The 144,179-nt window shown below is 40.6% G+C and overlaps 2 protein-coding genes across 4 annotated transcripts in view; one reads left to right on the plus strand and one right to left on the minus strand.

The window, feature by feature from the left end:
- The first annotated feature begins 2,217 nt into the window (after positions 1-2,217).
- On the plus strand, positions 2,218-74,546 carry fbln2 (fibulin 2). Of its 3 annotated transcripts, none has more exons than XM_082533532.1 (17): positions 2,219-2,600; positions 5,181-7,085; positions 41,669-41,792; positions 42,821-42,950; positions 43,585-43,765; positions 48,617-48,826; positions 50,513-50,632; positions 54,490-54,591; positions 60,369-60,503; positions 63,681-63,818; positions 65,189-65,332; positions 66,611-66,739; positions 67,775-67,900; positions 68,619-68,735; positions 69,473-69,601; positions 71,012-71,135; positions 72,845-74,546. In XM_082533532.1, exons 2-17 carry the CDS (start codon positions 5,255-5,257, stop codon positions 73,203-73,205), a joined length of 4,101 nt encoding a protein of 1,366 aa, XP_082389658.1. In that variant the 5' UTR covers positions 2,219-2,600; positions 5,181-5,254; the 3' UTR covers positions 73,206-74,546. The 3 variants fall into 3 exon arrangements, with proteins under 3 accessions (XP_082389659.1, XP_082389658.1, XP_082389657.1); XM_082533531.1 differs by having other exon boundaries at positions 2,220-2,600; positions 5,176-7,085; XM_082533533.1 differs by lacking the exon at positions 68,619-68,735 and having other exon boundaries at positions 2,218-2,600; positions 5,176-7,085.
- Positions 74,547-141,084: 66,538 nt separating this feature from the next.
- Positions 141,085-144,179, minus strand: part of wnt7aa (wingless-type MMTV integration site family, member 7Aa) — a 14,583-nt gene continuing 11,488 nt past the window's right edge. The window contains exon 4 of the mRNA XM_082532988.1: positions 141,085-144,005. Coding sequence (XP_082389114.1) covers positions 143,526-144,005 — 480 coding nt within the window. The 3' untranslated portion in view covers positions 141,085-143,525. The remainder of the gene's footprint in view (positions 144,006-144,179) is intronic.

Here is a 144,179-nt window from a genome sequence, read left to right on the forward strand (position 1 = left end):
AAGGGTCATGCTCCCTGAGAACATATGAAAATTGGCTAAAGCTAAGTTAGTTCTTTAACATGTGTGAATGCAGAGACACGCTCAGATGGATTACATGTATATTTATGCCTCCAGGGAGTCGTGTACTCAGACAGGTAATCCAAAACAGACTTGTGTTTGAAGGAGATTGGTCCATTGTGTGCAGTCAAGATAGCTCATGGCCTTGTGTCATGAATGATGTGCAACTGGCGGGAGACAGACAGCATCATGAGTTATGAAGTGAGCACACGGTTCTTGTTTAACCAAGGTTACAGCCTTCAATTTAAGAGGTACATGCGAGACCCTTCAAGATGCAGCAGTGGACAGAGGCTTAAGTTTACTCTGGGGACCAACAACATGGCTCTGAAGGAAAAATGAGGGAGTCCAGAAACACAGTTGCACTGCTCATATAATATTTTACTGCACAAAGCAAGCTATGAGAGGAGAAAGATAGCAGAATGCATTCAGCACCTTCCTGTCAAAGTAGATGATGACTCTGGTATATGTGGAATATTAGGAAATAATCATTTTGTACATTTGCCAAAATTCTTGATCTCCACAAAAGGGACATTTTGAGAAATTTCCAATGGGTTTCTGGAAACTCCACCCATATTTGGTATACCAGAAGGCAATATTACAACACAGAGTAAGGAAGTTGAACAAGTTTGATCTTTAAGTTTCTAAAACTATATTTGTTTAGCATGTTGTTAAACAACAACCCAACCCTCCCCATCCCAGTGATCTGGTAGATGTCAAGAGGTTAACATAAACACTACAATTAGCAGAAATTACAAGCCACCACTCTATATTTCTTGACAAACAACAGAAAACAGATGTGTAACAACAAGTTCTCAACACGAACCGACTATACTAAATCATCTTTGGTCACTAAACACATCAGTAGCTTTTAGCAGCGGTGCGTCCTCATTAGAAGACCACAAAACAAGATAGAAACTGCTGAGAGATGCTTTTGAATAAAAAGAATATGAATATAATATCAATAAAAACGATCATCTCCTTAGAGACAATGTTATCCTGTAATACACATGCACTCCACGACACTCTCTGACAGCAGCAGCATTCCCAAACACTGCTCAGGAACATCTTGAGGAACTCACCAAAGAGTCCAAGGCATTAATCCAACTTTTTCCCAGGAAATGTCGTGTGGAACAAGTTTTATCCACAGAATCCACACCCTAAAACCCACCCAGATGGTTTAATGTTGTACTGTGAGCCGCTTACAGACTGTTTATTGGTGAATTGAACATATATCAGCTTGAATTTGCAGCAAACCAACCATACAACGGACCTGAAGACAGTTTGCAGCAACAGTGATGTGTGAACTGTGATCTACTACATGTACTCGAGTGCTTTTTTTGCCTTAGAAGAAGAAAAAGTGTGAAAATAAATTGTTAAAGAGAACGACCTAAAAGATGCCATGCAGGCAGGTAGACAGGTGGACAGGACTGTAATTACTGCTGGGCTCTTTACAGCCCTTTACCGAACAACGTGAACGCATCAATCTTTTTCTCAGTGTCTTGATTATGAAGCTTTATCTGATCAGTTAAACCTCTGGAACGACCCATAACAAATCTGTGTGGGTACATATAGCCTGTCTGAATGTTAAAACACTCTTTTGTTAGGTTTAATCAGACACAAACCTGTTTCCAAAACAGTGCTTTCCTCTGCCCGGGTGCCACTGCACCTCAGTTGGTTCAGCTCACCTGATGAAATGCTGCAGGGGCCTGGGTTTGATTCATCTCTGGACCATTTCCTGTGTGTCATTCTCCTAACGCTGATGGCTTCCAGGTTGTATTTATGCCAATGCAGTCAACTGTTTTTGCTCTTTATGTTGACTGTTTACCTGCACATAACCAAATATCAAATATGATTGGTCAGCACTCAAAGCAAAAAAAAGCAAGACATTATAGACATAACATCTCTATGATATATAAAACTGTACACTGACATTTTTTCAGGTCTCGTCAAACATTCGGTGATGCTACGTGCTCTATGCATGTCATCCTCGAAGAAATCAGATGCTTCATACAAGAATAAAAGCGATCATTCAGAACTGCCTTTGACTGGTTTGCTTCCCTGTAAGAGGACAAGGATCCAAACCATGGCAGCATAACCAGAACCAGAGCAGCCCTCACTGTAGGCCTCAGTGGTTTAGGTTTTTACTTTACTTTGTCACCTGTCAATGTGAGACTTTTGTCAGTCTCCTCAATATAGAAATGAAAAAGGGGGCTGGAAACAAGTCCAGGGGCATTGTCCTCCTGAAAAGAGCCCTGTGTCTGCTTTATAGGCACGGTTTTAATTCACTCTTTAATTACTGTAATAACGACTTGTTATTTTTAACACCTGTCCTGCCAAATCAAATCTTTAGCAGTTGTATTGTCTGGGCCCATGCCCGCAGAGCCTGCTCTTCATTATGGATCAGGATGGGATCTCCTCCGGAGTCTCCAGCAGGGAAACTTTTTGTACCTCCCCCTCAGCCTGCCTGCTTGGTCCCAACAGCACGTCGATGGTCAAAAGGTTCACATTTGGAGGCGCACAGAGGACCGGCGGCTCTCTACAAGGTAACACAAAGCAGCGTCTCTGCCCGGCTTTATTCCTTAAACAGTATTTGCAGCTTTTCGTCGCCAGCCTGTGCGCCGTCGTTAAAATCAGGCTGAGCTTAATTCCATGGATGTTGCGCTGAGAACTTTTACGCGTCGCTCAGCACAGATGAGCTTTTCCAAACTTTCTCCGGTGTTCACGTTTGTTCCGTGTCTGAATGCGGTGTTGCAGCAACTTTTTTCCCACAGTTATCAGGTGAAGACAGGTTGCTGCTGTTTGTGCGAAAAGATGCAAAGTCTTTCGAAACCCTTCTGTTTGAATCCGCTGTAGCCGCACTCATTTATCAAGAGAAAGTTACAGATGCGATGAAGACAGATTAAAACAGCGGCGAAATTGTAGAGTTGCTTACAGTTTGTTTGCACCATATGGTCGCGAGTTTACTGAGGGGGACTTTTCTTAACGTCTAACGCTGTAAATGAATATTTCTGCCTGCTCTCCAAAGCGAGTTTGCACTGCACAGATGAAGACTGGTACTGAAAACTTTTTTTAAAGTAAACACTATTTTGTCAGGCCTTGTCAGAGCGATGCATTACTTACTTCAGCTGTGTGTGTATAGGTGTATGTGTGTGTGTGTATAGGTGTATGTGTGTGTGTGTGTAGGTGGGTGTGTGTGTGTGTTTTGGCAGGCAGAAATGAAGGAATCCCCCCCCCCCCCCCTCCCTCACAGCTCTGGGAAACACCAGGCTGCTGTATTTCCATTCCTCTGCAGCCGTTCCTTGCCAGCTTTTATTGTGTCTGCTGCAGTAAAGGTGCATGACACTTTCACTGACACACTGTCATGAGCCAACTTGTAGGTGTGGTAACAGAAAGCCTCCAGAATAGCATGAAGTAAGCTGCTATTGCATTACATCGGATACATCTGTATGAAAAGGGGCAGTTAAAAGGGGCTAGCATTGTGCACCTCTTTTCCATTAGGATGCTGTGAGATGGAAAGAGTTCAGCCTTGATGCCTTTTGAGAACTTGCCTGCATTTCAGAGGCAAATGTTGCTAGCATCACATTTCAAAAGTTGGTACAATTTCCAGCAAATGGGGGAAAGTTTCTTGCGGTAGCTCCAGCTACACTTGTTCACATTGGTGGTTTAAAACCAGAAATTTCAAGGACCTGTGCTGTTGCCTGCTTTTCGACACTAGCACCACTCATGTTTGCAGCTAAAACGAATGGAAATATGCTCTGGATTAGGCCCCAGTACTGTGTTGGTGAAAAGGGTTCTAAGAGAGTGTAATACACAGTTGCCACAGAGTGAATAACAGCGTTGCAATAATTGGCTCATTACAGGTCTCTACTTTATATAAATTTGGCTTCGATCTTGTGTAGTTCCCCTACTTTCTGGACCCATATAATTATGATGGAGTCAGATTTTAACCACCTAATTGTGATTCACTTTATGGCAGGCTCTGACAGGAATTTCCTCCAAACCTCCGGGAACTTTTTTGAAAAATCATAGTGATAAATGCTTCTGATAGTTTCTTGACACTGGCTTTAATGCCAACATTTTGATTTGTGTTTTTATTTATAAAGTTTTATATTGAGAATTTATGGCATGAGGTAAAACAAACAAACAAACAAACAAACAAATAAACAACAAAACAAATTAAAGAAATTAGTTTTTAATTTAAAACATATAATGAGCTAAGCAGTTCAAATCTGTTTAGGCCATGAGCTGTTTTGCTCATCAGATGTATTACTCATGACTCAGGTGGGATTAACAGACGATGCGGGTCCTTGTTTGGAGCAGAATTTCTTTTTTTCCTGACAACAATGTTCATAGGAATTCTCTGTGGAATTCAGTGCTTAGAAACGTAATGTCAGTCCAAGAAGGGAGGGTGTATTTATTTGCAGAGATGACCTAAAGGTCAGGGAAAAATGTACCTAGTATCGCTGATGATGAATTAGATCAGTCCAAAAGCATTTTTACAAAAGCATAATATGTAGTTCTTGGAACGCTCTCAAAGTTAGAACATGTAGTGTAAGGCAGCATGGGTTTTTGGCACATTCTGTATGGTAAAATAAGTGAAAGATTTTTTCCTTCCTGATGAAGTGAAATAATAAAGTAAATAAAATCACTTTGAGTCTGAAACTTCCAACAAGAATCATTATTTAAAGGAGGCCAAGCACTTTGGTCCCTACCCTGCTAATTACCTTAGAGAATGTGCTTTTCTTAAAGTGTAATGACTTTCCAACAAACTCAGCAGCCAGACTGTTATGAGGCATCTCATGTATGTTCAGCTATTAGACTGCTAGAGGTTGATTGCAACACAAGATTATGAGAGGAATGTTTTTATGGAGATAATCACAGATGCACTATAAATTTAGAAGCTGGGCAGATTCCAGGTTTCATCATCACAGCCTGCATAATGATTCATAACAGTGCACTCCAGCTGATGATAATGACAAGTATGTAGTCTTAATGTTAAAAAGATGGCAAGGCTGTAAAAATTGGACTCTTATGCGCTAAACTGGGAAGCCAGAGGTTGATTTTCTTGCATTTTGAGAAATAAACCTGTCTTTCTGTCTTTTTCCCTGTTTCTTGCAGAGCAGAGGTGATTCGCATGAGTCATTAAAGATAATCTAAAGACTTGATCTTCATCATTACTGAACATATACCAGGTGCCATGGCTCAAGCTGAAGTAGTACTACTGCAGTGTGCGCTGTTTTTTTTCTACTCGAGTGTCTGTTTGTGCCAGCTTGATTGCACTGGCACAAACTGTCCCCTGCTGGACAACTGTATCGAAGAAGTCCTGGAGAGCGGTGCCTGTTGTGCTTCGTGCTTACAAAAAGGATGTGCGTGCGAGGGATACCAGTACTACGACTGCATCAGTGCTGGGTTCAAGAATGGCAAGGTGCCCGAGGGAGACTCCTACTTTGTTGACTATGGTAGCACCGAGTGTTCCTGTCCTGTAGGAGGGGGCCGGATCAGCTGCCACTTCATCAGCTGTCCTGATATGCCACCAAACTGCATCGAGGTTTCCGAGCCTGCAGATGGCTGCATGCAGTGCGAACGAGTTGGATGTGTTCATGCTGGACAAAAGTTTGAGGCTGGATACTCCTTCCACATTGACCCTTGCCGTGTTTGCCACTGCCCTAATGAAGGGGGGAAGCTCATGTGCTACCCGGTACCAGACTGTGATCCGCAGCAAGTTCATAAACCCATGTTAGCTGCACCCACAGAGGATAATACAGTCATCAGGCATGATAATTTCCCATACAGGTTTGATCAACAAGGCCACACAGATCAATTTGCCACTCCTTATCACCTTCCTAATGGAAATCTTCCTCTCTTTAAATTGTCACCGCTTGATAAAGAGAAACCAGAAGACTATGATTATGGTCCTACAGACTTTCCAGAGACCTACCCACAGTCTTTGCTGTTTCCCACCCCATCTTCCTCTTCCTTTAAAAAAGTTCTATCTGTGTCCCAAGGCTCTGTCAAACCTGACCGCATCTCTTCTCTTCAGAGCTTTGACAGGCAAGGCAAGCAGGCGCTGAGAGAACGATATGGAGTTCGTGACCATCCTTCAGGCAGAGAAGAAGTGACAGAAAGTCCCCTGAGACTAGAGCAGACTACTGACATGCCAAATATGCGTGCCACATCTTCTTGGCAGTTCTCGCAGGGTCTAACAAGTTTGCAAGGTGTCCTTTTTAATAATTTACGTCCACAGACAGATTTAGACGATTCATTGCATGGCCACAAGAGTTTGGGTAGTGTCGTATTTCCATTACACAGAGAATTAGAGAGTGAAAAACATACTGAGTATCCACATGCGGGTTCAGAAAGTGCCATTTATCCTCAGAGAGGCACTGAAACTAAGGTACATAACAAAAATACATCAGATAGCGTGGCACTGAGGGGTTCTATCAGTCAGACCAATGTGAGTCTTCCACAGAGGGGTACAGAGATCCAATCCAGTCAAGAGAGAGGATCAGATACAGTACATTTTCCACTGTACACCATGGAAAGCTCAGAGGTTCCCATCCATCCTGAGGCAAATTCAAATGGTCCAAAGGAAACGCAGAAGCTACTCACAGTTTATGAGAAGGAAAGGTTGAATGAGGAAGAGATGCAGGGGGAGAAGCAGGAAGAAATAGTAACTTTTCAGAATGTGTCTGGGCCTGAAGGAAAGGATGTGCCTTACACTATCGACACAGTGCAAGAGAGAAGCGAGGAGGACTCAGAGAGCAGCTTTCCAACCAGCATTTATGAAAAGACTACTTCTGAGCCCGTCACTCCTTCCCAAAGGCGGCCTGAATCCCTGACAACACCTGTATTCCAGTCTATCACCACCACCCAGCCACCAATGAGAGTTACACTGGAAGAAAGTCAGCCTGGTGGAGAGCCAAATCAGATGGTGATTAACCGTCACAGTGAAGGAAGACAGGAGGAAAAGGAAGGAGTGAAAGAGATTGAGGAAGATCGCCCTGTTTTACCCATCAAACCCGAGGAGGGTGAGTAAAAAAAAAAAAAGATTACACAAGCCTTGCTATGCATGTTTTCTTCTGGATCCTAATTTGTGCTTTTTTTTAGCATACAAACATAAACGGCAGCATGGATTTTTTAGTACAATTTCCATATGAAACTTGGATTAAAATTGGGGTTAAACTAACAAAAAGCTTGTACAAAATAATTTTTAGACCTGGCAAAAATGTAGATGTGTCTCATGTCACACAGCCTCGCCTCTGTCAGTGCGCCCCAGGGCAGCTGTGGCTACAATGTAGCTTGCCATCGCCAGTGTGTGAATGTAGTGTGAAGCGCTTTGGGGTCCTTAGAGACTAGAAAAGCGCTATACCAATGCAGGCCATTTACCATTTACCATGTCTACCTCAGCCAAGTGTAAAAACGTTCTGTTTCATTCTGTTTCTAATGACAGCCTTGTAACTTAAAAAAAACATTATTATCATGAATCAAATAGTAAAAGTAAACTTCTGAAGCAGTAGGAACATTTTGAGCAACTTTGTTTCTTGTCCTAAAGAGGAGGAATTTTTCATAACTGCTTTGCTCCTTACTGGGTCGGTGTCATCTTTCTGAACTTAACATTTTCCATTACATTGTAGCAAATTGACCTTGGCAGTAGAGATATGTAAGATTAATCACTTCCCCTTTTTAATAACTTTAGTCGGTTTACACCACAGCTCTAAAACCCATTTTATTTCATGGGTAAGATATACTTGTATATACTATACTGAAAATTGTCTTTTTTAAATGTAATTAAGTACTTTGACATCCATGCAGCACTCACATTTAATAAACAATCAATTTCCAAAAATAAAAGATAAATAACCTGAAATATCTTAGCATATCGTAACATGTAAATTATATTAGTAGTACTTTGTCTCTTTATGATTCAAAGACAATGTTGATCTTTCAAGGCACTTTTGACATTCTATATGTTTCACTCCTGTGTAGCAATGCTGGTACAGTGGAACCCCGGCTTACGAAGACACCATTTAATAAAAAATTCAAGTTACGAAGGCACTTAACGGCAATATTTCTGCCCGTGGTACGGCAAAATGCCCGTGTATCCGTTTCAGAAATGTGTTTTGCTGTTCCACGTGAAAGACGTATTGTTGTTGCAGTGCGCTATTTCGTGTGCTTTTCGTTTGCAATTAGCCTATCGTTCATTCATAATGGGGCCGGCATAAGGCATAAATATGAAATATCATTGCACAGTGTACATACGTACATTAATTAACATAAATGTAAGTTTTAGTATGTTTAGAATTAAATTCCATAATGTTATGTACATGTACACGTACGTATGTATGCATGCATACGTATGCTTTCTTCAGCCTCCACCAAGAACTTCGTCTTCAGCCAGCATCGCCTCACTCAAAAGGCGATGGAAAAAGGTGCTTCGAAAATTTTGACTTACGAAAGACCCTCTGGAACGAGTCGGGGTTCCACTGTATTACTAAACAGCCAATAGCAAAGTATTTTATTGAAATCCATTAGAAGTAATAATCCAGTGGGCCTGTTTTACTGGATTTATGCAGAATCATCTGGGAAATGTTACCTGCAACATGTATGGGAAAAGCCGACCTATTTATGAATGCCTGCTACATGCTAACATCATGAAAACATCCTTCACAGAGATTCTTTGCGTTACATTAATGCAGAAATATATACTTTATTTCTAACATAACTGTTCTAGTTTCTTTGACATCATGCACATATTTGTTTGAGGTTTCTGCCAGTTGTATTGATGTGATACAACCTGTTGTCAAAACCTTTGACACTGTATTCACTGTAGTTTTAATGGATGACACTGACATGTCTGCAAACACTCACCAACTGCTCTCCAAGTCGTAGTGAAACTGTGAAAGTGTGTCCTAAACTGGAAACAGGAGAAGTAACAGTAGTTTGCCTTTGAAATAAAAGTCGCACCTTTTGAAGAGTGTTGTCGAGTGTCTGCGGACACATTGGCATCTTCTTGTATTGGACGTATTGGACGTTTATTCCTGAGAGTCTAGAAACATTATGTTGACGATGTTTTTGATGTAAATTGCATATGCTTGAACTAACATTCGTAGTACCTCATAAATAATTTTAAATACCACATTCATCTATTCATTTATTACAGTCATTTAAGACTGCCTTCCTGATGTATAGTTGTACAAAGTTGCCTGCACTTTCTCTGTCCCATTCTAAATACCAGTCATGTCACATGTGTATGGAAAAAACAGCCACATGTCCCTTGGTGTCAGAGCAGGCACAGAACTAGTGAGTCCAGGATGTGTCTGGAATAGGAGTCAAACACTCCTCCCATGGCAAACATCCGCTCACAGCAGTCTCCCACCCATCACCACCATCCTGAGCTCGCTCAGCTCCCTCGCAGGACCTTATAAATTCTTTCTGGCCACCTGTGTCAGCTGCTTTGATTTGAGATGTTTCTTTGTTGGTAATGTTTTTGTTTCAAAGATTTAGAAATAACATTTCTATGGTATTTATTTACATTGAAAAAAGTTATAGCATTGAAAAAGAAAGACACAAAAATGTGGCTGTAGTTTGAATGACAGTATGTGGTAGTTACACAGATGGTAGACCGCAACGTCGCTGACTCAGTTATATTTAGCTGGTCAAAGCCTTTCATATGGGACTGAGAGATAAATAATCTATTGCTGGTACACGTGAGCTGTTTTTTTTTTTTAAGGATGTGTGTAGCACGAGGCAGCAACAGAACCAGACACTGGTGGCCTGAAGGGCTTAGAGATACAGAGTTACATGTGCAGTGGCTACACTATCCGGTTGTTCAGTCTGACGTCACTAGCCGTGTCTGGGCCTAAACTCCGCTGCAGGTCCATATATCAAACGATCACTATGGCATTACTGAGAGTTGAAAAACTGTCTAAAGTCTTTCATCTTTAATAAAATGATCAGCGTTCTGTTCTACCAGGTGTAACAATTGAGTTTAACATCCAGGCATCCATGAAAACGGAATTTATGACATTTAACGGAGTTAGAAGTTAGCAGGAAGTTAGCTCGCTAGCTTCTATCTAAATACAATATAGCATGTCCTGACTGCGGGGTTTTGAAAACAAATTAAAATGTACAGCTCTGTTATCACTTCCAACATAAATGAAGACAGAAAACTAAACAGCAGTGACGTTTGTAGGGTTACTGAAGTTTGGCTAGCTGGTATATGCATGTGCTACGTGACTGCTAGCGACACAGCTATGTTAGCATAATATAAACATCATCACGTCATCACTTAACAACCGGATTGAAAAATACAAGCATTGTGACAATTAATAGCATGACCTGAACACTGTAAATCGATAAAATGATCCTGTATAAGACAGGATCATTTAACATTATATGTGTTTATAATGTATTGTATAGTCTGACTAAGGATTTGATTTAAAATCAACTATTTAATCAACATTATTTCATTTGTGGTGTTCCCAATCAAAAGTGACCACTATAGGAAATGAATGGGAATCCACCCACCCCCCACCCCCTTTGGCCTCTGACCCCCTGAATGGCCCAGTGAATGACCAAATAAATGAAACCAACTGAACGACCCACTGAATGACTCAGTGAACGACTCACTGAACTACCCATTGAACTGAATTTGGTGGTGAAAAATGTTTGTTATGTTAATATAAGACTTGTTAAAACTGACTGGTCCATTGTGACTGGGAACATTCGAGTAAGGGAGGTGGGGGTGCACACAACCAGTTTAAACATAATGACCAAATTCTTTAATTTCATTTTTTCCATAAATTAGCAGTTTTATAATAGGAACTTTGGGTCAATTATTCTGAAAATATGTTAGCAACCAACCCATGTTGTGGAGTTGGGGTTGGCTATTACTTTATCTAAATCTTATACGTTTGTAAAGTCTGCTTATGTCCCCTTAAATGGTGCCACATTTGTAGGGTTGAGCAGCAGAGTTTAGTATGTGGGTTTTACCCTCAAAAACAGTGACAAGTAATCGACTAAACACAAAAGTCATTACTTTTTGTGCTCAGCTGAGACTGAAGAAGTCACTTGGATGAGTGATGAAACGTTTCTCCCACTGAAAACGCTGCGTCCAGATGAACAGAATCGACCTTTTGGAATGTGCTATATTTAGTTATGTCATAGGAAATTGAGTTTTATTGTTTGAACGGTTTAGAGACCCCAACAATATAGTAAATGGACTGGTTCTTATATAATGCTTTTCTACTCTATCTTGAGCACTTCACATAACTTGTGCTTTCACCCATTCACACCCATTCATGCTCTGATGGATGCATCGAAGAGAAACTTGGGTTAGTATCTTGCAGACTGGAACAGACTAGGATTGAGCCACCAGCCTTCTGGTCAGTAGGTGACCAGCTCTACCCCCTGAGCTACAGCTACCCACAGGAAGCATAATATTATGGCTTAGAAGCCATGATAATAGCCAGGGTTATTCATTAAAAATGCTCCGAAAGGCACCAACAGCACGCACACACTCAGGAAAGAGGTCCAGTTTTAATTATTCAGAGTAGTGCATGAGGCCTACCAAACACTGGCTGTGTCATCTGCCAATCAACGTGGCCATACTCCTTACTGAGATTGGAAGCTATCCATAGAGGACAACATTATTTTCTTTTTCATTCATTTCCTGTTACTCCTCCCTGTGTTAAATACTTTTGGCCTTTTACGAATGAAGAATGTTAGCATGCAGGACTGTAGAGGGTTACTCTGTTAGTGTGTGTGTGCATTCAGCACATTTCATTTTTATTGAGCATGTGGATGATAAAATGTTCATTTGTTAGGAGGCTGGTTTTAATAAGTATTGTGATGAAAGAATGTGACTAGGTAATTTCTGTGCACCACATTTGATTTATTTTCAGGCCATTTGCAAAGTAATTCATTATAATAGGGAAGGATTTTTCTGCAGGACATTGCCATGTACATGTAGCATATGTACTGTAGGATGATAAACTAAGGAGAAGTTATCTGTTGGGGTGTGAAAGTGCCCTTATTCCAGATAACATGCTATCTTCAGATAGAAACACTGCAGACTACAGACAGGTAGCTTCTGAAAACCGTAAAGCAAAGATAGAAGGAGATTCTCGCAGGGCTTCTCGACAGGCTGCTGATAATGAAGTTTATCAGCAGCCTGGCATATCATATCAGGGTAGCACAAGAAAGGCATGAAAGATTTTGCAACTCTTTAACATCTGGCTCAAGATTTTTTTCTCTTTTCTTTTTTCAAAAACTGGCACTGTGGTAATGTTTTTTCTTGCACATTATGTGTTACAAAATCATGTGCTTATGTTTAAGCATTTGTTGTGCTTTGTGACTTTCTCAGAGTCACCCTGAATTAAATGAATTTCGCTGTCCCTTAGAGCTCGCTACTATACTCATATATTAATCACAATAAAGTAATTATTTTGGAAGTGAAGGAAAATCATTAGTTTGTCATAATAAACCTGCATCCCATCTTTTCTTGCTAACTTTTACATCTTATCAAGTAGGTTACACCTATGCTTTGACCAGTGTGTCTTTGTCCTGTCTTCCTCCCTTCACCCCCAGCTGGTCGCCCCTCCCTGAGCCTGGTTCTGCTGGAGGTTTCTTCCTGTTAAAATTGAGTTTTCCCTTCCCACTGTTAGAGATGGACCGATCCGATATTACGTATCGGTATCGGTCCGATACTGACCTAAATTACTGGATCGGATATCGGAGAAAAATAAAAAATGTAATCCGATCCATTAAATATCACGAAAGCACCTCACAAAACTTGCAACACGCCGTAACTCACCTCAGAACGTTAGCACGTCGGAGCAGTATGCATCACGTGATAGAGCGGCTGTGGCATGCGGGACCTGTCGGTGGTCTGGATAGCATGTGGAGCTTCGCTAGCAACCCGGCATTTCATCTCCGACAAAGTTATCCCGAGAGAAGTAAAGCAAGTGTGTAAGTCCATCTCTGAATGTTTGTAAAGCATTCCTGCGTTAAGCTTAACAAGCGACTGCCTCTCCTGCTGCTACTTCAATCATGAAACTGCTTAACGATCAGCTGATCGGCTTTTCTGTGAGTCCGTGTCTCTAGTTTGCTTTTGGCTCACTTTGCACCAGAAAGAGGAAACCAGCGACTGAACAACAGAAGCACGTTTAAGCTTGATCAGCTGTTGTTAGAATTTATTTAATATTACTTTCTACTCGAGGATCTTTTTCTATGTAGCTGACGGCTGGTAACTGTGCAGGGGCGGATCTAGCAAAGTTTAGCCAGGGGGACCGATAGGGCATTAACAGGGAAAAGGGGGCACAAAGACATACTTTTCTTTCTTATTCTCATTTAAAATGTCTAGCTTTTAATAAATAATTATCTGACACCCAAAGTTTTAATTTGATGTAAAATGAATAGAAGTCAATTACTGTATATAGTAACTATTAAGTCTAATATATATATATATATATATACCCTAGTAAGCTATAGTACTTTTTCCTTTGGGAAGGTACCATCTGTGCAGTCTGCAATTCTGTTGAAGAAAGATGTTGAATCTATTTAATATTTCTTGAAAAATAATTGATTTCTGTGCATTTTTTTCCACACTGCATCAAATTAAGGTTGATTACGTCGATTAAGCATCATGAGGTGGAGTGTGAGGGGTGGTTCCCTATTTTTTATTTATTTATTTTTATTGTTGCTGGGAGTTGGAACCCTATTAGTTAGGTTGCTTAATATTTATGCTAAGTACTCTTTAAAATACCAGAATAGGGAGGATGGTGTAGGTTTAAGTTTATTAGATTGATCAGTATTGCTGAACTATGAAATATTTTTTTTTGCATACAGGTATAACAGAATAGCTTTAGTGTAGTTGTTGTTTTAAACTTGAGTATGAACTTATACAAAATGCGGCAAGATATTTAAAAAACAGTTTTGTTGATTAAAAAACACTATATCGGATTCATATCGGTATCGGCAGATATCCAAATTTATGATATCGGTATCGGTATCGGACATAAAAAAGTGGTATCGTGCCATCTCTACCCACTGTTGCCAAAGCGTGTGCTCACGGGGGGCTCGTCTCAGTGATGGGATTTTCTATGTTATCTTTGTATTATTGCAGGGTGACTTTTTAATTTCTGGGGAAAAAACATTTCTCCCTATTTCGGGGGAGCTTTAGGGTCCCTAATAATATATCAATCATAAAATTTGACACCCTGCGCCCCCCCCCCCCCCCCCCCAAACAGATATTGGTTTGTTGCTTCAAGGCAACACTGTGCAACAAGGGCAGTCAAACACCAAGTTATTCTATAATAAGTTTTATTAGTACAACAAGGATGAACAAATAAATAAACAACAAATAAACAATGTAAACATTTCACAGAACAATAAAACACCAAAATACATCCAACATTTGACCATAACCCCACGCACACACACACACGCACACACACACACGCACACACACACACGCACACACGCACACACATACACACACACACACACACACACACACGCACACACATACACACACACACACACACGCACACGCACACACGCACGCACGCACACACACACACACACACACACACAATTACTTTACCCCCTGACCCCTGAGCTCCTAAGTGTCCCTCAAACCTGATTCAGGGATCCACTCCTCTACTTCACTGTCACTCCCTGAAAGCTCACTGTCCTCACTTTCTGAGGACAGAAAGTGCACATTCCCTTGGTTTCCTTTCATAAAAGCTTTTTACGTCTATGTCCTGTAATTATCAGTAGATTGTAAAGTAAAAAACATTGACTATGATCATATAAATGCACACAAACACATCTCTACACACATATGCTAATGAATTATATTGCCTGAAAAAAACTGGGCTAACTGCGCAGTGTTGCCTTGAGGCAATTAATGTATATTTTTTTATATACATTTATTTCACTATAAACATGTAAAATAGCGATCTTTATCTTACCTCCTAATGGAGATGTCTCTCATGTAGGGCTGTTCGATATAACGATATATATCGGATGACGATATAAAAACGTCTATTGTTTCATTTTATGATTTGTTTCATGGTGTCGCAAAATAAACTGTTTACGGCAATATTTTTTCATGGTTTTGATGGTCACTGTAGTGGCTATATTAATTTCTCTCTTTCACTTATATTTAATATAACCACACTACGGACGGACAAGCGCCTGTTTTTATGCGTTGTCGTTAGCAACAACGACGGTAAAACCATCACGTGTCCGCTTGTTTCTGTTCCACATAAACCTTTCACAATAAAGCTCAAGATCCTGAGACTTTTCAAAATAAACTGAATCACGTGAAAGAGCAGATTATTTACAGATGAGAAGTAAAAAAGAGCCACCAGGTGCTAAAAAATAAACCTTAGACTCAAACGTTAGAACAGGCTTTTCCCCGCAGCACGCCGTGTAATAAATACTCACAAAGAAAACGGTGGCCGTTACAACTTATGTCTAAAAATGTATCGTTTCATGCATCTGTTAAAACACTCGACTCCAGCTACACGACGCCCAGCTGGAAACACTTCCCGCAAGTCGAGCTGCCCGAGATTCACAGAATTTACAGAAAATGTTACATTTTTGTGATTTATATCGTTATCGGACGATAGAATTCTTAATTTAATTAATACCTGATTAGGCAATTGTTAGTCCCTTACTGTCCACCGGGTCACCAGCAACTCATTTAAGGGTTTGGGTTATGCTTTAGTGACATGCCAAATAGAAGCTTTTACAGACTCTGGATGGTGTCACATATTACATATGATTATATCAATCTTCCATGCCACAGTCACACGAGTGCTGTCCTGTTTAAAATGGAATCGCATAGAGGCTCCGTTTTGAAGCACTTTAAAATTTGGCAACATACTTCCATCAAATTTTGAGAATGAACGTCCCCTCTGCTATGTGTCTGGTGCCTTTTCTCTCACTTTCATTAACTTTGAAACCCATTCAAACAACCAGCATAGAATCAATGTTAAATTTCAGAGCATGCAGAAACGATGTGTTTTATTTTGGAGCAGTGAGTGCTACTCTGATTGTGTCATATGGCCAAAAAGTAATCATAAACAAATGCTTGTTTTCTGAGATAAACAGATGGTAACACTAGTTGTTCTTGTATTTTTATTGTTGCTCTTTTCAGAAAACTGATCATATAACAGATAAGTCAGGACTCCTCGACCTTCCAGCCCAAAAAAGATCATAGTTTCCTAGGAAACCTTAATCAAACAGGAAGTGAAAAGAAAGATAAATAGCTAGTGAAACTGAAAGTCAGTTTCAGTATGCAGACATGAGTGGAACTCTAGTTTGATATTTCTTTTTATACTTACCTCTACATCCTTAAGAAGCTTTACCCTTTCCCAGGATTCATCTGTAAATAAGAATATGTTCTATATTTGTCTGGTTAAATAAAGGTTAGCTGGTTTAACCATACTTGATGTTTGTCTTCAACACAGTTAATATTGACATAAAATCATATTATACAAATATGTTACAAATGTCTTTTGCTGGTTAAGCACCAGCTACTTAGGTGCAGCGATTTCTGTTGACTAAAACTTCATATAAAAATGTAGCATCTGCAGGATTTAAGTGTGGCAACAGTCCGTGAGTTTAAGTATTACGGTAAAGAAGCAATTTTGCATTATGCAGCTCCACCATCAGTTTTCTGTAAAATACGCAAAAGTTTAAATTTTTTTAAAGAAGCAAGTGTCCTCTGCAAGCAGTGAGTCGTAAAAGTTTCACTCAGCTATTCAGATATCCTAAACAGTCTGTCAGAGAGACGGAGTGGCTGATCAGTCAAAAAAGGATGATTTATTCTGTCAGCGAGCTGCTTCACACTCCCCGTCTCTGGACTCAGGTGAGTCAGTCTTGAAGTCGCTTTTTAAAGGTTACTGTCAAGATAAATCAGGCATGACGACAACAGCTGTCTTTGTGTACAGTAATGTGGCTCAAGTCGCCATCTGTTACATCCCCACTTCCAGATGGGATTTGGGATTCCCCCGAGGTAAAAGATTCTGATTTGAAATGGAGTTCATTTTAGAAAGCCAAGAGACATTGTGTAATGTAAATGTGACAAGAAACACTAAACTTTTATAGCTGGCATAATGAAAGAACACTTGCTAATCCAGCACAGGGAAGTACAGAAGTGCTGTTTTACCAGTGAAAACTCAAGTGAAGTTTCCCCTCACTGCTGTAAAAGTCATTTTTTTGCAAGGAACGAGGAAAAGCACAGACAACAACCTGATAAAAACTGAGAGAATGGACACAGACTAAATACACTCACCACAGACAGACAAGTAATAAAGTGCAGGGGAATGCATTAAAGAGAACAAAGGAGGGAAGTAAAAACACAGAAAACCACAGAAAACAGGAAAGAATGGCAATCCACACAGGACCCGCTGAAAATGAGACTTACAATAATAAGAAAGGATCAAAAGAAAGACCTTGACAAAAATATTGTTTTTGGATGAAGTCTTTTAAATTATAAACACAGAAAAAGTTGGAAAATGTATTTTATTCATTTTAATGAATAATAAACACATATAAATAAATATGTAGATGCCAACTATTCACTAACCTGGTATGTAAATCCAGTGTCTACCACGTATGTCATTGTGTTAGCTGTGGTAGTCGTGATACTTTTAGTGTTCTGCAGGCTTCTCTTAGTTATGGAGAGTTGCTCTTGGGAGTATGCAGTTATAGCAGCAGGACTTAGAGACTGTTTTGCTCTTAAAGGCTCCCAGGGGTATACATTTTTGCCAACTTAGTGATGCTTTTTCTGGATTTGGTAACTTTCAAACCCCCCGTAACACTTTTAGTGTTACAAGGGTTTAACTTTTAAACTTTTTTGCCACCAAATACTCACATTTGACATTTTGCTTTATTTTTTTATCTCATATGTTTTGAAGAGAGTTGCACAGTATAAAGTGCCAGTGTACGGGTGAGCAAGAAACAACTTTATACAGACAGCTTCTCATTAGCTATAGATTTGTACACATAATAATAATGGACAGGAGTAATATCCAGATGAGCAGAGTGAGGACTAGACAGAAAAGCCAAATCATCTTTATATTCACATAGTTTTTGGTTTTTATATAGCTGTAAACGTTTGCATTGACAGACAGGTTTAAACTTAAAGGGATAAGTTGGCATTAGCTTGAACGAAAAGCTAGATTCAAGATTCAAGAAGTTTGTTATCATCTACACCGCAAAACACAAATGGTTACGCAGAGCAATGAAATTCTTACTTTGCAGGTTCCCCTCACACGACTAAAGGAAAGTAATAGTAAGTAAAACAGTAAAACAGTGCTGTGTAGATCTTGTAGTTTACATGTGGGTGCAAGTAGTTGCAACACTGTCACAGTGATAATAGCTCTCTCTCTCTCTCCAATACACACACACACACACACACACACACACACACACACACACACATATATATATATATATATATATATATATATATATATATGTATATACCCGCAGTACCCTCCATGGAGAAGGAGGCTAGAGGGCAAGATCAAAGTAGCACGGAGGGAGGTTAGCCAACTAACGGAGTTGCAGAAAGGTGCGACAAATAAGGTGCCTAAGAAATACAGCAAGCTGTCCATACCTGAGGCCTTGGAAACTGTCAAGCAAAGACTCACAGCCTTGGCCAGCCGCTTGAGGAGGTACACCAGAGAGATAGAAGGCAGGAGAATAAACCAGCTGTTCTCCACAGAACCAGCAAAGGTGTACTCTCAGTGGCAAGGGAACAATAAGAGAACAGCACCACCAAGGCTGGAGACGGAGCAATACTGGAAGAGCATATGGGAGAAGGATGCAACCCATAACGGCAATGCTCAGTGGCTAGAGGATCTGAGGGCAGACCACAGCGACCTCCCTGAACAGGGTCCAGTAACCATCACAGTGGCAGATATCCAAGAAAGGGTCTCCAGTATGAAGAGTTGGACAGCACCAGGGCCCGACATGGTTCACGCCTACTGGCTGAAGAAGCTGACTGCACTCCACGAGCGTCTGGCAGCACAAATGAACCAGCTGCTAGTTAACGAGAGACACCCGGAATGGCTAACTGAAGGCCGGACGGTCCTGATCCCCAAGGACCCCAAGAAGGGACCGGTCCCCTCCAACTACCGACCAATAACCTGCCTCAGTACTACATGGAAGCTCCTGTCAGGCATCCTATCGGCTAAGATGAACAGGCACATGGGTCAATACATGAGCGGGACACAGAAAGGAATTGGCAAGAATACCAGAGGCGCAAAACACCAGCTACTGGTAGACAGAACAGTCAGCCGAGACTGCAAGACCAGACTGACCAACCTGTGCACTGCCTGGATTGATTACAAGAAGGCCTATGACTCAATGCCCCACAGCTGGATACTGGAATGCCTAGAATTGTACAAGATCAATGGGACCCTAAGAGCCTTCATCAGGAACTCAATGGGGATGTGGCGTACAACACTAGAGGCCAACTCCAAGCCCATAGCACATGTCACCATCAAGTGCGGGATCTACCAAGGAGATGCTCTGTCCCCACTGCTGTTCTGCATAGGCCTGAACCCCCTCAGTGAGATCATTAACAAGACTGGCTACGGATACCGACTACGGAACGGAGCAGTTGTCAGCCACCTCCTGTACATGGATGACATCAAGCTGTATGCCAAGAGTGAATGAGACATCGATTCACTGATCCACACTACCAGGCTATACAGCAATGACATTGGAATGTCGTTCGGACTGGAGAAGTGTAGTCGAATGGTAACAAAGAGAGGGAAGGTAGTCAGAACTGAGGGGATTGAACTACCAGAAGGCAACATTGCAGACATAGAGGACAGTTACAAGTACTTGGGGATCCCGCAGGCGAATGGGAACCATGAAGAGGCCGCTAGAAAAGCTGCAACCACCAAGTACCTGCAGAGGGTCAGGCAAGTCCTGAGGAGTCAGCTGAATGGTAAGAACAAGATCCGGGCCATCAACACGTACGCCCTGCCCGTGATCAGGTACCCTGCTGGGGTAATAGGCTGGCCAAAGGAGGAGATAGAAGCCACTGACATAAAGACAAGAAAGCTCCTTACCATGCATGGAGGGTTTCACCCCAAGTCCAGCACCCTGAGGCTGTACGCTAAGCGGAAGGAAGGGGGCCGGGGACTGATGAGTGTCAGCACCACAGTCCAGGATGAGACAACGAACATCCAAGAATACATTGGGAAGATGGCCCCAACTGACCGAGTGCTCAGTGAATACCTCAGGCAGCAGAAACCCAAGAAAGAGGAGGGAGACGAGGAACCATTCTGGGTGTCTCTCGTCAACTAGCAGCTGGTTCATTTTTGCTGCCAGGCACTCGTGGAGTGCCAAGAAACCCAAGAAACCCAAGAATGAAAACCAAAGAAAGAGGAGGAAGAGGAGGCACCATCATGGAAGGACTGGCCCCTGCACGGTATGTACCACCGACAGAGAGCGGAGGTGGCTGATATCCAGAAATCCTACCATTGGCTGGACAAAGCTGGACTGAAAGACAGCACAGAGGCACTAATCATGGCAGCACAAGAACAAGCTCTGAGCACAAGATCCATAGAGGCTGGGGTCTATCACACCAGGCAAGACCCCAGGTGCAGGCTGTGTAAAGATGCCCCAGAGACAATCCAGCACATAACAGCAGGGTGCAAGATGCTAGCAGGCAAGGCATACATGGAACGCCATAACCAAGTGGCCGGCATAGTGTACAGGAACATCTGTGCCGAGTATAACCTGGAAGTCCCGAGGTCAAAATGGGAGATGCCCCCAAGGGTGGTGGAGAATGACCGAGTTAAGATCCTGTGGGACTTCCAGATACAGACGGACAAAATGGTGGTGGCTAACCAACCGGACATAGTGGTGGTAGACAAACAGAAGAAGACGGCCGTAGTGATCGATATAGCGGTTCCGAATGACAGCAATATCAGGAAGAAGGAACACGAGAAGCTGGAGAAATACCAAGGGCTCAGAGAAGAGCTCGAGAGGATGTGGAGGGTGAAGGTAATGGTGGTCCCCGTGGTAATTGGAGCACTAGGTGCGGTGACTCCCAAGCTAGGCGAGTGGCTCCAGCAGATCCCGGGAACAACATCGGTGATCTCTGTCCAGAAGAGCGCAGTCCTGGGAACAGCTAAGATACTGCGCAGGACCCTCAAGCTCCCAGGCCTCTGGTAGAGGACCCGAGCTTGAAGGATAAACCGCCCGCAGGGGCGTGCTGGGTGTTTATATATATATATATATATATATATATATATATAATATATATATATATATATATTAGGGGTGCAACGATATTCGTATCGATATTGAACCGTTCGATACAGTGCTTTCGGTTCGGTACACATATGTATCGAACAATACAATTTTTTTCAAATTTTTTTTTTGTGTGTCCCGTTTGGATCTATAGCCATCAGAATTGTTGTCTTGAGGCCAAGAAAGATGCCAAGAGGATTTATTTTAAGTGGATCATCATATTGGTCCATTTGATTGACCTTTATTATAATTATGAATTTATTTTATTTTCAGTTGCAAACGGGACAGACATGACTGTGGGATAGGACAGGGGGAAAGAATGAAAGAAAGAGGGGGAGAGAAAGAAAGAAAACCAAAGGGGAGAAAAAAAAAAGAACAATACAAAATTTGTAATTTATTTTATCAACTTTCCTTCTGACGATGCTGTCTGTGTTGAGCGCTCAGTGAATCTGCATTTGACTACTCCGCCTAGGCTCGAGAGTGCAGCCTAGGCGGAGTAGTCGAACGCAGATTCACTGAGCACTCAACACAGACAGCATGGTCAGAAGGAAGAGCGCAGGGCAAGCTAGCGAGACAGAAGTGGACCTCCCCACCCTCATTCAGATCTGGCGTTTGGAATTATTTTGGTTTTCATGTGACGTATGACCCTGAAGGTAAGCGAGTCATGGACTAAAGTAAAACAGTATGTTGGATGTGCCATGCAATGCTCAATTACATGGGTGGGAGCTAGTGTGTTAGCGCAGTTAGCTCGTTAACGTGTTGGCCGTCTAGCCCCTCTGTATAGGGTAGCTCGTTAACGGAGATTTGCCGTGTTGTGGCGTTAAGGTTATTTCAACGAGATTAACCTGAAAGCACTAGTGGGAACACAACGAATATGACTGCACATTTACACCGACATCATCCTAGTGCAAAGACAAAAACAACAAGCATGCATGCTACAAACTTTAGCCGAGTCATTTAGACAGCTGTTAGCACAGGATTCTCCTTATGGAGACCTGATATGTTTAATATGCTGCTGAGAATATAGCCCAGAAGAAGCGGATAGTATAGCTTTTATTTTGGAAAGAGACATTTCTCTGTAATAAACTCTCTTTTCCAAAGATGAGTGATTCCTCAATCAGATACAGGGCTCGCAATATCGCTAGCCCGACGTCCCGGGGCTATCTCTGCCCTGCCTGTCGGGCTATTGTAGGAAGGAAAAATATATGTCAATGCTTTTGCATTCTTTCAGAAATGTAGCTGGGTAATTATGTCATTGGGTGAGCCACTGTCAATATGTGACATATTGAAATCGTGTTTGAATTTGCGCTTGTTTTTTTGCTTTCACTTTGCAATCGCGCGAACTGTGTATAGAGAGCGACAGCACTGATCTGTGAGTGATGATAATTTGTGCACCAATTCCTCTGACATCGTCTTATTAATCGTTAGCTTACTATGCAAACATGACAAGTGAAATCTCCCGCAGCAAGCTTAAACATGTGAGAGGTTGATCGCGCAGAGAATCGCTGAGCTTATGTGAGTGCGGCAGGATATATATTTCACTACGATGACCTGGATGACTGAGAACCTTCACAGACAGATATATATTTTAGTTCTGCTGAGCCAAATAAGACAGGTCAGGGTGAAGAAGTGACAGCCAAAGAAAAGCTTACCACAAAACGGAGAAGTTATGACAAATCAGACTATAAGGCAAAAAGAAAGTGCAGCTTTATGGTTTCATGGACAAAAGAATTTCTGTGGCTGCAATATGACGAGCTAAAAAACAACACGCACAAGGGTTAGGGTTAAATTTAAAAACTGTACTTTTGTGTTAAAATATATATTTATAATTTTAATAAATGACAAATTAAAAAGGCATGAACATTTTTTTTTGTATCGAAAAAATATCGAACCGTGACACCAAAGTATCGAACCGAACCGAACCGTGAATTTTGTGTATCGTTGCACCCCTAATATATATGTATGTGTGTGTGTGTGTGTGTATATATATATATATATATGCAGAGTATACAATATTAAGGTGTATATGTAGAGATATGTACAGAACTGCAAATTTACAGGTTAGAGGTAATTACAGTTGTATTATGTTGTGTATAGGTGTGCAAAATTGCAAATTTTGAGTTATGGATAAACAGTTCGACATAGTCAGTGTCTAGTCTGTCAGATCTACTTAACCTGAATGTTGTCTTGACTTTCATTTTAAGAGAATCAAGTAACTCTATCTAGGAGGAAAGACTGAAGGTGAAAAAAAGCAGAAAGCATACACATATAACACGTTACCTTTGTATACCTTTGTGTATTAAAGTTGTTTTAAAGATTTGGAAAGAAAAAAAAGACACCGCCTTGCAAACATTGTCAGTCCAAGTTTTAAGTGTTAGCTCACGGTTACAAAAGATTTTGCAGCCAGTCAGTGACTAGGCTAAAGAATCACAGAAACGTGCAGTTAAGTATGTTAGTGGAAGAGTGGAAAAACAACGCTGGCTTGTCCGTTGCTTGTTTGGCTTAAGAAAGGAAACTCTCAGCCTTGCTTTCAGAAACACTGGTAGCTGAGAACATCTTGACACTGTAATAGCTGGGGACTGTTTGCTCCAATACACAGTGCAGCCTGGAACACACAAGCCTGAAATCTCTGCTCCGAGTGAAGTAATTGTTGAGTCGCTATTATTCATCATCAACGAGATATATCGGGTTGTATTATGTTGTAGACATTATTTATTACAATAATTTTTTATTACACCTTTAAAAATAAGATGCCCAACATGAGTCCTCACTGAACAGTTTTGAGATCCAGATTCAAGGTCCTCAGACAGTCCCCAGAGAAAAACTGCAATCAAAATGCCAGTCACACTCCCAGGCACTGACAGATAGGATGGTCATGGAATATGCTTCTCACAATCTGGACTGCTCATGGCTGTCCAGCCAAAGCACGTTTACTTGTATCATCAGTTTAACAGAATTTCTTTCACTTCTGTGTGCTGAGCTCATCTAGCACACTGTGCCAGTCCTGCATCGAGGTAGTCTGCACATGTTAAGAATATCCGAGACCAAAATTTCCATCTGTTCACAACTAATCACCCGGCTTTGTCTTCCATACACAATAGCAAACACTGAGCCAGGGTTCTTTTGGAAAAACAGTGACTTTGATCATAATTTTGGACTGCATTCAAACAGTGAAGTATTTACAGAAAGCTTTGAAGATACAGGTTTGTAGAAGTGATTTACCTCTTTAAGGAATTACCATGAAAACTGTTCCAAATGAGTTATGCACAGCACATGATGATTTGGTGATTTACCACATGTGAGTTTGGCTGAAATGACTGAGACTGATTGAGTGAACAGTTAAATTACATCGCATCACATACACTTTCTATTCAGTTCAATGTTATTTATTTACATAGAACCAAACGACAACAACAGTTGCCCCAAATCCCTTTTTATTGTGAAGACTCGCAATATTAAAGAGAACACCAACAATCAGACAAACCCCTACAAGCAAGCACTTGGTGACAGTGGGAAGGAAAAACTCCCTTTTAATAGGAAGAACCCTCTGGCAGAACCAGGCTCAGGGAGGGGCGGCTATTTGCCGCAACCAGGTTATGGCTGAGGGGTGGAAGACAGGAAAAAAGACATGATGTGGAAGAGAGCCAGAGTTCAATAATAACTAATGATTAAATGCAAAGTGGTTTATACACACAGAGATTGAAGAGAGGTGAGTGAATAAAAAACAGTGCATCATGTTAAGGATTCAGGGTCACCTGATCCAGCCCTAACTGTAAGCTTTATCAAAAAGTTTTAAGCCTAATCGTAAGAGGGTGTTCCAATTCCACAGAGGGGCTTGAAGGATGAAGATTTAGAAAAGAAGGCTCTATGGGAGTAATATGTATTTATATATATATATAGATATATATTTTTTAAATACTCACAAATTATTCTTTTTCCTTGCAGAAATAAAAATATACAGAAGTTAGAGACGCTAATGCCATTTGCGGTTTGTCCTTGGCCCTGCTGCTTGCAATTGAAACCAACACTGTTTATATTGTCCAAATGCCTCCTCAAGCACTATTGATTGGGGCCATTTGAATTATGGTTATTTATGATGACTACCACGCAACGGCAAAATAATTAGTGTTGGAGGCTGAGAGGGAGACATTCTTTTATTCCATCGTTTTGGAGGAGAAACACAGGATATTAAATGGCTTCCATTTACATACAATTAAAGCAGCAACATCTTTCTACAACTGACACTCCATTTTACTCATTTACTCATCATTAGTTCATATAAAACAGTTGTGATTCAACAAATGCTGCTTGTTAGTTCCAAACAAGCACTCTTGTACACAGATGGTGATAAGATTTTATAGACAATCCGTCTTTGGAAAATTGGGTGACAAAGTCTGATAAAAATAAATAATTTGTTTATTCAAGTATCTTCAGTGAGCTGAAGACTTTTTTTTTCTAAACAACAAAGCACCAGTTTCTTGGTTTTGTTGTAATAGGTTCCCACTACAGGAAGGTAGTGATGGTGAGATGAAGCCTCATGATGAACTGAAGCTTTCCATCCAATTGGTCGACTCATGGTTCGAAGCATTGTGATGATTCATTTGCTCTACTGCGCCATCAAGTGGACAATTCAAGTGAAGCGGGCTCTTTGATTATAATGATGTGTAAACCTTATGTACATCTGGATAATGACACAAACTAGTGTTTGGTGCTTCACTTTTTAATAAACTAAAAGACAGAAATCAGATTATAGGATGTGTAGTGTTGTTTATTTATATTTTGGTGTTTATCATTTGTGATATTTATTACTGTGTGCATACTTTATTAGGAGAGACAAAATTAAAAAAAAAAAACATCTCTTCCTTGCTGGTTCCATCGAAGAAGAAATGCACAAGTAACTATGTAGCACGTACGTAATCCAATTCCACAACATGGTGTGATGGGGAATCAGCTGTTTTCCTGCCCATGTTATTTCGAATCTGGCGCGAACCGATGAACCAGTCCCTGAATCAGTCACGTGGTACGGACTGCCCGCGAGGCCTCGAACGTCACTGCATACGTAATCAAAGCAAGCCTCGATACGCGCTTCAGAAAAACGCCCCCGCGATTACCCGACGCACGATTCGAAGCTTCGACACACAGGACACATCACTACAGGAAGGTATCATACACTATATTGCTTCGTTTGTGCAGACAAACGAGGTATCCTCTCGTTTGTCTGCACATGCAAATAAACTTGAGTGACATCCAGACACTGATGTTGCTCTATTCGTGCCAATGGTATTCTGTCAGGTTAAGGTCAGGACTCTGCATAGGCCAGTCAAGTTCTTCCACCACAAACTAGCTCATCATTGTCTCTATTCTGCCTTGTGTTAGGTGCCTCCCACTGTGCCTTGTAAATTGTTGTTATTGGGCTCTGCACCTTGAACCAGAACAGGAAGTCTGCCATGTTAGTTGGGGTAAGCAAGTGCACATTTGGTGAAGGGTTCAGTAAATTAACTGCTGCAATCCTCATTCTTTTTCATAACTGTATTAATCACATTGCTATTTAATTCTTTTGTTGATATGTTTTAGTTTCACTCCGATTCAATGGTATATGGTGGTGTAGCTTAAAATAAAGCACCTGGAGCTTGGATGTAGTCTTATGCATGAAGTTTGGCTGGCTGCTGAATTGTGTACCTATGCATACATACACAAACACAAGGAGAGCAGCAAAGTCTCTCTTTGATTTTACATGGTCTACTAGTTCATGGCTGAGTTGCTTTTGTTCCTAACTACCTCCACTTTGTTATAATACCACTAACAGTTGACTGTGGAATATTTAACAGTGAGGATAATTCACAACTGGACTGGTGGCATTCTATCACAGTGCCACACTGGAATTCACTGAGCTCCTGATAGCAACCCATGTTTTCACAAATGTTTGTAGTAGTCTGCATGTCTATGATTTTATACACTTGTGGCCAGGGAAGTGATTGAAACACCTGAATTAAATTATCTGTTCATGACCTTTTGGCAATATAGTGTCGTACTTGGCTTCATGCAAATATAAAATGCTTGCATCCAGCAGCTTATAGTATCTACCTCTATCTATCCACCAGATCACCAGCAACCTATCAGGCACTTTATATTGTAAGGTAGACCCTACGATAATACATACAGAGAAAAACCCAACAATAATATGACCCTATGTGACCCAGCCATCTCTCACCAGTTGAGGTGAGCAGCCTGCGCCTATTGCAGCATAACTAACGGAGGATTCAGGGTCACCTGATCCAGTCTTAACTATATGCTTTAGCAAAAAGAAGTAGAGATAGTGTCTGTCTCCTGAATCCAAACTGGAAGCTGGTTCCACAGAAGAGGGGCCTGAAAACTGAAGGCTCTGCCTCCCATTCTACTTTTAAATACTCTAGGAACAACCTCCAGATTTCTGCTTGAAAAGTCAGATAAATCTGAGGTACTCTGCACTAAAAATCTTAGAAATATGGTAACAAGCCAGATACTAACTCTGTATGGCATTATCTTGGCCAGTAATTAACTTTTCAGATGGTAGCCTAATGATGATCTCAGAGCAGCAAAAAGAGAGCCATGGCAGCTTACCTAGATCACCTCCCATCAGACACCAGAGGTTTATCCACAAAGCACATGCACAAACAAACCAGAAAAAGCTGCTCGCCTGACTCTGAACCACCTCTGAAAACACTTACCCCATTCAGACTTCAGCTTCTCTGCAATCAAGTGCAATTAATTTTGCTTCCAAAGACAATAGCCAACTGCAAGCACAAGATGGCAGTAATCAAAAGTGCGCATATAAACAGGTATTAGAGAATCTTTATGACAGGATGCTTTTTAGATAAAAGTAGAGAAATGTTTTTACTTTAATATATTTTTGTTGATGATATTTTTACATTTCACTTCCATACAAGCACTGCTTGACTTGCTTGTCACGTTGGAATAGTGCTTGGACATAACAGCATATCATTTGGCTGCAGGGTGTTAGTGCTTTGTTAGCTAAACAGGCCAATGAGAAAGTTTGTATATGCTAGCACTGATTAAATGCTGTACCATGAACCACAGTTTTATGGTTTAAGGTGATTCTGTCTTTATCAGTTTTTTAATGGTTGTAATGTGGTGAAAATTTGTTAATGATAATGAATTATGTAAGGGTTATATTCATGCTATTTTAGGGTATATCAGTAGTAGATGCAGGTTTTTGTAGGTGAGCACTGTTGCTCATTTATCTTGAAACAGACATTCATGATATCTAATGGCAGTGTAAACACTTTTTCTACCTTTAAATCTTCCCAGAAACTGGAAAACATAGTTAGGACCCCTAGGATTAATTAATTTAAGCATGGCAAAGTCATACGGTCATGAGGAAAATTTTTGACAGTGGCATAAATTCTAAATTATACTTTAGGTTTTATTTAGATTGCTTTTACGTTTCTGTAGTAAAGAACAATTTCAAGCATTTTATTATTTTCAAAAACTTTATTGGCAAAATTTTTTTTTTTTTAATTTAGGCAGTGGTGCCGCTGCCAAAACGTTTGACCAGTATTTTGTGGTAGCCAATTCTAGAAACTATTGACTGCAATGGCTTGGAAAAGAAACAGTCAAAACACACTGTGGCAAACACACAGCAGTTTGTCCCAGATGCTTGTGTAATCACGTCTCATTATCTGAAATAATTTCAACAGAGCATTTCCATTGCACTGTTTGCAGTCTGAGCCACACTTTCTGCTCTCTCAGGCAGGACAGTTTTCCTGGTTTTAGCTTTTCGTAGACGTAGCTTTAGATGACTGATCGTTCAGATGTAGAATTATGTGTGTATCTGTTTCCTGTTGGTCAACATAGATATGAAGTTACAGATGTTTATTCTGAGCCATTTTTAAGATGTTCTGATCTCTTGAAAAACTGTTTTGGAAAAAAGTCTGATAACGTCCTTTCCACTTTAATAGTTACACTGTAGTAGTAGTAATTAATATTAGCTCATTCAGGGAAAGGTGAAAGGTGGCAGAGCAAATGTCCTTAATAGTCTATAACAACAGCATGAATACAGCACAGGATTAACTCCAGTTTCTTGGAGTCACCTCGTGAAGGTCGACATCTGACCCTTTCCAGATCAAGCAGTCACAAAGTAAGAAGGAAACCCTTCAAATGAAGTATGCCAGGCTCTGCAGCAGCAACAAATCATCTGGCTCTCTCATACTGCTGCCTGCAGTATTGACTTGACCAAGACAGAGAGTCAGTCATTTAAAGACAAACAAAACAAAGGAACACAATCTCAATTATTTACAAAGTGTTTTCCAACCCTCGGGTGCCCTGCATCTTCCCATTGTCTCCAGGCCTCTGATATAACATAAGAGCTTTAAGTACCCCAGGTTTTTGTTTTTCGTTTGAAACTTGTCTCCATCTCCCTGTGTGCATGTGTGTGTGAGGAGGAAAAGAGAGCGAGTGAAAGATAGAGACAAAGACATTAATGAGAAAGCCCTACAAACCCCTACAGCCCTGTCCATGGGTAATACTGCTGTTATGAAGGTCCGCTTCCCTAACCACTGCTGCCCGACCTACTGTATGACCCCAATCACCAAAACAATACTCCATTCTCTCCAGCTAAACACAGACTGCACAGATGACTATCTGGGAATACTGTCCACTAAATATTTTACTTTGTAGAATACTGGTGTTATGGCTGTTCCAATATTTACATAGTGGCCCACATCATGGCATAGCAACAGAGCACAATGTAAGGATACGCAAAAGGACGCGCATTTCATTCGTTTCCTTTTGCTCTGCTGTTGTTTTTTCATCACAGAGGGGAACAAAGTTCAGCTCTAAATATCAGCGACAGATTTCTTTTAATCTTTTCTTATTCCCAATAACTGAAGATGCCTCTTAAGATGTCTGCATTCAGCATCTGGCATAGATGTTGTAAATAGTGGATGATATTGATTCACATCTCTTGTTACCCTCTTGCATATCTGCTTGATGGCTTTCTTTTACATATCTTGAGTGGATCTGTGAAAGCTTTCCGTCTCTCAACATGCTCTCGCTCGCTTTGGATATTGGGGCAATTTTGCTTGTGAAGCCTCATTGGCAGGAAGTAAATCCTTTAAGTAAAAAGTAGATAATGATATAGAAGTGGCTTCCTTCTTCTTATCTGAATTTAGAAAGATGGCTTAGTTTGCTTTTGTTACCACTCTAGTCAGTGCACTTTCTTTGCGACCTGCCAGAACTAAAGTGGGGCATCAAGCAGCTAATCATCCAGAAGACTGCATTTGTTTGTGCTTTAGGACTTTGTCATGAGACAGAGTCAACAAATGCTTGGATCTACTGTTGAGTGCATTCAAATCTTTGCTACCTCTTGATGAGGAGGAGGGGTAATTGGGGAAACAGAAGATTGTTATTTTTGCAGCAAACTAGGCCACAAATATTGGTTCACAATGAAAACATGAAACAGCGAGCTGAATGAAAAGTAGCACATTATACTGTCCTGGTTGCCTTTTCATAATGGAAACCACACTTGCATCACACGAGGTGAGCACCTCCAAATTAACCAATTAAAAACTATTTAAAAAGCACAGTCTTACCAAGGCACCTCACATCAGGAAGTGACCAGTCTGTTTAGTGCCTGTTGCTACAAGTCAGCCCTCGAGAGCTTGTATGAAGTCCACAGTTTGTTAGGCTTTTGCTTGCTCATATCTTACATTCTGAAGACTTTCCCTCACCATGATGAACTCCTGGGCAGCCTTCGAGCATCCATTATGCCTGTTTTGGAATAAGAGTATGACATCGGAGTGCTGGCATAAACTTGTTATCCAATATCCTGTCTTAGCAAGAGAGTTCTCCCCCAAGTAAATTCAAGGACCACAAAGTGGCCAGATTTAACTTTTCTTCCTTCTACTCTGAGAACTGTTGTAAACATCCTGATATAAAGACTGAGCATTTGACTATGGGGAAAAATTGACCACTGTTGTTGTAAATACATTATGAGCGCTTTAATTATGTTGCTTGTTGTTCTTTTGTTCATTGTGATTCCTTTGCTCATGTGGGGAGGCTGTGAGCCTGGCTGGATCTCTAGCATTTGCCAGTGACTACTGCAATACTTTGGATAATTTTACAGGACTGTAGCTAGTGCTATAGAAGAGGAGCGAGCATAAGGGGACAAGCATTTTTTAAGTGGCAAGTAATTTCAGTTCAATTTATTTATCAAGCTCCAAACCACCACAATAGTCACCTCAAGGTGCTTTATATTGTAAGTTGTAGACCCTTCAATAATACATCAAAAACCCAGACAATCAGACAACCCCCTCTGAACAAGCCCTTGGCAACTTTGGTAAGGAAAAACTCCCTTTTAACATGAAGAGATTTTAAGCAGAACCAGGCTCAGGGAGGGGCAGCCATCTGCTGAAGGAAGGGAGACAGGACAAAGATACGCTGTGGAAGGGAGCCAGAGATGAATAATAACTGATTAAATTCGGTGTGGGGTATAAACACATGGAGGATGAAGAAAGAACAATATTATGAGAAGTTCCCATCAGCCTAGGTCAGGGGTGGGCAATTCCAGGCCTCGAGGGCCGGTGTCCTGCAGGTTTTAGATCTCACCTTGGGTCAACACACCTGAATCACATGATTAGTTCGTTACCAGGCCTCTGGAGAACTGCAGGACATGTTGAGGAGCTAATTTAGTCATTTAAATCAGCTGTGTTGGCTTAAGGACACATCTAAAACCTGCAGGGACACCGGCCCTCGAGGCCTGGAGTTGCCCATCCCTGGCCTAGGTCTATTCCAGCATAACTGAGGGTTCAGGGTCATGCGATAAATCCCTGATTAGGAATTTTTTCAAAATGTAAAGTTTTAAGTCTGATTCTTAGGAGAGTTTTAAGTAGAGAGGGTGTTGTGGTTCCACAGAACTGGAGGCCAAGGTAAGGCCATCCAGAGTAAGTGTCTCATTGGAACCCATGTTTCTGAGATTAGGGCAGAATACAATCACTTCAGTTTTATTTGAATTTAGAAGCAGGAAATTAGAGGTCATTCAGGCTTTTAAGTCTTTAAGAATATTGATCTGTGAAACCAGCACCCTAATACAGGAAGTCTGAATCAACTCCTATGAGTTTTACCCAGTGCTTAGACGGAGCCGATGGGGACTCGCTCATGATTCTCTGGGTTGGTGACAGATTCCTGCAGCTACACACAGACACTAATCTGCCCAGGTCGAAGCTGGATCATGTCTACACACACAAAATCTAGAGATTAGAATAATTTTTATTACTCAAACTGCATTTCTTATTCAACATATTAATTAGATTTATATCTTTGATTAAGAATAAAGATGATTTACTATAAGCACATATGGATAAACTCTGTTATAGCACTCTGTATCATTTTAAATATAAAAGGCTGAATGTTAAATCTTCAGATTTAATGAGCAGTAAGCCTGGGGGACTTCAAGATTTCAAAATGACACAATAAATTGGTCCGTTTCATCTGGCTTCATTTAATTAACCTGGATATCATCTGCACAGCAATGAAAATGTATACCATGCCTTCAAATGATACTGACTAATGGAAACATGTATAATGTAAGTAGAATTGGTTCAGGCACAGAACCCTGTGGAACGCCATAATTAATCTCTACTTTTAAGATTCCCTTTTGTCAAAGCTTATAATTGGGATTGGGTCAGGTGACCCTGAACCCTTCCTTAGTTACGCGAGGGAGTTTTCTTCCTGTTAAAATGGACTTTTTCCTTCCCATTTTTGCCAAGTGCTTGCTCATAGGAGTAGTGTTACTGATATGGTGACATTACATGTAAAACACCTTGAGGTGACTGATTTTCTGAAGTGGTGCTATATAAATAAAACTGAACTGAATCGAATTTTAGCTGCTAAATGTTTCATTGTGTTTTCCACCTGGTTGTACAGTTTAATGCCCGGTAAGCAGCACATAGTGAGAATGATCTCACACAACAAACTTAACATACCATGTTAATATTTACATTTTCAGCCACTATCAAAACCTTCCACTTTGGGATTGCTGTGACTGACAGATGTGAGAGACAATCTGATAGAGAAGTTTGCATTTTGTGGCCAATCTGTGCATCTCTCTCAAACTCTTGTTTTCAAGGCCATAGCTCATCCAGACTGTTGCTGCTGTGGGATTCCCAACAAAATGAGCCTTCGTGATGCAAACACCATTGAGAATAATGCACACTGACAGAATGTGAATGTACCAGATTATAAAGGAAATTACTCATTACGGACATTTGCTGTGGATAGCTTTAGAGCTTATGCACCACACTGGTGTTGTATTGCAGCAGTTTATTACATCTGTGTCTGTTTGATGTAGACCTGCAAAGATGGCAGTGAATTACACTTTTAGGTCAAATTTGGAACATTGAATTTGGATTTAAAGATGCCTGCTGTCTCATACTCAGAGGAAAACAGCAGAAGTTAATTCTCATGAAGCAGCTGGGGATAAACCCAGAGAATTTCTAGCTTTGCCTCCGAGGAAGGCAGAGCAGCACAGTACTGTATGGGGCTTTTGTTTTCAATTTTTGTCAAACCGCAGCTCTGACTCAGTGTAAGGATAGGCCTTTGAACTCAGCAGTTTCTGCTTTGCAGATGAGACCCTGTAAAGCTGAGTGGGAAGAAAGGCCAAGAAGAAATGAGGATGATATTGGTATCACTGTGGTCATGTTAAAACCTCACATGATGTTTGTTGGGAAATTCAACAACCCATACATTGACCACAATAATGTCTTAGGTTGTCTTAGACTGTTGGTCATGGCCTTTGATCGCATAACCTTGAAGAGATGCAGCAATTCATCTATAATGCGCCAACTTTACTGGCAATTTCCACAAGACGCACAAACGGAATGAGTCATGTAAATCCACGCCTGTTTCTTGAGCTGAAATTGAAAAGTGGCTTGTCTGCCAAAAAAATGGTTTGAAATGGTTGACAGGTGTGATCTTTGGCTGCGGTGTCTTCCTCCCACAGGAAGCTGAAAATTAAAATGTAGAGAATGAAATGCTGACATTTTTTGAACACGTGGAGCTTTTTCCTTTTTCTCGGGTTTTACTGAAGTATTTTATCACAGAGTTGGTTCCAAAACTGGTGTTATTATCAGTTATCCATCAATGCATGCTAGTCTGACTTACTGAACTAAACGTCTGTCTGGCATAGGCATACTAGGATGAGAGGGGGGTTGTTTTAGTAGAATATAGCCCAACTTTTCCCATAAAAAATGTATTTAAAAAGTTGCCCAGACTTGACAAACTACTCCCAGTAAAACGCTGCTGATGTTCCCAATATCGTCTGTGGTAGGGCTTAAGAGAAGTCTGCAGGCAGGGGCTAGTTTCCTCTTGCATGTTCTGGCTATAAAGGTACTTTTAGTGGAAAACATAAATGTCATACATGATGAACAATTAAGAAGATTCTAGGCTTTGCTAAACATTCAGGGCTTAATGTGATTCTGAAATCACTATATTGTATTGGATTAAGCACTTCAGTGGTGCCTGGTCAGTGAAGGCCACTGTTCATTTAAGCTACTTAAACATTCTAGGCAGTAAATCAAATATTTATTATAGCGTTATTAAGAGAAATGTACTGTGCACTTGGTAAGCATGGCAGCTTTTATTAAATATTTATTCTATTATTCACATTCTTTATATTGCCCCACATTCACCTTTAACTCTGGACTCTAGCACTGCGCATCAGAAAGAAAGTAGACTGATCTTACGGGAGAGAAGTGCAAGTGTAACAAAAGAGAGAAATTTCAATGTTTAACCTTGAAAAACTAAGATTGTCAATAATAAACATAATGGTTCCATATATTGGTATAAATGCACAATATGTGGTAATATTATGTGAAATATTAGAGTTTCATCAAAGCAACTAGCATGTTGCCTTTATGCAGAGCGTAGTGTTAGCGGGCGGTGCATGGAACGGGGTTACGGCATCAATAGATTCATCTGCCTCTTTCTGAAATGGAGGCAAAGATCGCCAGTAACCAGTAACTAGTTTACTTAATGACAGGATTTAGCACCTTTCACTACTTTGTTTTTGTTTTACAATCGCACAACTTTCCCATTTTAGTTTATCAAACAGGTAGCTGAAAAATGTTCAGTAGCCTGATTCAACACCAGCTGCTGAGTATCAAAGGGTGAAAACAGTGGTGTTTGGTTGATAAACAAACAGGAGCATTTAGCAGCTGAAACACCATACATAGTTCTCTGAGGTTGGTGGAGACCAACATGGAGCTTCAAACTGAGTAAATATTAGGACTTATAATTGGACAGAAACACAGCCATAAATTCCTAAATTCAACTAGTGATACTTTTAGAAGATGATGTTATGTTTATGTTTTATGTACAGGTAACAAGTTTTTTCTAAATCGTTCAGTTGCAACTATTAAGAAACCCGAGCATTTGAGCTGGATTTGTGTGAAGTTCTTCTTTACGACAATCAACAATGATTAAAGACGCGATGAGAAAGTGAGTTCTGCTGATTTGAATGTTATTTGGTTTGCTACTACCCTTTCACATAATATAAATTAATGCACCTTTAAGCCATATCCAGTGCATGCACTTACAGTATGTACAATATTTTTAGAATTAAAAAAATATATACTGAAAATAAGTTAGACTACTTATGTTGATGTGATTTCTTTTAGCGGCAAAATACAAATAGTGTTTGGTGTCAAGGCTCTGGGCTCATCACTTGCAGGAAAAAAGCACTATGCTGCTAAAAAAAAAAATAGATATTTGCAAAATTCTGCCTAAATATGTATTTTACCTAGTTAATGTGTGTGGCGGGACGTGGTCTGCAGTGCCGCTGCAGGGGAGTCGGACGCACCTGAGCGGGCAATCACGCCTCGCTGCCTTAAAGTCTCTGCTGTTGTGTTGATATGTGTCGGACTCGGGCTGTGAGCTGAAAAGCTACAGCCGGCTGTATGCGTACAGCAACCCTGTGTGAAAAGTGGTCAATAAAGAGATGTTCAAAAGCATGTTCATGGAAACATCGTCGGGTCTGTCGTGGTATGTTTACAATGGGACTTCTGCTCCTGAACCTCTGCGCACAGCGTCTGCAAATCGGGGCTGTACGAAGTGACTTTACGCAGGACTGTAAGCTGTCGTCTGTGAGGCGTGACCGGTGTTTGTTTTTAACATCATTCACGGTGGAGCTGCTGACATAATGTGGATCCGAAGATCCATAACTGCCCTACCTGGGGTTGAAAGTCTCGATAAATGCACGGCGTTTCGGCGGGTACACCGGCTTCCGGGAGTGTGACGCTTATTTTGAGCGATGAAAAATAATAAAATATAATCTTAGTTTTATATTTCAATATCACAATAATCTTCCAATTTAGAACTACAAGTTAAAAAAAGAACTAAACACAAATAAAATACACTTCAGCTAAATACTTCTAACTTATTTTCCCAAACCACCCGCAGGTTGCCGACCCCTGTCCTAGACCATCCAAACTCCTGACACATTATAAGCAGCAGACACTCATGACATCACGCGATCACTGGTTGTTGTCATTTGTTTTCAGGTGGTGCAGATGGGTTCACTTGTGTCTCAGTGGGTGGGTGGTAAGGTCTGTGTTTGGCCAGACAAAGTAATGATGGGTGAGCTGTGTGAGCCTGGGCTAATCTGTCCAGACAAACCCCATGGGATGTCCTTAGGTGGACGGATGTCTCTTATTTTCAGTCCATCTGCTACATGACCAGCTGGTTTGATAGGCAAGGCAGCACTGCCATCTCAGCAGCTGCTCTGACTATTTCAACAAAAGGTACTGACAGAAGTGTGGTTTCAAGCTATAAATATATGTGCTTACCTTCTAATTAGAAGGCTACTCTTAACTGTTAAGTTCCATCTGACCCTGCATCTGAAAATCATATTTGGCTTTTGGCAGGAACATATTTTTGATAACAGTGAGACATTATGCTGCTTTCCACTTGCCCCAATGAATGTCTGTATACAAACTCAGGTTTGGATAATGTTTTTTGCATGTCTATACGCTGTATATCATACATAATCCAGAAATATTACATGAAAAAATATTCTTAAAATTCTTAAATGAGGCAGGGAACATCTATCCATCAGTCCATCATCCATCTTCTTCCTCACATCCAACCTCCTTCAGCTTATCCAAGGAAACACATAGAGATTCCCAGGCCTGCTGAAAGATATAATCTGGCCCACTGTTATGAGCCCTTTAGTCCCTGTACAACTGCTGTGAAGTGTTGTTCTGAATTACTGTCGCCAATCCTTTTAACAGTGTGGACAGAATTTCTAGGCATAGCCATGCAGTGGGAAGGCCTCCACCTTTGTGGCCTCAGGATTTCATCTCTACATTTTGCGGATGATGTAATTCAGCGGTCCCCAACATTTTTTGCGCCATGGACCGGCCTTTAAGGTGTCGCGGATAAATACAACAAAATAAAACTAGTACCGGTACCGAAAAAAAGAAGATTTATTCATAACACACGTGAAAAGACCCAGGAAAACCGAGTTAACGATAAAAACGATAACAAAATAACGTTGAAAACCGATAAAAACCCTGAAAACCATACATTTCACACCTGAGCCTCAACTCTCAAATGACTCACGGACCGGTACCGGTCCGAGGCCCGCTGATGTAATTCAGTTGGTGGCCTCCAGCTCTCACTGGACCAGTTCACTGCCGATTGTGGCTGGAATGAGAATATCACCACCACATCTGAGGCCATGATACTCAGCCAGGAAAGGGTGGAGTACCCAACTGAAGTGAAGAAGAAGTTTAAGAGTCTCGGGGTCTTGTTTATGAGTGAGGAGAAGGGAGCGAGACACTGACAGGATTGGGGCCACGGCTGCAGTGGTTCAGATGCTGTACTGGTCCATCGTGGTGAAGAAAGCTGAGTGTAAGAGTGTGAGTGTATGGAAATCTATGGGGAAATAACCTTTGGACTTCAATGATTTACAGACTTAAAAGCTATAAACAGCGTGTTCTTTCATTAATTATTGGCAAGATACACGCCTAAGAGCATTTTGTGTCCCAGAGTGTCTCAGTCAGAGCCAAAATGCTCAACTTGAAACTTCACAACAGGACTTGACTAATCAAAGGTTGATGTTACTGATGTCCTTCTTTGAATACCTTCCACATGTGCTTAAATACAGTGGGTGCAAATGTGGGCCAGGCTAGCCACAGGGCTTGTAATACACTGACAGAAACCCAGAATTGTCACATTTAAGAAAATCGCACCATTATTTTGATGTTTTTGTAACATTTTCGCTTAATGAAAAAAAAAAGATTCTTTTTGTTGTTTCCTTATTTACAAAGCATCGCAACAGCTGGTGGTTCCACATGTTTTAATTGGCTGATTTTTACACAGCATTCTCTTTGTGTCTCCGCCTAGAATCAAACATGGGGTCGTTCACTTGTAAAGTGAATGTGTAATTTATTATGCTAGCAGCCACTGTTTCTGCTTCATAACTTACTTAAGCCATGAATTAATTATTCAGTTATTTCAGTAAATCAACTATTTTGTTTGTCAGTAGTAGAGTAAGAGCACGGCCATGGAAATACTGTCATGTAGCCTACACAGCAGTTTAAGTAGGTGCCCAATGAAGACAGAGATTTTTGAAAAAAACAAACAAACAAAACAATAAACAGATTTAACAGATTTTAGAAGACAAATGTCTTCTAAAACTGTGCATTTGACAGTAAAATCTCACAGATTTAACAATGACAATGTTTTGGGGAAAAAATGAGAAGCCATTTTTACTTTTAAGCATCCTACAAGTTAATGCTGTTTTCTAATGTCAATACTTATAAATTATGCACAGTAAGTTTTTGCTATAAAAGTTCTTTATCAAAAGATGTTGGACTGGGATGAAGCTGAATGCAGGCGAGTGAATTCAAATAGAATTTCAGAGTGAAGCTCGACTATTTTTCTGTGTTCTCGGGAACTATTTCTTTTCTTTTTTTTCTATACGAATGTACAAGCGTGCAGAATGGGATTAGCACAGTTTCAGACCAATTATGGTTTGAGGTGAATATGGTGGATATTACATGCATGCAGGAAATGGCTAAATCTTATCAAACTGCTATATTTGACTCTGTGGAGCCAATTCTCTGATGTAGCTGGTTTTAATTACGAGAAATAAGCTTCATGTTTCAGCACAAATCCAGACAGTGAAATGTAATTAGCTGTGTGTGTGTGTGTGTGTGTGTGTGTGTGTGTGTGTGTGTGTGTGTGTGTGTGTGTGTGTGTGAGACGCACTCATTTTTAATGCCTACATGCTTTTGTGCATAGAAAAGTATGAACGTTATTAAAATTCTTTTGTTTTTACTGCTGATTTTTGTAAATGTAAATGTGAGACGGTTTTGGGGACTGACGTGGAGGCGATGGTGAGGCTGACGAGCTCTTGGCTCTCTACAGTGCCAGGCAGCAACAGCAGTTTGTCTCATGGTGTGTACATCCCCCAACTAAGCTTCGCACAGAGCAGCCAGGCTTGCTGTTACATGCTCACCGGAGGGAGGTGGTGGTAGAGGGGGGCATTGAAGTCTCTGTTGGGAGCTTGCGGTGTGGCAGAGATGGCCATTGATCAGTGGCTGCCAAATCGGGATCCTCTTGATGTGGACAATCTTTGCTTGCAATCAGCTGAATGGAAGCAACAAATTGAGCTTTTTTTTCTCCCTCTTTTGAGCATCGATAGTAATTTGTTGCTGTGAAGTTTAGAAATATGAAATGCATTCATTCAGTTGTGGGGATTTAATTGGTTCCTGGTTTCAAATGCATTCTATGCTCGTTTCCTTCAGTTGATGGCATTAAAATTATGACATTTTTTTCCTCTGACTAAATGGATGGCAATTGAGACGGTTTTAAAGAGGAGCCATTACTGGGATTTTATTTTGGTATTCCCTCACTGAATGACTAAAATGGCCAGTTAAGGATTGCAACTGATTTAATTTACAGAGCCATCATGCCATCCTCAATGGGAATCAGCTCTGCGTGAGAGAACATCTCTGATCCTCACTCCCAAACACAGAGAACTACAAGCTCGTGGCCCTCACTTTTATCTGTTTATTTGATTTTATTAACTCCAGTCAGAGGCACTTTAATTAGAAAACCTCTGGTTTAAAAGTGGCAAATCATAGATGTGGCACAAATCCAAAAATGGACTCTCCAAAAGAGGGAGAAGCCAAGCAGAGAAGACGATTCTTCAGAACTTGGTTTAACTCTGTCTTGCCAAAACAACCATAGCCTCCCCAGAGAAAGTAGGATGACAGCATGCGGTGCTCAAAAACTCGGACATATTAGCTAGTATTAATGGAGACTTCTTAGATATGCACGTTACCCATGGCATATCCTCTAAATACCCCCAAACCATCACAGATGCTGGCTTCTAAAGCCAGATGCCTCAGGCCACTTTAATGAGCTCACAGAAGGTGGGAGTTTTTCTGGATTTGGTTCAGAAATATTTTTATCTTGGAAAGGTTTTAACATGTGTAGATCCACTGATCACTGACGAGGTGTTGCAACAAACATCAGAGGCATCAACCAGACATCCACAGTTTACAAAGTTTAATTTTCTCTATGGTTTTGTGTCACGTGTACAGAGATTTCTTTCAAATCTAGGTCTGTCGTTGATGGTATTTTGAAAAAAGTTCCAAAAATGTATTTTAAAGCATCTTTCTCTACGTGTCTATGCAGTTTATCACACAGTGGTCAGTCCTTTTACCTGTTTGTTTCTGAAAGGCACAGACTGATGAAACCTTTTGGAAATATTTGCATCAAAATGACACAAAAGAGTGAAATTGCTTTCAAATCTTTTCCTTAAAATACTTTATGGATTTTCTTGTACTACCTTCTCAAATAGTGTTTTTGTTAGTTTTTACTATAATAGCAGTCAGGGAAAAATATACTATTGGCAAAGAAAATCTCATCATCTTCTGGCACACTGCCCGGAGTCCTGTATATATTCACAACCCTACCAAAGGACTCTCATTCAGCTTTTAAAAACTGTGCCGTATAGCTGAGTAGGTTATTCAAGACCTGATCAAAAAGGGAAAAAAATCCAGTAATAAAATGCACTACTGTTTTGTACCTCTTTAGTCAGCTGGAGAAATCTTTAAGGCACCGTCGAGGGCTGCTGCAGTCTACTAAATGTTTCTGTCAGACAGCTTAACGTTTTCACTGTTCTCTTTGGGCTTCTGTCTGCTCCATACAGCGTGCACACATGTAGAGTACTGCTGAACACTGCTGAACTGTTTTTATTCCATCAGTCATGTGTGTGCTGACATATGCATACCTGCATGTCTGCTGTCTGCAGATCCAGGTGTGTCCTCTGAAGACCTGCTGCAGACCTGCTGCACTGCTGGCCAGAGATGGGCCTCTGAAAATGGTCACTGCAAGAACATGCCTCTGCTCACTAATGACAACGTCTCTGTTTGCAGGTAAGTAACATGAGAGCATGAATTTTAGTTATACAAGTGTTCTTTGTGGTAGCTGCTGCACACTAACTGTACACATGAACTACTTACTCATCGTGCTGCACATCATGCAAAGTATGAGTTACAGTCAGGATAATTGAACTCTCACTGCTGCCATTTCCTACACTGCCCCATAGAAAATACATTTTAGTGCAAAAATGACCTTTATTACCTTTATAATTTAGACGTTTTGAATATACTGCAGTTGAATGTTGATAACATTGTAACCACTGCACGCTGTCTTATATAAACTATATCAGAATACCATCATAGCTGATTTAACTGATTTATCACAGACAAATAACGAAATGATAAAAATAGTGAGCTACTGTGACCGCTGTCATCAGTTTGAAGTGTTGAGATGAGCTTTTCCACATTCTCTATCTATAAACACATCTGACAAGAAAGAGACATATCTACCTATGAAACCACACGTTCATTTGTCAATCAAATGGACTTTCTTGAGCCCAAAAAAGTGAGTGAACCCGTTAACTTGTCAGGAACGAGTTTCCCATTAAACAACCACAGATACGTGGAAGCTACGTCTTTCACTTATACTGTCAGGAAGGGCTGGGGATAGGATTAACCTGTTAACATCAGAGCCACAGGATTGACCATCACTAAATTCATCGTGGATGATGTTTCTTTCACAGCAAAGAACAGAAATAAAAACGTATAAGGAGTTGCTGCTTGGGTTATATGGAGCACACTGTTTTTCTTCTGTGTAACATCAGACGGTCATAAAAGATGTCTGAAAAGTAAAGCCGCTTTTTGCAACTCCTTTTTTACAAAAAGCCATCTGGATGTATAGAAGTCTATGAGGACAGCACCTGTGACCTCAGAAACACTTTTACTAACTTGTTTATGTCTCCATTATTTATATAGTTGACATTAATATGCATAACGAAGAATTTACTTTTAACGTATGGAGTAATATGAAGCACAAGAAAGTGCTAAAATACTTGCTGTGTGTGTGTGTGTGTGTGTTCCAGTGTTGCACAGAAGCAGTGCTGTCTCAGCTCTGTGAAGGAAAGACAGTGTGAACTAGGCGTGACCTCAGCCAGAGGTGGAGACACCTGTGACGTGGATGAGCGGGACTCGTGTCTAGATGACTCCTATCAGGTACACACAGTAGAAGATTCACAGGGAAGAGGAAGGCAGTTGAGTCATGACAGATGGTGAACAGATCCACCAAGTTCTCCATGAAGCAAGCACTTTTGCTGACCAGAGGCTCACTCTTGTTTTGCTTTGTTAACAGAAACGGGGAGAAAATTCTGTTTTTTTTTCTGTCACAATAACATAGTGAAAGTTGCATTTGCCAGTTGAATTCTGAACTTAAACCACATTAGAATTTTGACTTATTTGAAGAAAACAGCTGCGAAAGCTTTTAAATTAAAATCTTTAATGTCGAAGTCTTAATTTGAAATGCAACATTTTCTACTTTCTAAGTAGTTGAGTTTTACCTTGTGGCTAATCCACCTGAGTTAAATGTTCCGGTATCAGGTCTTCTGCTTGCTGGGTTTTAGAGGATGGTTGCAAAAACCAGGTTAATGTGTGGTTTTCTTTACAAAACATGACGCAGCTGAAGTCCTTTGCAGTGCGATAAAGCAGCTTGCTCATCTGTTTCTCTTTCATGCTGATGTTTACTAACCAGCAAAAAGCAGAGGGCCATAAAGTGAGGTGATGATTAGAGATGTGAACGACACCCCGGTGATACTCTCCTAACAGGCTATGCTATTGTTGTGCGGACTGGCAGGTGTGCTGCAGCTGCTGTGTGCTTGGCTTACGTGTTCGCAGTGAAGGGCGAGGTTGTGATGCCCACCAGCACCTAGGCTATCCATGCGGCCACATCTTCCTCACTTGCTGCGAGGAAGGGGATGCTCTGAGCCTGTTGAGGAGAAAGCAGAAGCCAAGACCAACTGCCCTTCCCAGGAAAGGTATCTGTAAACCACTGCACAGTCAATTTCCACCTGGCAAAACACGTATGTTATGCACTTTGCACGTGCTAGGACTTATATTATGTATAATAAAAAACAAGCAAAGGAAGTGGCAGGTGAAACAATGTAGTAATTATGACTGAAAGTTTCAGAACCTTTGTGAACTGTTCTTTCCTGTCTCAATAAAAATATTCATGTAGTGAGGTTAGTGAAGTTAGCTATGTGCCCTTTGATCCATTCCAGTGCATGGCCTACCACATGCTCATTAAATTCAGCAGGTGCTATGTTAATTATCACAGCATGTCACATTTTTTTATAAAATAGGCTGCAAGAAGCAGCGAAAGCAAACACCCGACAGTCTTTTCAGTATGTCCAACAATTAGGTTTGAAATAACATGCCACATTGTTATTCCCACATGAATCGGGGGAGATTCTATCAGTCTAATTCATCTTTTTTTACATTTTATTCCTCTTCACGTTTGCTTTTATTTTGGGATGGTCAGTAAAGAGAAATTTGGGGAATGTCTTTGTTTCCCAGTCACAGTTCTGTGATCCAAAATACGAAGAAACAGAGATTGAGTGTAAAACTCTTTAAGAGTATTTAAAGTTACTTAAGTATGAAAAAATAAACAAATACATTCACAAACAGGAGATATTTTACATCCCGCATATTGCTCCTGTCTGTTTAAACTTTTTGTCTGTGTAGGAACTTTTTAGAACTGAACAGAGACAAGTCATTGCAGGTCAAAGAAACCAGAGACAGAAAAGGTTCATATTTGCCATCCTTTTCTCAGAAACACAGTGAGCAAGTCAGGAATGTTGCCATCAGTTCGGACATTCAGTTCAACTAAGTTCAATTCGCCTGACAATATTACAGAGAAAACAATCAAACAACCTGCTTTTGGGCAACATTTGGTGACATTGGGACGGAAAACACACTTTTAACAGGAAGAAACCTCCAGCAGAACCACACTCAGGGAGGGGAAGCCATCCCCCATGACTGGTTGGGGGTTAGAGGACTTTATGCTTTATCAAAAGGGAAATCTTGGATTCTCCTGAATCCAAACTGGGAGCTGAAAGCTTTGATATGATGCTATGAGATCTATGGTGATCTTATTAATATGGCATCACATTAATAAGATTGCTGGAAGTGCTTTCTACCAGAATCAAGAATTTAAAAAACTCTCATCTCAAAGTGACTTGAAGAAATTTGTTCATGCAGGCAGATCATACAGGTTACAATACTGTAAAGCTCAGTGTACCAGGACTATCCATGAAGCATGAGTACATGGCTGAAGGAAATTCACTGGTGTGCGCCGGCAGTATATCGCTGACTTGCTCAGTGTCTGTAACTCAAATGGACCTTTCAGGTCATCATGTGCAAATAATTTAACTGCTCCCAGAATTGGATCTAAGTGTGCTGAGGGTGCTCTTATTACTGTGGTCCTGTTCTTTGGCTCAAGCTACCCACTGACCTTAGATCAGTCACATCTATGTGTGCATTCAAAAACAGACTCACAGTCTTTTTAATCTCATAGGCTTACATTTAATAGCTTTTGTCTGTTTGCATGTTTGTTATGGGTTAGGTTTCTGTGTTTTTATCTTTCATGTTAAGCACGTTGAGTTTATGACACATACACACTCCTCACCAACTTCTCACGTATTTGTGGCTACTGGCAAAACTGCACTACAACAGCAAGCAGTCCAGATCTGAGCCATCAGTATTTTATTCTCATACAGGCCAATGTCAGAGGCTCAGGGTTGATCGGTCAGGAGTCACGTTACCGTGCAGAGTAATGGGGAGCTGTGATGAATCAGGAACAGATGGCAGCTCGGGCTGTTGTCTCTCTACTTGGGCCAGCAAAGTTTTCCTCTGTCTTTGATCCAGCGGGTTGTCAAGAAGCTCAGGTTTAATGCACAAGCATTTCAGCAAACCTTTGCTTTTCATTCCATCTGCAAAAACATGACTGCTTGTTAACATTTCACTGAATATGACCTACATACCTTGTTTGCAGCTGTAGGCGCTATTAGAAGGGATTTGCATGTTTTTCATCAATGACATCAGATTCGTGATGGGTGACATAAAACTTTTTACAAAAGCAGAAGAATCATTCCATAATCATTAGTTTGCGGTTTGGAAGACCCTTTTCCGGCTTCTTAGTTTTATATATTGGGAACAGACACACGGCATGGAAATGCAGTTCATTATTTTCATGGTTGTCCTTTAATGGGAATAGTTGTTTTTTAGTACGATGGTGAGGTAAGGTTGGTCTTCTCAACGCTTTAGGCTGTTATTTCATTCACAACATAAGAGGAATTCCACATAATCCTGCCCTTTAATAGGCTCTGCTTGAACAATCCACTGCAGCTCATTTCCTTTAGCTTCCAAAAAAAGTCTGAATGATGTCATTCTGAAGTGGGAATCAATTAACCTGCTGAAAGCTTTGCAAGGTTTTAAGGTTGCAAAAACTAGTGACGTCCATTGAGTCTATCTAATAATTCTCGCAAACACCCTCACAGCAAAGATGCTTTTACTGTGTGAGTGTATTTAGAATTTTAAAAATTGCATGAGAAGCAACTGTAATTATTTCCAGGGGGGATATTTTGAGTCTTATGACTCACTGCCTTTTAATTAAAGCAGGAAACATTTAATCCTCTGAATTTAAACCCCAGGTAATGACTGTGAGAGATATTTTTTAAAACCCACATCTGGACATATTATTGATAAATTATATTTTTGCAATGTATCTCTCCATGTCTTCTGGCTCAGGGGGTTGGGAATCGCATCTGTAACCGGAAGGTCGCCGGTTCGATCCCTGGGCTCTCTGTCCTGGTCGTTGTGTCCCTGGGCAAGACACTTTACCCTACTTGCCTACTGGTGTTGGCCAGAGGGGCCGATGGCGCGACATGGCAGCCTCACTTCTGTCAGTCTGCCCCAGGGCAGCTGTGGCTACAACTGTAGCTGGCTACAACTGTAGCTGCCTCCACCAGTGAGTGAATGAATAGTGGCATTGTAAAGCGCTTTGGGTGCCTTGAAAAGCGCTATATAAATCCAATCCATTATTATTATTATTCTGTTCTACAAAGGGAAAATGCATCAGTAATAACCTAAATCCCGAGCTCAACATTTATGGACATTTTTTTTCCAGTCAGCCTTTATTTAGTCCAAAAATACTTTGCTTTACAAATTTAGCCCAAAGCGGCACGTACAGCAGCCGTATTAAAGCCTTAAAATCTGATCGAGGATGCACCTGCCAAGTCATGTGACCATAAAGATTTAGCAAGATTGAACGCAGTCTTGCTTGAATATTGGATAATGGATAGTGTTGGATAATGCAGCATACAAGTTTAGCAATATACATTTATCACATCTGCATATCTACTGTTTGAGATAAAACACTTTGTTTTCAAGGTGATCTCAATCAAGTTGGGTCATTATTAAGTGTACGAGGCACAGCGCACTTTTCAGAGAGACAGTTCAGTAATCAGAGGTGTCACAAGCACAGACATTCATTAGTTAAACAGAACTACACAGACCTGTGTAAAAGTTGATGAACTGCTAACTTTTAGTTAGCAGACACACAAACAGTTTGTGTGTCTGCTGATGTTTGTTGGTCAGATAGAAAGGCTCCATGTGATCGTTGATTCGTTGATCGCAACCCTTTCCTGATGCAGGTTCTGCGAGAGGTTTTTTCCTGCTGTCCTGAGTTTTTGCTTGTGACTGTCACCCAGTTCTTGCTCAAACAGGGCTGTCTGATTGTTGGGGTTTTCTCTGAATTATTGTAGGGTCTTTAAATGAACTCAATTCTCAACTCTAATATCAATGCTTTCTAGTCGTCAGTGCTGGGGAGTAACGGAATACATGTACCAGCAGTATGTATTGAAAATACAAAATATGAGTAACTGTATTCTGTTACAGTTACAGTTTAAAAAGGTGGTATTCAGAATACAGTTACTTTGTTGAAGTAAATGGATTACACGGCGGTACTTCCCTGTTTCATATGTTAGGCTGCCCCCTCTCTATATTTGGTAATTCCACGCAGGTGGAAACCCAAACAAAACAATGTCTGTGTCTCACGGGCCACGTCACTACCACTTGTGGCCCGGAGGTGGCGAGGTGGAGAAATATTTTTAAAAATTATTATTTAAAAAATGATTTAATATGAAGGCAATAGGCAGAGTGTTACAGGCATAGCCCTAAAGAATGTAGCCTTATGGGCAGTGTAGTCCGTGCTGCAGGGAGAATGGACTGCCATACCCGTTACGTTAGAGCAGCCTTTCAACGCCTCTCTCTGTCTCTCACTAGCAAAGTTGACCCAGACAACAAAGTGAAGCTAGTTTTTAGCTACGAGCCCGACACAAACCCGACGTATTAGCCAGAGGTCCCTTTACTACGGTTCGGAGCCGTGGACCTGTTTTATATAGTCTTCTATACGAGATCGCTGCAAAAAGTGCAGCCTTACCTAATGTCCACCGACTGTTACTCATTTATATTAAGATTTAAAAATCTAGTTGGTGTTGGTTGTCAAGAGCATGATCATTTATTAAGTAATCCAAAGTATTCAGAATACGTTACTCTCATTTAGTAAAGAACATTAAGCGTTCTATAAATGCAATGAGGGTTTCACAGTTGACTTTTTACATTTGTTTTCATGTAAAACTAAAACAGGAAATGTATAACTGCACTGTATAAACACACATACACACTTTGAATTTGATTGTAGGGGACGAGCAGATGTTGTTTTGTGTCTTCAAGTCAGTTTCATTAGATAAGTGTTTGGAATAAATACAGAAAATCTGGTTCCTAATCTTACACCCCCCCCCCCCCCCCTCCTCTCCACGGACTCCCAGTATCAGACAATAAGTTCCCCAAGGAAGCCTTCTCCATCAGTTCCACAGATGAAGCTGCCAACACTGTGGAGGAGCAGGAGGATGTTGACGAGTGTGAGCTCTACCCTGGCCAGCTGTGCCAGCACACATGCACCAACATCTGGGGCTCCTATCGCTGTAGCTGCCACCAGGGCTACATCCTGCAGCTGGATGGACATTCGTGTGCACCAGGTACAGTAGCCCGTCCTTAAAATCATAATTTTAATTTCATATTTGGAGAAATCCAAGGCTTGACAAGATTGTTGTGCTGTGTTTGAAATGCTGAACAATGTGTCATATGTAGTTATATATATCTGTCATGCACAATACACAAAAACATGACATGCACTAATTGCATAGAGGCTAAAGGAACAGGGTTTCCATGTGTTTGGTAGTATAGGTACATTTAAACATCTCAGGAAGAGCTGAAAGTGACAAATGGACATAAGATTATTTCAAAAGGAGTTTCACTACTCCCATTACTCTAGGCATATGCTTTATGTTGGGGTGCTAGCAGGGTGATTGAATATGAGCTGAGAGAGAGCTCAGTGGAGCACTCAGAGAGCGCAACTCCTCTCGAAGGGCAAGGGCTCTACTAAAACTTTGATGTTTTATGAGGGTGGTTAATGACATCAGCCTGTTATGGCGTCATTATGACATCTTAGGTCATCATATTGAAAAAAAAATGATTGTACAGCTCTCTCTTGTCATGGTTTCTTTAAATATTTTTTCAAGGCTAATTTTGACCTTGGGCACTAACAGTGAAGGTCATGGTCAAATGCTTAGTCAATACAGGTACTTATTTCCCCCAAGATCAAGTATTTTGTTGCAAAGTTTGAAGAATATTCATGAAAAGCTGTGGGTAATATAAAGTTTTTACTGATTTTCATATTTGGTGTGACTTTGACCCGATTTTCATCAAAATGAAATCAGCTCGAGCTATTATTGGCATCTACCATCGCACAAGATTTTAAAATGATATCTTGAAAACTTTGGATGCTACACTGCTAACAAACAGACAAATGAATGCTTTGTGTATTTATTTTAGAAAAATGACACCGTGAGAGTGGTGTATAACAATCAGCCATGACATAAAAACCACATGCCCACTGTGTCCATGACCTGTCAGGACATGGACGCAGTGTCTCCGAGGTTCTTCAAGGACAGGTTAGGCTGTTTGGGACCACGTGAGTTTGAGAACTGGATAAGCACTGTTTTTTTGAGCTGTTCAAGTATTATTGCACAGCCATGAGCTGGTGTGGGGCTCTTGGGCTGCAGCAGTGCTTAGGTGGGTGGTAGATGTAAAGTAACATTTACATGCATGTCAGGAACCAAGGTTCCAAGCACTGGACATAATGAGTTGTGTTAATTACTTCATTTGTCACATTATTTGAAATTCTGTGCCTGTCATATTTAGTTTGACCCTGTGCTACTTCGGTTTAAAAAAACTCCACGTGTTCAGAATTCACTGACACGAGATGAGGCAGCTGCATAACAAAAAAGTATTTTACTTCCACTAAAAGCTTAAATGCAGAAATCTCAGTAAGCTAATCTATGGTTGTGCTGTGGTTAAACCAGCAGCAGATTTGATCGCCATCATATTTATGGCCCTTGGGAAAAAGATATTTAAAGAGGAGTATAACAAATCCACCCATTACGACCTCAAATAAAAATGTTCATTTATTCATAGAACTCTCTCTGCTCCATAAAAGAGTATAATGACAAAAACACTCAGCATGGGTCAAATGATGTCTTGGAATATTGCTCGTTTTCAAATTTGCTGCATATATTAGAAACATTAAATGGTAGGAACGCAGTAGCCTCGGTTAGCTGGACCGCTACATGTTTCTCACAGTCTGTGCTGTTGTTGTTCTGCAGTGAGCTTCAAGGAGGACAATGGCCTCAGAGAAGTTGACGGTCCAGCTTTTCCCCCCACCACCACTACTACTAAAACTACTACAACCACCACCAGCTCCTTTAGCCTCAATCCATGTGCAGGTAATCTAAACACTGGACCACAAAGCAAATGACATCACTGGGACAACCTGTCTCGGAAAGCAGCTCTGATGTGCAGTGAGGTGGCTGTAAGTCAGGTGGTAGAGCAGGTCATCTACTAATCAGAAGGCTGGTGGTTCGATCCTGGGCTGCTGATACTAACTTCAAGTTGCTCTCTGATGCATTCATTGCAGTATTGAATGTATGTGAATGTTAGATAAAAAGCACTGCATAGAAAATGTGCTTGGGTGAAGAAAAGTGCTAAATAAGAATCGCTCCATTGGTAGAAACATCAACTGATCCCCAGAGAGCAGACACGATTGACCATAATCTGGAACATACATCTTGGTAACAGTGCTGTCAGGAGTTTTGTGGCGTGCAACAGTCTTTGATTAGTCTTTTGAGGAGAAGTCTAACCCTTGGGCTCAAACGTACTCGCTGTGAGTTTGGTTCAAGGGTTAGAGCAACTGTCACCTGAACTGTAGCCCATATGAGGTAGACCCTGAATCAGCTTCATCAGTCAGGTTAAAGGTCAAATGTGTGTCATATTTTTTGCTATTTGGATCCTTTTTGCCACATTTCCAATAAGATATCATAAACTGCATTATAGTTGTTGTAGTTGTGTCTAACTTCTCTAAATATCTTTCAGAAATTCTACTTTATTCTTAACTGAGACCCACAGGACAGCTATCACACATGTAGCATAATTAACTTGAGTAAGGCAGTAGTCCAGGCAGGTCACACCCGTCTGTCATGTGCTAATAAAAAAAGCTTCATAGTAGCTTTTTTTCGTCTAATTCTGCAGCCGAGGGATAAAGAGTGGAAATGTGGTTGTAGGTGAGCATACGGTGTGGCTCCTCACACTGTGCACGATGAAAGGACACTTTTTTGTAGGTGATGTCCATATGTTTTCCTGATGCTTCAAACTTTTCTTGATTTCTTGTGTTAAAAGTTATTTTGTATAATATTAGATTTTCTGCATTCTGTGTAGCAGTAAAGATAGATTAAAATTATTGGGTTAGTAATCTGTCGCCTGTGTAACCTGGAGAGATGAATGCAAGCTGTTTTTATTGCATCCATACACACGACTTCCATTATTTCTGTCACGGTAATTTCAGTTGTAAGACAACATATTTTTTATTAGTGGGCATTTTTTGTGTGTTATTTGTGTTTCACAGTCAGATTAAGCTCTTATTAAACCCCCAAACAATGTAACCTCCTTTTTGGGTGTACCTAATCATTCAGCTAACTGGATAAACTGCTCCAGACATAATGAAGGAGGCCAGCAAAGATATTAAAGGCAAATGCAAAAGTTGCAATGCAATTGTCCCTTAAAATGTTGCCATATCTGGAAAAGATTTATGACAGGAGCTCAAAAACACAGCTCAAACAACTCGAGATGTAGGTCTATAAAGCAATAATGAAGTCTAATATAATATATTGGACCAATAAATGTTATAAATATACCAAAGTCAAAGAGAGAACATTTGCAGTCAACACAGCTGGTCTCTTATATTATTCATAGATTTACTTAATATATCAATATCACCAATGTCAGAATATGACACATGATTTTTGGCTCTGCTATGCTTCTCCACTGATCCCTTACTTGGCTCACATTTTCTGTTAGTCTTTGGACGCTGTGTGCTCTAAGCCATCATAAATGATGACCCAAGCAATCAGAATATATATTTTTTTCAACACCATGAAGTCCAAAGAACACACCAGACAGGTCAGGGATAAAGTTACTGAGAAATTTAAAGCAGGCTTAGGCTACAAAAAGATTTCCCAAGCCTTGAACATCCCACGGAGCACTGTTCAAGCGATCATTCAGAAATGGAAGGAGTATGGCACAACTGTAAACCTACCAAGACAAGGCCGTCCACCTAAACTCTCAGGCCGAACAAGGAGAGCGCTGATCAGAAATGCAGCCAAGAGGCCCATGGTGACTCTGGACGAGCTGCAGAGATCTACAGCTCAGGTGGGGGAATCTGTCCACAGGACAACTATTAGTCGTGGACTGCACAACGTTGGCCTTTATGGAAGAGTGGCAAGAAGAAAGCCATTGTCAGAAAAACATAAGAAGTCCCGTTTGCAGTTTGCCACAAGCCATGTGGGGGACACAGCAAACATGTGGAAGAAGCTGCTCTGGTCAGATGAGACCAAAATGGAACTTTTTGGCCAAAATGCAAAACGCTATGTGTGGCAGAAAACTAACACTGCACATCACTCTGAACACACCATCCCCACTGTCAGATATGGTGGTGGCAGCATCACACTCTGGGGGTGCTTCTCTTCAGCAGGGACAGGAAGCTGGTCAGAGTTGATGGGAAGATGGATGGAGCCAAATACAGGGCAATCTTGGAAGAAAACCTCTTGGAGTCTGCAAAAGACTTGAGACTGGGGCGGAGGTTCCCCTTCCAGCATCAACAACCCTAAACATAAAGCGAGGGCAACAATGGAGTGGTTTAAAACAAAACATATCCATGTGTTAGACTGGCCCAGTCAAAGTCCAGATCGAAATCCAATCCAGAATCTGTGGCAAGATCTGAAAACTGCTGTTCACAAACGCTGTCCATCTAATCTGACTGAGCTGGAGCTGTTTTGCAAAGAAGAATGGGCAAAGATTTCAGTCTGTAGATGTGCAACGCTGGTAGAGACAGACCCTAAAAGACTGGCAGCTGGACCTGCAGCAAAAGGTGGTTCTACAAAGTATTGACTCAGGGGCTGAATAATTATGCACACCCACTTTTCAGTTATTTATTTGTAAAACATGTTTGGAATCATGTATGATTTTCGTTCCACTTCTCACGTGTGCACCACTTTGTGTTGGTCTTTCACGTGGAATTCCAATAAAATAGATTCATGTTTGTGGCTGTAATGAGACAAAATGTGGGAAAGTTCAAATACTTTTGCGAGCCACTGTATATATAATTCTTACATGTCAAAAACACATCCTGTAGGCTTAAAACAAAATCCAACACTAGCTCTGAACGGGTAGCCAGTGACATGGTGGATGTTAAGACGTTAAAGCTTTTTTTTAATATCCTTTATTTAAAAGTAAAAATTTTCACTGAGTTTAAAATTTATTTTCCAAGAGAGACCTCGCCAAAATGTGTCCAAACATGTGTAATATGTGGTGAGAATGAGTTATGGCTTTATGTATGGTGGGGAAATGAACAAGCCATCACTACTGCATTCACTTTCTAACTCTGTCTATAGAAGTCATACATTTCTGCTCTTACTAACACGATGTGTGTGAGCGCCTCCTGACTGCTCACAGGTAAAACATTCCAGAGTTACGACAGGTCAAAACAGGAAGAGCTGCCTCACAACATGTTTTCACTAATAAACTGATTAGTATTAGTTAATCTAAGCTTTCAGCAGCTTCATTAGCAGAATCCTAATCATGTCAGTGGGAGATGAGCACTGCAAACCCTTAAGCTCAAAAGTCCAACTTCGAGTGAAAGCCTCCACTCCTTCAAAGTGTCTCTGTTAGCTATAAGAAGATCCTGATCGATGTATAGAGCGGCCTTCGCCGCTACAGAGCTTTAGAGGGGATTGTGTTGGTTAGAGATTGTGGGGAAACAGTTCCTGGCCCATGCCTCTTTGTGACAGAGCTATTGAGCTGTTAAATAGGGAGAATTGATTCTGGTGTGTGACTGCGATGGCTCATGAGAGGCTCCTTCCAGCAGGGAGCAAATGATCAGTGTGCGGGAGGGAAGGTGGGGTCCATGGTAGCCTCGGGAGAGCAAGAGAAACAGTACAAAGATGAGAAACATGACTGCAAATGACTGCCCTGGAGGTGTAGCTGTGTGGAATGCAGAGACGACTGTAATCATGCTGCTTGTCTCTTGCAGACAACGGTGGCTGCAGTCAACAGTGTAAGGCCGTGGCAGGCCGGGCTCGCTGCTCCTGCTTCCCGGGGTTCTCACTGATGACAGATGGATGGATGTGTGAAGGTAAGGGCCGCCGTGCTTTCTTGTCACATTACCATTGGCAGTAATTGGAGTGGTTCACAAAGCTCATATGTATCCCTTAAGCTGTCTCCCTCAAGCCTGGTTACCACAAGGTAACAAGCAACCTAACAGCAACAACAAACCCAGTGAATGCATAAAGGAACAAATACATGCAGGCCGGATGACAGAGCTGCAGTGAAATGAAGTGTCTGTCCATAGGTCGTGGCACTTTTCAATTGGATTCAGTCACTCATGAAGGTCTCGTGATGCTAAACAATGCATCAGCTGATTGGGCTCCCAATGTTAGGTGGTGGAAACTGTCGCCTCAAGCATGATTCAACCATAGCCAATTACTCTGTGGGAGCAGTTGTTGCAATATCACACACTACACACAGCATCTGTGTATGTACTCAGTACCTTTCTTTCAGCATGTTTGTGTGGTAGCTCGGGACACTGGTAGGAGGCTTTAGGTGCGAAATCACTAAAATTAACAAAGTGTGTGCTGGAAGTGCTGAGTCTGTTACCAGACAGGATAACACTCAAGATGAACAAGTACTACATTAAAGGAAGTGTTTTCCCTCCTATCATTTCCTTCAGTGAGCAAAGTGAGCACTTTCTTTCCCTAAAGTGCTCCCACATGTGGACTTGTGGGTGGGCAACATTTAGTGCAGAGTGGAATGAAACAAAGCAAATACCATGACAGGTCATGATTGCGAGGGGGTGCTGAGGATTTGAAAGATATATAAGTAGACTGTGAAGTAAACTCTGGAGTACTTGCTGTTGATGCTTGGTGGGTGGGTAGGTGTGTAAAATGAACAAAAATATATTGTGCTGGAATGAAGTGCAAAATAAAGTATATGCTAGTTTTGAATTTAATGCAAGCAAAACATTTCATAAAGGGGCTGAACTTATTTTTGGAGGTTATGGTCTCCAGGCTTTGTGGGCTAAAACTGGAGGGACCACCTGATTGGTTTCAGCCCACAGTTCAAATATACATATGGTACGGGGATTGCACATTAGTGCACATGTCATGAGTTAGTTGCACATCTGTGAAGGAAACTTTAGTGCATAAATGTGTTCAGGTTTTGAAGCAACATATGCCTCCATCTTTTTCAGGGCCATAGGAAAGGACTTGCTTATTTGTGCAAGACAATGTCAAACCACCGTTTGCAACTATTAGAAGACTGCTGACATTAAAAAAGGAGGAACAGCTGAAATCTGTTATGAAGCAAAAGCACTGTTTTTAAAGAAGAGGTGATGCAACACAGAGGGTTTCATATGCTCTATCATTTTAATGGAATATAGACTTTAAATGATTTGCACATGATCCTGAGTGTTTTTGAAATGAGGGTGCATCAGACTGTGAAAGTATTAACACCTGGGATCATTTGCACTTTTCTGTAATTTGTTTAGCAAATGGAAGCACTTCCATCAGAAAACCTGCGAGTCGTCCCTTATTGAGACTGTTATATTTTAATTTGCAGGTTTACAGGGTAAATACAGCTGCTTTTCGTGATCTCGCTTTCAGCTGCATATGAATGTGAATAACTGGTAATAGTTTAGCACACAGTTCTTCCCATGGAGATGTTTTTTTTAAGAAAAGACTGTTTTTAAGAGAAGGTTTTATGCACAACTTGAATGATACATGTGGTTCAGACAAATGAACATCCCAGGGGCGTACACCCAAATGCACACACAGTTGGCTCCAGTGCATGTGGCTGACACCTTCACCCTTTTCTGAACTGGGACTAAACAAACCATTGCGGGCAGGACTGGATTTGTTTTGCATTCCTTCGAGTGTTTTGTGGAGATCGAAAGCTTACAGAGTTATTACTTGAATGATAACTATGGATGACATCCTCCACCATGTTATCATCTCTGTGGTTGCATTGCTGCCATAATCTGGACACTTACATGGTCAGGATTGTCTTTGTGGAAGATGACACTGATTGACCACGATGTCTTCTGAATCACAGTCCAATCTAGGCTAAAGTAATCTCTAATCTGACTCTAATATCATCATCCCATACAGACGTTCCTGGTGTTTCTCAAGGTTTAGGCAATATTTTAGTGTTTTTCTCAGACAATCAAGTCATTCAGTTTATGCCTGGAAAGGAATGTAAATGAAATTTACTTCAGTTTTATTTACATAGCACTGGTTTACAACCCCTGTTACCTGAAGGGGCTTTATACTGAAAGGTAAAGACCATACAATACCTCAACAAACAGATGACCCCCTATGAGAATGCACTTGAAAACAGTGGGATGGTAAAATTCCCTTTTAACAGCAAGAAACCTCTGGTGACTGGATGGGTCGAGGTGAAACTTTCTATTTTATAATTATAGAACAATTTAAGCAATGAGCTACCAGAGCCCCAAGAGTCCTGCTGACATATGTCTTTCATTTACTAGAGCAGCATTAGAAAAACTGAGGCGTACTGTTTCAGTCCTTTTTCATATATTAACATATTTCAGTAAAGACGAGTTTCACTGCTCTGACCCACTAACATCGACAACACTGAATCAAAATTATTGGCTTTATTTTCTGTCAGTGATCTTTTGGCTCATCAATTTATCATTTTCAGTGTCTGTACACAAAAACCTGGAAACTAAAGTTGCATCTGTGCAAATTGTAAAAGCCTGAAAAAAATACCCCAATAACAGGTACACACCTGAATGCATCTGTTCCACTCTGTGTGGTTTAGCTGCCTTCATTTATCCGCTGTCACAGCCGACAGTGGAATCAGGCTCGCGGCGTGCAACTTTAACCTCCACGTTTAAAACTAGTTCGGCAAATAAGCCAAGGCTGACTTCATTCACTGCAGCTTGACCTTAAAAAAATAAAAAAAAAATAAATACTTCATTGTCTGCTGGGTCAAGTGTGTAGGAAAAACTGTGTGTGTGTTTTCATCTGTGGTGCCTTTCGGACATCTCCCTGTGCTCGCTCTTGATGGAATTCCTTTCAAACTGCTGTCTCCCTTGTCCATTCAACTAAGCATTTGTATTTCTCAAAAATAAGTTGTTTCCACCTTGTACTGGATCGCTTCACTGTGTAATGAGGCTGTCTCCACGGGGCAAGTCAGCAGAGGTGTAGGGACATTGAAGCATTAGGCCCGATTTCCTTTGCTTTTTCGGATTTGAATGACAAACTGGAAATAACGTTGGCCACCAGAGCGCTGTGGTGGAAGGAGACTTTCTGCACCACTGGCAATACGCAAACTTTGGAAACAGTCCTGTCTAACCCTGTGCTTGAAGGCCAGCAGCGCCCAGAGGAAGGGGTGGTCTATGAGCTCAGGAGGATTTTGCCCCTGGAAATATCCCTCCCTACAATGTTCATAACAGATGTCTCTCAGTTGAGGAAGAAATGGAGACGTTTGCAAAGATAGCTCGCAAACAAGAATTTGTCACCACTGCGCTGCTCAAGAAGGGAAAACTGTTAATTTTATTTAGACAAATGCATTTGCTGCAGCTCCACAGGGGGCTCATATAATACCATAAAGTACGCTCTGAGCTGTGAGAGGTGATGAGGTGCAGTTTTATGAGGTTAACAGAAAAAAAGCTGCAGGATGTGACAAAGCCAGGTACACGCTGAAAACTTCAGATCTGTGTTTTTACTCCTGCCTGTGGGATGGTGTTGTAAGGCACACAGTTTATTCAAATTCCCCACGGCAAAAACTTTGAAAGTCGACAAAGACTTTTCAAAAAGGGATTGCTGGCACTCAAACACACACACGGGGAGCACAGGAGAATATGTTCCCTCTTGTTCCAGATTTTTGTTTTCTCCAGCATATTTTGTACAACACCTTTTTTGTCTGGTTCCCTGTGGAATGCACCATATTTTGGGGTGATCTTCAAATGTGGATGGCTGCCACACACAAACAAACACACATACACACACACAATAATCCCAGCGTTACCCTATCAGTGCATCCAACTAATCGGCCTCGCATGTGATGCGTGATAAGGGAATGCAGCCGTTTGATAAAGACGAGCCACGACAGAGCGGCGATCCACCGTCTCAGCACAAGGCCACCGCTGTCATAAATCAACAGCGCCTGTTTACTGGCTGCTGCACAGTTTGACTGATAAAGATTTAAAGGCTCTCAACTGTTTTTTCATTTCACACAAACACGCTTAACAAGCAAAATATCATGTAGCTTTTGCCCAGACCTGTTATTTTCAGTTTGACTTCTTCAAAGTCAAATATTACAAAGGAACAAACAAAACTCAACTTGGTCATCTATTGGCCACATGCTGCAGTAGATAGACACATTTTTAAAGGTTATCTTTCACGTAAAGCTTGTTTATTCCAGGTGTTCCAGTTTGAAGACATTTAAATTATTACCTCTAAAAAGAGGTGGATGTTAACTGAACCCTGACCTTAACCTTAAACCTTTAAAGGTAGCTGATGAGCTGGTGGATGTTAACCCTGTGAGGTCATGAGTGGTGATAACCTCAGCTGTAGCCCTAAAGGCTGGAGAAAGGACAAACAGCCTTTTTTGGGGGGGGAATTGAAATTTTCATCTTGCGTGTTAGTTACACAAACAATTTTCTTTGTTTTTTGCCCAAACTTGGGAGAACAATTTAAAAAGAAGAAACATTACATATGTAGATTGCACAGCATTAGAATGAGTGCCATCCAGTGATAACTGGGAATTTAGGGGGTTAAGAGACCGATAGATTAATAAAGTTCGTATAATGAGGTTGTCTGGGGTGGTGGGAGGATAAAATTAAATTATAGGATAATAATGTGTTAGATTTATGACATACCTACCTACACTGCACCGTGATGGCCACCTCCCTACAAAAGTAACAGCAGGAATACAGCTGAGTTAATAGATTATTGGTTCATTTAGGTTTATAAAGTTTATAAAGATTGCTATTTTTTGCAGTTAGTGTCTGCCTAGCACACATGGATATCACCAAATGCTCCATTTCCTTCCCTGAGATGCTGAGCTAGGCGTTTACTGCAGCTGCCTTCATTTTCTGCTTGGTTGTGGGTCTCTTTGCATTAAATTTTTTCTTAAGTACCTGAAAAGCATGCTCTGTTGGGTTGAGAAAAGATGAATGACTTGGCCACTGATTAATATCCAGATTATTTGCCCTGAAAACAATCTTGCTTTTGCAGAACGCTTTGGCTCATTATCCATTTGGACTGTGAAGGAATTTGCAATTAATTTAGCAACATTTGGCTGAATCTGAGCACAGTGCACACCTGTACACCGAAAAATTCAGCTTACTACTTCTATCATCATCATAATCAAGAAACACCAGACCCACGCCATAACATTGCCTTCACCATGTTTGACAGATGATGTGGTATTCTTCAAGCTAAGGCCTGTTTCTCTCCGTCTACATACTTTTCTCTTCCAATTATTCTGGTAGAAGAGCCTCTGTTTGTTGTTTTTGAAGTATTAATGAGCTCAGCTGTACATTTCACTGCAACTCTTGGTTTTTAGCTGGAGCACTGAATGACTTTCATGCCTGAGGCTTCCCAGCTAGATGGTTTTCATGTAAGCAAAAGCAAAAATTTGTAATTTCCTGTTCTGCCACAAATTCTTACGCATAAGAGAGACTTTTCATTTGAAGTTTTGTTGCTGTCCATCTGTTGCCAACTCACTGAGCTCGATCTCTGTGACGCTCGGAGAGCCTGAGCACGGGGGCAAAATTATGCACGGGACCCGTCCATCAGCAAGCTCACCTCCACATCATATTCTTGCACCCCCTGTTATCTTCCCTCCCTCTGTCTCACACACAGTCACCGTTGTCTTTTTCTGCAGATGTGGATGAGTGCGTGACTGGTGCCCACAGTTGCAAGCCCAGCCAGCGCTGTGTGAACACAGTGGGTTCATTTGTGTGCGAGCTGCAGGTCACTTGTCCTGCTGGTTACCAGCTGCGGAACAGTCTTTGCGAGGGTGAGTTCATTGATCCTGATGTGTTTCATTAAACCAATTTACCCAGCAGTCATTTCCAGAGCCTCTGAAATAGCTGGTGGAAATTATGTCTTCTTCAATATAATATGCAGGATTTTTTTTTATTTTCAGGATGATTTGGTTTTGTAAAAACAAAAGCAAGGACAGTGATATAAAAGCAAAATCACCTGACCCAGCTGTCTTAACTAATTATAGACCAATCTCAATCTTCTTTTTATGAATGAGTAATTCAAGATCATCTGCAGAGGAATTGGTTTGTTTGAAGAGTTTCACAGTTCAGAATTCATCATAGTGCAGAAACAGCACCAGTGAAGGCTACAAATGCTCTTCTTATGGTCTCTGATCACTTTGTATGTGATAACTATATTTTACTACAGAGATACGACCTCTCTGTATTAAAGGTATTAAAGGTACGGCACTGCAGTCTGTTTAATAGACTCCAATTTGTTCATGTAAATGGGGAGTCTTCCTCTCACGCTAAGGTTAATCACGGAATTCCACAGGGTTCAATGTTGAGAGCAATATTTACATTATACATGCTTCCCTTAGGCAGTATTATTGGAAGGCATACATTTTCAGTGCCATTCAGATGACCTCTAATTTCCTGCTTCTAAATTCAGATAAAACTGAGATTGTTGTACTCAGCCACGCAATCAGGTGCCATCTTAAAGACCTCATAGTATCATATCACACCAATGCAGCACGTTGCTCTCAGACAGCTGGTTTACTTGTGGTTCCTGGGGTATTTTAAAAGTAGAATGGGCAGGGCCTGCAGCTTTCGGACCCCTCTTCTGTAGAATTAGTTCCTAGCTTGCATTTGGGAGTCAGACAAGATTAAGTTTACAGTAAAACTTTCCTTTGGAATAAAGTCTACAATTAGAGCTGGCTCCGATGATCCGGAACCAGCCCTTAGTTCTGCTGCAATAGGCCCAGGCTGCTGAGGGCTTGATGCATCTCATTTCTTTTCACTTAGCAGCTACACATCAAGAATACAGCAAGTGCTGTAGCCATTTACAGCACGAACAACAAAAAGCAAGGGAGTTTTACTAAAGAAAATACTTTGTTTAAACTAGCATTGGTGAGCCATATTTCTTATAGTTTAATGTAGTTATTGTGAAGCTGTAGAAATTTCAGCATCAATGTCATATATTTAATAAAGGCTTGTGTACAGAGGCTGACAAAAACTGGGAGTCAGCTTCATTTAAACATTAAATTATGAGACACTAAAAATAAAAATTAGACAAAGAGAAAGTTACAGGAATCTAATTACAGATGTGAAGAAAATAATTTAAAATCTTTTGACATTTTGAATATTAACGATACTCCATTTAAACATTTCATCGAACACATATTGATGTGTGTCAAGGTATAGCTGCTGTCTTCTTATTGTGAGATTTCCTCTGGTGTAATTCCACATCTTGGCACTTACCTTTGGCTGGGGTTCGTGTTTGTGTTGGAGTGTGGGACTCACTGTTGCCACTTTTTCAGAAATTTTAAGAGGGTCCAGAAACAAGAAGCAAGGCCCAGCATGCTGGCTCAAACTGAGGCAGCATATTATTGATTCACACACAAGCCATTCTGGTCCTATTGTTTGTCACCTCCTCCTCTCTACTGATCTTTTTAGCGGCATTACTGAAAACACATATTATTGGAAATCCTTTAGGGGTCATAAATCCATGAATACAAGACTGCAGTGTACTGTAGTGCATCATTATTAATGCAATAGGTGCTGCTGTTGTTGTACTGTCCTAGATCCTTGTTTCCTCACTTATTTAGATCAAATTAACACTAGTGATGAGGAAATATGCAAAAATCATTTTCACTGCAACATTCCTGCCATACTTTGTAAACTGCATCTTAAAGGAGACTAAATACATTCACTGAGTATTAGTCACATTGGTATGCAGCATATACTCACAGACAGTGTGCAAGCCTGCATCAACCAAAATAATTACAAGATATACACAAGACTGACGGTAGCATTATGTTGTATTTTATGTATTCTGTGTTGTGTATGTTGGACAACAGCCTGTCTAAACCGAATAATACCAAACCCCTAATTTGGCTGTTGTTTTTATTGTCCTTCATTAGCTCGTATAGCGTTAGCTTGCTAGCTCTAGATTAACAATGCTCTGGGGTTTTGGTGATGGTTATTTCATTAGCTAATGCAATAATTTGAAAATGGCCAGCTTATTTATTAGACTGTTTGGGTATCATACGATCCATGTCTTGCAAATGGTCTATGTCAGCATAATAGCGAGCGCTAACATAAGCCAGAATAAATACAGTCCTGGGTGGATTTAATCCCAACCGAACTGCCCCTCTGTGACTCAAGTGCTTGCATACCTTTAAAACTTTTGACCTTACCTACGTGTCAACTTAAAGGGTTGTTCTGGTATGTTAATAGGTAAATATTTCATATCAAGGATTTGTTCAAACAACATGACAACATCTTTGACTACTTTTAATACAAAAACAATTACCCAAAGTCACCTAATTTAGGCTCACTCAGCAAATCGTCATAAAGACAGGAAGTTCATGTTTCCTTGGCCCAAACAGTAAAGTGTGGGTTTAAGCAGATACCAAGGTTCAATATGTTACAAGATAATCAACCAAAGAGCAGGATTGGTGGTGCTGCACTTTGAAGCTCATGTGACTCGTATCACAGAGGACTAATCAGTACAAGCATAACATGAAGGTAGTATCTAGTCAACCATCCAGCAGGCAAAAAAAGTAATTAGTTATATGAAAGCAGTGACAGAATGTTGGAAGAGTATCCCTCTGATATTCACAACAGAGAAAAGTCAAATTAAGACCTGCTCAGAGGACCCAGGATAAAATGAACTACTTGCGGCATGAAAAAAAGGAAAAAACTCTCATATTGCTCATGAGATTCAATAACTGTCATTTAAGTTCTGTTCAACTTCTGTTAATTGCACAGTCGAATCAAGTGATGTTTTCATTGAATTCTTCCCTCCAGTTAAACACTGACAGAGTCAAAGTGTGTAAATGTTCTGTGCTTGAGTCACAGTGCCCCCTGCTGTACTACTAACAGCCGGAGAGCTCGAGCTAAATTTACAGAGCCTCTTGTAACAGAATAATGCATTGAGAGATTGCTTTGTGCAGATAAACTAATGCAAATCTATTCTTTCTTTACAGACATTGATGAGTGCACGATGAGAACTCATAACTGTGGCATGGGCCTTGTGTGTGAGAATACAGTGGGCTCTTTCCTGTGTAATCCCAAACAGAAGTGCATCAGTGGCTTCACACAGGACTCTCATGGCAACTGTATTGGTAAGAGACTGCCCATACTCTCCAGGCTGGGTAGCATTACATCCTAACTCAGGACCAGTAAACAGCTGATAGAGTTGGTCCTATTCTTTGTAAGGACAAATCTTAAGCAAAATGAGCCTCTTTAGCAGAGCCATCCATCAAACTTACTCTGCATTGTGCCTGTGTCTGTGTGTTTTTCCATGCTGCAGTACTACTCGGACTCTTGATATTTAACTGTCTTTTAACCAGGCTTTAACTATCTTGATATTTAACTGTCTTTTAACCAGGCTTTAACTATCTTGATATTTCTCAAGAGTTTCAAACTACAAGATTTTAAATCAAGTGTCTTTTCTTCATTTTTGCATTACAGTTATTGTGTTATGTAAAGCTTTCTGAGTGTTCCAAATAGGTGAAAGGGGGGTTAAAAGGTTAACCAAAGTAAGAACATACACCTAACCTCCGATGGCGTTGCTGGTGACTGATATCAAGAGATTGCTAACATGGGTCTTTTGGGGCAGTGATTATGCACAACAATACGTTTGATCAGTCTATGTATAGTAAAGTCATCTTTCTGACACAGTTTACACACATGATAAGACACAGTGGTCCATGAGTGGTAAAAGCTCTTACCTCTGCCGAGCACTTTATGCAATTAGCTCACTTCTGTATCTGTTTGGTAGGAAGGCTACCCAAAAACTTATGGATTTGCATTTACTTCTTAATTCTTGATTCTTGTGAGAGTAATGTAACAGAAGTGACATATTCTGGAGTTAGCATTAGGGTTGGTGAAAGCGCTGATGATGACTTAGCCCTCAGAGCATTAAGCTGAGCTCACCACTGGATTCAGGAATTTTTTTAAAGGATTCTTTATCATAGCAAGATGTCACGCTGTACCTGTGAAAAAGTATTTGACAAGACTTCAGATTTTCTCTTGTTCCTGAGCTCACTTCAACACAAATCACTGTACTAACACAAAGATTAAACAGAATGTAATCCAATTTTCTTTGGATTACTTGCACTTTTCTCAGTACCGTGCAGGGCAGCATCACTGCAAAATGAGCGAAACATAATATTCACCTCTGGGTGCTCCTGATGTCATAAAACTGCCCCGTGTACCTCGGCTGATCTACAGCCAAAGCAGAGCAAGTAATCATCAGTGGTAATGTCTCCCTGCAGATGACTGCACATACATCACAGATCTGTCTGAGGGTGGGAGGATTTTCTCTGTATGTATTATTGTAGGGTCTACCTTACAATACAAAGCACCTTGAGAAGACTGTTGGTGTGATTTGATGCTGTATAAATAAAATTGAATTGAAGTAATCTTAAGCCTATCAGGATTGAGCCTCTGCGCAGTCACAGCTTCATTCTTGATCTTTTTGACTCTGCAGATATAAACGAGTGCAGCAGCCTGACTGAGCCCTGCAGTTCAGGCTTTAACTGTATCAATACCGTTGGCTCCTACACGTGCCAGAAGAAGATTGTGATGTGTAGCCATGGTTACCACGCCAGCCCTGATGGAGCAAAGTGTGTTGGTGAGGTTTAGCACAACATGCACCACTCACACAGGACGATGGTGTTGTGGAAAGGTGTGAATGAAAGCACTGATGGCCCTGTTGTTGACCAAGACACAGGTTCAATCGATTAGATACAACCAGGAAAAATGCAAGAGTGAATATTATTTATAATCACTTCTATTCTTTCAGTTAAAGGTCATCGTACAGTTGTGGCACAAGAGTTTTTCTAAAAGACCATGCATCGATGCTCTCACTCAGTTGCTGCTTTGGTACTCAAAACTGCTCAAAAAGACAGACTTAAAATGAGAACAACTAAATCTTGTTCAGCTTACATGCAGTTCTTAAATGGTGTCAAATTATGCTTCATTTAATTGTATTCTTATAAATGACAATGCAAGTACTGAGTGATTGTTTGATCAAGATGTCGATGAGCAAGAGGAAATGTCGCCGCCAAGAGTCACAAAGGGAGTGCTGTATCAGAAACCTCCTTGTGACTTTACTTTGGTCGCAAGCAGATTGCAGTCGTTGCCTGTGCTGTATGTTGATGACGCCGACTTGTCTGCAAACATGTGCCATTTACTCTACCATAGTAGTGATTCTGTAATAATAATAATAATAATGGATACTTTATTGATCCCCATGGGGAAATTACTTGTTTTTCTCTGCATTTGACCCATTCACTCAGTGAAGCAGTGGGCAGCCCACTAAGCAGGCGCCCGGGGAGCAGTGTGTAGGGACGGTACCTTGCTCAGGGGTACCTCAGGGTAGCCGTTAAGTGGATTCGAACCGCCGACCTTCCGATCATGGGGCGACCACTTTACCTACTGGATAGATCCAGTTTTAGCTCCCATCCCACTGGCCTGCCGTTGTCCCTGCTATTTAAAATCTTGCTTCCTACTCATTCATTTTTCTATCTTCACACCACTCCCCCATATTTTTAAAAGTATTACACACAAATAAGGAAATTGACTAATTAAGCTTTATTGTGCCCATTGTCTGAAATACTCACTGGTTCCCTAAACTAACCCTAAGTGGTCTGTAATTGTTGTTTTTAATAAATTGTTCTCCCAAGAAAATATTTATTCTGATACACACCAACAATTATTTTCCAAAATAATTTAAAAATAAAAATCATTTTAAAAACATAAATAACAAAATAATAATACCCAGAGAGTGAGAACATTGATGCCTGGTCTTTTTGGACTGTAACAAGCCTTAGCTGTGTTTAAGTTATACCCTCTCGGGTGCTCAGTGGGTCACTGTTGAAGTGCTTCATCTTTCTTTCTGCCTGCGTAGACACTGACGAGTGTCAGATGGGGACGCACCGCTGTGGAGTGGGCCAGATCTGTCACAACCTCCCCGGCAGCTACCGCTGCGACTGCCAGACAGGCTACCAGTATAACGCCTTACGCAAAGTCTGCACTGGTACGTATCACTGTGTGACGTCTGCAAGTGAAGATGTTCAGACTGAAGGTTCACTTTATCGAGCACTTTTGAAACCAGAGAAGCTATGGGTGCAAACGTCGGCTCACTGAATCAGAGCTTTTCTGTTATGATGTCAGATTTGACCAAACTGGGTTGGATAACACTTTCTACACTTTCAGCCTATCATTTGTAAAAAATGCTTATTATTTGTGGATTTCAATTCTTGGATGAAACATAAAGCATATTTATTCCTGATATTCTCATAATTCTCATAATTATTAATTGTCAGCAGATTAGACATGCAACCGTCCAGTCTCCAGGCAGATGTCAGCAAGCAGGCTTAAATGTTCTAAAGAGTACGAAAGCAGAACTCAGCTGACATTTTACACACTGTAATTTTACGAGAGCTGTGTGTAAGCAAATCTCAATGAACTGAAGCAACGTTATAAAAAAGAATATGAGAGACTAATAAAGTGATGTAGACAATGATTACTTGAAGTTATTGTTGTTAAAGATGGTTCTACAAGGTACTGAATCACGGCATGTACTTCGTTGTTTACTCACTGTTTCTGCATTTTGCTCCATTTCTTGTTAAATAAATAATGACACGGTAAAATGAACGGGATTTTGAACTACATAACTGAAATTGAATTGATCTGAATTAACTGAACAAATTGTGAAGAATTAGCCAATAATATTTAATATTGAGTGTTTATTTTAAGAAAGTCATATTTAACTGGGTTTTATTTTTCAGGAAATTGGAGCGTATGCTGTAGTTACTTCAGTGTTGACCTAATATGTTATTTTTTTAGTTTTTGTTGTCGTGTATTACAATTGTGTGTATTCCTATTCATCAAAAGTCCCACGCAATAGGTGTTTGGACAAACCTTAAGCTTCTGAGAAGCAGCCAATCAAAAGAAAGCTGGCTTAAAAGAGGGATGGCCTTCAAGGGAAGCTCATCGAGTATGTGTGTTGAGTCCTTGGTGGGCCTCAAGGCTATCTGCTGCCTAATAGCTCCTGTTTTTGTACTGACAGACGTAAATGAGTGCTGGCGCTATTCTGGCAGGCTCTGCGCCCAGAAGTGTGAAAACACCCCAGGCTCCTACCGCTGCTCATGCACAGCTGGCTTCTCCCTCGCATTCGACGGCAAGAACTGCGAAGGTAAGCTAGACAGTTTGTTCCTCTGACATATTGAAAATTTAAATGCCACCTTGTTTAGACAGACAGTCTTATTTTTCATGAAGAACTTAAATCACAGAGGCGAGCCTCCGGGCACAACATCAGCATCAAAAGGCAAAAGTAGTCTTTGCACAGACTTTGGAGATTAAGTATATTGATGAGAAACTGTTTATGTCTCCTTTGTAAGTCACTGTTATCAATAAAGGCTATTTTCCATTGGCATTTAATTTAGTCTCCATCTCTGGGATAAGAGTAATAATAATAGTTTCCTGGTTCAGGTGCTGTCAGTCGTCAGCATGCTGGAGATGTGACTGTGCTTCAGAGAGCAAAGCCGGTCATGATTCACGTTATGTCCAGCTTGTCACAGACGTGACTGAAGGAACTTAATCCAGATGTAAATGTTTCTGTTCCGAAGGTGAAGCTTAGCGTTCATCGAGGTTTATAGATAAACGCTTGCCTGAAGGATATCATTGGGTTTTGATTATCGCTTTTAAGATCGATTTTTTTCAAGTTACTTGTCTTGAACAAAGTGTCTTGGATAAATGACTAGAGCAGCAAAGGTGTTTGGGGAGGCAGCAACATTACAACATATACATACAAATATTTGTTTTTTCTATCTAACTCCTAACATACAGCTTGCATAAATATTTACACGTTTATGTCCAATTTTATGATTGTATTTTTTTGTTTCTGTGCTCAGATACAAATGAGTGTGACCAAAACCCTTGTAGCCAGGAGTGTGCCAACATCTATGGCTCATATCAATGCTATTGTCGCCCAGGCTACTACCTGAAAGATGATGGGCACACCTGTGAAGGTATTTTCTTCCAAGGTTGCCAGTGTGGTAGAAACACTTCAGAGAGATCGATGGAGACCTCAGTCCAGCATACTGCTCTATTCCTACAGTTTATGTGATTTACACTCAACACATTTAAACACATCTAATTAGATACATGTGTGAAATTTAACAAATAGTTGCCCACAAACACTTGTGATTTACTCAGAGAGTTGTGAACCTCAGCTGCATTTACTGAAGTGTTTCTATTATCCAAAACCATACACAGACTGCACTTACATATATAATACACTATAGCTGCATTATAGTGGTTTACACAGTTGCTGGTTCAACTCCTGCTGAAGACACACGTCCTTTTTGGGGTTGTGTCAGGAAAGCCAACAACAGAAAAACATGCTTCAAATGATGAATACATAGAACACCTTTAAAATTAGACTGTCGTTCTCTTGCTGTTAGTTTCACAGTAGAGAAATCGGATGAGTGATGTATGAAATCAGACAGGACAATCAATACCAAAATAACCTACCCAGGAACGGTTTTCTATAAAACAGAGGTAAATGTGTTGGTATAAATTTCCCATAAAAGGGGCTGATGTTCCAGCTGCAGAGAACTTCTCCTGATGCCAAGTTGTAGTTGATGTTCCACATAAGATACACACAATGCTCGAGATAAAGCTGAAAAGCCCGACTGCTTTTGAACCTTTCTTTCCTCACAGTTTAATCACAGTGACGAGATGTGCATGTGTGTGTTTTACACAGATATTGACGAGTGCTCCCAGAGCATCGGGAACCTCTGTGCCTTCCAGTGTGTTAACACTGCAGGCAGCTATCAGTGTGCCTGTCCACCTCATGGATATGTCATGGCTGCCAACGGACGCACCTGCAAAGGTGAGGCTGATATATACAGTAATCGTCTTCTTGGACCTGATGCAGGTTACATTTTTGTACTGTTTGACTGGAGCATTGAAAACCTTTCTGTCAGTGCTGTTATATGCATGTAGTAACTACATTAATAGATATAGAAAAAAGTCAAAGAAATCTTGTTAAAAATGCAGTGGGTACACTTAGTGTGACAGGCTGTTAAAGAATAGATTGAGCAAATTGCAGCATCCATCCATCCATTCTCTTCTACTTACCCACAGTGCGAGAGGCGGGGTACACCCTGGACAGGTCACCTGTCTGTCGCAGGGCTAACACATAGAAATTGCAAACCATTCACACTCACATTCACACCTATGAGTTTCCAATCAACCTAACCCCACTAACTGCATGTCTTTGGACTGTGGGAGGAAGCTGGAGTACCTGAAGAGAACCCACGCAAACATGGGGAGAACGTGCAAGCTCCAGAAAAGCCCGGCTAGTTGGTGAAATCAAACTCTTCTCAGTGCTAACCACCGCGCCACCGTGCTGCTCTACGCAAACAGCAGCACACTAAATCTGAATCTGGGAGAGAACATTTACTGCTCTACCTATGCATACCTATGGGTTTAATGAGTTTCTCCCTTTTCTACCCAATTTTCACTTAACTTATTAATCCTTAAATTCAAACTGCACTACTGTATAACTTTTGCTCATATTGTATAGCCCTTATTAACTGATATTGTTTGACAAGTGTAACAGTGGTTCAATTTGGTGCTAGAGATTTATGGAAATTTCCTTTCTTGCCAAGTTAATGGATTTTTTGTTACTCTTGTGGAATTTTGACAGCAAACCTAACTCAAAGTTTTCCCACTTTATGATTACATACACAGTGCCAAGAGGATGCAAATACAGGCATCCCTGTATTTGCATCCCAATCATCATCAATGACAGATGACAACAATGTTTTATGTCATAAACATGTTTAGTCTCTGCTTAGATCAGATGCATTTCTCACTGCATTGTTTTCATTGTGTAGAACAACCAAATCTATTCTATGATTGGTTTTAGTCATTGTAGTCTAAACACCGTATGCTCAACATCACCGTGCTGCAACTGGCTGAAGTCGACTGAGGTTGAGCTGTTGATGCAGATTTGCAACTGTGATCATTTTTGGTGGTAATGGGACTGGACACGGTGCTCCAGCCTGCACTGGTACCAATACCCAGCCATGCGGCTGTTCCAGTAGGACACCCACACAGTTTCAGAGTAGTGCAGGTCATTCTGAATAATGAGTGTATCCAGACACGTTGCATTTAGACTGTGTCTGTCTCCTATTCTTGGAGTTGATCATCAGTTGCATCATTCAGATTGGGTCACAAAAGTCTATCATATCAAAATGATGATATTTATTAGATTTATTGTTGGCTCTTTTTCCAGATATTGATGAGTGCACAACTGGCACCCACAACTGCTCCACTGGGCAGACCTGCTACAACCTTCAGGGAGGCTTCAGGTGTCTCTCCTTTGATTGCCCTCAACACTACAAGAAAGTGTCAAACACGTGAGTCAGATTTATATTTTCTCCCCTGCTAAAGTTTTACGCTTTTGGCTCAGAGTCAGGTTTTTACTACATCAAAGTATGCCGAGGTTAAGGCTCATTAGAACATCAGGGTATTATAAGTTTCCATATTTGAGTTGTCTTTGTAAACAGGTCCAATAAAATTTGTTTTTGCAGTCTCCAGCTGCATTGGCCTATATCTGTGTATACGGTTTCTGTCCAGATCCTCTCAGGCTGTGAAACATTATACATCGATGTGCGTACAGCGCAGTGTTCTGCACAGAAGGGCCTTGTTAGCTGTGAGCTTGTTTAACTGAACATGATTCACATCCGCTGTGTGAAGAAGTCAGATGGCTTTGATCAGCTCGGTGCTTCCCAGAGCCGTCTCTGCAGCTCTCCCTGCTCTACGCTCCACTGAACAGCAACACCACACACACACACTCACACACACACTCACACACACACACACACACACACTCACTCCCCTGTCAGCCCACAAGAGACGTCTTATCAGTGTTACCTAGAGACACCTTATTACCCTCAGTGTGACATCTCTTGGCTCCCCATGGAGAGACATCTTTCATTCATGAGCAGACTTGGCAGTCACGGACAGACAGCTGAGATTAAAATGTGTCTTGGTCTTCCCGTATTAGGTTCCTAGGCACTCTTGTCTTGATGTGAGTTGTGCAAATATTACGGTGCACTACAACGATAACTCCAGGCTGTAAATCCTGATGTGTGATGGATAAACAGTCACGGAGCTTCAGATTGCACTGTGGGAAAGACCCACAAAGGCTTCTGATTTCCACTGGCATCCACAGTCTTCATCTATGTTATTATGGAATCCTTGCAGCAGGGGGCAGTGATGTGAAAGAGCAGTGCTGCTACATGCCGTAGCAATGGAAAAATCACATGTGCTTTAAGAAGCAAATGATTTTGCATCACGCTGCAGCTTGGTTCAAAATGTTCAGGGAGTGTAGAGAGGGGAAAGGCACTGCAACAAATGCAGAAGAAGAAAAATGCTGCATAAACACAACGGATGTTGAAAAATAGACAAGGAAAGAAGACGAAAATGCTGCAAAAGCTCTCACAAAACACCCCACACAACAGATGTGTTTTTGAGGTGATGGAACAGCTGCAGATGTGGCAAGCTGACAGTAAACAGCTCATAGCAAACATATATCTACAGTAATATTTGAATCATGTAGTTAAAGCACAGTGGGATCCCTCATATGGCTTGTGTCACTTTCCCAGGTGGTCCGTCACGTCCCCAAAAACATGGCAGTCGTCTTCTGTGACATTTGTTTTTTTTCTACTTCCATTGTTTTATTCAAATTTTGCTGTGTTTTATGTGCTTTTATAGTATTTTCATATTTGCTGGTTATTTCTTACATTGATTTTCACCTCTATGGGCCCCCACAGTCTTGAAAGCCCAGAGGCTGCTGTAGCTTACTGACATGGTCTGTGATGATTAACAAGAAACCATCAGTAGAAACGGCATCTCTTCCCTACCCGTCTTATATCCCTTTTCCACCCTTGCACAGATGATGCGTTATCTAGAATTGGTTCTATAGGATCACTTCTATTTATTCGATGCCAGTTCACAAACGTAATGTCAAGACATTTTGTGTGTTGAGTGTTCAGTGAGCAGCACAGTGTCCAAACAATGTTTTGCTTACGTCTTCTCACCATCTTCCCTGGCTCATTTTCAGACGCTGTGAGCGGATCAACTGTCCCGCCAGTTCCTTAGACTGTAAGAACTCTCCCTTGTGGATCACTTACTACCAGCTCACGTATGAGACCAACATCATCATTCCAGCTCAGATCTTCCGAATTGGCCCTAACCCAGCCTACTCTGGAGATCATATTGTCATTAGCATCAGAAAGGGGAATGAAGAGGGATACTTCAGCACACGCAAGCTGAACAGCTTCACAGGTGCCGTCTACCTGCAGAGAAAGGTCCGCGAGCCCAAAGACTTCCTGATAGACGTGGAAATGAAGCTGCTGAGGCAAGGGACGTTCACTTCATTCTTGGCCAAGATTCACGTCTTCATAACACCCAGCACTATGTAATACCAAAGAGACAGACAGAGACTAGACATTTCATATGGTGCTAAACATTTTTGGCGTTTAGATTTTTGTAATGCCTCTAAAGGTTAAAGCATGATCTAGGAATCTTGTAGAATATTGCCAAAGATTGAATTATTCCTATCATGGCAGGCTCTCTGCTATGTTTCCTTGAAAGTAATGTTTCCTGAAAAACCTTGTATTTCTACGTATGTATTTTTCAGCTTCACTCTAGCAAACATAATTTAGCTTTTATACACTCGCACTATTAGTGTCTGTTCAACTGTGTGTATAGACGTTGGCTGGTCTCGGTTATTGGTTTATTCCCTCATTACCCTTTTGGTGATGTTTCGCACCTTTGGCTGGCTTTAAGATACAACTGTAAGATTGTGTTGTTTTTTCCTCTCACTTCACTGATATGTCAGCACAGGAGCTGAGAGATTTTCACATTACAGAGAGGGAGATGCTACAACGGCCTGAAAAGCTGTCATCCGGGAGAATACGGCACACTCAAGCACCAGGATGGTGATGTGGCTGTGGTGACATCACACGATGCATAGCGGCCACTTTTCCATAGATAAGGTCCAAAACTGACAAAATGAATATATGAGAACAAATGGTCTCAGAAGTCTAGGAAGCAGTATAAATCGTTCAATTTCAATCTTTATTTGTGTAGTTTAAAAAATAATCTTTCAATAGTTTTAGATAAAAAAAAATCAAATAAAGGATATTTATTTTGGTATCGTATGCTTATTTCACTTGGTATTTTTTGTGATTTGGCATATTTCACATGTAAATGATAAATGTTAGTGACATATCCACAGAGCTGGGCAACACAAAGGGGAAATGGAGCGTTTCTCCAATTAAAAAAAGAAAGAAGAACGTTTTTCTCCCATCTCATAAAATATACTAAAAGCAAAACTACGTAAATTAATGTCATCAGGGTTTGTTTTTTTTCATTATTATTTTGCCCGTTTTGGACCTAATTTTTGATTTGGTCAAGCGTTTGGTGTATATTATTTATGAATATGTGATCTGATCAAATGAGTTCAAAACACACAAAAAAGTAGTGATGATGTCATTCTAGCACTGACAGTATTATTATAGGGGGGGTTACATTTTATTGTTTCATGTTATACTCTTTAGTTTGTAACCAGATGCATCTTTTTTATTTGACTGTGTAATTATCTCAGGGTAAAAGCCACATTCTCTTTTACACACTAGACAATTTCCTGTGTGGTGTGCAGGACTGACTCAGCCTGCTGCGTTAACTGCAGGCTGGCCTCACACAGCATGTACGTTTGTATCTGTAAACTGACTGACGATCAATAAAAGGTCACAGTGTCAGAGTGCGTTTGTCCACGTCAGTAACACCGTCACACGCTGGGCCGCTGGTTCCTCAGTCAACAGTGAACCCACATCCCCATCTACTGGTGTCAGAAGGTCCCACTATTAATACACTTATAAAGTAATTTAGATATTATGAAGAAAAACAGCTGTGCCGCACACATTAGACACTTCTTATCTGAAATGTTTTTATCACCTCTTCCGCTGCTCCACAAGGAACATCGTCGTCTGTGTTCCACCCTGTGGTATTCCCACCCGGAAAGTGTGCGCTCCAGCCTATTAATACATTCCAATAGATGACAGTTCAACTGGAAACTAGAGGGTGGGGTCACTGTAAAAATCAAACACCACAGTTTGGCTGATAGGAGGTTTTACTGAATAATAACACTGATATTTTAAGACTGCAGTTACTGGGTGTGAAATCACCCAACATAAAATGTCAGAAGAGCTTTTTACCGAATCCTAGAATAAATTATTCTAAAGGATGATGCCGATCTTTTTTTAACATAATTCAATAAATAAAAATAAAAACTAAACACAGTATATACATGTGTTGTATTTGCAGAAGGTACTGCAAATTCTACTCAAACATAAAAACCTGATCTCTGATCTTGTCGGTACTATGCAGTAAGAATTCATAGGCTGTGAAAACAAAATGAAGAGGCCCAACATTTCCTCTGAATCCAACTGAAAGTGACTTTATTTTCTATGAGGTCTTTTTAGTCTGACTTACTCTAAAACAACAAAAGGAGCGTTTAGATTTTCTTGGTACTTGAAATACTCTCGATGTGTCTATTATGTTTCTGAGCTCAAGTTAACACGTTTCATAGCAAAGATTCACAGAAATAAAGAGTCACTTCGAATAGTGTATATCAATACACAACAAACCAACTCTTCTTACCTGCTTCCTTTGACATATGCCGTCTTTGTTGCAGTAATGAAGACTGGAGCACCCAGCAGCCCACACAGACGTTTCTCTGTAGCCTCAACACAGTACAGGCTGAAAGCTTTATAAAATATTACGGTCTCGTCAATATTATAGCACATTTAGTGCATTTTATTGGTAACTGTATTCCTACTCCTGCTATTCTGTTGGTCAGCACGTCCTCTGCTGTGCTCTCTCAGCTGTAAGTTTCTGTGGTTAATGCCTGCTTGTCTGTTATTCTTTTACAAATTTCAAAATGAATACACAAACAAAAATAATGTAGAAGCAGAATTTAGATTAAACCTCCCTGAATATACCCTCCCAAATGAAAGCCTTTAATAGGCCTACGAGCACAGTGAAGAATCAGTGCATCCCTGTGGTTTGTGCGACTAGATGATAGAAAGCTTGTTTAGGAAACTGCTCAGCCAGTAGAGCAGTGATACTGGTGTGCCATGGGTGGCCTCTTTCCTCTCTGCTGAAGCCCGAACACATCCGGCTATTGAGGCGTCGTCCCACACATGTGGGGGTGTGACTTCTGATTATCTGTCTCAACTTCAAAGGGTTATCAAGACAGCTAAAAATATGTGGCCAGGACCCACCTTCTTACTGCAACGTGAGAACAACCAGATCTCCACACATGAAGTTGCGTTTGTGCTGGATGAGTCAACCAAAGTACTTTCACCCATGAGGCTGTGGTTTGTGTGACGTGTGAAACCAAAGGAAAATATCATTTGTAATTGTAGTTTTTCATCGCACTATGGTTTCAATTAGATAAACGTTATAGTTTCCATTAAAACAGACTTTCACAGTGTTAACTGTGCATTAAAAAGCCTTTATGACCTGTGGTTGTGGTAAATCTCTGGAGGCCACTTGCTATCTTTTTCCAGGAGCTGCAGAGCTGTGACATCACAAAAACAGCTTGGTCATTTCAGCGATGGTATATGGGCCTGACTGGTTACGATGCTGGAACATCAGGTCCTTCCAGTGGGATCAGACACAAAGCTGTTAGCAGCAGTTTCTATTTAACGGAGGTTCCCATTAAATCGAGGAAGTGAGCTGGAGATCAAACTTATTTCCAGTCATGGTTTGTAACACTAGCCAGTAGGTACTCACCGATCCTTAACGGAGGTAACTCAGCTATTTGGTCCCAGCTTTGATCTCGTCAAAGGGTTAGGAGCTAAATTTCTTCAAAGTGAGCCACAACACAGCAAAAAAGGCTGTTTGTTCAATATTCAACTGTGTCTACTGGATTTATGTTTAGATGTGTTTGCTGCCTTTTCTGTGACTTCTCCATTCGGCTGCAGCTTTTAAATATTATTCTGTTACATTACTGTATAAAAAGATGAGGTTTCTGTATTTCCAGAAAGCACACTTCCTCTGCTTCATCCTCTTTACATCTCAATGAAAGATCAAAGTCAGTGAGCTGGCCTGAAACACTCTCTGATGTGCTTTTTTTCATCTTTTAGTGATGTGCTGCTCTACAGGTGGTTTCAATAAAAGTGAACATTGATATTCCAATATAAAGTCCTCTTTATTGAAATTAGGCAAATAAACTTCTATATTTTCTATAAATATATAAAAAATATTTATTTAAAAATAAATCAAACAAAAAGTGGCAGAGCATCACTCTACACCTCTGGCTCCAACACTTCAGCCAGGTGGAGCTCCAGTGGTGTGGAGGATCTTTACTTACTTACTAATACCACCTATATGAATATTGTTGCGGACCATGCAGTGTTTCGAGTGAGTGTATAATCTATATAAGTGTTTAATAGTAATTTTTATTTAATAAAATGTGCATCTTAACATGTTAATTAAAGCACAGATTGAAGCTGTCTCGTTGCTAATGCTTCCTCCTCTGTCTGTTTTTGTCCTGACCATTTATTAGTTTAAACTACAGTGTTTTTAATTTTTGTATGTGTACATTTGTGACATTTATTTTTGGTTATGTTTGCCTCTTAACCTATAAATCCTATATTTCACTTTGTTAACCAAATTTGATGTGCCGTTACGGTCTCTCCAAAATGTTAGAATGACATTTCTTTATATTTTCTTTCATGTGAATTTTGGAGCGCTCTGAAGCTTAGAAAACTGTGTAGTGAGCTGTAGGTGGACAACAGAGGGCAGCAGACTGCATCAATCTGTCAGCATGCAGCTGAAAGAATGTTTACTTGCACAATATGCTTGCGTAACTTGTCTGTGCATCAGCACATCAAATGCATACCTACATTTTCCATTCCAGCACATGTTAGCACAAACACATTCCCATTCTTCTCACAGGGGCTTCCTCACTGCACAACCACGCCAGTGATTCCATTTAACTGCTGTGCTCAGACCTACTCCCAGTCATCATGTGAGCTATCAGTGGGCAGTTATCATGTGTGAAATCTTGAGTAAGCTTTTCCATAGATAGATGTGATGCATTTCTTCCAAAGCAGAGAACTCCATCTATGAACACCAGGCCAGGCTTCCTTGAGGGAACCAGTTAAATGATGCCTTTGATTGGCTGATTATACACCATTTATCTTCTTTAGCTAATCATAGAGAAAATAATGTTCTCTTTATCGCACTGTGCCAGTGTGTGTGAGGCCTGTGTGTGCCTCATAAAACCCACTGAGAAATCAATAAGATCCTCCTTTTGTTTACCACGTGCCCTACCTCGCCTGCATATCCACAATTAGTCACTTATCAGAGCCTTCTTGACTTTAATGTGTTTTGGAATATTTCTTGCGACAGGCTGCATCGCATTTGGTCGTAAATGCAATAATGAAGATATGCTGTTTCAAGGGTTAGAGTATTTTTCTTGGAAAGGCTCCTTATAGAAAATTCCACATCACTTTTACCACAATTGCTCCCATGGCTCTCCTTAATTGTATGGTAAATGTGGAAAGGTACACAAATTAGAAATAAAATTGGATGAAAAAAAATAGCAGGAAAGATAAAATAAAACAAACACCAGTGTGCATGATGTGCAGCATTCAGCGGTGGTATTCAGTACTTTTTCTTTTTGTTTTTAAATACGCATTAAGTCTGAAGTAAAAACCGAACTGAAAAAGGAAAATTTAACTAAGACTGAGTGACTCTCAACAGAAACTGACACATTTTTGGATCAACTGATACTGAAGAGAAGCATTATATTGAGAAGCATTGTTGACGTTCTTTAAAATTTACCTCTGGTCATACTGTCAATTTCATGCTGCCACATAAATAACAGGTCTATAAGATAAGATAAGATAAACCTTTATTAGGCATAATTGTTTTGGTCACGGCAGAAAGTGCAAGTTAAGAGCAGTAAAATGAAGAAAAACACAATAGAAAAGGATAAGATAAAGTAGAATAACATACTGTACAAAATAGAATAAAATGCTTCGTCATAGTAGGAAATATTGCACTTGGTACTAAGCAGAAGGCCAAATTAGGAAGTTCTAGATGTTTAAATGAGATGAGACCAAGTTTTTGATGAATCCTTTACTAAGAGCACTAAAGTGCTACAACCCCTTTGCTAATTTCTACAAGTAGCTCCTTCCACCCAATTGTTAAACATGATTACAGCAAATGTCCTCAACACAATACACTGCAGTATTTAATATAACAGCAGGAAAAGACAACGTCAGGTGGATGTTGGGGCGAATCTGTGGGTCAGGAAAACTCTGCATTGTTTTCCATTAAACACGCCCTCGGCATATCGCATATAAGAACTTGATAGTTTCCATATTTACTGACAATTTAATGGCAATAAATTTATAATTTTTTAATATATTCAGTCAAAAAATTACCTCGTGTGTATTAAGTCTCCATCAGAAAGCAGTTTTTTGGTCCTCATTGAATTACCCATAATGTTGTGTTGATCTGAAATCACCGACTTTTTGTGGTGGAGGGGTTTGTACAGGGTTTGTGCACCCACACAAGCCCAGCAGCTATGTTGAACCTATGTTGGAACCGGAACCGGTGAAGGAAAGCACCTAGTTTAGAGGTTGGTTGGGCACAGCCTGAAAGCAATATATGGTCCCAGTCTCCAGTAAGCACCCTACTCAGAGGGTCCATAACAATTCAGTGCTTTGTTGATTGAACAGGAGTCAAGGTTGGAGATCCAGGCAGTCCAATCTCCTGCTGACGAATACAGGAGTATGGAATATGGAACGTCGCTTTTCTGTTGGGAGTAAGGTTGGGAGCAAGCTAATGCATGACTTCAGTATGACCTGGAGGGGTGTGACTGGCACTAACATCCTGCCCAATCTAAACTTGAGCACTGTTTTCTCATTGGACTGTCCTATCCAGTTTTTTTCCATAACAAACCCCATGTTTGAACATGACTATCCACATCTGCCCTTAGTACCAGAATGCCCCAGGTTACAGTTCATAAGCTGGAGGGGAAATAGTGTATCACTAATTTAGGAAATGTTCATTTAGCCTGGAAAAGGATCCATTGTATATTCTTCCTGTAGCCAGTATCATTGGAAGGTGTAGCATAAATCCTCACTGCTATGCAGATGATTCCCAGCTCTATCTTTCAAGATGACACACACAGTCTTAAAGACATAATGACACGATAATGTCACAAGTTTGTTGCGTTTGTTTACAGCAGGGGTCGGCAACCTTTCTGATGACGAGTCCCATCTAAAATTTCCTCAGAAGTCAGTGTGCCATATGATTGCATTAGCAATAAATTTAATAACGCTCTATATTAACAGTTACACACTATATAGAACAACTTTATAGAATTATATTTGTCTGCAGATGTTGGCAGCTATCAGTGAATAGTTTTCAGCTATTTTGAAACAAAAAAAAAAGACACTTTTTATCCATAACAGCAAATGAACTGTACAACAGAAAATACAAATGCCATTTATGGTCTCCTCACAACAATGATAAGAAAAATAAACTGGGCCAATATGGCATGTTTGTTAATACAGAGATACACATGTTAATGTGATCCCACTCAGAGACTCAGGTCTCCGAGTGTCCAGCATTCAGAGGCTACCTGAGGACTCATGTGAGAGAAAATCTGCTCACACAGACATGTAGAGCCAAACACTGTCAATAAGGGCTCTGCAATGTTCTGAAGACAGTTAAACCTGTCAGGTAGTGATGTCCAGCAGGTGAAAATGAAAGCTCCATGAACACACACAGCTGTGGATTCCAGCTGCTTCGATGTTGCATTAACTGGCATTAACTCAGCCAGTTAATGCAAGACAAGTCTAGCTGCTCATTAAAGCTTTCTGGTTTTATCAGAAAATAAAACATTGGTCCAAACACCTGAAAGTCCCAAAAACACATTGTGAATTCTGTCTCGAGTCTACGGATGTATCCGTGTATTTCCGCGGTGTTGATGCTGTGCTGAGCGGAAAGCTCCTGAAACTTTTGAAGTGTTGGAATGTGGAAAGCTAACAACGTCCCTCTCACCAGTAGGCAAAGTTATTTTTAGCCAATTACATGTTTAATCTGGTAGTTGGGGCTGTTAGCTAAGACACCGTCATTAAGAATTGGCACAACTATGCGAGCTGATTTGCGATGTGCACCGCTGGTGCGGCCATTTATTTTTTAATACACCTCCTCAGATTAACTCACTGCGTGTCGTGCCCAGGGCTGGACTGGGACGAAAAAAATCGGCCCGGGCATTTTGACTAGAGACCGGCCCCCCAGGTATTAAAGCCATAAAGCCTTTGAATGAAAACAAACTCTGTGGTGACAGTGATGTACAGTCTTGTTGGTATATATATGATTTCTATACATTTTACATCAGATAAAAAGTTGGTTGTAAGCTTCAGATAATTATTTAATAACAGCCAGACATTTTAAATGAGAATAAGAAAGAAAAGTATTTCTTTGTGCCCCCCTTTCCCTGTTAATGCTCTACCTGGCCCCCCTGGCAACACTTTGCTAGACCCGCCCCTGCACAGTTACCAGCTGTCAGCTACGTAAAAAAGGATCCTGGTGTTATTTGTCTCTCAGAAACAGTTCATAACTTCCCTTCAACTCATTCATGTCACCTAAAAGGTAAACCTGTTTCTCCATCACCTGTTCAGCTCTGATGATTCAGTAAGGACATCTCCTGGTTTCATCTTCATGTTTCCCTCTCACCACATAACCAAACCGACATCATGACCAGCAGCTTTACAGCTGTGGCTCCAGCAAACATCAGCTGATACTAGAAATTAATATTAAATAAATTCTAACAACAGCTGATCAAGCTTAAACGCGCTGCTGTTGTTTAGCGCGACATCTGCTGGCTTCTTCTTTCTGGTGCAAAGTGGGCGATAAACAAACAAGAGAGAAAAGACGATCAGCTGATCATTGATCAGTTTCATGATTAAATAGCAACAGGAGAAAGAGGGGAGAGAATGAGAGGAGAAGAGGCAGCTGTGCAGCGTAAAGACAGAATAACTCCACCTTTGTGTCTTTTTCCATCCTAGCTAAAGTCCGGGACAAACTGTGTTCCTTTTCAGCTCAATACGAAACGCGTAATATTTTCTCTGAATGCGGGACGATTCTGTCTTTTTACGGGACGGTTGGCAACTCTACTAACTTGTGAATAAGATAAAGTTCATGCTAGCTAGCACGCAGTACGAGTTATTGTAACTGACTGTAAAAAGTCAGCACAACGAAAATAAACTCCACCTAAACTTGGTTTATATCTGACCCAGATAGACTGCAGGTCATAATTTCTTACCTGAAGTTCAGTTCACCTGACACTCGGACCGGCAGCCGCCTCGGGTCTCTCCTCTCCTGCCTCCCCTTTCTCTCATCCACCCGCTGGCCTCCACCACTTGCTAATGTTACTGAATCTGTGGAAGCTACACCACAGCCACCACCAAACAACTGAGATATTTTTATACACCGGCCAGCTGTCAGGGTTCCTGGGTCGTTGACCCAGTGTTTTCTGTTTTGTCATGTTCAGTTTATTTTCACATCTGTGTTTTCTGTGCCAGCATACCGCCTGCGTATTGTGTTCCAGTTATTTCCATGTATCATTAGTCAGACTAAGTTCAGCTGCGTACTCACCGGTTTCTAATCATTCATCACCCAGCGTGTATTTAAGTCCTCAGTTCCATCCGATCCTTGTCGTGTCATTGATGTACGTCTGATGTTAGTGTCGTCTGTATGTTCAGTTAGCCAGCCAGTCCTTTGTTCATTCATTCATTCATTCATTCATTCATTCATTCATTCATTCATTCAGTCAGCCAGCCAGCCATTTCCTCCCTCTGTACTGTTTGCTCACTCCTTCGGCAATAAACATCCACCTTCACCTACCTGCCTGTGAGTCCAGCGATTGGGTCCTCCTTCTCTCGTCCACGACACTACTCCTGACACCAGCATCTGGCCAATCCACCACCTTTGATTGTTTATACTGTTACAAAAAAATTAATAAAAAATCATCGGCCCACCGAGCAAATGCCCGGTATGCCCAATGGCCAGTCCAGCTATGGCCGTGCCATCAGTTAACCCTTCGCGTGCAAGCTGTGGCACGCGTGCCTAGGGTTGCCGACCCCTGGTTTACAGTGATCACTAAGAGGGAATGGGGCTCCAGGGGTCCAATGGAACAAATATCCAACTCTCTTCATCTTAAAACACTCAAGCAGACTCACCGCAATCCAGGAAGGGAATCCCGGGAAGGTCTTGTATAAAGGGAAATGCCAGAGATTAATAACAAGTTTGACTCAGTGCAGTTAGGTCTATTAACACATAGTGAGTGAGAAAGGTGACTGAAGAAGAAACACTCAGTGCATCATGGGAATCTCCCAGCAGCCTACACCTACTGCAGCATAAATAAGGGAGGATTCAGGGTCACAGGATCCAGCCCTAACTATATGCTTTAGCAAAAAGGGAAGGGAGGCCATCTTTAGCTCCAAAGAGGAAGGAAATCACAAAAAATGTTCAATGGAAAGATTCTTTTCCCTTCTGTTCTCTGGAGGATATAGTAAAGTTGCTTTTCCACACATTACAGATTTTCTACTTTCCTTCTGCAGTAGATCGCTCACTGCACATATGTAGGTTTCCATGTACCTTCATTTAAATAACCGAGAAATAAAGTACTGTATGTTTCAGTGAAAAGTCTTTCCTAAACAAGGAAATTACTTTCTGAAAATTCCAGAGCTTTTAAAAAACAGTATGGTAGTGTTTGGTTTTTTTTGTTTGTTTTTTTCATTGCTTTTCATACATTCCACTTTGCGTTTTTTTTTTAAAATCAATTTCTATAAATTGGGGCGATCGTGGCTCAAGAGTTGGGAGTTCGCCTTGTAATCAGAAGGTTGTCTCGGTCGTTGTGTCCTTTGGCAAGACACTTCACCCGTTGCCTACCGGTGGTGGTCAGAGGCCAGTGTCCAGCAGCCTCGCCTCTGTCGGGGCGCCCCAGGGTGGCTGTGGCTACAATGTAGCTGGCTGCCCTCACCAGTGTGTGAATGGGTGGATGACTGGATGTGTAAAGCGCTTTGGGGTCCTTAGGGACTAGTAAAGCGCTATACAAATACAGGCCATTTACTATAAAGGGAGACATGAGACGCATTGAGTTTGTAGTGTACAGCAAGGCCTGGGACATTAGAGCATTCCCAGTACAAACACAAACTTGCTCTTAGTGGTGCCTGTTTAAAAGTTTGACATCATAGCATAAATGGAGGGAGCAGCAGTGATAACAATCAGCAACACTCAGCAAAACCTTTCCAACAAATGGTCATTATGTGCAAGCAGCCAATGAAATATTCCTGAATCACCCTTCAATATAAAATATTCTAACTTATTTTCACTTAATGAACATTTTGTGCTGATAAGAGTTGAACAAGTCAAGCTCTTTATGTCAGCTGATCAGCTAACATGTGAACCAACAGGAATGAATCAAAGTTCATTAAGTACATGGGTATGACTAGAGGAAGGGTAAGACTTTCCCCAACATACCAAGCACTGTCTTCCCCTACGGCACTGACAGCAGAAGGAGGGTAAACAGCTTGAAAGCTCACTTTATCATGTCTTAACATAGTTGTTTCCGGCCTGCAGGGAACGTGTCTGACATGTAACTCATCATTGTTTGGTTGAGTTTCTTTGAATAAGACCATCCATCCATCCATTCGCTTCCGCTTATGCTTTTTTTCAGGGTCGTGAGGGGGAGGGGGCTGGAGCCTATCCCAACTGTCATAGGGCAAGAGGCGGGGTACACCCTGGACAGGTCGCCAGTCTGTCGCAGGGCTAACCCACGGAGACAGACAACCATTCGTGCTCACATTCACACCTATGGGCAATTTGGATTAATCAATTAACCTATCCCCACAAACTGCATGTATTTGGACAGTGGGAGGAAGCTGGAGTACCCGGAGGGAACCCAAGCAAACACGGGAAGAGCATGCAAACTCCACACAGAAAGAGTGGCAAGAAGGTCCTTCTTGCTGTGCAACAGTGCTAACCACCGTGCCACCCTTTGAATAAGACTATTCCAGAAGAAAAAAATCCTTGTACAGTTTTTTGTAAAGGAAAGCAAACTGATGAATTGTTTTTTTCTTTTCTTTTTTTTTAATTACAGTTTTTTTTTAAATTTAGGTCTCAATTTGACTCTTTCAGGTACTAAATGAGGGGGAAAAACATACATAATGTTTTACATTTTGGAAAAATGATTGCAGATATGTTTCGTTCACATTTAAAGCTGCAAAAATAGCTTTTTGATATTATCAAATACTGTGGAATAAAACTTGAGCTATTCAGTATGAATGAGTTATTATCCAACTCTGTTGTTCCGCTTCAGATCTTCAGAAGTTCTTTTTAAGGGGGCCCGAGTGCCACTCTGGGCTTTCACTACAGTACCATTTATCAGAAAACATCCTAAACTCTGACTCAGGAGTGAGTTGGATAAAAAGATTTTTGGTAAAAACTTCTCATTTTTCAAATTGTTACAAATTATGCTCTTGTCTTTCCTTTACACTCTTTGCTAAAAGTTCCAGCTCTTTCTATTAAGCTCAGTTTGAGCCTCTCATTGCCCCCATCAGCCACTAGGGTTGGCATAATACTAGAATTTAAAACTACATACCCAAGAAAGTACTCAATACTCTATCCCAATTTCAATAACACAGGTGGGGAAAATGCCCAAAAAAGTGGAATTTTTTCAAAATTAACATCAGAACAATTAAAAATGACACAACATTTATTTTTTTATTAAGCAATACAGTGACATAATAATACAGATAGAAGATAACAAACAGACAGACAGACAGACAGACAGACAGACAGACAGATAGATAGATAGATAGATAGATAGATAGATAGATAGATAGATAGATAGATAGATAGATAGATAGATAGATAGATAGATAGATAGATAGATAAGGTAGTCTGTCATTGTCTGTCATTCTGTCTAGTTGCTGATAGACTTTTCTCAGCTGCAATCTGCGACTTTTAAGAGAAAACATAACACTTTTTAGTGTAATAAGTGTGTTATACTGGTAACTGCTAATGTTACTGACAGACACTTTACTCCATTTAACTATGAATTCTGCAATCATGGAATAAATCATCAATTTATTAGCCATAGATGTTAGATATGATAACATATGGATAATGTGGCTATCGGACAATTGCGTGCTGGCCAGGTTAGCATTTATAATAGCTATTATATACTATTGGAATCATTTTTGACTAGGATATCGTTTTCAGTGTCCACATTAAGCTAATATTTAGGAGTGCCCTCATGTTCAAAATATTACTATAACCTTTTATGTGATGATGATCATCAGAATGATAAAATGTTGAAAACCTCATGTATTATTATTAGTGTGTTTATTGCTCTTAGAATGATCTATTGGAATTAATAATTAATCAGAGAGCGCATGATATTTTTACCATATCAGCTTCTTTTCATTAGCTTCCGTTTATACAGAATCACTCCTGTTTATGAAATGACTTTCACATAACAGAAGGTTGCCTTAGAGATTTCCTAAAAAAGAGAACTGGGATTTATAGAACTGTACAGTCAAAAAGAAACTCTGCATGTGTCCATTTAGGTCAGTGCATTGTATCAAATGATCCGTCTGCCTCAAAGGAAAGACGAATCTTTTCCTTTCAAGTGAGGTAATGAAGTTCAGAGCTGAGTGCTGTTTTTGAAGTTGTCCACCAGTGTGTTTGTTGAGGCTGGGAGTGTTCGCCTCTGAGTCAGTGCAGGTGCCACAGGTCAGCCACGCTGAGGGTCTGTCTGACAGCGCGGCTCTTTGTACTCAACAAGTGATGCTCGCACAGGTACGCTGAGCCGCTTTGATCCACGGGTCAGCTGAATCACCCACAGGTCATTCCATAGCTGTGATTATAAGGCTCAAAGGTACACTCTAGATAATGTCTCTGTTTTAAGCAGCAAAGCATTCACAGCTACAGAAAAATTATTTTTGGAGGTTTTTAAGACAATTTGATATTTTAAACAACAAAATCAGGATGTCTATATTATTCAAATCTGGTCATTTCTCTGTTTGGTTTGTGTTTCAGTGGCTTGTCTTGGCTTATATTTCCTTCTGTCACTTGCTAGTAGAAATATCCTTCAAAGAACTACTTTTTACTTTTACTTTTTAGTTTTTGTAACTATGTATCTATCCTCTTATAGACATTCCGATCTGTATGATGTATACTGTATATATACGTATAAATATATACTTAAGTATCTATACTTCATATTCTAGTTACAATTAAATCAGTGATCTTTAACTTTTTCTTAACATTATAAGTAATCATTGCAGGAATCATTATTATAAAAATACTGACTATCTCCAGATCTGGTCATCTTTCTTTCTTTTTCATTTCTTTCTTTCTTGCTTACTGGAGGCAAGAAACTACAGGGACCCTTTTTTATTACTCATTGCATGCCTTGATGAGTACAGTGGAGCTATTATCAGCTCTACCTCAGCCCTCAAGGGCACCGTGGTAATTCCCTCTCTTTTTCTTCCAAAAGCTCTCTCTTTACATGATGTGTTTGCTGTGAGGATTGCGGCAGGGATTCATTCTCTGAACACGTTCAGTCTTCTTAGGTTTTATCATTTCATCAAAGTCATATATTTTCACAGATCTTTCACAGATGGTTTAAAGGTGTGCCAACAATGAGTTTACTGAATGCTGCACATTTGTAAACTGACTGAGCTGTCTCCCTTGATAGTGAAATGAGGATGTTAACTTCTGATTTTCTTTATAATTTAATTCAGTTTTATTTATTTATTGCCAATTCATAACAACAGTCGCCTCCAATAAGGCATTATTGCAGGCTCATTCTCGTCTCTCCAGACCTGTCAAGTCTCAGCAGGCTCTCTCACTCCTTTCTAATGGCCTCTGATTGCTTTCGAGGTTTATCACTGGCTCAGCGTCTCTCTTCTCTCTCTGCCTTTATACCACATTGGATTATAAATCAAGCAATCAAGATGAATGAAGAACAGACTAATTCCAGGGTTTGAAAAAGGTATTGCATTAATTATTTACAAATATCAGTAATTTTTATACATGGTCTTCTGTTTTCACAGGTTTAAAATGAATAGAAAAAACTAACATGATGTGTAACAGAAGAATTATTATAATATTTTGCAATCAATGATGATTTGTGCCACTGTCAAAACTGTTGGCTATGACTACATTGGACAAACTTGTTCTCTTACTTTAAGAGGTTCAGTCACTACGAAACAGTTAGCACAGACCCTTCCTGTCTCCAGTCTCCCTACCAGCAGGCTCTTCTGCTGTGTCCAATTACTAAAGCTAATGATGTAACTGAGCTGAAGGTTCACTCTATCCAGAACCTGCAGCAGTTTGAAAACTGGATTATATCCGTCAATGCTGGTAGCTACCGAGTCTGCAGAGCAGAACGAGGAGTACCATCACAAACATCAAGACGCTGGAGTTAGTCTGTCCAAGTGATAAGAAACCTTTGGCAGACACACTTGATATTTGCTCCTTCATTTACTGTCACAAAGTATTTTTAATATAATTTATTCATGTAATTAATCAAATCATTATTTTTTCTTTTAATCTTTTGAGGTTAGTCCACAGGACAACAACACGTTGTCTTACCAAATTATAGAATGACCAGTTAAATCGAATAAAAGTGCTGACCAACCACACACTGAAACAAATTACAACTGACTGTAATAACTTTGACTTTTGTTGCATACGTCTATTTATCTTAAGTATATCTAGCAGGCCTAAGTAGCTGTCACATTTCCTTTAGAAGATATCAGCAGCGTTTTCTCAACTATACCACAGATGTATTGTTGTACAAATGTACAATAACTTATGTAGGCATAACCTGAATAACCTGTAGGCACCTTTCATGTTTGCCATTCATTTGGGATAACTGTTAAACAATTAGAGGGTAATTAATCACATCTGTCCAACTAACTGATTTTATCATCCGACATTCTTGTAGTTGTGAAATGCTTCTGTGAGTGAGGGGTTTGCTTGCTACGTAAGGGTCATGACAGGAACTGTGCCATGTGATGGGGGATTAACAGATATAGCCCATAGAGGAACTCTCCTATATACAGATGCGATGGAGCATCTGGGCATTCCCCACGCTCATGGTTGCGTTGGTGCGAAGCACACAGAAAATTCTGCAGATTGCTATCAAGCTACCAAAAAGATCAAAGCCTGTAGTGCATGTGGGCCATTTTCTCCTGCTTGTGCTTGCTGGTGTTATGCAAATGAGACCTGTGGAAGCTGGAACTACTTTATGTGGTACAGTAAAATATGTTTTTACTTTTGCGATTCACTACTATGGGAAAATCTTCTGGAGTAAAATATAAGCAATCTAAGCAATGTATTTACAGTCTCTCTCTATATACGCATCTATACTAACAGACAGCAATGACTGCAAACCAAAAGATCCAGTCAGCTGTTTGAAAAAAATGGCCTATTGCCCTGCAACCTTTTTGGGATAAATAGGTAAATAGGAATTAAATGGGTGCTCAATCATTCAACAAATACAGTGACTCAGTTGATTAGTCACTCAAACTAATCAGGATATGGACACAATGATACACTGTTTGTCAAAGATAAATTACTCCCAAGGGGACAATAAAGGCTAATCTAATCACCTCTTTAGGATAAATTTAAAATTTATTTTATTCATACAAATCACAACAACAGTCACTTCAAGGTGCTTTATATTGTAAGGTAGACCCCACAGAGAGAAAAACCCAATAATCATATGACCCCTATGAGCACTCTGGCAAGAGTGGGAAGGAAAAACTCCCTTTCAACAGGAAGAAACCTCCAGGAGAGGCAGGCACATGGAGGGGCGGGGCCATCTGCTGCCACCGGTTCGTGTAAAGGGAAAAAGACATGATGGGGAAGAGCCAGAGACTCAGAGCAAGTAATGATTCAGTGCTGAGAGGTCTGAAGGCTCTGCCTCCCATTCTACTTTTAAATACTCTAGGCACAACAAGTAAGCCTGCAGTGTGAGAGCAAAGTGCTCTAATAGGGTGATATGGTACTACAAGGTCATTAAGATAAGATGGGGCCTGATTATTTAAGACCTTGTATGTGAGGAGCAGAATTTTGAATTCAATTCTGGATTTAACAGGAAGCCAATGAAGGGAAGCCAAAACAGGAGAAATCTGCTCTCTCTTTCTAGTCCCTGTCAGGACTCTTGCTGCAGCATTTTGGATCAGCTGAAGGCTTTTCAGCGAGTTTTTAGGACTTCCTGATAATAATGAATTACAGTCGTCCAGCCTGGAAGTAATAAATGCATGAACTAGTTCTTCAGCATTGTCAGATAACCCAAGTTACTGTTTTCATGAAATCAAAGGTAACTGGTATCATTCGCTGGCCCAGTTCCAGTTTTTTTTAAAGGAATGATGTAATTATCTGCACAATATACAATAACTGACTTCAGAGAGCTGGCTGTCTACAATCAAAGGCTTCTCTTTAATCTCATACAATCTGTAAATGAGTATTCTTTCCATTTTCTCCTTATTCACCTGTTCGTTATTGTTTTTTGTCAACTCAAGTACTAGTACTGGCTTTTGGGCAAGATACTAACCCCAAGTTGTTCTCCAGTGAATCCATTGGAGAATGAATGTGTGTGAGTGTCAGACAGAAAGCAGTCCATTTACCATTCCTCCTCTAAGCTGTCTTTGTTTTGTTCTGTTTGATATTCTGGAATTGTGGTGCGAAACATGTATATGTAAATGACAGTGACTGCATACAAAATGCATCGAAAACCCCAGACTGCACTGTACCCAAGTTATTAGCTGTGTGTGCACAGTCTGAAACCTTACATAGAGATCAGAGGAGAAACAACACCTGATGGGCCGACAAAGTACAACTCAGCTTCCGTTCCGTCAGTTGTCTTTCGACGCACGATTTTGTGTTTCCTGTTAATTCTTCCTTCAAGACTGGCCACACAGTGTTTCCCCTGTGAAGTGGCAGATATTTTACCGAGCTCTCTGTTTGATAAACAGAAAAGCTTCAAGTATCTGTTTCATCTTCTCAACATGCACACATCTGAGGTGATAATGACTTTGGAGGAGCAGGACATGTGCAGTTCAAATGACAAGATTAAAAAGGAAAGCAGCATTTAGTAATATGATGTTTGGCCATTTTGCAAGCTAAAACAGTCCTTTTTTTGATGTCAAGTGTTTTCAGTCGAATATATTTTTTCATGTATTAGTACTTTTTGGTACATTTACATTTTTGTTGGCTTCTGCATAACAAATAAAAGTTATCTATTGGTTTGTAAAGTCCCATTTTGAAGCCTTTACCTTGTTGGCATTTTGAAACTGGAAGTTACAACCAAGACAGATTTGACTTTGATAGGTCAGTGGCGAATGAACATATCCTGGATAATTGTCCTTTCTGACACTTGTGCAATGTCCACATATACATGGGTATTTTTAAGACAAGGATTTTCCATCTTCATCCAAATGAAAAGCCTGAAGTATCAGGTGCCACCTCTAATGATCACCCATCTGAAAACACAGAAACAGAGTTCCTGAAAATCGTCTCAGTTTTCTCAGGGCCTTTTAATGACCAAAACTTAGTAGCGAAGTGTTTTAAGAGGTCCCAGCATAACTATAAGTATTTTTGCAGCTATCACTATGTGATAGAAAGAATGCAGATTTTAGGCATTTCTGTGTGGCTTCCCTTTCCACACCCAGAAGGTATGTCCATCTTATTGCCTGATCTCCCTGTATCAACAGTGAGCAACACAAACAAACACAAAAGACACAAAGAACGCAAAGGTACAACATAAATTTCCCATAAGAACAAAGAAACAATATTTTACTAATGATAATGTAAGCAAGCTTGGGCTAGCCATCTACCTACTATATAACATATCAGGCAATGAATGTATAAAAGATGGACGACATGGCTCCACTACATTTGTATAGAATAGGACACAAAAGTAGCAACTAAACCCATCAACAAAGTGTTTAGTGAGTGTAGCACTCTCGTGTGATGCGACGAGCCAATAATCACTCTCGATGTTAGTCCGCTGTAAAACTTTAATGCGTACTCCAGCACACGACAAAACACACAGACCGCACCGGAAGAACAGAACTCCCCCCACCATACTATTCCGGTTGGACTAGTCCCCCACAGTTATGGCAGGTCTGCACAAACAAATATTGCTTGGTGATCATTTAACCAATGATCTACAGTGAGGTCACAGATGCAGGGAGATAAGGACGCTATGTAACCAGAAGTCTTTTGGTAAGCAGAGTTACATTACATACAGGCATTCCCGTCCCGGTCTCACTTTTCTGACCTGGATCTTTTATACTAGAATAACACTAACCAATGAAGAGAACTAACAGTTGTTTTAGCAAGGTGGCTAAATTTTAACTGTGCAGTGTGTATTAGCTTTAGCTGCTTCAACACATATATTTTAATCTTTTACTGGTCTCCCAGCTGTTATACAACATACATGACACACAATACATATAATAGTGCAGTGTAATTATGCAGGACAGCGTGTGTGTGTGTGTGTGTGTGTGTGTGTGTGTGTGTGTGTGTGTGTGTACCATGATCCAACTTGTATATTTTCTGGTCACCTACTAATTAGAAAGTTGCTGGTTCGATCCCTATCTGCTCCAGTCTGCATGCCAAATATATTTGGGCGAGATACTAACACCAAGTTGCTCAAATGAATGAGTGTTAGACACAAAGAACTTGTGCAGAAAAAGCATAGGAAAAAAAGTCTTTGCTGAATGAGGCAAGTTGTATAAGCTGCTATAAGTACTCAGTTAGAGTAGAAAAGTACATTTTGTGTGCCAGTACAAGCTGCACATATATGCACTGCAGTGTTCACTTAACAGCCATGGGTGTCATTAAAAATAAAGGTGTACTGAAGCAGATCTGTTTGAATACACACTGAACGGTGTGTCAGTGTAAAGAACAGGGTAATTCACAGGAGCTGTTTCAACTGATCCCTGGACTACATTTCTGGAAAGCTTAAGGAAGAGGATTTTTACTTGTGGCTAGGATGAGCCCACAGCTAATGACCTAGTTAGGGTGTGGCAGACTCAGAAGAGGACATTTTGACTAACTGCCTTGCATATTCCTGTAATATTTACAGTGTAAACAAGAAAGCTGGCAGAGGAGCGTGTTCTTATGTATCTTGGTTCTGGCCTTATCAGTACAGATTAGAGCTGTTATGAGAAACATTTTTTTCTGGGTGGCCTCTCGTGCATTTGAGGTTTCCCTCTGAGTCTTATGGGTGCAGTTTTGAATCCAGTTGCAGTATTTCTGCATATTTAATCCATAATTCTCTGCTTTGTTGTAATATACATTTCATACAGTTATAAGGTTTACCACAAAGATGACAGATGCAAAAAACTCTGCCAATTCCAAAGTAAAAGAATCATGCATACTAATTGTTTTATAAAGCCACACATATGCTGTGTGCCCTTTCAGATATCTGTTTCAGACATTGTGGAACAGGCCTCATTTCCACTCCCACTGGCTCAGACAGTTAAACTTGGCTCAGATGTAAGCCAATATTGTGCGTAATATTACAGGCAGCACTTTGAGCAGTATTTCTGTGTGGAGATGGGTAGCTCATTTCCACTCCCACAGCTTGGCCTCGTTCAGACTCAAGCACCAAAAAGCTGGACTGGGCTGTGCAGTGTTCCTGCATTCCAACAACTTCATGTCATACACACTAGCCCAGACATTCCTAGAATAAAATAAATACAAAAGTAGTAAAATGGCCTACATTAAAATGGTGTATATTTTTGTCAGCAACAGCAACAACAACAAAACTTTATATATATAAAAAATCCTATCCTTCAAGCTCGGGTCCTCTACCAGAGGCCTGGGAGCTTGAGGGTCCTGCGCAGTATCTTAGCTGTTCCCAGGACTGCGCTCTTCTGGACAGAGATCTCCGATGTTGTTCTCGGGATCTGCTGGAGCCACTTGCTTAGTTTGGGAGTCGCCGCACCGAGTGCTCCGATTACCACTGGGACCTCTGTTACCTTCACCCTCCACGTCTTCTCGAGCTCTTCTCTGAGCCCTTGGTATTTCTCAAGCTTTTCATGTTCCCTCTTTCTGATGTTGCTGTGTTTGGGAACTGCTACATCAATCACTACGGCCGTCTTCTTCTGTTTGTCTACCACCACTATGTCCGGTTGGTTAGCCACCACCATTTTGTCAGTCTGTATCTGGACGTCCCACAGGATCTTAGCTCGGTCATTCTCCACCACCCTTGGGGGCATCTCCCATTTTGACCTCGGGACACATGTTTCTGTATACTATGCCGGCCACTTGGTTATGGCGTTCCATGTATGCCCTGCCTGCTAGCATCTTGCACCCTGCTGTTATGTGCTGGATTGTCTCTGGGGCATCTTTACACAGCCTGCACCTGGGGTCTTGCCTGGTGTGCTCGACCCCAGCCTCTGTGGATCTTGTGCTCAGAGCTTGTTCCTGTGCTACCATGATTAGTACCTCTGTGCTGTCTTTCAGTCCAGCTTTGTCCAGCCAATGGTAGGATTTCTGGATATCAGCCACCTCCGCTCTCTGTCGGTGGTACATACCGTGCAGGGGCCAGTCCTTCCATGATGGTGCCTCCTCTTCCTCCTCTTTCTTTGGTTTTCATTCTTGGGTTTCTTGGGTTTCTTGGCACTCCACGAGTGCCTGGCAGCAAAAATGAACCAGCTGCTAGTTGACGAGAGACACCCAGAATGGCTAACCGAAGGCTGGACAGTCCTGATCCTCAAGGACCCCCAGAAGGGATCGGTCCCCTCCAACTACTGACCAATAACCTGCCTCAGCACCACGTGGAAGCTCCTGTCAGGCATCATAGCAACTAAGATGAACAGGCACATGGGTCAATACATGAGTGGGGCACAGAAGGGGATAGGCAAGAACACCAGAGGCACAAAACACCAGCTACAGGTAGACAGAACAGTCAGCCGAGACTGCAAGACTAGGCTGACCAACCTGTGCACTGCCTGGATTGATTACAAGAAGGCCTATGACTCAATGCCCCACAGCTGGATCCTGGAATGCCTAGAATTGTACAAGATCAATGGGACCCTAAGAGCCTTCATCAGGAACTCAATGGGGATGTGGCGGACAAGACTAGAGGCCAACTTCAAGCCCATAGCACAAGTCACCATCAAGTGCGGGATCTACCAAGGAGATGCTCTGTCCCCACTGCTGTTCTGCATAGGCCTGAACCCCCTCAGTGAGATCATTAACAAGACTGGCTACGGATACCGACTACGGAACGGAGCAGTTGTCAGCCACCTCCTGTACATGGATGACATCAAGCTGTATGCCAAGAGTGAACGAGACATCGATTCACTGATCCACACTACCAGGCTATACAGCAATGACATTGGAATGTCATTCGGACTGGAGAAGTGTAGTCGGATGGTAACAAAGAGAGGGAAGGTAGTCAGAACTGAGGGGATTGAACTACCAGAAGGCAACATTGCAGACATAGAGGACAGTTACAAGTACCTGGGGATCCCGCAGGCGAATGGGAACCATGAAGAGGCCGCTAGAAAAGCTGCAACCACCAAGTACCTGCAGAGGGTCAGGCAAGTCCTGAGGAGTCAGCTGAATGGTAAGAACAAGATCCGGGCTATCAACACCTACTCGCTGCCCGTGATCAGGTACCCTGCTGGGATAATAGGCTGGCCAAAGGAGATAGAAGCCACTGACATGAAGACCAGGAAGCTCTTGACCATGCATGGAGGGTTTCACCCCAAGTCCAGCACTCTGAGGCTGTACGCTAAGCGGAAGGAAGGGGGCCGGGGACTGGTGAGTGTCAGCACCACAGTCCAGGATGAGACAACGAACATCCAAGAATACATTGGGAAGATGGCCCCAACTGACCGAGTGCTCAGTGAATACCTCAGGCAGCAGAAACCCAAGAAAGAGGAGGGAGACGAGGAACCATCATGGAAGGACAGGCCCCTGCACGGTATGTACCACCGGCAGATAGAGGAGGTGGCTGACATCCAGAAATCCTACCAGTGGCTGGACAAAGCTGGACTGAAAGACAGCACAGAGGCACTAATCATGGCAGCACAAGAACAAGCTCTGAGCACAAGATCCATAGAGGCTGGGGTCTATCACACCAGGCAAGACCCCAGGTGCAGGCTGTGTAAAGATGCCCCAGAGACAATCCAGCACATAACAGCAGGGTGCAAGATGCTAGCAGGCAAGGCATACATGGAACGCCATAACCAAGTGGCCGGCATAGTGTACAGGAACATCTGTGCCGAGTATAACCTGGAAGTCCCGAGGTCAAAATGGGAGATGCCCCCAAGGGTGGTGAAGAATGACCGAGCTAAGATCCTGTGGGACTTCCAGATACAGACGGACAAAATGGTGGTGGCTAACCAACCGGACATAGTGGTGGTAGACAAACAGAAGAAGACGGCCGTAGTGATCGATGTAGTGATAGTGAATGACAGCAATATCGGAAAGAAGGAACGAAGCTTGAGAAACACCAAGGGCTCAGAGAAGAGTTCGAGATTTTGAGGGTGAAGTGGTCCCCGTGGTAATCGGAGCACTAGGTGCAGTGACACTCCCCAGCAAGGCGAGTGGCTCCAGCAGATCCCGGGAACAACATCGGCGATCTCTGTCCAGAAGAGCGCAGTCCTAGGAACAGCTAAGATACTGCGCAGGACCCTCAAGCTCCCAGGCCTCTGGTAGAGGACCCGAGCTGAGTTTGAAGGATAGACAACCTGCAGGGGCAAGTGGGGAATTTCTTTATATATATAATCAGACTTTTATCAGTTTGGTCTTGAAAACCTGAGTAACTATTGCAGTTTTATCTTGCTTAAACGCAGTATCAGTTCCAGCCTGTCACATAATGATCCTTTGTGTCACATTTTGTGTCACACCTTGCTTTCTCCTTTCTCACGTTTTCACTTACATAAATGCACAATTCTTCAGATCACAGTCAGATATAGAATTTGTGGCTAAATTCAGACAATCTTGTGACATCCTGTCAGAGACCTTCCATTTTTTTAATACTTAACAGCAATGTGCAGAGCTGTCATTAAGGATGTAGCAGAAATCTGTCTTTTTGAGAGATACCCATTCTGAGCAAAAAGAGCTTTGTTATTTTGCATTGCATGAAGTTGTATTTTCATTGCTTCTAACATTTAGTATGCACTCTTAACCAGTATAAATGGCAACAAGAGACCATAAAGCCAATCACAGCTGCAGGACCTTGGGACCAGCTAACCTAAATGGAATGCAATCATTTTAATGTCATTAGCTATACCTGAGCTTTTCCTGCTACAACATGCCAAAATATCTGCAATGAACAATGTCTTTTATATAGCATGTGCAAGCATTTATTTTCTTGGTATTCACCGATGTACACTCTTAACAACTTTGGCAGACCTGTTATGACGATGTCTTGTAGTGAAACAAATGACAATGTATGTCACGATAAAAAGCTGATCGCAAAAATATCCGAATAGTGCAGACATGTTTCTGTGTACACATCAACGGCCCTGAAGAAGGCAGACAGGTCAACTGAATAAGCAGCTCCCAGTGTGGATGTGCACACGCTCAGACAAGCTCTTGTTGCACAAGAAAATGTAGCCCTGAAGCTGCAGGTTAAGAGGCTCAGCATGATGATCAGCAAGCATAAAGCAAACAGGAAGCAAATCCAAAAGAGCAAGAGCTTGCTTAATTCTAAGAAGAAAGCGCCTGGATTACTGGAGAAGAGGAAGTAAACTGCTTTCATGACAGCTTCTGTATTTGTATGAAGGAGACCATGAGAGTGAGGACTTGGTGGCAGTATGAACTAAAAAGGAATAAAGCTAGCCAGAGAGAGGAGAGAAAAGATAAGAAGTCTGAGAATGGCTGGATGTTGCTGATGGCAGAATTTGCGAGGCGGTGGAGCAGTTAAGAGTGCAGTGATGTGAAAAAGTATTTGTGACACTCACGTTTCAAATCATCAAACAAATGTCAATATTAGATGAAGATAAGAGGGGATACAAAACACATGTTTTGAAAGACGTTTTTATTTATTTGATTTATTAAGGGGAAAAGGTTATTTAAACCTCCCTCTGTGTGAAAAAGTAATTGCCCCCTAAACCTAACAGCTGGTTGTGCCAACCTTGCCAGCGACATCTGCAGTCAAGCCTTTGCGATAACTCAATATGAGTCCTTCACATCACTGTGGAGGAATTTTGTCCCAATCTTCATTTTTATAATTGTTTAAAAGTGTTTCATTCAACCTCAATGGAGGGTCTTCAAGCCTGAACGGCCTGTTTAAGGTCATGAAAAAGTCCCCTGCTCCAAATCCTGTTTTTATTTCCTCTCAATTGATCTGATGGAAACTTCATTTTTAATTTGATTATAAATTGTATGTTTGTACCACAACAGTCATGAGCTCTTTCCTACATTACTACACTACTTACTGACCACTCAAAGCTTTTTTAATCCACATGGGACTTCAGCCAATTAAGAATCACCAATTAGCCTTCGGGAGGAAAACAGAGCACTCAGCTAAAACCCAGCAGACACAGGGAATGATTCAGGAAGATTTAAAACCGGAATCTCTGGGAGTCACCAATGTTAACCAGTGCAAAATCCTGGAACAGAGGTGCAAGGCAAAAGCAAAGAATGAAATTCATCAAATTGTATTAAATGGTTTTAATTTAATTTAACAATTAAAATTTAATCCTCGGGTGACATTTCCTGAATTTACCTGATTACTTTTTTAATTTGTCCAAACACAGACTGTTACCTAATATTACACATTGAAATCAAGACAAATCTGTACAAACATGTACCTTTTACTTGGGAATATATATGTATCTTGTTGACCCTTGAAAAGGTAAATATTGGCAGCTTCAGTACATTCGTACAGAATTTACATATTGGGACAGAAACTGAAGTTACCCCTGTTTCTGAGACAGTATATCTCCTGTTGAAATGCCCATAACAGAATGCAGCTGTTAAACTAATATGTACAAACTGCAGTGTATGTTTTTTTAATGCTAGATAAATACAAATAGAATTTCATGAACAAATCAAACTTCCTTTTAGGAACATTTTGTTTAAAGCTCTCGGATGTGACGTTAGGAATGTAAAATACATCATTACAGGAGTTAAAAACAACTTGTGCTCTCTTGTAAAAGTGCTTTAAAAAGCTCTCGTTGAAGGTCACTGCACAGTGAGTCATCCAGTCACGTAACTGATGCAAAACGTTCTGTCCAATCAAGCCAAATTAAATTAGGGATTTAAGAAAACTGAGAGCCAGAAGCTTTTTCTCAGCCGAGTGCACTTTAACCTGAACTTTCATCGCCTGACGTAGGTGGGTCTGACTACAACAAAGGATAATGGTCGTGATGACGGATACCAGAGCTGTCTCACTGTGTGGCATGCATTCTGCTCCTGTGCTGCTACCACTGATGCACTACACACACACACACACATTTTACAACATTAGTTTGGACTTCAATCAAAGCTTCTTGTTGGGCTCTGAGAGATCAGCTCAGTTTCAAGGTGATTTATTTTACGCTGAGAAAATACCAGACTCCAGCAGACACAAGAGAATCACACTCACAGGATTTCACACATACATACATTGCTGTTTCCTGATGTTTCTTTTATTTTATTTTTTAAAATTTCTTTTGCACATATTTGTCACACTCGCAAATCATGAATTAACTGTGATTAACCAAATTTTGGAGGAAGAAAAAAGATGATTTAATAGAATCTGTCTGGCATAGTGAAGCAAGCTCAAAAACAACCTATATCATGGCTGAGAAACAAATCAGCCATTTCTAAAGCTTTGAGACTCCAGCAAACTACAGTGAGCACCATTATCCACAAACGGAAAAACTAAGAACGATGGTGAACCTTCCTAGGAGTGGCCGGCCTACCAAAATCAGTCCAACAGTACACTGATGACTTATCCAGCAGCTTGCAAAATAACAACATCTAAAGAACTGCAGGCCTCACTTCTCTCAATTAATATCAGTGTTCATGATTCAACAATAAAAAAGAGACTGGGCAAAAATCGCATCCATGCAGGTTCCAAGGTGAAAACCACTGTTGACCAAATTGCCCCAAATTATCATGATGATCCCTAAGAAACAGTGAAAAACAGTCTGTGGAAGTTTCCAGGAGGTTTGCATCCCATCATGTCTGCTGTAAAACAGCATTTCATGAAAAGAAGATAACATACCAACAGTTAAACTTGGTGGTGATAGTGTGCTTCGGGACCTTGGAAGCTTAATTGATGAAAACATGAATTCTGCTGTTTACTATAAAATCCTGAAGGAGAGTGGGCTCTGAAGCGCAAGTACACTCGGGTTATGCAGCATGGACCAAAACACACCAACAAGTTACCTTTGAATGGTTCACAAACTAAAGAAGGTTTTGGAGTGGCCTAGTCAAAATTTGGAGTTAAACGCAAACTGAGACACTATGGCCTGACATTAAAGAGGTTCTTCATACTCAAAACCTCCAGTATTGCTGCAAAATTAAAATTTAGCAAAGAAGAGTGGTACAAAATTCCTGTACAGTGATGTGAAAGACTCACTGGAAAGTGGTGACTACAAATCTTGCTGCAAAGGGTAGTAAAGAAAACTCATTTTTAATTTAGGGTGCAAGGACTTTTTTCCAAACAGGGGTAGGTGGTTGTGGTGTCGTGCATCACAGAAGCAACTCAAACACACACTTCAGTGAGAAAATAAATGCAATCACAATTGAATATAACTAGGCACAGAAGCTAATTGGACCAAGGATCGCAGGCGATCTAAGGAGAGAGGGAAATGGCAGTTAGTGGCTGACAAACAGGGTGCAGGATATACGTTGGTGAACCGAGCCGGTGGAAGTGAAATGAAGTATTGGCAGGCGTCCTTCAGCAAGCTTCCGGGGAAGCTGGTGAGCTGAGCAGAGAATTGGCAAGAAGTAAACAAGGAGAATGCAGGTTACGACTTTGCTTTAGTGGTAACCAGTTGGTTTTGTGATTCGTTTAAACTGGAATTCTGAATTCTCAAAATGATCAACAATATTTTTTTTTCTCAATAAAGTGTCAGTAAAATGATCCTGAGGTGTGCCAGGGAAACCCAGTGCACCATAGCCACGCCCAGCCACCTACCTGTTCCTACGGGAAAGGACAACAAGAAGGAAAGTTATCCTCAGCCAGCCAGGATACTAACACAGAGATAACTATTTTCACCTAATAAATGAAAAGTTGATTTAAAAACTTTGTCTGATATTAAAATTTGTTTGATGATCTGAAACACAAGTGTGAAAAATATGCAACAAATAAGAAACCAGGCAGAGGGCAAATCCTTTTTCATACAACTGGTCATGCAAAGAAAAGCAAAAGCAGTGGCAAACAGGTTTATAGTTTCAGTACGCATTTTTGGACACCTGAATCATAATTTAAAGTCCACCGTGTATGAAATGCACAGGGATGCAAAAGTTGCAGTAAGCTGACATCAGAGGGAGATGTATTATTTCAAGCCAACATGAAAATAATCACAGGACAGCATTTAAATACACGTTATTAACACATTTACATGTACATACATATTAGCCACCTACCTTAATAGTTTTTGGCAATTAAAGACCCTGGAATGCACTTCATATGTTTTCTTCTTGGCTTTAAATATATCATCTCCCCCTGCTGGCAATGCAACTTCTGCCCACGGACACGGTAGTATGAGACAGGATGAGAGTGATGTGAAGAGTTTGACCACACAGTAAAATAAAGTTTAAACAACGATGTTACTTGCATCCCCACATTAAGTTTTCTTTGGCCTTGTTACACTGATGTGTGGGCTACAGCAGTATCGACCACCGAATGATATCGGTCCAATTTGAAGACCCAAAAAGACCACGACTGCAGGTTGCAGCCTGCATTATATTTGTTCAAACCGTGCACCATCAAACTTTTGGAGACGGTCAGCCAAAAGGTTTGGTTGGTCTTTGATGGAAGGACCCTTGCTGGAATGTACACACCCTTTTCACTAATGTGCCATAAGCATCAGGCCACAGACACCTTCTGCTTAAATGGGCCAGGCCAACTTTGACAGAACTGCATTATGTGACACGCTGGAATGGGAACATGCTGGGTGGGAGGAGTGTTGACGGCTTTAGTGTTTTCAGAGTCATAGAACATCCTAGTTGGGGGGAAAGACATAGGTCTTTGTGCCTTTGAGGGTCTTTAAGGTCAATGTTATAACTCTAGAAACAATGGTATAAATGTTAAAGATAGTTATCACCTCTGGTTTTATAGGGAGCTTACTTTTAGTTAGTGTACGTTTTAATCTCTGTCTGTGTCTGTATCTCCACCTTCCTCTCCAGCTGTTCCTATATGCCTGAGTAGTGTTACTACCCTAAGTAACAAATCAGCTCAGGAATGCATGTTGTCTTTTGCAAATGCGAAAGGCCAGTAAAATTCCAACAGCTAAGAAATGTACAGACTTGCACAATAAAGTTGGAAAATTCTTGTAAGAAACAATGTTTCTCAAGGATTTGCTCCAGTATTTGTTAGTAAAAAATATATTTCTGTCTTCAGTGTGGACTATTTACTAGGTTAGCTCTGATTTACACTTCACCCACTCCCAGCTTCGGGTACCTTAGGCTAAATGTAACCTCAACACTACGCTGAAGGATCTGTGACTGCAGTTGACCACACCACAAAGGCCAAATGCTTTTGAGCTTGGAAACAGCTCCCATCCACAGCTAATGAACATCCTTTCAGTGGATGACAAATTGTGGAGACAAAATGTGTGTCATAAAGTATTCTCCCACAGAGCTGAGCAGAGTGCTGCCTGTGGATGTGGGGAATGTGAATCTGCTCTGTTGTGCAGCAGTCAGGCAGACAAAGAGCCGGGGCCTGGGCCGTCAGCGACTGTGGGACATACTAAGCATCTGGTGACAGATCCGTCAGGATGCGTGATCACTTTACACTGGGCTGCATGTGTGTGGGACTCCTGGATAGATACATGGAGTGTTTTTACTGCCGACTTATTGCACACCTCAAGAATTCCAGCGCAATCCTGTCCTCACTAGTAAAACCTGCTTGTGTGCTCAACTCCAAACAGCCCCGTGTTTAATTGTGTGCGATAGTGCCTGCAAAGCACAAGCATCTTATGCTTCTGTTTCAACCTGTCAATAAATCGAGACAAAAAGCAACACCCTCCTGTCTTCTTGCAACTGTTGCTGTTGTTTACCATAATACGGAGGCCTTGCAGACAGTCTGGTGATTCAGCGCTAGTGATTCAGCGGGATGAGAATGAAATATTGTTGAAATAAGGTTCAAAAAATGCTCTGAACCTCAGGATTCTTCATTAATCTCTACTTCTCGTCATATATATAAAACTAGTAGATGCGATTATGTCTTGCAGGACCTCTTTGATCATTTGCAAAACATATTACAAAACACAGAAAAACCCCTAATTGCACTTGGTTTCCTTCCCTTGGTTTCTCATGCCACCCTGTCTGAGAAAGTATAATGAAACCTGCCATTGTGTGCAGCCCAACTGTGTTACTCTGTTACAGTTGTAGCCCTATGTTCTGTGGTGCCAGCCAGTTCTGAGCAATTTAAACCTGCACAGCGTACACTTAGATGTAACAATGACTCCTTGTGAAAGACTCATTATACGAGTGCCAAGCATGTCAGGTAGAGCTGCAGTGGAGCTCCTTTTCTGCCTGACATTTCGTGTTCTTTGTAAACTGGCCGTCACATTATTGTATTATATTATATTGTACATATGTTTTGTACAATGTGGCAGGTTAAACATTAATATTTGGCTATCGGTGCCCTACAGCGGCTGATGTTGAACTCTCCACCAAAAAATCTTTGATTTCTGCATGAATCCATTTAAGTATTTGATTTAAAAATTAGTCAGATTGTACAGTTATGAGGTGTTTTTATTAGAAATGGAGAAATATTGCAGATTTTTCATTTGGTCTTAATTTTTTGTTATTTATTCATTTTACTTTTCCAAAGGGATGTTTTCTTGTTTTATTTTGTTTCAAGTTAATAATATGAATTGTATTTATGGGGGTAAATATCTGCTATCACTGAAATGTAATCATTTTGAAATTTGAGTTTGAAGGTTCTAGTGGCGTGTATTTCTGTCCACATGTATTTGTCCATTGAGCTTTCATTTGTTTTTTCACCTTTCTGAGATATTTTCTTTGGTCATATTGTATTTATTTTATTGATCGAAGCTCTTTTCCATGTTTTGACTGCTGTAAAACTGTAATTTCCCCACTTAAATTTCCCAATATAAATAAAGCATAGTTATCATATTGTAAACAGCTTCACATAACCCCAGAAAACTATTGTTAGTAATGACATCCAAGGCCTTTAAGTAAACTGCAGTGTTGTGCAAAGCTCATGTTCCCGCATTGCTAACTTTAACCTGCCTTCTTCTTAATGGCCATCAGGGGATGCACCCCTGTTGTTGCAAAAACACTTCCAGTCCAAAAGAAGTCTATGGGAAACTGGCCCTCAAGGATGGCATTAGTAACCACTTTCATGGTCAGTTTATAGACTGATTCCCTTATTTCTGTTCACACTGAGTAGAACATTGAGTCCATGGAGGACAAGTAAATTTTGTATTTCCAACATCTTAAACAGGGTTGTATCAGACCTCTTAGACATATGAGGCATGAGCCATTTTTCAGTATTTACAGTCATTTGAAAAAGAGTATTATATTATATTATAATATTTTACATGCTAGACAATCATAACAAAAACTCTCTTTCATTTGGAGGAAGCTCACTTCCACCTCCCTGTATTTATGAATTCTTACAGTTTGTGGCCATAGGTGTAGGAACCTAGATCGGCAAGTAACTCCTCTGTTTCACTTTTCTTTCATTTGTGAACAAGACTCTGATATAGATGAAGCAACTCATGCACACATTTCTCAGGCTGAGAACCATGGCCAGACTTGGAGGTGATCATTTTTATAACAAATAGTTTACCCTTGGTGCTGCATTTATTAAAAGGTACAGAACTCATAGAGACCTCCGTATCGATTCAAATCATGACATTTTAACCAGGCCAAATTAGGTCTGACATTTCTGAACTCTGCAATTGAAAAGCTTAGCACTGTTCTGGCTAAAGCCACGTTGTATTGAAGAAAAAGGTAAAGATATCAGGTCATTCTTACAAGCTTCCCTGGCAAACAGCATCCATAAATTTTAAGGTGCAACACACACACAGATGTGTAATGGACAAATAAAATATCATCTGACATACTAAAACTGAAGCACAGATCGTCTGTACGTCTCACAAAACCATAATTAGTTGTGTGGTTATAGCCGTTAATTAGCGGTCAGCTACATCTGCCTTTGTTAAAAAGCAGGACTTTAAAGCAGGACTGCTTTTAATTTTAAGCATTAACAAAATACAAAATCAACCCGTGTGTGTGTGTCAGAATGTTACTATGGAAAGCACTTTCACACAGAAAACGTCTGACTGACTGAGACATGTTGTTGTTTTAAGTGTTCAAATAAAGTGCTCTTCTTGCCTGCCAGAGAGGTGACTAAGGGATGTTGGGCCCTTGTTTCCTGGTTGAAAATCTTGTGGATTATACAAAGATTATACCGGCCTTTCTTGCTGATTTCATTAGTCCTCTAAAAGTCCTGCCATTATGTTGGAGATAAAACATAATTAAAACTGCATTTTGGTGGTATGGGATCATAATCACTAGGAGTCAAGACTGATTTCTTCAATGAAGACTCCAGTTTCCTCATTGCTCCACACAGTTGTCTTTGTTTGCTGCTATTTTTCATCTCTCCAGTCAGCCGCTTGATGTTTGTCAGCCCTTATTCACTAACACTCTGTTGCACTTTGTTGCTTTTGCTGATACGCTGACTTTTGCTCCGTAGGAATTGTTAAAACATTTGTAATAACATCAACATTTCTCAAACATGTGCAATAATGCAGTCTTTACCTTGAGGTGACTGCTGTCGTGATTTGGGGCTATATAAATAAAATTTAATTGAATTGTTTTGGACAACATCATGGAAAATGTAGTGATTAACACATTTGCTCAGGAACCAAAAGATCACTGGTTTGATTCCAGCCTGAGACTGAAAGGGCTTTTTCAAGAGGCAGGAAGGGCCGGGTGTAAAAATCTGCCAAATCAAACATGCAGAGCTGCCCGCTGTGACAAGGGAGCAGCCAAAAGCAGACTATCTGGTCTTTTAAGTGATGATGTATGAAAGCTGCTTCCGGGTCCAAACGAGTCTGCGTTTATTAAGGCTGTTGTGTTTTTAACATGTTTTAATGTTTTGTATCTTCTTCTATTTAATCTCAACAAACCCCTAAAAAGTCAGTGATCACTGTCGGCCTCTCGGTTTTTATTACCACTATTCATATTAAAGCTCAATTTTTAAAACCTTACGATGTAACTACAGCCCAGCCCATGCAGCAGTATATGAATGACGAACCTCATATTGTTCTCCTGACTGAAGTTTGGCCCGTTTACAACATCCTGCCATGCGATTGCATTTGTCCCTGACCATCGGGAACCCTCACGTTAACTTTTATCTTAAGTTAGCATTCATCCTTCAGCTTCACTGTGTTTATGTTATGCCAACATAGCTGTGTAGCTAGCCACCACATAGCACATCATTATATACCAGCTAGTCCAGCTTCATTAACCTTACAAACGTCACTGCTGTTTAGTTTTCTGTCTTCATTTATTTCTGAAGTGATAGCAGAGCTGTACGTTTGAATTTTTTTTTTGAAATCTCTCAGTCAGAACATGGTGGTTTATCATTAGATGGAAACTAGCGAGCTAACTTCCTGTTAGCTTCTAACTCTGTTAAATGTCATAAATTCTGTTTTCATGGATGCCTGGATGTTAAACTTAATTGTTACATCTGGTAAAGCAGCAACACTGATCATTTTATTAAAGATGAAAGAATTTAGACAGTTTGTAACTCTCAGTGATGCTGCAGTATTCGTTTGACTTTGGGACCTGAAGCGGAGTTTGGACCCAGAAATGACTAATGACGTCAGACTTAAAGACCTGATAGGCTACTGCATGTTAAATTATAGAGTAGAATTATAAAGAGCTAGATGTAAGCACACAAACACTGAATTTAATAAAACTGCACCAATACAGTACTAATGAAGCAGATTAACTTACTTTTTGTTTTTATTTTATTGCTTATTTATTCATAATAACACGTAAAAGAAATGAATAACCAATCAAAATATAATTAATTACTCTTCTACAACACTATGCATATTTGGTTTGCGTCAACAGACGTAGGCTGCCGGGGATTCCCATGATGCATTGAGTTTTTCCTTTCCAGTCACCTTTCTCACTCACTATGTGTTAATAGACCTCTCTGCATTAAATTCTACCTGTTATTAATCTCTGTCTCTCTTCCACAGCATGTCTCTTATCCTGTTTTCCTTCACCCTCCCCAACCGGTTGCAGCAGATGGCCCCGCCCCTCCCTGAGCCTGGTTCTGCCGGAGGTTTCTTCCTGTTAAAAGGGAGTTTTTCCTTCCCACTGTCGCCAAAGTGCTGCTCATAGGGGGTCATATGATTGTTGGGTTTTCTCTGTATCTATTATTGTACGATCTACTGTACAATATAAAGCGCCTTGAGGCGATTGTTGTTGTGATTTGGCGCTGTATAAATAAAATTGAATTGAATTGAATTGAATTGAATTGAATTGAATTGAATAGGTAAACCTACAATCATCACAGGTTTTTATTTTTCTTTTAAGGGTAAGACTGTAATTTACCATCTTGCAACACAACTGGGGAATGTACAAAATGAGAAGACAATTCATCAAAGTGAACTGATACAAATGCCATTTTGAGCAGGAAAATGTTCTGACAAAAAAGCAGCATGATATGAGCTGCAGCTAAAAGTATTTAGACCATATACTTGTACATGGAGGGCTATGGTTTGGTGGACGTTTCACAGCCTCAGGGCACAGACCTGGAATTCACCGTTTGTTTAGCGGATATGTGAGCGCTGCCAGTGCTGCCAGCTACAGCAGGAGGTGGTGCAGAGTTCATCTGCAGGTAAAACTTACCTGACCTGGAGCTGTCTGAATGTGGGGAAACAAAAAAAGCATCAAATGGGAAAGGGGGGAGGTGACACACGATCACAGAAGGCCACACATAAAGGGAACATTGTTCAAAATAGGCTGCATCTGAATCAGCCTTTCATGTTCTTTTATGTGTTTAATAGTTAACTGGTGGGAGTAGAAATCCACCTAATCAGACCTTAATTAACCTGACAAAATGAAACTGTCTTAAATGCAGAGGTATTATTTTTCCTTAACAAAATACAAAGTGAAATGAACACTCCATCACAGATATTGTTCAAGAAAAATGTTGACATTTAAGGCTCGACTAATGTCTTCTCAGACCCTCAAGAGCACACATATAAAGCAGGACATACTTTTTTCACTTCCACTGTGTCACCGTATACAAGCGTGAGTGCTGTGTGTAATCTTCTCAACTGATGCAGGAGTGCATTTTACAAATTAACAGGCCTTTCTCTTTATAACGCCTGAGGCTTTCGACATGAAGATATCAGTGTGATCTGCAGAACCCATGCTTATCCATCTTCCAGAAGATTGGGATCTTCCTTCAAAGGGAAGCTCAGGGCTTCCTATCATTACTGGTTACTTGTAAACCTGTAATTAAGTCCAAATTATGCCTATTAATAACCTGCAAGGGAGAGGCTGAGAACTTAATGACTTAATATGGAGGTGGAATCAGTTAGGGGACAACTATGAAGACGTGATAATTTGAGGAGGTAGCCTGCACGAACTCACCATGACAATGAAGAGCACAGACCAGGTGTTGAACTTCCTGAATACACATATTCAGCATACATGTGAAAGGGCTGTCACCTTCCCTCTCATTACCTATAAATACCTCCTTCACATTATCCCTGTCATTCCAAAGGCATGCCGAGCTCTGGTTAAAAGTATGTCAGTGCACATTCTTCTGAAAACATCCTAAAAGAGACTAGGAGGGCCTCCTCAGACCCTATTTATATGTTTCACATGCAACGGTATTTATTGCACTGCAGATATGTACATATGCTGATATTTGACTGTATGCCAAAATATTTGCTCGCTATAAAACAAGCATCACCATTGAGTTATTAATGATTAGTGTGTATTTTTATTTCATTTTGGCTTTTTGTTTTGAAAAATTTTGAAAATGTTTCGTTTTATTTTAGTTTTTATTATTTTCAGTGCTAGTTTCGGTCTTTTTGATTTTTATTGTATGGAGACCATATATATCAAAAGCAAGATTTATAAGCGGTAACAGTATTACAAGAAAAACTTTTTGACAGCAGATGACTCAAAGTGTTGTTGACACCCAGAGTCTTAATAAACACGTTCAACTTAATGGAAATGTAAGTTTTTATCAGGCTTTGGAATTTAATGTGCAGAAGCTCATAGTCATTCCTGCCAATATGCAATGCAGGTGTTGTATCCTACTCCTATTAATTATCGCTGTTTGCGTCTTCTCTAACTCACACAGGCTGTGCCAACAGGTGACAGTGACAGTTCTTTGGTCTGGCTCTGCAGCCAGACTAATGACGACAGCTCCGTAATTTCCCCCCGTCTGAGTCATCAGAGTACCTGACGATATAATTAGGTTCATAGCTCTCAGACAAAGCCAGGCTTTGGTATTAAACAGTAACATTTGCCACAATGATTTCACGTGTAAACTTTGCTCTGAAGCACAGGTGTGGAGCCACATCTCTCTGATTCTACAAAGTTAGAATCACTTGATTCAGGACATCCTTCCTTTGTGAGTATGTTCACCTGCAGGATTCCTTCTATCAGCACATCCAATAATAAAGACATCAATTTAGCTCCAAAGTGCAGCTATATGTAGGTGATGATAGACTAGATAAAACACATATCAAACGCACCCTATAATTCACATTATTTAGTGTCATTAAGGACACCAGGTGCAGATGTGAACTGTGACCTTGAACAGTCAAACAGCCTTTTACCAACCATCTATCTCTCGTCCAAATTACTGCCTTGTAGTTGCATGCCTCAGCCAGGCAGTAAAGTTGCACTTTGGGTCCCTCACATAACATTTGTCACCTTAGATGTAAAATGTCATCATTTATTCATTTGTCATCTTAGGCCTGAGTGGAAATTTGTCATAATGAGTTTATGATTTATTGCATTATTGTGAAAAATGATAAAAACTTCAAGTGGGCATAATAGTAAAGACAGTCCCTTAAGGCATTTCTTATATATAATATAATGACCAGTGTCCTTGAATCAAAATAGATGTAATGGTAACAAAACCTTCTTCAAGTACTTCCTATATATTGTTTTCAGATGAATGGCATGGATGTGAGGTTATACTGAGGTTAACCAAAATCCAATCAGTTCATAACTGACTCCACATAAAATCTGTGTAAACTTTTATCAGCTCATTGGTAGGATGTTCTTTTCATGAAATGTTGTGATGTGACAGAAGGCAAACCTTCCAAAAAGTCCAACTTTTTGCTCCTAGGCATCATCAAGATGTTTTTTGACCAATGTGAGATGAGCCTTTGTGTTCTTTGGCCAGCAGTGTTTTTTGCTTGGAGTTCTCCCATGATGCCATTTTTGATCACTGCTGAATCATGAACTCTGACTTTAGCTGAAGGAAGGGAGGTCTGCAGTCATTTAAATGTTCTTCTGGGTTTGTTTGTGACCTTCAAGATGATTTGTTGATGCGCTCTTAGGGTAATTTTGGTAGGCTGGCCAATCCTGGGAAGGTTCACCACTCGGTTTCTATATTTGTGGATAACAGCTCTCACTGTGGTTCCCTAAGGTCCAAAGCTTTAGAAGTAGCTTTGTAAGACTTCCCAAACTGGCAGATGCTGTTGACTTTGTTTCTCATCTGTGAGTTTGTTTAGATTATTGCATGCTGTGCTGCTTTTTGAAACCTCATAGTCTACTTCACTTTGACTTAACCATACAATTTCTTTTCCACACAGAGACAGGCAGGTCTGAATACCTTTTTTCCATTTATAAACATGTTATTATTATTTGTTATTGTTATTTGCACATGTCCATATCTTGTGTGAATATTGTTCTACTTGTGTAAACAACGTTTTTTTTTTAAATGAAACTGCCAAGTTGGTAGTCCAACAATGTTGGCTGATTGATTAATTTATTGAATATTCATTCAGGAAATTCAGCATTGACCTATTGCAGTTCATTTTATAGGTGGTTATGAGCCACACCTTTGGTTCTAATAGGTTGCCTCTTAAAAGTTATGAGTTCTACTAGGAACAATAGTAGCTACAAACAAGCCAGATTACTGTTATAAATATGTGTTCGAGTTTTTCACATAGATGTGTCCTGCTACTCTCATAAGCCCGAGTGATAGCTGTATATTTCAGCATTAAGTCAGCACCAATACCCTCAAAGTTATATCTCAAGACAAGCTGAAAGGAAGTCAAAGAACTACCGGGAAAGTACATGTACCGATCTATATGCCCATTTTGAAATGTGCTGCCATTTGGTCAGTTTAATCGTCTATTGCGTCTCTCTCCAAGGTCCTGAAACATTTCCTTTTTGTTTGATGTTCGCCTTTCTTAGCTAAGAATGTTGACAACACAGCTAACACTGTTTGCCAGTCTTTAGGGTTTCTATCCACAGACATCAGAAAAATGATTGGCGAAACATGATAAGCCAAGAAAGAACCCACTTTAACTATGGCTGTGTTATTATGTTAGTAAGATGTTACTGACTGACAAAACTGACTTCATTGCAACTGTTATTGACTGAATGTGTTGTCTCTGCTGTATTCTTCACAATATTTTACAGTCTTGTTGTGTAAAAGTGAAGCAGGAGGCACATCTATATTAAAACTACAGTTATAATCTTTAGCCATCTGCATGGCAGGTGATTCATGTTGTAATTGTGCCATCCTTGTCATTTATATACCCGTAACAACTCTCCGTGAAAAAAAAATTATTATGGAAAACACTGATGACAGCAAAGGTGTCCTGCAGTAGAATTTGTTTTTCAGGTATTATTAACCCAGCAGATTTTTTAATAGACTTGGACTTTATACAGACTCTATATAATAAAGATGAATTATGGTTTTGGAAAACTAAGATTAGAGTAAGAAGATTCAGATCAAGATTGTGATTTTTTGGTAATAAATCATTTAAGATGTAGAAGTAGCTGTGATGTAAGACCTTCTCTTGGCTGCATTGTTGCTCTGATTCTTCCTATTCTTCATATAATTACACTTATCTGTGTGAATTAAGCGCTTGCATGTGCTCGCTGATTGGCCTTTTGCATGTATCAGTAAAAGAGTAGGCCACAGGTCAGGCTTAAACCTGCTGTATTTCACCTATGGACATGTGCACAGTCAGTGAGCTCAACTGGTGCCCCTCTAAATCTATTCATGTAGATGGGTGTCGTGTAGTCACTGTAGTCACTTAGCATAGACATGACAGGCATGATGATGAAGAGTAGTTCCCATTCAGCAACTGAGAAAAACGTAATGCTCATCAGGTAGTGACTTGGTAGACGCTGCTTTATCCTTATTTTTCACTGTAATGTGGACTACGATTAAAATTAAAAAGAATATGATGTTATATTTAATATATATTTAATATATTTAAAGTTATAAGTCGAGAAAGGTGTGGCTCATATAGACTTCTATACAACTAGGTTGCTTTTTGCTATAACATGACTCTTCCAGTGCTAGCCAGTAGGAAGAACACAGGCTGAAGGATTTTTTGTAATAGCTTCAAATTTCAGACCCAGAAGCTGCATCCATGTTTGTGTTAAAGTGCACACTTACTCTGAAACATATTTACTCATTATGAATTCATTCCTTCAAATCCACCAGATCACTGGCACCCCTCTAATGGAGCTAGCAGTAAAAAGCAAGTCCATAGTATGAAGACTTGGTTTAAAGCTAAGGTACATTGTATGGACCGCACCTTTTAATGTTTGAGTTCTGCTGTTTTTAGTCCCTCTGCCACAGGTGTATGAAATCAAGCAGCTATCCATGCATTCTGAGTTTACAAACATCTTTTAAAGAGTGGGTCATTCTTAAAAGCTGACTGAATTTCCACATGGTAGAGTAATAGGATGGCACCATATCCTACATATTCCACGAGTAGTAAGTAGTATTATTGCAAAGTGGACGCATTTAGGAAGCGCAGCAATCCAGCAACGAAGTGGCAGACCACATTAAGTTACAGAGCAGGGTCACAGAGTGCTGAGGCACATAGAGTGGAGTGTGTGTGTGTGTGTGTGTGTGTGTGTGTGTGTGTGTGTGTGTGTGTGTGTGTGTGTGTGTGTGTGTAAGGTGTTGACAGGTAATGTGTGAGTGATGACATGGGATACACACAGATGTCTGGTTGGCAGTTTGGCACTTATCTTTGAGGTGTCTCTGATATTTCTTCTGAAGCTCTTCAAAGAGTTTTGCCTCATGAAACAACAGCTCTTCTCTTACACACAACATGTTATCCTCTCCTTTAATAAAGATAGCTCAGTTTTCCCTCTCAAGACTCAATAGAGATGCTCTAAGTTTTCATTATTTTCATAGTGATGTACAAGTATTAGTCAGGTAAGAAACATTTCATATCATTCAATACTCAGAGACAATATTTCCTTAATAGCATGTGAGTTAGCGTTGATTTTATTCTGTGATCTGACAGGTCTCCCAAAAAATGACATTTGAAAAAAAAAATCTATATAACTCGTGTATTTTATACTCATTAACTGCTATTAAACCACTCTTTCAGAGTCAGGTAGACCACAGCTTGTGAACGGAAGAGCCCTCTGAGAGAACTTACCTGCAGATGGCGCCCCAGTTCCTGAGCTCCCTAATAATCAAGCCAAGCATTGAGGAGAATCTATGTACAAACACATGGTCGGAATATACAACCACGATCAATACACTGAATAAATCAATATTAGAGGCAGTGTGGTAATACTTTGCAACATGGTCATTTCACGTGCCGTCTGAGTGCTTAGGTAAAATCTTTTCCATGTTCAATACTGTATTAAACAAAGAAGAACAGAGAATCCCGAACATGTGGCAATGTGAACTTCTGTCCCATAGCATGTAGATGGAATTGTGTTTGCTTGTTTTCAAATAGAAGCATCCTGTGTCTTCCAGTGGATTAAGCCAATGTCAACAGGGAGCTAAGCTTTAAACAAACTGTGCTGTAGAGACAGTCAACCCCTTCTAATCTGGGGCCAAAAAACAGAGGATAGGGATCTTTTAGAAAATAAACTCTTCAATGGAGCATGGCATACATTTAAGAGTGAAACATGGCTCAATAATAAACAGTCAACCAGCGCCTAAAAATATTCTAAAAAGTATCCAGAGAGGCGGTTCTGCCTTCATATTCATGATTGTGTGTAATGTCCTCTGAATTTGGCCTTCAAAATTTATTTACTTTTTATTAGATTTATCAGTTTTTGGATGGTGTTTTATTTTAGGTTTTAGAGCTTTGTTTCCATTTTATTTGTTAAATATATATTTAGAAAAGTTCATATGGTCTGCAAGAAGAATGAATCTGCAAATCAAATTGGACTTTCATTTGCACAATAGCATTTAAGATATGCTTCCAAAAACAGAAAGAAGGAAAAAACACATAACCGAACAGATCATAATGCTCTTGAACAACTGGCTTCTTTCTACAGGATGACTGCATGTATTAACCAACTAATTCCATTCAACATGACAAAACACTTTACATTTATCTGATACCCCCGATTAAAATGTAGCCCCACAGTGATGCAGAGCTGGGGAGGAGTTTACTTCTTGGCAATGGAAGAAGACTGGGCTGAATGACTAACCTTGTCTGGTCACTATAGCTGGCTAGCTGCCATTGGGAACACTGAGACTGTGAAAAGGATGGCAAAGAGCCTCATTTGGCTTCCAAAGCTGAGCTCAGTGAGGCCTCTTTTCTTCCTCGGTGTGACTAGCCAGCGAGGCAGGATCTCCAAGAAGCCTGACTCTTTGACCTAATCCATTTTCTGTCCAGCTGTGGGGGAAAGTCACCTCTTAGTTTTATCACATTTGAATGCGAACAAGGCTGGAAGGGTGCTTGTGTGTCAGAGTACCGGAGAGCTCCTCTGAAAGGGAGCCCCTGTAGTCAGGGAGAAAAATGTGACAGGCATCTCTGTCATAGCTCAGGAGCCACCCTATCTGAGGAATATATTCTTTCTTTTGAAGGCTCACTCTTCTCTTTGGGGCCCTAACCCAACACGCCAGGCTCTTTAGCATCTCCACTGCCATGAGATTGCTCCTGATAGCCACATTATGGGTACCCATTGTCAGTATTTGACATTGCATTGCAGCTAAGAGGATAAACTCACACTCCAGCAGTCAGCGGGCACATATGTTCATTCTTATAGAACTCTTTAACCGTGAATCACAGGCCTGTCTGAGGAAAAACCTCTCACTCATTTGACTAAGATTACATTTTATATAGCTTTAGAATAGTTTTGGTGCACATAACATCATAAGCTGGGAGTATCTTATCACAAGTGGACAACAGTGTTCTGAATTATTCATAAAATAAAGCAGGAGTTTGTTATCTAGACAGTCTGTCAGAGGCATAATTACTGTGACAGAATGATGAGGTCATTAACTGAGAGTTAGTGAAGATCCACATGTGGGGGCTCAGCTGTAAACCATGATGCAGTGGACAAATGTGCATATATGATAACCATGTGTGAGAGTACTCATTCTTGGTCATGACAGCTCAAAGTGCAGCTCAAGTGTTTTTACTGTATTGTATATATTTCAGCAGCTTCAAACGTACGTGCACTTCATACATGTGACCCTGTCAGAGATGGGCAGTAACGCGTTACTTGTAACGCGTTACTTGTAACGCGTTACTGTAATCTGATTACTTTTTTCGAGTAACGAGTAAAGTAAGGGATTACTATTCCAAAAACGGTAATTAGATTACCGTTACTTTCCCGTAGGAACGCTGCGTTACTGCGTTACTAAAACCGTGATTTTTTTGCGAGAATGTCTCACGACAGTGACGTATGCGAGCGCGCCGTTAGTGACAACAGCTGTGTGCAGATCAACAATGGATCAGTATGAGCGTGCAGCGTTTAAAGCGTGGAAGTACTGACCTTACTTTGAGTTTGATTCCATAAAAAGTGACAAAAACATTAGCGTCCATTGTGCGTGGGAAGAAAACTTCTTTTTACAGCGAAAAAAACCCCTAAACAAGCACCGAGTGTGCTACGACGTGATGGGAAATTCACAGAGAAACTCGTGGATTCTTCAACTGACCGCTGCGGCACACCTGCACCAGGGTAAACCTCCGCCTACCCACTCCTGCTTTACAGGTGAAAATAGAGCAAAAGGACCGCTGAGTCTTTGACTTTATTTATTTTCTGCTGTGTTTTACTTGCAACTATTTGAAAGACTGAGTGCAAACACAAAAAATATTTTATTTTATGAGCTGGAATGTGCAGAAAATAGGTTTCAATGTTAAACTCATTTATTCAAGTCAGAGAATGTTGCATATAATTAAATTTTTGCTTCATGCATAAAGTTAAAAGGTTAAAACTAATAAAACAAGTTTTAAAAAGAGATTTTTCCATTTGATTACATTTTGTATGATGGATTATGCAGAAAAAGTAGAATTGGGCTGAAAGATCTATTTATCACCTATTCAGGTTGTAAATCGTGTTTTTAAAAAGTAACTAAGTAACTAAGTAATTAATTACTTTTGAAAATAAGTAATCAGTAAAGTAATGGGATTACTTTTTGGGGGAAGTAATCAGTAATTAGTTACTGATTACTTTTTTCAAGTAACTTGACCAACACTGGACCCCGTTTCCCTCACACACTGGAAAAAGATGGAAAAAGTCTCGTGCCTTCACCAAAATCCCACCAGAATAAATGGAAATGTCAACAAACGCTGATATTTCCACAGTGTTTTCCAGCTGCCACGGTCTGCGCTGGGTGAAATGATGAATGGGCTTAATAAGTCTGTAGCTCACAGTTACAGGCAGATGAGACAAAACAAGCCTGTGTGATTCTATGAGTTTTAAGTAGCATGTGGAAAACACACATGTACAGACTAGTTTTATGGCTCTCTGGCTGCCTTTCTTTATGCACGACTGAAAGACTAGTCAACATGCAAAACAGAATATTTTTCTTGTTAACCAGAATTTTCTCAAGCTCTTAAGATAATTTTCTGAGGGCTGTTTTTTTATGTGTGTGTGTGTGTGTGTGTGTGTGTGTGCGTGTGTTGTTTCTAGTAAGGTGGTTTCTCAGGTATTTTGGTGCACATAACGTCACAGACTAGGTGTTGTCTTATTTGCTATCACAATCACTAAAATGTATTTTTTTAAAAACATATAACATAATCATTCCCCACTCGCTCCTGTGGGCGGTTTATCCTTCAAGCTCGGGTCCTCTACCAGAGGCCTGGGAGCTTGAGGGTCCTGCGCAGAGATCTCGGATGTTGTTCCCAGAGATGGGCAGTAACGCGTTACTTGTAACGCGTTACTGTAATCTGATTACTTTTTTCGAGTAACGAGTAAAGTAAGGGATTACTATTGCAAAAACGGTAATTAGATTACCATTACTTTCCCGTAGGAACACTGCGTTACTGCGTTACTAAAACCGTGATTTTTTTGCGAGAATGTCTCACGACAGTGACGTAAGCGAGTGCACCGTTAGTGACAACAGCTGTGTGCAGAGCAACAATGGATCACATATCGATTGTGGGAGAGAGTATGAGCGTGCAGCGTTTAAAGCGTGGAAGTACTGACCTTACTTTGAGTTTGATTCCATAAAAAGTGACAAAAACATTAGCGTCCATCGTGCGTGGGAAGAAAACTTCTTTTTACAGCGAAAAAAACCCCTAAACTTCCAAGCAAGCACCGAGTGCGCAACGACGTGTTGGGAAACTCACAGAGAAACTCGCGGATTCTTCCACTGACCGCGGCACACCTGCACCAGGGTAAACCTCCGCCTACCGCAGTCCTGCTTTACAGGTGAAAATAGAGCAACAGGACCGCTGAGTCTTTGACTTTATTTATGTTCTGCTGTGTTTTACTTGCATCTATTTGAAAGACTGAGTGTAAACACAAAAAATATTTTATTTTATGTGCTGGAATGTGCAGAAAATAGGTTTAAATGTTAAACTCATTTATTCAAGTCAGAGAATGTTGCACATAATTAAATTTTTGCTTGATGCATAAAGTTAAAAGATTAAAACTGATAAAACAAGTTTTAAAAAGAGACTTTTCCATCTAATTACATTTTGTATGATGGATTATGCAGAAAAAGTAGAATTGGGCTGAAAGATCTATCACTTTATCACCTATTCAGGTTGTAAATCGTGTTTTAAAAAGTAATTAATTACTTTTGAAAATAAGTAATCAGTAAAGTAACGGGATTACTTTTTTGGGAAGTAATCAGTAATTAGTTACTGATTACTTTTTTCAAGTAACTTGACCAACACTGGTTGTTCCTGGGATCAGCCGGAGCCACTCGCCTAGTTTGGCCTAGTGCTCCGATTACCACTGGGACCACTGTTACCTTCACCCTCCACATTTTCTCGAGCTTCTCGTGTTCCTTCTTTCTGATATTGCTGTCATTCGGAACCGCTACATCTATCACTACGGCCGTCTTCTTCTGTTTGTCTACCACCAGTATGTCCAGTTGGTTAGCCACCACCATTTTGTCCGTCTGTATCTGGACGTCCCACAGGATCTTAGCTCGATGGTGCAATGGCCGGGATATATACATATACATACATACATACATACATACATATATATATATATATATATATATATATATATATATATATATATATATATATATATATTAGGGGTGCAACGATACACAAAATTCACGGTTCGGTTCGGTTCGATACTTTGGTGTCACGGTTCGATATTTTTTCGATACAAAAAAATGTTCATGCCTTTTTAATTTGTCATTTATTAAAATTATAAATATATATTTTAACTCAAAAGTACAGTTTTTAAATTTAACCCTAACCCTTGTGCGTGTTTTTTATTTTGACAGCGAATGCACACCTGCGGACCACTTATGTGCAGCCCTGGTTATTTAGCTCGTCATATTGCAGCCACAGAAATTATTTTGTCCATGAAACCATAAAGCTGCACTTTCTTTTTGCCTTATAGTCTGATTTGTCATAACTTTTCCATTTTGTGGTAAGCTTTTCTTTGGCTGTCACTTCTTCACCCTGACCTGTCTTATTTGGCTCAGCAGAACTAAAATATATATCGTGCTGCTTTTACACACGGACTCACATAACGGTCAGCGATTCTCTGCGCGATCAACCTCTCACATGTTTAAGCTTGCTGCGGGAGATTTCACTTGTCATGTTTGCATAGTAAGCTAACGATTAATAAGACGATGTCAGAGGAATTGGTGCACAAATTATCATCACTCACAGATCAGTGCTGTCGCTCTCTATACACAGTTCACACGATTGCAAAGTGAAAGCAAGAAAACAAGCGCAAATTCAAACGCGATTTCAATATGTCACATATTGACAGTGGCTCACCGATGCCAATGACATAATAACCCAGCTACATTTCTGAAAGAATGCAAAAGCATTGACATATATTTTTCCTTCCTACAATAGCCCGACGGGCAGGGAAGAGATAGATTTTGGTAGCCCGACTGAAAAAATCGCTAGCTCCAGGACGTCGGGCTAGCGATATTGCAAGCCCTGTATCTGATTGAGGAATCACTCATCTTTGGAAAAGAGAGTTTATTACAGAGAAATGTCTCTTTCCAAAATAAAAGCTATACTATCCGCTTCTTCTGGGCTATATTCTCAGCAGCATAAGGAGAATCATGTGCTAACAGCTGTCTAAATGACTCGGCTAAAGTTAGTAGCATGCTTGTTGTTTTTGTCTTTGCACTAGGATGATGTCGGCGTAAATGTGCAGTCATATTCGTTGTGTTCCCACTAGTGCTTTCAGGTTAATCTCGTTGAAATGACCTTAACGCCACAACACGGCAAATCTCCGTTAATGAGCTACCGCCGATCGCCCCGTGCATGGGGCTAGACGGCCAACACATTAACGAGCTAACTGCGCTAACACACTAGTTCCCACCCATGTAATTGAGCATTGCATGGCACATCCAACATACTGTTTTACTTTAGTCCATGACTCGCTTACCTTCAGGGTCATACGTCACATGAAGACCAAAATAATTCCAAACGCCAGATCTGAATGAGGGTGGGGGAGGTCCATGTTGCAAGGAGAGCTTAACTTCTGTCTTGCTAGCTTGCCCTGCGCTCTTCCTTCTGACTATGCTGTCTGTGTTGAGCGCTCAGTGGATCTGCGCTCGACAGTGCATCCTAGGCGGAGTAGTCGAACGCAGATTCACTGAGCGCTCAACACAGACAGCATCGTCAGAAGGAAAGTTGATCAAATAAATTACAAATGTTGTATTGTTCGATACATATGCGTACCGAACCGAAAGCACTGTATCGAACGGTTCAATATCGATACGCATATCGTTGCACCCCTAATATATATATATATATATATATATATATATATATATATATACATACAGTGGGGCAAATAAGTATTTAGTCAGCCACCGATTGTGCAAGTTCCCCCACTTAAAATGATGACAGAGGTCAGTAATTTGCACCAGAGGTACACTTCAACTGTGAGAGACAGAATGTGAAAAAAAAAATCCATGAATTCACATGGTAGGATTTGTAAAGAATTTATTCGTAAATCAGGGTGGAAAATAAGTATTTGGTCACCTCAAACAAGGAAAATCTCTGGCTCTCACAGACCTGTAACATCTTCTGTAAGAAGCTTTTCTGTCCCCCACTCGTTACCTGTATGAATGGCACCTGTTTGAACTCATCATCTGTATAAAAGACACCTGTCCACAGCCTCAAACAGTCAGACTCCAAACTCCGCCATGGCCAAGACCAAAGAGCTTTTGAAGGACACCAGGAAAAGTATTGTAGACCTGCACCAGACTGGGAAGAGTGAATCTACAATAGGCAAGCAGCTTGGTGTGAAAAAATCAACTGTGGGAGCAATCATCAGAAAATGGAAGACATACAAGACCACTGATAATCTCCCTCGATCTGGGGCTCCACGCAAGATCTCATCCCGTGGGGTCAAAATGATCATGAGAACGGTGAGCAAAGATCCCAGAACCACACGGGGGGACCTGGTGAATGACCAGCAGAGAGCTGGGACCAAAGTAACAAAGGTCACCATCAGTAACACACTACAACGGCAGGGAATCAAATCCCGCAGTGCCAGACGTGTTCCGCTGCTGAAGCCAGTGCATGTCCAGGCCCGTCTGAAGTTTGCCAGAGAGCACATGGATGATACAGCAGAGGATTGGGAGAATGTCATGTGGTCAGATGAAACCAAAGTAGAACTTTTTGGTATAAACTCAACTCGTCGTGTTTGGAGGAAGAAGAATACTGAGTTGCATCCCAAGAACACCATACCTACTGTGAAGCATGGGGGTGGAAACATCATGCTATGGGGCTGTTTTTCTGCCAAGGGGACAGGACGACTGATCCGTGTTAAGGACAGAATGAATGGGGCCATGTATCGTGAGATTTTGAGCCAAAACCTCCTTCCATCAGTGAGAACTTTGAAGATGAAACGAGGCTGGGTCTTCCAACATGACAATGATCCAAAACACACCGCCCGGGCAACAAAGGAGTGGCTCCGTAAGAAGCATTTGAAAGTCCTGGAGTGGCCTAGCCAGTCTCCAGACCTCAACCCCATAGAAAATCTGTGGCGGGAGTTGAAAGTCCGTGTTGCTCGGCGACAGCCCCAAAACATCACTGCTCTCGAGAAGATCTGCATGGAGGAATGGGCCAAAATACCAGCTACTGTGTGTGCAAACCTGGTAAAGACCTATAGTAAACGTTTGACCTCTGTTATTGCCAACAAAGGTTATGTTACAAAGTACTGAGTTGTATTTTTGTTATTGACCAAATACTTATTTTCCACCCTGATTTACGAATAAATTCTTTACAAATCCTACCATGTGGATTCATGGATTTTTCTTTCACATTCTGTCTCTCACAGTTGAAGTGTACCTCTGGTGCAAATTACTGACCTCTGTCATCATTTTAGGTGGGGGAACTTGCACAATCGGTGGCTGACTAAATACTTTTTTACATTGGCAAGGTATTCAATATTCAAGACTTTTCTCTCTATTATTTCATACCTTGAACTGACAATTGTGATTTTTTTAAACAAGAACTATATCTATATATCAATGAACCCCAACAACCAGATGGCTCCCTGTGAGGGGCAGTAGAAAGAAAAAACTCAGTTTTAACAGGAAGAAACCTCCAACAGAACCAGGCTCAGGGAGGGGCAGGGCCATGTAATGCTTGCAGTTTAACTATTTGGTGTCTATCATCTGGCTTCATGGATAGATATGAGTATCATCTGCATAGCAAATGAAAATATGTGCTATAACACATATAGCACATATATTTGCTATAACACATATAGCACATATATTTGCTATAACATGTAACAATGCTAGATAAGGGAAGCATGTATAATGGAAACATATTTGGTCTCAGCACAGACTTATGAGGAACTCATTTATCAACCTTAGTGTGTGAGGAAGAATCAATTTTTATAGAGTTTTCATGCATGCTCTTCCTGGTCTTTAGGAAGAGTGAAGGCAGATTTTTGAGTGCTATCATTAATACAGATATAAGCATTGTTAATGCATTTTTGTTAATGCAAAAATTCAGGTGTAGAGATTCAATAGATTCGGCTAAGATAAGGACTGACTGAATAGACAATAAATAAATAAATAAATAATAACCAGCAGCTTTTTGTTATGATAGTTATCGACAGTAGACATATAGCTGATCTTAAAATTTGGCTTGATAGTTCTTGTTGATCCTGTTGGACAAGCAGATCGATAGCTAACCAGTACTTCGACCACATATTTTTACCAGCCCATGCTTTTCCTTGGTAGACAAAACGCGTTGCAACCAATGTCGCTATACCGATTCACTGAGTGGTGCTTTCTGCAAAGTGAATTGGAGAAACCCTACTACAATTAGCACATAGAACTAAAAATGATTAAAAAAATCTTTTGGACTTGGAAAAAGAGTTTTGCTTGTAAAAGAAGGCAAACTGAATAAATTCTGTCAAATTCCTCTGTATAATTCTTTCTGTTAGGAATAAGAGACAGGACAAGCCTTTGTTGTATGTAAAGCTGCAACCAGAGACGCATTGGGCCACAGGAACTGTCAATTATGTTGGTTGTGATCACACAGGTATCATCTGACCGTGTCTTTGCCACATTTTATTCCAAGTACTGTAATTGTGTCAGTAGGTACTGGTAATAATAGTATAGCTTTCCCCTATGGGAGAAAAAAGTGAATGCAATCTCGCCACACCATCTCTTTGCTTTTAGGTGCCTCACACACCGCTGACATATCAGACAAATGCCTCTTTTATTACCTGGTACTGATTATTTGCCGAACAGGGAATGGCTTCTAGGAGGCTGTTAAGCATTCCAAAGGAGCACTGGATTATTCCAGGGGGAAGAATAGCCATTGTGTCTCTCTTAAAGCCTATTGTGTGGCACAGAAATTAGGGACCAGTGTTCAAATAAGCTACACTTGATCTGGCTTTCTCTCTCAACATCAGGTGCACTCCGAGCACTTTTTACTTTTACTAACTTGGTTTTACTAACTCTTTTGCACCCCTAGTATCGAGATGTTAACAAAAGCAGTAAACTGCAGAGTGGGAATCATGGCACTCAAAAAATCTTCAGCTGGTAGCATTTAGTTCACTTCATCATCTCATACAGTCCAGGTTTCAGGAATTCCAGGGGCAGAGCTAGCTCAGTTAGGGGCAATGATAGCTCAGCAGATAGTGTTTGTCTCATGATTGGAAGGTCAGGGGTTCAAATCCATCAAACGGCTACCCAGTGATACCCCTGATCAAGGTACTATCTCCACACACTGATCCTTGGTTGCTGGATTGGTAGCTGCCCACTGAGTGAATGGGTTAAATGCAGAGTATTAAGAAATTTCTTACCGGATAAATAAAGTATATATTTTTATGTCAAGCATGATTACTTGTCCCACCAGTTCGCCACCAATGCTAAACTACCAGAGCCCTAAAATATCCTCTTTGCCACCTGCAAGGTGGGAGCTATCACCTGGGAAGTCGAGGACACCATCAATCAGGCACTACAGGATGAACCCACCCAGGTACCATACTGGATTCAGTATTTCCCTAATCAAACATCACTTCTGGTGGTGAACCTTAGAAAAAGATGTCAAGGACTATGTAGCTGCCTGCTCCATCTATGTGTCAAACAAAAATAACAATTAGTGACCATCAGAGTTACTTCAATCACTAGTTACCCCTCACAGACTATGGTCACACCATGTAGCTAACCATGTCACCAGAAATATCACCCATACCATCATAGTTCCTCCTCAGTGCTTCTCAAAGAGAACCACACACACGGATACCATCATTCCAGGTTTTTCCATTTCACACAGTCACAGTGGTCACAATCAGAATCGCTAATTAGAACAACATCCTGACTTCCTGTCGAATTCCTGGACCACTGAGAGCCCTGAGAGCCAGTTTTATCTAAGGGTTTAATGAGTGATGATATGTAGAAGGTGGTGAAAATATATAGGTTCATATGAGGTGTGATCAAAGTTCAAAAGCTCAAAGATCTTTTATCATTTTTTCTTGTTTTTCATTCATTTCTCTGACACATGCTACGGCCTCTTGTTCTAACCACACATCTACAATTTCACCTCTGACATGAAACACTTTGGCAGGTCTTAATGATCAACTTCTTCAAACTTATCTAATGGTAATGTCTAATGTTACTTAGCTGGATCACTGATGGCTGTAATGGTTGGGTCTTGAGCTATCACCTAGCAATTTAGACAAGTTAAAAAAAAAATTCCAAGCCTGAAGATGGCACATCAGGTTGGGAGAATTGTATTTGTTTGCTTTTCATGACTTTGTCTTTTATGATTATTGGTGAGTTCTAAAATAATGCCTGAGGGAGAACAGCATGTGGAAACAATGGAAATCATTTTGATAGCACTGAAAGATGTGCTGCAGAGGCAGAGGTTCAACAGAACTTACAGGAGGGGTATAAAACTCCTAATAGTATATTGCGTACATGCTACCATCTACAGAAACTGTGGCTACTTTGAGAATCTAAAACGTGACTTTTTCAGCTTATCTTAGCTGATGCCCTAGGCCCTCTCGCTAGCCATCTCTCGCCCACTGTAAGAAACCTCGGAGTGTTCCTGGATGGCTCTTTTAAACTTGAGAAACAGGTCTCCACTGTGGTAAAAAACACCTTTTACCAGTTCCGTCAGATTTCCAAAGCAAAGCCGTTCCTTCCTTTAAAGGACCTTGAAAAGCTTATCCACGCATTTATTACATCCAGATTGGTCTACTGTAACTGCCTCTACTCGGGCCTCCAACACTCCTCTCTTTGCCAGCTCCAGTTAATTCAAAATGCAGCTGCGCGTCTTTTAACAGGTATGAGAATCCATGAACGCATAACTCCAATTTTAGCCAAACTACATTGGCTCCCTGTTAAATATCGTATAGATTTTAAAATTCTTTTGTTCACTTTTAATATTCTGAATAATTTAGCGCCCAGCTATCTTTCTGAACTACTCCACTCATACAATCACAACAGAGCACTTAGATCGTCCAATCACAGGCTCCTAGCACAACCTAGGACTCGAATGAAGTCGAGAGGTGACCGGGCCTTTGCATCCGTGGCACCCAGACTCTGGTATAACCTCCCTGTTCATATTCGTACTGCCGAGTCGATCCAGTCTTTTAAATCACGTCTTAAAACTTATCTTTTTACTTTGGCTTTTGATTTTGACTAGTTGGCTGGTCTAGCTTGTTGTGTTGTTACCTATTGTTTGTTGTCCTCTTTTATTGTTTGTTTTAACTGTCTCATGCTTTTACTGACTGTGAAGCACTATGGTCAACACTGTTGTTTTAATATGTGCTATATAAATAAATTTTGATTTGATTTATGGTTTTAGAAACACAAAGAAAGAAAGATGGTTGAATAAGTAAGAGTGTCCAAACGTTCCACTCGTAGTATGTGTCACAGTCATCCTCAAAACATCCCAAGAGGTCACTGCAGCTTATAATTAGAAACGCTGAGTAGTCAGTGCTTTCCAGTGCAGTTATCTTGCCTTTTCTTCAGGCTCATCCTGTGTCTCCACACAGCATATTAGCTCCTTGTCAATCAGCCCAGCCAGCATCAGTTATTTAATTATCATCCTCAGCCTGACATCACTGGTCAGGCCAGCTGTGTTTTTCTGGGCGGAGGATGACACCAACAGATGCCTCCGACCTCATTTTGAACTACACTCTCAGCCAATCAGGCAGCAGCAGGGATCCACTCTCGCAGTTAGCCATCATTGGAACAAATTCATGACCTAAATACAGATGGAGCATCTTTTTCAGAAGAATTGGAACATTTGACGACACAGCCTGTTAGAGCTTATAGGATACAAGAGACACAAGAGTGCTCACCTGCTCCATGTCAAGGTCACTGTCTGAACCTGCCTACTAGTCCTGAGTAATATTTTGTATCAGTGTCAGACTGCCTGAGTCTGCGCAAAAGCTACTCCTGCTTACGGTCAGTCTGAAAGCCTTAACATAAATATGAACTTTCCCTTCTTGAGGAGGCCTCAAGCTGTCTAAACAATGACAGAAGGGGGACAGCAACAAGCAACATGAGGCAGCCATGGGAAAGCAGAATGCACATCTCAGGAAGCAGGAGGAAGAAATAGCCTTTATTTTTTTTATTCTGAGAAATATGTACTTAGATCCCACATGTGTTTGTTTGAACTTTTAGAGCCACCAGGTGCAGAGCTTCACTGATTCCAGACGTGATGTTATTTACATATACACAGTCATAAACCACATGAGAATTTAGACACTGAGATGCTGACAGCTGCCAGGGTAAAAGCAAGAATCTGTGCATTTGAAGTGTCATGATTCTGTCAGCACTGCAGGTAAGTCAGCAGCTAACATTAATTAAAACCTTATGAGAGTTATTGTTTTTAAAAAGCACGAGTGTTGGTTGCCCGAGTGCCACATTTATATGTCACCTTAAATTATAAGATAAATGTGACCTTCTCTTTTTAAAATACACAACTTCATGACCAGGCAAGAACTTGGAAACAATTCTGCAAAACCCCATATCATGTTCATTTTCTTAGGTGCAATACCAATGTTTGTGAGAAGATTCTGGGTACAACAAATAAACTATGGTTAACTTCTTAACCATGACCAGGTCACCAGCAACACATTCATGGTTAGGGATTAGTTGTTTTTTTAAAATTCCAAATGGAAACGTAAGTCATAAAAATAGTAATTCCACAGTGAATATATGAGTCTTCATTTGAAAAGTAACATATTTTAGTTTCTTGGTGTAACATACATCTAAAACAAAACCCAACCCTAATACTAACCCTAGAGAGGGTACCGGTGACCTGCTTCATCTGGTCAGCTACAACAGATCCATCTGCTGCAGCAACACAGTGTGATTAAGGGAGCAATGGAAACACGCCTCCAGCTACCCCCAACTGCTTAGCCCTGAGCCTGGTTCCACCAAAGGTTTCTTCCTGTTAAAAGGAATTTTTTCTTTTCTACTTTCACCAGATGCTTGCTCAAAGGGAGTTGTTTCCCATCACATCTGGTTTGCTTTCGTAGTAGTTTTGGGTCACAGTCCAATCAGTGTTGTTATATTTGGCAGTTTTTTCTTAACCACTAAAAAGATCATGTGATCATTCACCGCTGCTGTCTTCTCCAGATGTCTTTTTTTAATGTTGCCAAGGTAACCAATGTGTTCTTTGTTCCCCGAGACTGTATCAAACTGTTGATTTGGCTTCTCCTTGTGTTCCTGTCATCACTCTTATAGATTTGTTTTGATTTTGCTGCCTACTGCTTTGAGCTCAGAGAACATAATTTTAAGTGATGCCTGTTGGTCCTGATTTTGACAGAGGCTAAACTGAGTGCATGATGCCTAAAGAAAAATAATTAGGTTTTTACCTCAGAATAAAAATATACACCTGGAACTTTAAGCCATCTCTGTCAAAGCTAAGTAGCTGCAAACACATTTGAGCTGCACTGATCTGTCATCTAACACTGCTAAACACTGCTAAAATAACAGAAGGATATTTTTGGAATAATCAGAATATCTGCCCTAGAGTTGAACCCCCCCCCCCCCAGAATATTTCCTATAAATTTTGGATCAAATGTGCATGAATGTCAAATATGACCAACCTCACGTTCCCACAGTGGTACTCATTATGTTCTTGCACTGACACTTCAGCTTTCTGTCAAGTGCAGAATAAAAATTCACCCCTTAAAGAAACCTTCCTGTTGGGCTGAATAGGGAGAGTGCCTCAGGTTCCTACTCTTCTTAAAAGATTTATGTAATTGCTCTTTAAACAATAACTCGCTGTGGACCCATCCCACCAGTGCGGCAGGTGCCAAGGACACAGGCCTGTAGAAACTATGACGGAATCTCTTTCAACTTGGAAAAAAAGTGTATAGAGAGTATAATTGCATTATAGATCTTCAGATGTTTTTGATCTCTGTCTCCCTTTTTATCTGTGCCAGCTTTGTCTGAACATCAGAGGTTGCAGCGAGATGAAAGGTCACCGAACTCACAGGTACAGTAATGTTGCAGATATTGTTTTCTCCACAGTATCATTACCCTGACAGCTGACATTTAATCTGGCTTTTTATATGTTACCCAGATGCACAATGAAACTGCATAATGTGCACAGACAACTAGTAGTCAAGACTGTCTTGGCTTCCCAAACATGACGTTTGGCTCAAACGAGAGCCGAGGGTTTTTTTTCCCTTTGTAGAACCCATGTCTTGTCACTTGTTGAAACTTGTTGTTTTAAAGCAACACAGTCGAGAGCTCAATGATCCAATCCAGGGCTAATGTTGCCAGCACAAATGACTAAGCTTTGCAGTCATCATTATTATACTAATCTCCTAGTTTCCACAGCCTATACGCCTGTGCCATCATAATGACCTTACTGTGAACCTGACAACTGACAAATCAAAAGACTTTTTTAATGGAGTTTCTGTTCTGCATGTGAAAAAGATTCCTGTGATTAAGAACTGTATCTCTGAGGCAGCTGAAGCATGAAGGTTTGGTGCAAACCCCAGAGTCTTGCACATTTACAATATGAGCATGTCTTATCTCAGTAATTCCTCATGAAGCTCATAAAGATATGTGCTTGATGAATGTGAGCAGAATAGTTTCCTAACTGAAGCAATGCACAGACGAAAACAGACAGGTGATTGGACATAAAGATAACATGTGGCGAGGTCCTGCACAGGTAGTGTAAGCACACTCAGCACTCAGAGGAAAACAAAGCTCAGATTTCTTAACTGTTCCTGATTTTTGAGAGGCCTTCTAGGTCTGAAGAATTTGATCTGTCATAGCGGAGTCCGGTCTAGTGTTTGTGCTCGGAAAGTGTTACTAGCGAATCTTACGGATGATATGGATGACTGTCAGTAAAGCGTGATTTAGCTGTAGTCTGTCTAAAAAAATGAGTTGTTTTTTTTTTTTTTTTTTTTAGAACAATTGCATATTTCAAGGCTTCAAGGCAGCGGAAGAGGAAGAGGGAATGACTAAAAGAATTATTATGACTAAAACTAAATTTAGTTTTAGTTAAAAGACTGACTAAAGTTAATTCAACATTTGCTGTCAAAATAAACAAAAGACCTAGTTATGCATAATTCAGCTTTTGTGGATATGAATGAGATGTTGTTCTCATGACATTAAATTAAAATGACAGGATGCTTTTTTTTAAGGTGTAATAGAGTGCAAAAAGGCTGCAAAATATAAAGGCTAAAAAACTGTTGCCAAGCAACCTGATGGTGCCATATCACATGTAACTAACGTCTGGGAGATGTTAATGCGGAAAAATTAAGTGTGACAATGGATCATTTTAGCCTATTGCTAGACGGTTGCTAGGCAATATAATGATGTCTGATACAGGAGCCTAAGATGCACCTGTGTGTCAGGTACAGCTGCTCATCTCCTGATGATGTGAGAGGTGGTGACCACAGACAGCTGTGTACTATGGTGAGATGAGTACGCCTTTTTACTTCACAGTTGTTATTATATATATATATATATATATATATATATATATATATATATATATATATATATATATATATATATATACACATGGGTCAATACATGAGCGGGACACAGAAAGGAATTGGCAAGAATACCAGAGGCGCAAAACACCAGCTACTGGTAGACAGAACAATCAGCCGAGACTGCAAGACCAGACTGACCAACCTGTGCACTGCCTGGATTGATTACAAGAACGCCTATGACTCAATGCCCCACAGCTGGATACTGGAATGCCTAGAATTGTACAAGATCAATGGGACCCTAAGAGCCTTCATCAGGAACTCAATAGGGATGTGGCGTACAACACTAGAGGCCAACTCCAAGCCCATAGCACAAGTCACCATCAAGTGCGGGATCTACCAAGGAGATGCTCTGTCCCCACTGCTGTTCTGCATAGGCCTGAACCCCCTCAGTGAGATCATTAACAAGACTGGCTAAGCAGCTGGATAGCGTAGTGGTTAGACTACACGCCTTTGGAACAGAGGATCGCAAGTTCGATTCCTGCCTGGGGCGTCTGTATCCAGTAAGGGTCCTAAGGCTAGACCCCCTATGCTAAGCAAGCCTACCGCAGACATGAGCGAGACAGATAAATATGAAGGCATGCCGGCTCGGACGTCGCCCGGATCAACAAGGTCCGCGTCAGGTGTTGAGGAACCAGGGCACCCTGACGAAAAGTGGGCTACTGGAACAAGAAGGCATCGGTGGGCAAGGGACGCAAAGAGAGGGAAGGTAGTCAGAACTGAGGGGATTGAACTACCAGAAGGCAACATTGCAGACATAGAGGACAGTTACAAGTACTTGGGGATCCCGCAGGCGAATGGGAACCATGAAGAGGCCGCTAGAAAAGCTGCAACCACCAAGTACCTGCAGAGGGTCAGGCAAGTCCTGAGGAGTCAGCTGAACGGTAAGAACAAGATCCGGGCCATCAACACGTACGCCCTGCCCGTGATCAGGTACCCTGCTGGGGTAATAGGCTGGCCAAAGGAGGAGATAGAAGCCACTGACATAAAGACAGAGCCCTGCACGGTATGTACCACCGGCAGATAGAGGAGGTGGCTGATATCCAGAAATCCTACCAGTGGCTGGACAAAGCTGGACTGAAAGACAGCACAGAGGCACTAATCATGGCAGCACAAGAACAAGCTCTGAGCACAAGATCCATAGAGGCTGGGGTCTATCACACCAGGCAAGACCCCAGGTGCAGGCTGTGTAAAGATGCCCCAATCCAGCACATAACAGCAGGGTGCAAGATGCTAGCAGGCAAGGCATACATGGAACGCCATAACCAAGTGGCCGGCATAGTGTACAGGAACATCTGTGCCGAGTATAACCTGGAAGTCCCGAGGTCAAAATGGGAGATGCCCCCAAGGGTGGTGGAGAATGACCGAGCTAAGATCCTGTGGGACTTCCAGATACAGACGGACAAAATGGTGGTGGCTAACCAACCGGACATAGTGGTGGTAGACAAACAGAAGAAGACGGCCGTAGTGATCGATGTAGCGGTTCCGAATGACAGCAATATCAGGAAGAAGGAACACGAGAAGCTGGAGAAATACCAAGGGCTCAGAGAAGAGCTCGAGAGGATGTGGAGGGTGAAGGTAACGGTGGTCCCCGTGGTAATCGGAGCACTAGGTGCGGTGACTCCCAAGATAGGCGAGTGGCTCCAGCAGATCCCGGGAACAACATCGGAGATCTCTGTCCAGAAGAGCGCAGTCCTGGGAACAGCTAAGATACTGCGCAGGACCCTCAAGCTCCCAGGCCTCTGGTAGAGGACCCGAGCTTGAAGGATAAACCGCCCGCAGGGGCGTGCTGGGTGTTTTATATATATATATATACATTAGATACATACATAAATTCTACTTCTGGGCAGATATTTGGAGTTTAAATGTGAGTGTAAATGGGTACAAACAGCTGCTTCTTTAAAAATCTATTACACTCTGATTTGCTTTCTCATTAATGGTGCTAAATGCAAAAGTTCCAATTGATATGGAACAAAACAAGCGTTTTATGTGTCTGTCGACACAATAAGTCTGGTATTTTATCGTTAAAGCACTGTTTTGGTCTCCACCAGCTCGTGACAAAAAACACATACTGTTATTAACTCCTATACTCTATTTACAATACATTGCAGTTTAGATCTAAAAATGTACATAGATGTATCAAAGCTATATAGAATAAAAAGCTATGAGGTGTAAATCATAACAGGTTTTAGATTAAATGTCAACTCAAACTGCTCACATAACTTAAAATACTGAAGGTGAAACTGATAACTGCCAAGTTTATTGAAGTCACTGACCTCAGAATAGGGTAAGATTAATCCTACTAGAATATGTAACTACTAGAGTGCTTAAACATCAACAAACTTACAAGTATGATCAAATCTACCAGTCAGCGGTCAAGAACAGTAACTTGGACGTGTACAGAGAACACACCACTGGTTTTAGCTTCACTACCAGCTCTGTTATTGTGGTATAAATGTTTCCAGAAATCCCTCTCATTCATCTCTCAAGTCATTTAACGAGGACTCAGTTGTTTTGCGTATACTGATACAGTGTTAGTCTGTCATCAGGTTGTTCATTACTCAAACTTATTTTAGCATGACTGTCACAACTGTTTTCAGCTTTCCCCAGCCGCCCTCTCAGTGCAGGATCACCACCACATTCCTTAGTCCAAATCACCTGTGAATTGCACGAGGTGATGAAACCATCGCAAACGAGCAGATTCTACACAGGAATTTATGTGCCACCTAAAGCATACCCACTGCCTCTGCAAAGAATGATTTTGCTTTGCTTAATCAGAAGTGCTTTTGGAGTAAACTAAAGCTGCAGCATTTGCCTTAGTTCTCAGTTCAACCTCCACCTCCTTCAGGCTTTAAACATCAGAGTTGTCTCATAATTTCATGCCTCAGTATGCTCTGAGAAGTTTTTACATCCTCTTATTTGGGAAAAATTATAGCCCGATGGGTGTGAAGCAGGAAGTCGTTTGTGTAGCTGAGGCTTGCTTATTTGGTTTTCATGTAAGCATGGCCACAGGGACATACAGTACCTCCCGTGTACTGTCAGTGCATAAGGTGCTCACCATGTATTATTACTACATTCCTCGCACATTTTTACAGTCAAAGGAGCCCAGGGTGCAGCGTCTGATGTAAACCTTTGTATGGACAACTCATAATTTAGTCCCCCCCACCCCTTCATGCTGAAAGCTCTAATAACAGCACGATACTCTTCTATACACTGCACAAATTGGTATGAACTGCAAGCTAACACAAGCATGACAATCATTTATAATCCTCTTCATACATGGAGTGTAATTTTAGGTATACGCCACACATGGGGTAGAAAGGCCTGCAGGAGAGAAAAAAATGCAATTAACTGCATCTTGATGTTATTTCCTTTGGCTGTGGGATAAAGCTGCCTGTCAATAACTGAAGGAGACAAAGGGAGGCCTGGGACCTCCAGCATGGCTTCATGTGCAAAACCATAGTATAATAGCATGAGGTCTCAGTGCTAATGGCAGGAGATCTTTACCTCTGCCACACTCTGATTTCTGTTTGGACTGGAAAAAGCTGAAAATGTTGGCATAACTTTGTTCCAAGTATGTACACACACACACACACACACACACACACACACACACACACACACAATCCAAGATGGTGGCAGTCAATATAAACACAAGTAAACCTGTCAAACTTTTAATCTGTACTGCCACTGTTGTTTGCCAGGCTCCATCCATTAATATGCTGCAGTTGGTGTTTTTAGACACAGAACAAGTTATTGTGCTGTATATGTACGGTATATCTGAGAGGCACTAGAAAGACGTTCTCTTCTCTCAGTTCTCTTCTTTGTCTCTCTATCAAACCCTGGATCAAAGTTGAAAATGCTTTCAACACATACAAGGTCTTGAATAATCTTCTCTTACAGGCCTCATAGTACCACATCACCCCAATACAGCACGTTGCTCTCAGACTGTGGCTTATTCTAAATTCCAGTGGTATTTAAAAGTAGAATGGGAGGCAGAGCCTTCAGCTTTTAGGCCCCTCTTCTCTGGAACCAGTTCCCAATTTGGATTGAGAAGACAGACACCTTCTAGTTTCAAAATCAGGCTTAACCCTTTCCCTTTTGATAAAACATATAGTTAGGGCTGGATCAGGTGACCCTGAATTCTCCCTTAGTTACACTGCAACAGGGCCTAGGCTACTTGGAGCGTCCACTATGTGTGTTTATACACCTCTCTGCATTTCATCATTCATTATTATGAATCTCTGGCTCTCTCCCACAGCGTGGGACCTCAACCGGTCACAGCAGATGGCCCCGCCCCTCCCTGAGGCTGGTTCTCTTGGAGGTTTCTTTCTGTTAAAAGGGAAGTTTTTCCTTCCCACTGTCGCCAAGTGCTTGTTCATAGGGGTTCATCTGATTTTTGGGATTCTAAATCTTTATAAAGTGCCTTCAGTGATTTGGTGCTACATAAGTGAAAAACTGAACTGAAGTATTAATAGTAGAATCCCCACAGTTCTATTATTGAATCTTGCTAAGGAGCAAAACCAATCCTGTTTTTCCAACTTTGGTATTGAAACATGCTCAACTCAGCAGTGACACTCACTCCCAGTTCCAACTTTTGACATAAATCAAAATCATGCTTTTTGGATTTCCTCCCTTATCTTTGCTCTTTGTGGCGCATTTTTTGCAACATTGTTCTCCATGTTTCCTTGTCCCTCTTGGCGTTTCACTGTGAGTTCTCGCCTCTCTGTTTACAAGCGTCTTTCGGTTATTTTCAACTTTACTTTGAAGCCTTGTTTCCTGTAATTTCACTTGTGTGCCTCAGTTTTACTCCTACCTCGTGTTTACCCTGATTGAGCTCACCTGTGTAATCCCTTTCACTTAATCCTCATCACCCCCTTGTGTGTAATTCCCTGATTACCTTCTGTCAGCCTCTGTCCTTTGTCACGTCATACGCCGGCCCGTCTCTGCTTTGTTGTTGTTCCTGGTTAAACTCCACAGTTTTTATCACTTTTGTGTTTCGATGGTGTGTGTTATGTCTCTTTGTTGGAGTTTGATTTGTGGACTTTAAAACTGCTCACTTTTTATTAGTTGAAGTCTGCCTCTGCATGACTGCATTTGGGATCTCACCTACACACTCCAACATGACAGTCGTGGTCTTATCACAGCCTGCATCAGATAAAAATAGACAAAGTTGAGTTTGATTTTATATTCAAATGACCAAGAATGAAACGTGATATGTTTTCGAAGCCGTTTTGTTGAGTTTTCTTGAACGATGAAGACATTTTAACAATAAAAACATTTTACAGCCACACCATAAAGTTTTAGCTCAGGGCTATACAGTTATCATTAAACGGCATGATTCAACTGTGGACCGCTTTAACCAACAAATAACACATCATTCATTATTTGATCTCTTCTAAGGCAGGTTCTGATTTATTATAGATGCAGCGTTTAAAGTGAAATGTTTGATTTATGCATCCTAAAATTAAAAATTTCCTAACACCCTTTGATTTTCCAAAGTATGTGCACCTTGTTTCTTCATTCCTCAACGTCAACGTCATTGTTGGCAGAAGAGCTTGCTGTTTGGACCCTGATTGGTCCTCGCTCTCAAGGCATTGCTGTAATGATAGTTATTAAGCAGCCCCTGTCTTAAATAATCAACATTCTGACAAAGACTCCTGCACAAGTCAGGCATAACCACCTGCTATTAAGTGCGAGCTTGTCATGCTGAAAGACCTTTATTGAAAATATAAATATAAATTCTGGGTTACAGCTCTGAGAATCTCTGAGGAACCTAAGACGAGGAGCTCCAGGAACAGCTACCGAATGGAGGCAGGGGCAGAATGACAACCAGTTTAGAAAGGCAGTCATAAATCTCAGACGATCATAGTGCAGGTGTTCACAGGTGCACTGCACACAGCAAGACTGGCACCGGCAGACACAGACCCCTTTAACAAGCACAGGCATTAAATACCTGGAACCGTGGCAGTGACGTAACACTGTTTATAGGAACAACACCATGAAACAGTTCGTTAATGCTCCAGTGATCTGTGAGCTGCTCTTGGCTTGTAAAGGTTGAAACGGGCCGTCGTGCATTTTCTCTTTGAATATGCATCGTTTGATTTAAGGTTAGTTTCGAGATTATGTCACGTAAAGTGAAAACTGAAGCCAATAAACAGCATGAAATCATTTTTTATTGTGCATTTTGCTAATACACGCCATCTGCTATAGGTAAAAATCCCAAAATCCCATTATCCTGGCTGCAAAAAAGTTTGAAGCAAAAATAATAGAAAGGCAACACCTAACAGTTTGTAAATACTGCCATATGTAAGTATGGGCATATTTACAAGAGACAGTAGCATGCTATGCTATCAGCTGAGGCTAACAAGCTCAGTTAAAAAGTACATCCATAAACAGTAAGGCTACAGTGCACAGAGTTAATTAGAGCTAGCTGATAGAATGGACTAATAGAAAACTAGGAGAGATGACGGCTGCTAGACAGCTGCCAGTGTCAGCATCGTTGTCAATCAACACACTGCTAACTTTCAGCCTGCAGATGAAATTAATATGAGACTGTAGTCGGAACTGACTCACTCTTCAGGTGGTCACTTGAGGAACTTGGCTTCATGTTTGAACCCCAGAGATGCTACTTGGTTAAAATGTTTCCCAAAAATGTGAAAAACGGAGCTCAATGATGTGGACGTATTCTGCTTTTGTTTGATCATTTTTCACAAGCAAATCAGTTTAGAAATGATGTTAGTAATGACTAATAAGCAGTGTTTGTCAATAAACTTGAAAATAGTAATTAATTACTAATTACTGATTACTTCCTTAAGACAGTAATCATGTTACTTTACTGATTACATATTTTCAAAGGTAATTAGTTACTTAGTTACTTAGTTACTTTCTAAAAACTTGATACACAAACTGAATAAGTAATAAAGCAGCAGATCTTTCAGCCCAATTCTATTTTTTTCTGCATAATCCATCATATAAAACTGAATCAAATGAAAAAGTCTGTTTTTAAAACTTGTTTTATTAGTTTTAATCTTTTAACTTCATGCACATTGCATCAAGCAAAAATTTAATTATATGCAGCAGTCTCTGACTGGAAGAAATTCTTTAACATTTAAACCTATTTCCTGCAGATTCCAGCTTATAAAATAAAATAAAGTTCTGTGTTTACACTCTTTCAAATAGATGCAAGTAAAACAGCAAAAAATAAATAAAAGATTCAGCAGCACTGAGTCCTGTCGCTCTTAAATCTGTTGTCACCTGTTTAGCAGGAGTGGGGCGGGTGGAGGTTTGCCCGGTGCCACAGCGTTCATGTCAGTGGGAGGATCCGGGGGTTTCTCAGTGAATGTCACATTCCCGTGGCAGCGTGCTCGGTGCTCGCTCAGATTTGAAGTTTAAGTTTTCACGGTAGAAAGATATTTTCTTCCCACACAGAGTGAACAGCAGACACTAATGTTTTTGTAATTTTTTACAAAATCAAACTCAAAGTAATGTGAGTACTTCCAAGCTTTAAACGCTGCACGGTCGTACTCTCTCCCGCTCTCCATATTATTCATCGTTGATCTGCACACGTCTGTTGCTGCCACGGACGTCACACGCTCGTACGTCATTGTCATGAGACACTCTTGCAAACAAAATCACGGTTTAGTAACGTAGCGTGCTTATGGGAAAGTAACAGTAATCGAATTACTTTTTTGCAATAGACATTACTCGTTGCTTGAAAAAAGTAATGTGATCACAGCCCATCTCTGCTAATGAGTAATAACAAGTAGCTTTCAATAGTCTGTTGAGGAGGTGATTGTAAAATGCTTTGTGGGAATCTTCAATTCAAGCACGATACGGCTCAAAACTTCCAGTAGTAGCTCTTTATCTTCCATTTAGAGCTGAATTTGTTCATTTGCCACATAGTAAAGAGTAAAATCATCTCAACACCCAAAAGCTGTGCTGTGCTAGAAAAGCTGGCATTGCAACAGCTGACCTTAAAAACAAGTTCATGTTTTTGAAGTTGTAGATTTTTCTGTGATTTTTTTTCACAGAAAACTTACCTAACATACCATACAGCCACACGCAAACAATGCAGTCTGCTGAGCCTTTAAGCAAATTTTCTAGTTATAGAAGTTAATAAGTCCTCATATTTAACATTTTTCTCATTAGTTGACACCTCAAACCAGTAAAAATTTTATGCAGCACATTCAGCATGGGCATCTAGATGAGAGAAATGATGAGAAATTGTCATGTTGACGTGGATATTACAGAATGTGTGGTGTTGGAAACTCTAAATGGTCCATATTCCCTGTGATTTGAAGATCAAACCTTTTATAGTTTGCCCGTTTTGGCTTGGTGCTATTTATAGTAGAGTGACAATAAAAGTGTAGTTACTGGCTTCTTGCTAGTTGGTCAGGATACTACACGTTACCACAATAGTTAGCACAGTTCCTCATTTAAGACGTACCATGTCCTGAGACAAAGTATAAGTGGCATTAACAGAAGTGGAAACAAATATTTAAGGGATACACATAAAATCTAAAGGAAAGGGAGGAATAGTCAAACTCCTTCACAGATGCAAACACAATAACTATACTTAGGTTTCAGTTCCTCAACTCCTCTTTTGTGTCTGCTGTATGTTCACAGAATTAGATGGAAGTCATATTATTATCAAAACTGAAATTTGAACAAGGCTGTGCTGTGTGAGACACTTGGACAGTGTTGTTGAGCTCTTAGTGACAGAGCCTCTGTGTTACTCTAACCAAGGCTGTTTGGCCAGCTGCCTTTTGAAAGCGTCACACTATTGAGGCAATGTTTAGCTGAGGAATGTTTTGTGCCAATTATTCACGGAGTTAAGATCTTTTCTGTTGCTCAGATTGAAATCCTTCTTGACATCATCCTCTTGCCAATTGTAAAGCCCCCTCCCCACTTTCTTCCCCTTTTGCCATTTCCAGAAAATAAACAGCATGCAGATTTTATCTGGGATTTTCATGGTTACCATTTTGTTAATGGCAGCCTGGCCTCTCGATGAGAGGAGGAACATTTTTGTGGGGCACGGTTTGGTTGTTGTAGCAACGTTGTTGAGGGCTGAATGAAGCAGATGTCAGAGTGATCTATCAGCCAGCAGCTCCACACTCCCACTGCTCACTGAGGAACAACGCTGCTGTGACACCCTCTGCACGGCACCACGGCTGTCAGTAACACCCACTTTGCTCCAAACTATCCTCACAGTAACCGCAAAGCTTGAAATATGTGCATTAAACATAAAATGAATTCCTGCTGATAATTCTGAGACATTAATTTACCCAAATAAACCATGACAAGAGCTGAGAAGCACGGTTTTACATGAAGTCACCCATGAACTCTGATACAGATCATTTTAATAACATGCGATTTTTGTAACTGAATCAAATCTCATGTGATGAAACTTGAACAAATCTAATTACACAATTTCCAGAAGCCAAATTTTATTTTAAATTGTTTTGCAAGTGAAATGTAGTTTCTCATAAAAAGATGGGAGTATGACATATTGAGCTCAAGAGTGATTTTCCTCAAGTAAAAATTGATTATGGTTGCGTGTTGTAATTATGTTGTTACCATCCAAAGTAAACTTAATACAAGCTGTGACATTGTGAAACAATCGTATATGCAGAAGCCTTGTTTTAACAAAGACTTGTTTTATTGGCGATGCTTTGGAAAAGAACCATTTTATCTATAATCGTATATTCTAAACTCAATGTCTCTGATTGGTGGAGTTACTATTACCATAGATGTTTAAACTTGTCGCAATCTGGTTCAGAAACCGTGTACAGCCATGAGTGTAGCACTGCACTATACCAGTACATAGACTGCACTTCACTCTACACACATCACAAACTATAAATATTTAAAACTTATTAGTATAAAATATTGTTCTGCAACACTATAGTAGCTAAAAAAATTAAATTCAAGAAGGCTGATTTAGGAAGGCTGGAAGCTGTGGAATTTGGGACTGGCAGTAGTTGTAATTTCTTTACTTTGAAAAGGTTTTTTACCTTTGACCTTTTTGTTTTTCTTTTTCTTTTTGATGCAGATCAAAATTCTTTTTATGGTCATGATTCACCTGATAGTTGGCTGGATACGTTCAAAATGGATTTTACACGGAGTTTCTGAAACTTCAATGGAGAAAATGAATAGGAATTTATAATATAACTTATAATGAAGCTGAACGATAACACAAAACTAGAATCTGTGCCACAGGCATTTCATAGTTGATTGATGTTGCATGCTAACAAAATCTGTGTTTGATTTATTTAGCTAAAGGGTTAGCTAAACAAGCTACCTAGCTAGGTAACTAAGGCATCAGTCACACAGGTCTTGGGGCCAGTAACCCCCTGACAACTTCTAGCTGCAAGTGGAAAAAGTCTAAGTAACCAACTGAGTGGTGAATGGTTGCCCGAGGTTGCTTGATATCACCATGTGAAATTGGTTGCAAAGAAAGTGCTGCACCAAAAACTTCCTTGTGATTGCTTTGGTCACTAGTAGACTGCCATGGTCTCCCATAGTTTGCATGATTTGTCTGCAAGCACTTACAAAACTTTAAACAATTGAGAAGGTATAGCTAAAACTAGAAGTGGAAAAGGTTATGCTAATTCAAAAACGTCGAGAGCTTTTACTTTTAAGGTGAATAGTCTCCATTGGAGGTCTGTGTCACACTTTTTCTAGAGTAAATGATGAGTGTTTGAAGACAACTTAGTCTTCCATGTGACTACTAGTGACCATAGCAACCTGCTAGCGACCAAAGCAATGGTGAGGAGGCTTTCAGTGCAACACTGTATACGTCTTTTTGATCACGTTCGCCTTAGTGACTGCCAGCAACCTCTAGCATCCATTCACAACTGGTTGCAGTGTACGCATTTTCCCCTAACGACCAGCCAGGGAATCAGCGACCCTAATCTAGGCCTGCTTAATTAAGGAATAAAGAAGCTTGTAAAGTTCAGATAAGATGAAACTGTAATGGTATTTTTTTTAATAATACAGACAAAAGAAACATTCATGGAACACCTATCCTGAAGGTAATATTAGCATTTTCCTGAACACACATTTCAGTGTAAAAGAATTATATTGTGCTAACAAGGATAAAGGCACATCTTTAAAACAGTGTTTCAGTGAATGATTTCATAGTTCAAAAAACCTCTGTACATTTGAATGGTTAACAGGTGCATCGAGGGAAAATTGCCACAACAATTTAAAGATAACTCATTCAACAACGATTAGCCATTGTACCATTTCCATCTGTGCGGATGTTTCTGTAGAGGAGAGTAGTTGTATATGTGTTATGATTAGCTTTGAAACATGTCAGACTAATGGTTTTTTATCTGAATAATGGCATATACACATGGGAAGTGTCATCCATTAAGTGATTATTATATGCAGTGGGGTGAAAAAAGTATTTGCCTCTTTCTTGACTTCTTAGTTTTCTGCATATTTGTCACATTTAAATGTTTCATACATTAAACAATATTAGACAAACAATTTTTAAGTTGTGTTTTAATTTATTGAGGGAAAGAAAAGGTTATCTAAACCTACCTTGCCTTGTGTGACAAGGTAATTGCCCCCTAAACCTAATAACTGGTTGTGCCACCCTTGGCTGTAAGAACTGCAATCAAGCATTTGCGATAACTGCCAATGAGTCTTTCGCATTACTGGGGAGGAATTTTGGCCCACTCTTTGTCATTGTCCTGCTTCATAACTCAAATGTGCTTGCAGTTCAGGGCATGAACTGATGGCCGGACATTATCCTTCAGGATTTTCTGGTAGAGAGCAGAATTCACACTGTTCCAGACCATCACACTACCACCACCCTGTCTGTCTGCTGGTATGATGCTACATTTATTTTTACACAAAAAGTAACAGAGCTCAAACAGAGTAATATTCCACAGGATATTTTCCCTACCCTAACCCAAGTCTTGGAGATCATCAGGGCATTTTTGGCAAATCTGAGACGTGCCTTGCCCAGTCTCTTTCTTATTGTTAAATCATTAACACTGACTTTTCACACAGTCAGATTTTTTTTTACCTATAATAAATCAAATCATAATTTTTCTTTGTCTAAGATTACAATTTGTTAGCTGACCCGAAACAAAATCTGAAAGTGGACAAATACTTTTTCACAGCAGTGTGTGTGTGTACCTGTTTAGATGTCTTTGTGGGGACCAAAAGTCGGAAGTTTACTTTACTTGTATACTTGGGGACCAAAATGCCCATCCCCAGAGGATTGAAGACTCAAAATGTGGTTTTAGTGTCAGGGTTACAGTATGGTTAGGTTTAGGGTAAAGGTTAGGGTTAGGCATTCATTTTTCATGGTTAGGGTAAGTGGTCAGGGAAAGCATTACGTCAATGAGATGTCCCCGCAAGGATATGAATACACACACACGTGTGTGTGTGTGTGTGTGTGCGTGTGTGTGTGTGTGTGTGTGTGTGTGTGTGTGAATATACAGACATACAATGTACCTCCTGAAGGTCAGTCAGACCAAAATGTTGTGACTAAATAAACGTGTTAGCAAGTGTGCAGGACTTATATTTAAATTGTAGTGGGTCATTTCCTGAAATCAGTAACACACACAGTTACTAACATAAAGGGAAAACACATCTTAAACAAAGATGGGAAATAAATAAAGAAATATTTATATAAAAATAAACTCTTACAAAATATTTTCTATTAACCAGCAACATGGGGATTTAGATCTGGAAGCTTGCATTTGCTCCTGGGGTTAACTACAAATGTGGCTGCTCGACCACACCTTTCCAGACAACTAGCAGCAAAGTGAAGAGGAAATGGGACAGAGAACAAGTAGAAAACAATACTATCATACTTGACCCATAATCAGTAGTTTAATGTTCTGCTGTAGTTTCCCAAATATTCACTATTGGTTAGTTCAGACTGTTTGAGTTTTTATATCCAGTGTTTAAGTCTTCAAAAAAAAGTAACAAAGAAAAACCTTAAGTGCCCGTTTCTTTTTTCTTTTCTAAAAACCGGAATCTACACCACCAAACCTTTACTAGATTTAGTTGCAGTGAATCTTCGAAATGATCAGTAGTTTTCTCATCAAATAAATTATTAGTCGATTAACAAAAGAAAAAGAAAATAAAATAAAAACCTGTTAGGCCTACTGTTTAAGGTGAGTCATGCCAGTAGACCAGTACGGCCTGTGAAAACGTTAAGCATGCAGCACAAAATGTCAATCAATTTAAAACACAAAAAGAACATTTGTGAAGCTGATAGCTCAAGTCCAGTGTCGTGGCAGATGTCCATTGGCATCATTATAATCGACAAAGTTGAATGAAAAAGCTGTGATTGCTGTAACACAAGGGCAGCAAGGCAGTCTCTCCACAGATACTGAAACCCACGAACAACACAAAGGAATGTCCAGTAAACATATCTATTTACAGGTATACACTTCTGTCCTCTCACTGCACGTGTTGCACTTGACATAGCAGCACCACAGGAACTTGCAGTTGCACTGCCAAACACGCGAGTACTGATGTGTGTTGTATCCCCGACCACAGCACATCAGATCACAGCTGTTGGGCTGCTGAGCTGTTTTGTTACACAGACGGCCCTGCGTCCCCATGCTTCCGGTCAGAGGGTCAGCCTCGCAGTAGTTGGGAGACCTCTCGATGTAGACTAGCTCCATGTCCTTGGGCTTGCGGTAGGAGTGTGGTTTCTTGATCTTCAGGAAGGCGGGGCGCTTGTTCCGCCTGGCGCGCACAGGCTCCACGTGAACAGCGTGGTTGTACTTGTCTTTGAGCATGTATCCCAGCTGACGGAATTTGGGGAGTGTCGTCCAACATGTCTTCGTGGTGCAGGATCCAGAAACCCCATGACACTTGCACTCTAGGTGCATGCTCTTCTCCAGGACCTATAGAGGAAAAGCTCAGATGAAGCAATCTTTTCAAACTTAAGCCATTGAAAAATTGTTATTTTATAACTAATGCATGCCTCCTGATAAAAGAAGTGTGCATAATTTTTGTCATCTTATACAATTTCGGTAGACTGTTTGTTGCTGTATTTCCATAATGAGTCGGTGGGGCGG

The sequence above is a fragment of the Aulonocara stuartgranti genome (assembly GCF_965226115.1).
Source record: "Aulonocara stuartgranti genome assembly, chromosome: 5".
Taxonomy (NCBI): domain Eukaryota; kingdom Metazoa; phylum Chordata; class Actinopteri; order Cichliformes; family Cichlidae; genus Aulonocara; species Aulonocara stuartgranti.

What these genes read in the sequence shown, in the direction of transcription:
- fbln2 (XM_082533532.1), top strand. Translation starts at nt 5,255, where the DNA reads ATGGCTCAAGCTGAAGTAGTACTACTGCAGTGTGCGCTGTTTTTTTTC. An exon ending in AACTGCCCTTCCCAGGAAAG is followed by an intron (nt 43,766 to 48,616) that starts GTATCTGTAAAC and finishes ACGGACTCCCAG; the next exon opens with TATCAGACAATAAGTTCCCC. An exon ending in TGATGGGCACACCTGTGAAG is followed by an intron (nt 68,736 to 69,472) that starts GTATTTTCTTCC and finishes TGTTTTACACAG; the next exon opens with ATATTGACGAGTGCTCCCAG.